Source organism: Nyctibius grandis, chromosome 7 (assembly GCF_013368605.1).
Source record: "Nyctibius grandis isolate bNycGra1 chromosome 7, bNycGra1.pri, whole genome shotgun sequence".
Taxonomy (NCBI): Eukaryota; Metazoa; Chordata; class Aves; order Nyctibiiformes; family Nyctibiidae; genus Nyctibius; species Nyctibius grandis.
In genome coordinates this window covers 32086006-32230184 of record NC_090664.1, presented here as the reverse complement: position 1 = coordinate 32230184, position 144179 = coordinate 32086006, and the positions used below count along the sequence as shown (strand labels likewise).

General features: G+C 42.2%; 1 protein-coding gene across 1 annotated transcript; it reads right to left on the bottom strand.

Moving 5' to 3' along the window:
- Nucleotides 1-39337: 39337 nt before the first annotated feature.
- CALCR (calcitonin receptor) lies at nt 39338-119317 on the bottom strand. The gene is made up of 12 exons (XM_068405399.1): nt 119270-119317; nt 109272-109425; nt 102485-102595; nt 94820-94932; nt 90565-90656; nt 83847-83973; nt 69329-69482; nt 63225-63285; nt 63056-63122; nt 60271-60489; nt 47356-47397; nt 39338-39559 (listed from the first exon to the last, which is right to left on the bottom strand). The coding sequence occupies exons 1-12, from the start codon at nt 119315-119317 to the stop codon at nt 39338-39340; spliced, it is 1410 nt and encodes a 469-aa protein (XP_068261500.1).
- Between the last annotated feature and the right edge of the window lie 24862 nt (nt 119318-144179).

Here is a 144179-nt window from a genome sequence, read left to right as displayed (position 1 = left end):
CCCCGTCAGCACCTCCTTGTTCCGGACATAACTAGTTTTTCTGACATACTGGGGAACGCCTGAAAGTTTTGGCCATGGCTAAGTCTGCTCTGGGCGGGGTTTCATGAGGTTGACCTCACTGTTCTGCATATTTTAAGCCATAAATTAACAGTACTTTTAATAGTGCCATAGGGATTGCTGAGTATTATGGGAAACAACACAATTCTTTGTTTAGGCAGGAGCTCTGTTTATTACTTTAAGGAGACCCATCCACTGGCTTGCTACCTGCTCAGCTCAGTTGTGTACATGACTGACTTACACTATGAGGAGCTTCACTATGCAACTCCTGAGGACAGTCAAACATAGACTCTAATGATCTCAGAGCTGCCCTGGAATAGATTCTTCTGCTTGTGAAAGAAGAATAATAATGTCATGCCAGCTGATTTTACTCATTTTCTTATCAGCTGTTTAAAAAGCCCAAGCGTTTAAAGCTTAAACATTAACCACACCAAAAATAACAGGGAGAAAACTAAAAACCCAAAGCCCCCGCAAAAGAGAGAAAATCCAGAGTTTAATTCTGAAATTTTACCTGCATGCAATTTAGTAGTATAAATCATCAAGGAAATTACATCTCATTTCACTGAACAATGTTATGGGAATCAAAACATATTATATCTAGATAGGTGGGGATTAAAGTGAGAAATGTTTCAACAAACAATATGAATCAATGGTGTTTTCTCCCAAACCAGCCAGGGCCAGTGACTTGTTGAAATATGACAGTGAAACTCTGAAGAAGAGGTATCTGGACATAATTGATCAGATGCAGCTATTGATCACCTGCCCCTCAGGTGACATTCAACACGAAAAGACACAGTATTTTCTAGCGAGAGTATTGCAGCTCAGTGAATTGCAATACCTGCTTCATTTTGGTTCCTGGCTCCTAACAGTCCCCTGCTTTGGGCTCCCAGTTTAGACCTCAAGCTGCATGGAGGCATCTGGCTGCGGTGTCCAGACTGAGGTCTCCTATACTGCCAGAGGACAGAGGGGGGCAGGTGTTAAGCAGAAGTAAGCTACCATGCTAGCAATCTAGCAAGCTGCCAGTCTTGTTTCCACTCGTAAAGTGACTACCCCAAGCATTAGTTGGAGGTCCTGAGCTTCTTGAAGGTGCTGGATTTGGCATGGGTGAGATTTCTAATATACACACATGTCTGCACGGGATCACTGGCAACCTTGTGTAAATCAAAATGACTCCCTGAGAGTTAAACTACATGTTAAACTTCAATGACTCTTCTGTGACTGTGAAAGAGGGCTGGCTCAGACCTGTCATCCTCGTACACACCTTTTTCTGAAACCACCTGTGAAACTTCTGCATGACCAAGAATGTGGAGTTGTTCCTAAATTGATTTATATTTGTTCCAAAGAACATATGGAATGGATCTGCCATTTGATTTAGGTACTTGCAATGTTGTTTCTCAGAAACAGATCTTTCTTAGAACCTGTAATGTCTTCTACCTGGGACAGGAAGGATTTCTACTTGCGATACTTCATGGAGTTAGTTTGTATAATTCCAAACTTACATTGGGAGCTGTAGCATGTTGTCTCTGTACAGGACTTTCTGTACTTCCTGTTTATAATTCAAACCCCTAAATTTTAAGGTAGGTTTTTGCATTTTTACTAATATTAATTCATATTATTTAGTTTCCAGTCGCTTGGTAACTGTTGACAGGCTCATGCTTGTCATATCCATAAAGATTTGATGTGGATCTCTCCATTGACTCAATGTATTTTGGACCAAGCACTCATCAAATGATTGTCTAAAACACAACAGACATAGAGAATTAATCTTATTATGTACTCATGGGATTGGATCCATAAAGAATGTGGGAGAATATACAACACAAGCATGAGTCATTTGTACTGCTGTCTACTCAAACCATGCTATCCAGCGCAGTTCTTCAGGCTGCCCTAGAGTTTACTTCTCTAATTTGCTTTATCCTGTGCCCTTTCCTGGAATGTGCTTGTGTGCTCCTGCTCCTCTCCTCTTGCTCCCTCACTCTCCACTGCTTTCTCCACCAGGAAAAAAACTCCTGAAATTGCCAGGCCTTTCTGTTGCGCTCAGGTCCTATGGGCATAATGACTAATTCTTGACTCTGACTTTTATTCCAGTGTGTCAAAAGCTCCACTTGCCCTGTGACTGCCAACGAGCACCTTCGGCTTTTCCTGAGACATTTGCTACGCAACACAATGAATCATTCTCTGCAGTACCGTGGCATTTGAGAGCCTGAGACAACACAAAATGGATCTGATCTAATAACAGAGTAACTATTCATAAGAGATACCATACCATTGATCTGGATGGGAGATCGACTGGGTGGGCAGCTGGGTGGACAGGAAGGAAGCATTTAGGAGGACTTTATTCTTACACTCAAAATCTTTTTATGGGCAAATGGGAGAACACTCCCTTATATGTGAAAACAAGAATTTGCCGTTGGTCTAATGGAGTCTTTAGAGTATAATAATATGGATTATTAGTCTAGTTACAATACTATATGTTTGTAGTCCATATATTTAATTCACATTAATACTGGAAATCCTTGATAATGGAGTTAAAATGTTATAAAAGAAAACCCTCTTCCTAGTACATTTGTTATGCCTGTCCTTACAATGCGTCTCTGGAGGGGTTATGAGGAGCTGCCAGTGCCCTGCAGCCTTCACTGAGAAAAGAAAGTTGTTCAGTCTCCCTCCTCTTTGCCAGGAGGGATGTGGTGGTGCGATTTCTTATTCCACTGCCTCAGGATCCACTTGGGTTTATTCTGTTTGGGTTTTTTTGTGGCACAATTTATTTCTGTGCTCTGTTCACTAGTTTCCAGTTATTCAGTGTTTCTACCTTGAGAACTTGTTTTTACCAAAGCAATGCAAGTTTACACTTCTGTAGTGACTACTGCTTTGACCAGTATAATTTCTTTTAAAACCTGTGACATCCAGTATCATCCTTCATCCTGCCATTTTAATTCCAGGCAGTTCATAGGCATTCCGGTCCACATGGCATAGCTACTCATTAAAATATAAACTACAAACTACAACTCAACCAAAACAAGCCTAGGCAACAGGTACCAGATGTCAGATGATTATGTGTGTAAGCTGAATGGTAGCTATTTCAATAGATCCAATCCCATGAGTACATAATAAGATTAATTCTCTATGTCTGTTGTGTTTTAGACAATCATTTGATGAGTGCTTGGTCCAAAGTACATTGAGTCAATGGAGAGATCCACATCAAATCTTAAATCCTTAAACGCTCAAAGTCTTTGCCTTTGACTGTAGGAACCAGGAACTGATTCTTATTTCCCTCTCTGTCCTCCCAATCGCTGCTGTGAAGCAGAGAGATTGATTCACTTGCTGTGTGTAAAGGGGTGCTTATCCTTTGGTTCCATTTCCCTGACAAGTTTTTTGGGTGTTTTGTGTATGTTCAGCAAGAGTAAACAAGTTGGGAGCAGGCAGACCGTAGGATGTTTTATGTTTCTGCTAGTGATGCGGCTCTTGTTGGGTTTCAGACTGGAACCTCCTGTGGAGCCCTGAAGAGAGAAAAACCAACCCTGAGAGCTCAGGTGTGACAAAGGCATCAAACAAACAACAAAAAAAAACCAAAAGCAGCAGATTTGTGGGGCTATAAAGGCCCCAGAAACCTTTCTTATATTAAAGTCTAACATAGCTTCATACTGCCTATTTCTCAAATACAAATATGGTTCCTTGTAAGACAAACATTCAAAAGTATAAAGTATTTCCAAACTGGTTTTTGATGCTTTGTACAAAAGTGCTCCCAGTACAAACATTTGTATAAAATTTGAATGTTTTGTATCATGCTGTTTCCCTTATTACATTACTGTAAGATTATATTTTCCCTCTGTTTCCATTTCATGAAAAAAACGTTTGATGTAAAAAGGAGTAGCTCCAATGTCCACCAGCAGAGAAGCAGAACTTGCGAAATTCATTTGCGCTTAACCACAAAGCACTGAAGGGTATGCTTCAAATCTTTTGACTTTGTGCTGAAAGAAATGAGACCATTCAATTGCTGAATCAGGGTATAGTTTAAGTGAGAAAATGTTATATAATTATTTACCTTCAAAACACTTCACTGCAAAATATATTGGCAATATAAAACTGCTACATTAAACACAGGTAAACCAGTGAACTGGCGTGAGTCAGGAGGTAAAACTGAGCAAGAGCAGAGGCAGCAGCTCAGATCTTAGGCACTGCTGGGCAGAGCAGCTGCTGGCACCTGGCTGTCTGCCAGCATTCCTGGTGCAGTACTAGGAGGTAGTACACCTGGTTGAAGTAATAGTGGGTAAAAATTGGATGTAGTTAGATCTTATGAAGTCACAATGAGAGCAAGCAGTGGCAGAGTCCTCTAATAGTAGCTTCCATTAAAGTGCTTACCATGGGGAATGGAATCACACACTACATTTTGATAACAATTTTCTAAGGTCATTTCCCAGATATAGAAATGTAACCTTTTCCAATTTATCTAGAAGCTAGAGAGTTAATTTCTGCAAAACGTGGCCATTTTTCATCTCATCCTGCATATCAAGTGCGCCCTTCCCCTTATGTTGCTCTTCGTCTTTCACAGTCTGCCATTCATGGACACTGTTAAAAGCTTTTCATTTCACATCTGGAAGTTGAAGGTCTCTTAAAAATTTCCTCATCTATTTTATCAGTCAACAAAAAAAAAAGAGGCCCTGAGGCCTCGGAGTGTATTTATGGGTGAGACTAGCCCAGCAAATGAAACACCTGTGTGTCCCTTCTGCAAACATTCTGCAGCAACTTGGATCATAATTCCAATAATGAATCTACTGTAGTTTAACGGAGTTTGGTTTGCTACATGGTGCATCACATCTATTTGTTTGAGAGCAGCCCTGAGGAGAAGGACTTGGGGGTGATGGCTGTCGAGAAGCTCAACATGAGCCAGCAATGTGCGCTTGCAGCTCAGAAGGCCAACCATATCCTGGGCTGCATCAAAAGCAGCGTGTCTAGCAGGTTGAGGGAGGTGATTCTGCCCCTCTACTCCGCTCTCGTGAGACCCCATGTGGAGTACTGCGTCCAGCTCTGGGGTCCCCAACATAAGAAGAACATGGAGCTGTTGGAACAAGTCCAGAGGAGGGCCATGAAGATGATCAGAGGGCTGGAGCACCACTCCTATGAAGAGAGGCTGAGTGAGTTGGGGCTGTTCATCCTGGAGAAGAGAAGGCTCTGGGGAGACCTTATAGTGGCCTTCCAGTACCTGAAGGGGGCCTACAGAAAAGCTGGAGAGGGACTTTTTACAAGGGCATGTAGTGATAGGATGAGAGGGGATGGCTTTGAACTGAAAGAGGGTAGATTTAAATTAGATATTAGGAAGAAATTCTTTACTGTGAGGGTGGTGAGACACTGGAACAGGTTGCCCAGAGAAGTTGTGGATGCCCACTCCCTGGCAGTGTTCAAGGCCAGGTTGGATGGTGCTTTGAGCAACCTGGTCTAGTGGAAAGATGTCCCTGCCCATGGCAGGGGGATTGGGACTAGATGATCTTTAAGGTCCCTTCCAACCCAAACCATTCTATGATTCTATGATTTTCAAGGAGATTTTGGAATGCTGATTTGTAGGTGTCTCTAATACGAGGCTGAACATTTTTTGTCCAGTTTTGCTCAAATAGCAGCTGTCAAATTACAGACCAAACACAGAAACTTTCACTACATTTAACATAAAACTGAAGGTTAATGACATCACTCTGAACAATCTAAATATCACAGAATCACAGAATCACAGAATGTTAGGGATTGGAAGGGACCTCGAAAGATCATCTAGTCCAATCCCCCTGCCGGGGCAGGATTACCTAGACCATATCACACAGGAACGCGTCCAGGCGGCTTTTGAATGTCTCCAGAGAAGGAGACTCCACAACCTCTCTGGGCAGCCTGTTCCAGTGTTCAGTCACCCTCACCGTAAAGAAGTTTTTCCTCAAATTTAAGTGGAACCTCCTGTGTTCCAGCTTGCACCCATTGCCCCTTGTCCTGTCAAGGGATGTCACTGAGAAGAGCCTGGCTCCATCCTCTTGACACTTCCCCTTTACATATTTATAAACATTAATGAGGTCACCCCTCAGTCTCCTCTTCTCCAAGCTAAAGAGACCCAGCTCCCTCAGCCTCTCCTCATAAGGGAGATGTTCCACCCCCTTAATCATCTTCGTGGCTCTGCGCTGGACTCTCTCTAGCACTTCCCTGTCCTTCTTGAACTGAGGGGCCCAGAACTGGACACAATATTCCAGATGCGGCCTCACCAGGGCAGAGTAGAGGGGGAGGAGAACCTCTCTTGACCTGCTAACCACACCCCTTCTAATACACCCCAGGATGCCATTGGCCTTCTTGGCCACAAGGGCACATTGCTGGCTCATGGTCATCCTGCTGTCCACTAGGACCCCCAGGTCCCTTTCCCCTACGCTGCTCTCCAACAGATCTACCCCCAACTTGTACTGGTACATGGGGTTGTTCTTGCCCAGATGCAGGACTCTACACTTGCCCTTGTTATATTTCATTAAATTTCTCCCCGCCCAACTCTCCAGCCTGTCCAGGTCTCTCTGAATGGCTGCGCAGCCTTCCGGTGTGTCAGCCACTCCTCCCAGTTTGGTGTCATCAGCGAACTTGCTGACAGTGCATTCTAATCCCTCATCCAAGTCATTAATGAATATATTGAATAGAACTGGTCCCAGAACCGACCCTTGAGGGACTCCGCTAGACACAGGCCTCCAACTGGACTCTGTCCCGCTGACCACTACTCTCTGGCTTCTTTCCTTCAGCCAGTTCACAATCCACCTCACAATCCACATCACCATCCAGACCACACTTCCCCAGTTTAGCTGCGAGGATGCTGTGGGAGACCGTGTCAAACGCTTTACTGAAATCGGGATAGACCACATCCACAACTTTACCATCATCTATCCACCGGGTAACATCCTCATAAAAGGCTATCAAGTTGGTTGAGCAAGACTTCCCGTTGGTGAAGCCATGTTGAGTGCCCCTAATGATCCCTCTATCCTTGATGTGCCTAGAGACAGCACCAAGAACAAGTTGCTCCATCACCTTTCCGGGGATGGAGGTGAGGCTGACCGGTCTATAGTTACCCGGGTCCTCCTTCTTGCCCTTTTTGAAGACTGGAGTGACATTCGCTTTCCTCCAGTCCTCAGGCACCTCTCCCGTTGCCCACGACTTAGCAAAGATGATGGAGAGTGGCCTAGCAATGACTTCCGCCAGCTCCCTCAGCACCCGCGGGTGCATCCCATCAGGGCCCATGGATTTGTGGGCGTCCAGGTTGCTTAATTGGTCCCTGACCCAGCCCTCATCAACCAAGACAGATTCCTCCTCTATCCTGACTTCTTCTGAGGCCTCAGGGGGCCGGGGCTCCTCAGGACAGCCTCCAACAGTATAGACAGAGGCAAAGAAGGCATTCAGTAACTCCGCCTTCTTTTTATCCTCTGTCTCCAGGACCCCCACCTCATTCATCAGTGGGTCTACATTGCCTCTAGTGTTGGCTTTACCTGCAATGTATTTGAAGAAGCCCTTTCTGTTGTCCTTGACCTCTCTTGCAAGGTTTAATTCCAAGGAGGCCTTAGCTTTCCTAGTTGCCTCCCTACATCCTCTGACAACAGACTTATATTCCTCCCAAGTGGCCAGCCCCTCCTTCCATGATCTGTACACCCTCTTCTTCCACTTGAGTTTGCCCAGCAGTTCCCTGTTCAACCATGCAGGTCTCCTGGTACCCTTCCTTGACTTCCTACCTGTTGGGATGCTCTGATCTTGAGCTCAGAAGAAGCAGTCCTTGAATGCTAACCAACTATCTTGGGCCCCCTTACCTTCTAGTACCCTGTCCCATGGGATTTCCCCTAGTAATTGCTTGAAAAGGCCAAAGTTGGCCCTCCTGAAGTTCAGGGTTGTGATTCTGCTAGCTATTCTGTTCCTGCCACATGAGATCCTGAACTCTACCATCTCATGGTCACTACAACCAAGGCTGCCCTCAACCTTCACCTCTTCAACCAGACCCTCCTTGTTAGTGAGGATCAGATCCAGCAGCGCTCCTCTCCTAGTTGGCTCATCCACCATTTGCATCAGAAAGTTATCATCAATGCACTGGAGGAACCTCCTGGACTGAGGATGGCTGGCTGAGTAGGCCTCCCAGCAAATATCAGGGTAGTTGAAATCCCCCACAACAACCAGGCCCTGTAATTGCGAGACTGCTCTCAGCTGCCTGTAGAAGGCCTCATCACCCTCCTCATCCTGATCCGGTGGCCTGTAATAGACACCCACAACAGTATCACCCCTGCCAGCCTGCCCCTTAATTCGCACCCACAAACTCTCAACTCGCTCCTGATCCGCCTCTGGACAGAACTCAATACATTCTAGCTGCTCACTCACATAAAGAGCAACTCCACCACCTCTCCTTAGTGGCCTGTCTTTCCTGAACAAGACATAGCCATCCATGACCACATTCCAGTCATGCGAGGCATCCCACCAAGTCTCTGTAATTGCCACTAGATCATAGCCCCCTGACCGAACACGGATTTCTAACTCCTCCTGCTTATTCCCCATGCTGCGTGCATGCATATATAGTAAAAACCATCTAGTTCTGAAGTGCTAACTACAGACTCAGCACAAAAGTAAAGTGAACTTGTCCAAAACAGTCAGACACAGCCCATAATCCGTGTTCAGGAATTAGTGAAGGCAAGTGAATAAGGACTAGATCCAAAGCTTGAATAAGTCAACAGGAGTTTTTCCTTTGTCTTTGACAGACTTTGAGTTCAGAGTTCTTGGTTTGCTTCTGTCCCTGCTAAAATCATAATCAGAAACCCTACTGACATCAGTGACACAGAAACTGATGGCATAGGTCCTATTTCAAAATTAAACACAAAAATTGTGTCATTTCAATTGGAATAAAATATCCAAGGCTAGATGGACAATGAGGATGTAAGATCATGACCACGGCCTTTAACCTTTAGAGGTCCTTCTGCCCTGTGTAATTCACAGCCCTGAAGCATGGGGAAAGTTTGCTGTTCTAGTTACTGGATTACTGTGCACATAACTACTTGAAGAAATTTAAGCTCTTAAAGTCATTTACTGCCAAAAATGTAGCACGTAGTCATGATGTATATTCAGGACCAGATGGGTCTTCAGGTTCTGCTCTTTGAATTCAAGTGGTTAAAGTGGAGCTCAAAGAACTGTAGCATGTTTTATAATTGATGCTTTCTTTTCTTAATCACAGTAATAATATTGATATATTCTTTACTTATTTCGTATTTTATTACACCTGAAGAAATGCTAATGCATTGTCATTTAAAGAATTACAAGATGTGCTTACGTAAAACACTACATTGCTCAGTTTTGCAAATACTGAGATTCATATTGTAAATAGAAATGCTTCTGTCATTGTATCAAGACTATTAAATTTTAAACCTACTGCAATAAAAATCATTGACAATTTTTTATGAGTCATAACATTCATAGTTGCTATAAAAGTTAATGAAAAAACGGAGCAAAGAAACTGCATGAGTGATAAAAGTCATAACTTATACCAGGCTCAATTTGTGTATTCACTATAAACTCAGTCTTTTTTATGGATCCTGCAGGATTTACCTGCTCTGTTCTAGCATGCTTTTTCAAGTGTTACCAATATTGCAGCACTGCTGCTCCAAACACTGTTACTGTCATTGTGGGGCCGTTCTCTGTGGACATAAATGATTTTGGCTCAGATCCGAAGCCATTAGCAACTGATTAACAAAATTAGGAATCTAAGGGCTTGTGCTGTTGGAGCTGAGGCTTTCCTTGGGACGAAAGGTGCATGGAGATTTGTGTTGAGTTTGCAGATTCGTGTGTCTTTGAAGACTGTCTTGTGCCATGATTATGAAACAGGAACCAGTGAGGGCTGGAAGAAGAAACATCTTGACAATGCAGCCAAATTTTGACTCAAACCACTGTCAAGAGCTCCCTCAGAGCACTGGTAGACATGGATCTTTCTCATTGTGGAGCTGAGAAGGACAGAGGAAATGAATGAGGCCTCTGGACAAGTCAACCAAAGGTGTGTCTGCTGTTTTCTGGGTCACTTCCAGAGAAACTTTGCAGTTGCTTTCCATGTCCAGGAGCTGTTAAAAGGAAAAATATCCCCAGATCAAGAAAAAATGTCACAGTGCTTGAAGTGAAATGGAAATAAAGGCATTGTTTTCCTGACGTGGAATGAAGGGCATTCAGACTCATATGGTTGTCACGGTTTAAAGCTGGGCTGGCTATTAAACCGATGGCAGACGCTCTCTACTAACCCTCCTCCCCACCCAGAAGGGAAAGGGAAAAGGAAAAGGGAGAGAGACTTAAGGGTTGGAAAGTTAAAACAGTCTTAATAAACTATAATAATGAAAAAGAGTATTATAATAATAATAGAAATAATCAAATACATACAAATATATACAAAACCAAGATCAAGCTCCCCTGAAGTCAGCCACGTCACCACCGGCACTGCAGGGCAGGTTCCAGGAAGGCCCAGACTGGGCCCAGCAATGGACGTGAACTGGATTCAGGGATTCCCGGATTGGGATTGGGGGCAGCAGGAAAATGGACAGAGCCCTCTTCGGACACTGGCCATAGCAGAAAGAGCAAGGAGGGGAAAAGAAGGCCCGAGACCCTCATTATCCCCGCGCTTTATACTGAGAATGACGTGTATGGGATAGAATAGCGAGGGCTGGGCAATTTTGGGTCACCTGTCCTGTCCGCTCCTCCCTTGAGGTGCGACCCTCCTGTGGCTCTTCAATCATAATCAGTGAGGGATTTAGCAATGACCTTGGTTTCTCTAAGAATAAGTACAGCAAGAGCCTTTCTGCATAACATCCCTACCGGTACCTCAGTGATAACTACAAACTTCGAGAGTTATCAGTCCTAGAAGCAGACACTGTCTGCAAAACATGCAGTTAGTTTCAGAAAGTGCAGTTCCTTAGAAGAGACTTAGCTGAAAGTAAAAGTCACTGAAAGGAAAATTGGCCTGGTTTAGTCCAAACCAGGACAATGGTACAATTTGCACATACCTTGTTTCTGAGAGGAGCGAGTGCCACATCCTCACATGGAGGAAGAGAGGTTTCCCTATGTGAATGTGAAATAACATTCACAGATTTAGTTTTTCTTTGAAAATTACCTGACGTTAACTACTGGAACTCTGATAATGTATTATCTCTGTAAATGCACAATTTTTAATTTTTTTTGCTAATTTTTGACCTCAGTATGTCAAGGAGTCCCAAAGTTTTGGTTAAATAAATATGAAAAAGTATTCTTTTAAATGGGTTTGAATATGCTGCCTTTTGGTACTCTTGCATCTTCAGACAAGAAGAATGGAAGTCCTGATTAAGTTTTTCTGTTGCTCAACATCTTAAATATTTTCATCAGACATCTTTTCAGTGATCCTCTTTCCAACATAAGCATTTCCAGACTATTTGTCTTTCTCAGATGGGGAATTAATTCTTGTTCTCTCAATTCCAATGAGAAAGCTCAAGTCTTTAGGGTATTTCTTGCAAAAGGCAAAGCCAGACTCAACTTCAGGACAGCCAGCCTGCTGAGGTCAGATCTGCCTTCAGAAGAGATCCCAAATCGGCAGCGCCAAATGGTGAAAGGGATGAAGTGCCCACAAAGGGTGATCACTCAGACAGGACTGTGCCAACTACTGCCTAGTACCAAATGTTACTTTCCTGTATGATCTTTTAGAGGCTTCTCCTTTCTCTGCTGGTGTTATTCGTGCTTTGAATCACTCTATAAGCACTATGTGCCTTCCTTTAAGACTGATGATACCTACATTTAGTGGCTGATGTAGGCATTTTAAGTCTCTCTTGAATACTTTGGCTCTTTCAGAGTTCTTGGTGATGTACTAATCCCTCTAAGGAATATACAGAAGAGGAGGAGTAGGCCCAGTGGGAATACGTCTCTGATGATAGAAAATCATCTGTCCTCTCAAAATATTCCCTGAAACCCCTCATCACCCAACAGACCAACAGATTCCCCCATTGTTCTGCATCCAGTAGGTTTGCATCATTTTTTTGGTGTTCATACTTGCCATTGTTTGCTCTGCAAAATCTCTGTTAGCTCTTCCAATTTCCCTTTAAGATATTGCTTGTTAAAATTTGTCTCTTTTTAGTAGAATTTATATGCCTACTTGTTGACAGAGACGTACAAGACCTCTGAGTGTATAAGCTGTCAGAACATCAATGGATGTGCCATGTTTTCCCACTGGAAGTCTCTACAGCAAGACTGGCTGCCTTTCCAAAACCATATAGCTTTGTCTCAGAGTTTGCTGTCCTGATGCAGAAAAAAATGAATGTAATTCTGTGGTCTGTGTTGTGAAGAAAGTCTTAGTTAAAAAAAATCATAGTTACACCCTTGACTCTTGTCCTGGTTTGGCCTAAACCAGGCCGATTTTCCTTTCAGTGATTTTTGCTTTCAGCTAAGTCTCCTCTAAGTAACTGCACTTTCTGAAACTAACTGCATGTTTGCAGACAGTGTCTGCCTCCAAGACTGATAACGCCCGAAGTTTGTAGTTATCACTGAGGCACCGGTAGGGATGTTGTGCAGTAAGGCTCTTGCTGTACTTATTCTTAGAGAAACCAAGGTCACTGCTGAATTCCTCACTGCTTACAAGTGAAGAGCCGAAGGGGGGTTGCAGCTGCAGTGGGGAGCAGACAGGGCAGGTGACCCAAAATTGACCAACGAGGGTATTCCATCCCACACACGTCATTCTCAGTATAAAGGGGGGGGATCACGAGGGTCTCGCCCCTTTCTGCTATGGCCGGTGTCCAAGGAGGACTCCGTCTGTTTTCCTGCTGCCCCCGATCCCGATCCGTGCGTTCCTGAATCCAGCTCTCGACCGTTGCTAGGCCCAGCCTGGGCCTTCCCGGAGCCTGCCCTGCAGTGCCGGTGGTGACGTGGCTGACTTCAGGGGAGCTCAATCTTGGTTTTGTATATATATTTGTACATATTTGATTATTTCTATTATTATTATTATACTCTTTTTCATTATTATAGTTTATTAAAACTGTTTTAACTTTCCAACCCGGAAGTCTCTCTCCCTTTTCCCTTTCCCTTTCCCTTTGGGGGGAGGCGGGGGGGATAACAGAGGGCATCTGCCACAGGTTTAATAACTGGCCCAGCTTTAAACCGTGACAGATTTATTGGCGCCCAACATGGGGCACGAAAGAAGCTCCGACAGGTTGCTCTGATAAGTCGAATCCCAGCTCCAGTGGGAGGAGACCCGGAGAGCTCAGCTGAGAGAGTATCGGAGTTCTTCCTTTGAGATTTACGAGGGGTTGGAAATTACACAGAATCACAGAATCACAGAATCACAGAATGTTAGGGATTGGAAGGGACCTCGAAAGATCATCTAGTCCAATCCCCCTGCCGGGGCAGGATTGCCTAGACCATATCACACAGGAACGCGTCCAGGCGGGTTTTGAATGTCTCCAGAGAAGGAGACTCCACAACCTCTCTGGGCAGCCTGTTCCAGTGTTCAGTCACCCTTACAGTAAAGAAGTTTTTCCTCAAATTTAAGTGGAACCTCCTGTGCTCCAGCTTGCACCCATTGCCCCTTGTCCTGTCAAGGGATGTCACTGAGAAGAGCCTGGCTCCATCCTCTTGACACTTCCCCTTTACATATTTATAAACATTAATGAGGTCACCCCTCAGTCTCCTCTTCTCTAAGCTAAAGAGACCCAGCTCCCTCAGCCTCTCCTCATAAGGGAGATGTTCCACCCCCTTAATCATCTTCGTGGCTCTGCGCTGGACTCTCTCTAGCACTTCCCTGTCCTTCTTGAACTGAGGGGCCCAGAACTGGACACAATATTCCAGATGCGGCCTCACCAGGGCAGAGTAGAGGGGGAGGAGAACCTCTCTCGACCTGCTGACCACACCCCTTCTAATACACCCCAGGATGCCATTGGCCTTCTTGGCCACAAGGGCACACTGCTGGCTCATGGTCATCCTGTTGTCCACTAGGACCCCCAGGTCCCTTTCCCCTACGCTGCTCTCCAACAGCTCTGCCCCCAATTTGTACTGGTACATGGGGTTGTTCTTGCCGAGATGCAGGACTCTACACTTGCCCTTGTTATATTTCATTAAATTTCTCCCCGCCCAACTCTCCAGCCTGTCCAGGTCCCTCTGAATGGCTGCGCAGCCTTCCGGTGTGTCAGCCACTCCTCCCAGTTTTGTGTCATCAGCGAACTTGCTGACAGCGCACTCCATTCCCTCATCCAAGTCATTAATGAATATATTGAATAGAACTGGTCCCAGAACCGACCCTTGCGGAACTCCGCTAGACACAGGCCTCCAACTGGACTCTGTCCCATTGACCACCACTCTCTGGCTTCTTTCCTTCAGCCAGTTTACAATCCACCTCACTACCCGATCATCCAGACCACACTTCCCCAGTTTAGCTGCGAGGATGCTGTGGGAGACTGTGTCAAACGCTTTACTGAAATCGAGATAGACCACATCCACAGCTTTACCATCATCTATCCACCAGGTAACATCCTTAATAAATTAAAATATAAATTAAAACAGAAATTAAAACAGATAGCGAAGATGGTAATGTCATTTTTGATCGCTGTGCTATCTCGTCTCTTTATTAAGCCTTTTACAGAGTTAAGTGTAATAATACCTTACTTGCCGTTGTTTGTTAGTGTTTATGTGCAGTTTATCATTGCTGGGTACTGGTCAACATGCATTGTTTTGTTATGGCGTTTCGTACGGATTTATGTCGTGATAAACTGGGTTGTTACTGCTCTGACCTCGGTAGCAGAGATTTTATCTGCGCACTCTGGGAGTCCTTTAGCTGATTCTGTTAATGATTATACTTCCAATTTTACTTTGGGAAATAGTACCTTCTCCTTTTCTGCCAAGGTGATTCCACTAGATTTTGCGAAATTAGGATGGTGCTGTCTAGGTGGCATGGTTTTATTTTCGTTTGTCCTGAATGTGTTTCTGGTGTGGTATGTGATTAGATGTTAGTGCAGCAACAGCGGTAGGTATCATGCTGCCCCTGTAATCAGGAGAAAACACCGAAAGAAATCAGCTAGTAAAGTGAAGGATGATGACTCAGAGCCTTCTAAGGCAGAGCCAGCACAGGACCCAGGTGAGGGCCCTTCTCAGGCAGAGTCAGGGCCTGACACAGAGGGGGGTTTCCTTGATCGTCTTTTTAAAGCAGACCCATTACACAAGAAGGACAAGAAAGGTCCTTCTAAAGCAGAACAATCACAGGAGGACTCGGACTCGGAAGTAGAAATAACCTACCACTCCTTATCCCTGAAAGAACTGCGAAATATAAGAAAAGATTTTAGTCGTTATGACGGTGAGCCAATTATTACCTGGTTGCTCCGATGCTGGGATAATGGGGCAGATAGCATAGAATTGGATGGTAGGGATATAAGGGATAAGGAGTGGTAGGTTATTTCTACTTCCGAGTCCGAGTCCTCCTGTGATTGTTCTGCTTTAGAAGGACCTTTCTTGTCCTTCTTGTGTAATGGGTCTGCTTTAAAAAGACGATCAAGGAAACCCCCCTCTGTGTCAGGCCCTGACTCTGCCTGAGAAGGGCCCTCACCTGGGTCCTGTGCTGGCTCTGCCTTAGAAGGCTCTGAGTCATCATCCTTCACTTTACTAGCTGATTTCTTTCGGTGTTTTCTCCTGATTACAGGGGCAGCATGATACCTACCGCTGTTGCTGCACCGACATCTAATCACATACCACACCAGAAACACATTCAGGACAAACGAAAATAAAACCATGCCACCTAGACAGCACCATCCTAATTTCGCAAAATCTAGTGGAATCACCTTGGCAGAAAAGGAGAAGGTACTATTTCCCAAAGTAAAATTGGAAGTATAATCATTAACAGAATCAGCTAAAGGACTCCCAGAGTGCGCAGATAAAATCTCTGCTACCGAGGTCAGAGCAGTAACAACCCAGTTTATCACGACATAAATCCGTACGAAACGCCATAACAAAACAATGCATGTTGACCAGTACCCAGCAATGATAAACTGCACATAAACACTAACAAACAACGGCAAGTAAGGTATTATTACACTTAACTCTGTAAAAGGCTTAATAAAGAGACGAGACAGCACAGCGATCAAAAATGACATTACCATCTTCGCTATCTGTTTTAATTTCCAACCCCTCGTAAATCTCAAAGGAAGAACTCCGATACTCTCTCAGCTGAGCTCTCCGGGTCTCCTCCCACTGGAGCTGGGATTCGACTTATCAGAGCAACCTGTCGGAGCTTCTTTCGTGCCCCATGTTGGGCGCCAATAAATCTGTCACGGTTTAAAGCTGGGCCAGTTATTAAACCTGTGGCAGATGCCCTCTGTTATCCCCCCCGCCTCCCCCCAAAGGGAAAGGGAAAGGGAAAAGGGAGAGAGACTTCCGGGTTGGAAAGTTAAAACAGTTTTAATAAACTATAATAATGAAAAAGAGTATAATAATAATAATAGAAATAATCAAATATATACAAATATATATACAAAACCAAGATTGAGCTCCCCTGAAGTCAGCCACGTCACCACCGGCACTGCAGGGCAGGCTCCGGGAAGGCCCAGGCTGGGCCTAGCAACGGTCGAGAGCTGTATTCAGGGATGCACGGATCGGGATCGGGGGCAGCAGGAAAACAGACGGAGTCCTCCTTGGACACCGGCCATAGCAGAAAGGGGCGAGACCCTCGTGATCCCCCCCCTTTATACTGAGAATGACATGTGTGGGATGGAATACCCTCGTTGGTCAATTTTGGGTCACCTGCCCTGTCTGCTCCCCACTGCAGCTGCAACTCCCCTTCGGCTCTTCACTTGTAAGCAGTGAGGAATTCAGCAGTGACCTTGGTTTCTCTAAGAATAAGTACAGCAAGAGCCTTACTGCACAACATCCCTACCGGTGCCTCAGTGATAACTACAAACTTCGGGCGTTATCAGTCTTGGAGGCAGACACTGTCTGCAAACATGCAGTTAGTTTCAGAAAGTGCAGTTACTTAGAGGAGACTTAGCTGAAAGCAAAAATCACTGAAAGGAAAATCGGCCTGGTTTAGGCCAAAACAGGACAAGTCTAAAATGGATTTTCTGATTGTATTTGGCTGTATTTTTTTGAACATGCTTTGAACACTCACATACAGTCCGCAAACCTTATCTATTATACTCCTGAAAAGCAGCTACTAACTTTTTCTGTGATGTTACTTTGGGGTATTCTCCTAACTGGTTTCAGTGTGGTTTGCATGGTTCCTTACAGAGTCTATTATCTACCTAATAACTCTTTTCTTCCAGAGAAAGCCCAACCAACCTCTTCTGCTTCTTCGCCTCTCTCCAACCTATACCAAAGCCATGTTACAAGGGTGACCTTTTTTTGGCATGCATCAAAGAACCCACCAGTGAATTAGAAGCACCACATCAAGGAAAGCATGGAGCACTTCGCTACCTTGCCAGTGAAAAATAATTTTATGCCAGACTTGTAACTTCAGAAGAAGATCTAATATTTGAGATTTTGGTATTTTAAGATGTTGTTCTTTCAACTTACAGGACTGCGCGCTGAAAAGTAAGGCTGGTAAGGGACAATCTAGTTTGAAAGTTAATCACTCCTAGCTCACAAATGGAATAATTTCTAGTTCAAATTCATTTGTATGTTTTATAGGTATAAACTGATGAGAGCAGAAGTGACTATACATTATAGATGATAACTGTTAAGTCATCCCATGAGCTAAAGAATATCCAGGGCATTGCATGTTGAAGTGAGCTTATTAGTAGCATTAAGAACTACCAATTATACATGACTGTCACAAAACTGCCCTTGAGGTATTAGATTACAAAGCCTGATAGGTAAGTATTTAGCTGCTCTAAGGGGAAATATCCAAAGAGAGGAAGTGCCTTTTCCAAGAGTTTTGAATGCTTTTGAAACCTCAGGGCTACCTTACATTAGGCAAAAATACTTTTAGAAAACTTCTACATAAATCACTGTGGTATGAAAGCTGGCAAGGATTGCTGGCTCTGAGGTGCTGTGTTAGCTTGTGGCTCCCCACCTTACCCACCACAGTGTTGGATTCACTCTGGTTTTCCAGTGTTTCTATAGGCTGCTGCTATGTTTCTCTCACAGTAAAACGTCCCAGCAGTGAACACCAACCTAGTGTGAAAAGTAGTGCATGTAGATGTCTATGAGAGTATTTATCACAACATGCAGCCTACAGTTGGGCTGCCAATGCAGTTTGTAACCATGCTAACCTGTATCGAAACATGACAGCAATGTTTTTTTTCATTAAATCCTTTCAACAGAGTTCTCCAGGAAACTGCCTGCCTTGTCTGTTCTGTAAGGCATGTCCTCACTGCAGACTTCAATCGGTGTAGCTACATGAGTCAGGACAGGATATGTGCAAAATGAGACCCACGTAACTCTCCTAGACAATACTTCTGGTACTAGCAGTTGCCATGGGTTGCACAGATGGTCTACAGTGATTGTGTGACTTCTCTCTGTCCATCCTTTGGTGCTTCCCAATCCTCTATAATGTCAAATCTGAATTGCCTGTCCTCGTTTTGATCCCAGGAAGTTCACCACGGCCTATACTCTGCCCACAATGCCAGCTGTCCTCCCCATATTGACCAATTTCCAAATGACCACCTTGTGCTTTCTCCTATCCTGTGTCTCATGTCTGGGGAAAAATGACTAACCAGCAGCACCCTCCTACTGACCTTGCTGCTCTTCTGCAAATCACTCCCTAAAATTCTTTCCTTTGCTTTGACATTTTTAAAGCTTTGCCGACTCTAAAGTTCCTTGTGTGCCAAGACTACCATCTGTCACGGTGACCAGCACTACCTTCCTGGTTTCCTGAAGTTCCTGGCTGTCTGCATTTGTTTTTCAACAGTGGTGAGAACATTGAGCTCTGATGACACCTACACAGCAGCGTAACACAGAAACAATAATAATATTACTTATAAAATAACAGACCTGTAGTTAAAATAGAAGCATCTATTAAGGAAGCTGAGAGGAAAAAATGAAAGAGCTTAGCTGTTTGGCTTGTTTCAGTAGCAAGTGGACAGCACAGAGCAGAGGACAAATATAACTTGGGAATCTTTATGGAAGGATGACTGTATAATGCACAGATTAGAGGTATGTGCTTTGATGGGAGAACTGGCATGCCTCAGATTTTTCTGGGGGAAGGTAGGTTCCTAGGAACATTGGGAACCTTGTTGACTAAGTTCACTCTTTGTATACAGTCCTCTTGCTACTGCCTAGTCACGATTTCTGACTATAGATCTTACACTCAAGCACCTTGTGCAAGCATTTTTATAAGTGGACACAGCTGCAAGCCCACCTCTGCACCATGAGCAGAATTGTGCCCTATGGTCGCCTCATCATAGACGCAGGGTATAGGGACAAAATGCAAGGACTGATGAATTATTTTTCTGTGTAAAGCACCATCACTTTGAATGTTTTTTTTTCAAGTTTCACTGTTGTCTTTGAGGTGTAAATATATATGAAGAAATCTATCAGACCACACACTGCCTGCTTTGTGTTGCCACGCTTCCTTTGGTTTCTGAGGGGCAAGCATCAGGAAAAAATGAGTGATGATGTAAATCTTAAGGCTCTCTTCAACATTTGTGAAAACATGCTTAGGAAAATGAATTTTAGAGAGGTGATGGCCATCAGACTATATACACCACAAAATGACAAAGACAACTTTAGGCAATGAGTTCTCACTGTCTATATGTTGTCTGCGATGCTCTGACAGCTGTGGTAATTTCAACTACAATAAAGCCAGCGTTGTGCTCATGTGAGAGCCATGGTGTACAGACCAAGTGGGATGAGCGATAAGACCTGACTGTCACTTTTGCTGCCATGAACAACTTTGCTGGATCACATATTGGTGAAAGCAGGGACTGGCTTTGGGCAATTTTCAAGCCAGCATTTCTATTTGAATATGCATTAAAATACTGATAAAATGCCCAGTCACATGCCACATGCAAAGCCATAATTACTGTGAGACAGTAACAGCCACTTTTGCACACAGAGGAGTGACCCACAACTGGTACAATTTATTTCTGACAAGACAGTACATTGCATTTCCCAGGTCTTACAGTTCCATGCCCAGCAACCTGTCGACCTGTGCCCTGGGACATGCTGCTTAATGCACACAGGTGGGTGGCCAAATAAATGTCAGAGCAGGGGGAGCTGTTGGGAAGGAGGATGCAGCACCCGAGTGACCATTTTGAGTAACACCTCGGTCCCAAACTCTTGTTGCCTTCATGAATGGGAGTGCTGCTGAGTCAGGCACTCATTGTGAATAAGGGCATAAAATTTAATTTCATAGCTGAGGCAGGCAGGTGGGAAGGGCATCCTCTATCAGCCCTGATAGGTAGGGAATAGCGTAGACAGCTTCTCACTTTCCTCTGTCCACAGGCATGCACAGGAATGAGCTTGCTGCGTTAGAGAAGTCCAACGCAGAGAGGGTCTCCTGTCAAATGGCAGCCTTCAGGAGGAAAGAGTTATAAGCAAACAATTATCACCTTTAGTACGTTCCCAGTTTAAGTGATGGAACCGATTAGAGGAAGGCAGATCTAATGGAAAATTAGAAAATGCATTAGTTGGCCCTGAGACAGAGAAGACAGTGAAAGATTTCTTCTAACAAATTAGAACCACCTAAGATTTCTTTCCCCCTACATTTTAAAATCAATTATTCCTTTCCAAGCCTTCCAAAATATGGTGAGAAAATGAAATTAGCAAATATTGCTTTTTACATCAACCTATTTTTATAAGAAAAATATTTGCTAGAGTAAGCAGTTCTGGAAGATAGTTGCAGGATTTATTTTTCCTTATTGCTATATAGCATTTCTGCTCTGCAGATATCTGATAGATGAAGCAAAATTGTCTCTCATTTCACCGAATAGCTTGTGACAATAGGGTGATGAAAAAGTAACATTTCACAGGATTAAGATCACTATAAAAAAGCTCCATATTTTTAGCAGAGTCCCTCAAGATCTCCCAGAGGAGTCTTTGGACAATTCCAGAGGTCTTTCCTCTGCCTGTTTATTAAATCTTTTTTCTGTTAACTTTAGGGAATGTGTTATATGAACCGTAAGGACTGCAGCCCACACCCAAAGGCCACACAAGCCTGCAACAGGTCAAATCCTAAAAGTCCTGCTACATATGTCCCCAATTCAATGTTACTACTGAAGTCAGGGAGAACTTAGTCCCTCCTTGGACTAAGTAAAGACTTCAGGACATGAACAATATCAGTTTATTTCATTTGCCTCTAGACAAGGAAAATGAATAAACTTCACAGTACAACCACTGGATTTTGAAAAATAATAATTAGGGGCTCACTTCATTGAAACAATCGGGAAGGTGTCCAGCTAAACTTTAAACAGGAAAAAAAATAGAGTTTTTAATGGCCATTGCATTGTTTGGCTGAACAAAACTATCTTATTTTCATTCCTTTTAAATGTGCACCTTCTTTCAATGGCCAGATCAGTTTTCAAAACTGTGACTTCAGAAATATTGAATGAAGAACCGAATGAGATGGGTGTTCAAAGGAGGAATTCAGGTGATCTGAGTCTTTTTCATCATCTACCTTTTCTTTAGGTAAATAAAGTAAATGTTATTTAGCTTCAAGATTCTAGCTCTGTCATTTTTCCTTACAGTCTTGCTGCACCAAGGGAACAGCCTTCACAGGATTTAACAGCTCGGGAAGCTGGAAGGTGTCTACTTGTGCTGTTCGTTGCTAGAGCCATCAATCTTGATCAGAGCTGGCAAACGTACCAGGTCTTTGTACCACTGTCTGAAATAATATTCTTCACTGATTGAGTAACAGAGCCATTTGGGAAAATTTCTCAGAGACAAAATGGACAGCTTTTTCTCCTCGCCACATTAATTAATATTGCCACATTCTGCCTGTCAATATGTTCTTTGAAGGCAGTGGAAAAATGGAGAGCTGATTTTTGCCTAAGGATGTGTTAGATCGAAAGCAATGTAGTTCTGCACTTGCAGAGTGTTTCAGTCCTAAGGGTCTGTCCATTTGGCTGACTGCGGAGTCAGAAAACCGAAACATTTTTCCTACACCTTGTCATCGAGTTTATCTATACATGATCCAGAGACAGTAAACTTTCCCTATTCTTGGTAACTTTTGTGAAGTGTATCAAATTTGCAAAGCTTCAGGGAAAACTGTAACTTGTCCTTAAAATGCCCTTCTGTTTTCATTTATCCTGTTGGTTACGGAATAGTTATTAAGGCTGTTTGTCCCGGTGTGGTGTGCTTCTCACACAGGCACCAGAAGATATGTTATCCTCTGGTGTAAGCTATAAAATTGTAGGAATGAAACGGGCAATGGAATATGAAGGTGAAGTGAGAAGGAATTTTGTCCCCTTTCACTGGGGCTCTCCCCAGTTGGTACCTTCGTCCCACCGCACTCTAGTGCCCCTGCTCCTGCACCCCTTTGCTTATAGGGAAACCCGTGGTCCTGACTACAACGGAGGGTAAAACGGCCCTATTACCTGCAAGCAGATCCCAGGTCAGAAGAAAACAGCAGGGGATGCTGCCGCAGAAGCAGCAGGACCAGGGACCACACTGCTCGTGTGAGCCTCGTGGTGTCTGGTGTTTTAGTTATAGTCACCACTCTGGGAATGAAATGCCAAAGCAAGAGCTTCAGTGAACCGTTAGAGAACTCTCATTATTGTTATTTTTTCTAACACTAATATTTGGTGCTGAACCCAGTGGATTTTCGAAGTCAAGGGTGTTGCAAGGAGAGGCAGAATTCTTTGTAAGACACCTGCGTTTGCATCATTCTTAAGCCTCCTGTCTGGCCAAATAAAATCTCCAAAAGTGTATGTTTCTCTTTGCCTAGCCATGTGCTTTTATTCTGTCACTCTCGAGGGATTACTTGTTCATTTGTCTTAAAGGTGGGGAAAAATTAAGATTTTCTTAAGAATAACTGAGCTCTTGAAGTAATGTTAAACAGCCTCAGAAGATTTTTTAGTAATGCAGAGGTGCTGCTTCTCTTTGATAAAAAGGAAATCAGACTATTATAAAAAGCAGATTTAAACCTGTTCAGCTGAAGATAGGGTAGTGTATATTCTGCAGCAGCATCCACATCTGGGTGTTCTTGATGTGTCCGCAACAGAAACCTGCACTGACAATTTGATCATCTCATCCATCTGGTTTTCTACTCACACTGCTGCATCAAATACCCTCTGTGTAGCTGGCTCAAAAAAAACCCTGTCAGGTTTATGAGAAGGTATTTGTCCAAGGTGTATCCAAGAGATCTCTGGACATTTCAAGAAAAACCACCGGGATCCTGTGGGGATGTTACACCTCAGAGATGTCTCTTATCTGCTGTCAGACGGCAGACGGTGTGTGTTTCTTGTCTTAAATAAAGCTGCAAAGAACTGCAACAGCAGGATGAGATTTGACGTATTAAGTATTGTTTAGTGAATCCAGAGAGTCCATTGTTTTTATTACTTATTCCTTGAAGCCTTAGATCTAAGCACCTTTGCTGAGGTGGCACAACGGGCTTCTAGACCCCACTAACTCCCCATCAGGTACCTCCTTGCTCTGGACAGCTTCATAGCCCACAGGGTAAAAGATCAAACTGATTCCTCCTCTTTTGTCAGCCCCATCTTTGAAGCAGGAGATACCGGGGCCAAGGGTGCCAGGCTCTGCCTCCCTGCTCCTCTCAGCAGCAGCTGCCACACTGCCATAGACTGCGGGTGAGCTGGAGCCAAGGGCTGGAGGCCATGGCTTTTACATGCCTATGCGGCACAGTGCAGCTCCACTGCAGGAGTCAGGGGTCTGAGTCTGAGCAAAGAGAACTTACCTTGCTTTTCCTGCCCCTTCCTATCTGTCCCACCGAATTTTAGAGGCTCCCACTTTCGCCACAGGGACTAGCTGGCACTGTACACCCTTGTATGGGTCAGCGGGGATGGGAAAAACTGCAGTGATTCAAAAACAAACTGACTTGTTCGTAAATCACGAGTCGATCTGAGTTACCTTTGCGACCAGAAAGCAGTTTTGATGGGTTGTGCAGCGTTGCATGCCAGCTGCTTTGCCATATCCTCTGTCAGGATGTGTTTCCAGCTCCGCACCCCGCTCTGAACCAGCTCCTGCCAGTTGTCTGTGCGGTACTGCCTTATGTGGTGTACATCAGTCCAGCCATCTTCCAGCTAATGGTGCTCTCTGCTCTAACATATGTTCAAATGAGTTGGGAATCTGCTTACTCTGCTTCATTTTAATTAAGCTTTGAGTTTCTGTGAGATGTGACTTTTTCACCTGAGTGCAGTGCTGCTATCCAAGCCTCTTTTTCGCACCTAGCACGTTGCAGTACAGCTGTAGTGCTTGCATCCTAATCTAACCACCTCCAGCATGTAGAATATGCACTTACCGTGTCTTTGATCAGCTTGTTGGGAAAGGCATCCAGGTGAGGAAATTCATCTCCAAAAGCCCAGGTGGGTATGGGCAAAGAGAAGGCAGCTTGGACCAGACACCTGTCTTCATGTGTTTGAAGTGGATTTCTTTTCTATGAGCAATTGATCCCAGATTGTTTTACAACATGTCTGCTTCCTGTTCTGCTAACTCGCCACTTTGAGGCTGTGCCCATGAAATAAAAGACTTTAATTTTTATGTGTGTTTTTATTTCCTCGCAAAAACCACAGTACAGGTTTTTCTCTCCCCTGATCTCATTTATATCACCAGTGCTTTTCCCTGACGGCAACCAGAAGCCTTACTTAAGGCAGCAAAGCCCTCCAGGGTTCAGCAACCAAACAGAAGTGCTGGTGCCTATTCCCACCTGCTTGTGAACAGCACAGAAATTGCTCATGGATACGTTTGCCCCGCATGCAGCAAAGCAAGGATTCAAGTGGAGGGCTGCTGCAAATATTGCCAGTTTGCTGAGCAGGCTGCTTGGGCAGTGGGGCTTGGGGGACCGCAGCTCTGCCCCATGTTGTCCAGTTCAAGAGCTCACGGGCTTCTGGTGGAAATCCTGATTCTCACTAATTGCAGCCGCAGTTCCTCTCCCTTGGTAGCGTGGCTGGTGAATGACCCTGCAGTTCTCAACCTTACCCTAGCTCTCTCTTTGGGTATCCTTCTCCAAAGTGAAATTACTGCTGGAATTTGATGGGGGTTGATTCCACTCCATTAGCAAAATATTTGCCCCAAATTATATTATATATTACATATTAATTATATATATTATATTATATATATTATATATTATATATTATATATTATATATTATATATTATATTTTAATATATATTTTATTATATAATATATAAACATAATATTTTTATTCTATTCTATTCTGGCTTCCTTGAGATACTCTTCAGAGCAGATGTACGCAGCCCAGATTCTGTTGAAGGATTTGACCTATGAAAACCGTAACTCCTTTAAATTAAATCCAAGTCTGGGAATCCTAATTGCAGTAATCCAAAGTCACTAATAACTTAAGGAAAAAAACCCCCTCCTGTTCTTTCCTTTATAAGACCTACACAAATATTTTTCTTTATTTACACAAAGCAATCATACAAGAATTTTCATTTGTTGTTTATTTTCATGATAAGCACATTTTTGTGGTGGATATTGTGTGTTTTGTAACCAGAGATAAAATACTGTTTATTGACTTCCTTTACAAGATTTCTGAATAAAAGTAGTTGCTACTGTTTATTTTCATGAAATAATGAGATTTTTTTTCCCATTGCAATTGTAGAGATTTGGAACATTAACCAAAATAATTATAGTATTAGCCTTCTGGCATTGGATTAAGAGTTTTCCAGTTTGGTAAACTGATTGCAAATATGTTGATAGAATATGATTTTCTCTTACCATATACCAAGCAAAGTATACTGACTTTTGTTTCTAAAATTACTTTTTTTTTCTATGTTACTGCTACATCTGTCAAAATTACTCAAAGAAAAGCACAGTTATACATAGCTTCAGTTTCCTTGAACATCATTTGACAGAAAATTCATAGAATACTCTTTTATCCTCAGTATCATTTAAAACATTGACAATCATTCTGGGGCCTGCAGGGTACTGTCCCTAAATCAGAGACACCGAAAATGTATGCAGCTTAGCCTGAGACCTAAAAGAGATAGTGGTTTGATTTAATGCTGACCAGAAAAAGGATATATTGCTGTATCAGCTGTGGGGGCAGCAACATCTGGCAGAAGGAGGGGAAGGCAACATAGGAATAATAATAATTGTTAGAGTGCTTCCAGCATCTCCTTGGTTTCAGTGCTTGGAGACTGAACTAATTTTGATCCTATCAGTCTGTTCTGAATCTTCAGTGAATTTATAATATGGCTGTTACAGGGAGAAATGTTTCAGTTAACCTCAGAGTGGGTTTCGGACCTGCCTAGAATTGAATACTGAAACTCCTGAAAATTGAGACAGTAGCAAACTGCAAGTAGCCAATTAATGAAGTGCATAATTAAGAGGGTCAGTCTGTCAGACCGAGTCTCAGCCTTTCAGTCCTGATAGATCCTGACTGTTTCAACCATCAGCTGCAGTGATATAAAATTCCTGTGCATCAGTGTTACAGAAATGAATATTTTTTCATTTTTGAGTCCTATTTTGCAGAGATTGGCAGTTGTAATTGTTTGGAACTGTAGATCTGAAGATATAACCAAAGGATTTGTTAATTAGAACAATTGCTGAAGTTTACATGTCATAATGAAATTCTGGAGACTGAGGCCTTTTGCAATAAACTGTAGAACATTTATGTTAGAAATCAACCTAGACAGTGTCCAGACTTCATGTTAGAAGAAAATGGAGAATGAGTGGTTTGGTGGGGTCTTCAACTGGACAAAAAAAATAAAAAAGAGGCTTTGAGAAATGACAGGAAGTTCATATTTTATTTTCAGGGAGAAAAATGTGTTTCCAAGTCCTTACTGCTGTATTTCTAACCATAACTTCCAGATGATCATGTAACAGGTGTTGCCTTCATCTGTGCTGAGAGCCTGTCAAACCCTCCTTCTCTATGCAACCCATATGACTAGGGTATAAAATATCTTCAAAAGCTGACCTTGAGGATTAGAGCATCAAACACCAAACAAAACACCCCAACAGAAGCAGAGGTTTCAATTTACCCTGCATTTTCCTCCATGCTCATCTTCTACCAGCCCACCTTCTCTTTCACGGGTGCTACCAGTCCTTCTTTTGCTGCCATTCCCCTTGCCTCTACTGGTGTGAAGTGTGTTTTACTCTTCCTGACCATTACTGAAGAGGGATGTTCACCATTTCATCCTTCAGGATGAAGGAAATTAAACACAAGAAGAGGATCCATATTGCATTTTCTCTGGAAGAAAAGCCAATGCCACGGTCTTCCTTTTCCCCCTCCTTTCCCACATTGTAGTTTACCATCTCCTCAGTGCACTGTCCTCAACCAAATCTATGAAAGGGCTGAGATAGATGAAAGAAAAAAATTGGAATGTTTTTTGAGTGTGCAATTTATCTATTTATCTATTTATTTTTAGATAAAAGAATAAAAATTCTACAGTTTAACCTGGGCATGTAGAAATGGCTATTGAGCAGGTAGAGGGAAGAGAGGAAACACTTAAGGTACTTTCATAAGTTACCATTAGTCTGATTAGTAACAAATGCTGTTCTTCTGAGATAAGAAGTCTGGCCTAAGAGGAGGGTGGAATAGATTAAGGCACATCAGAATTAAATAGCCAATATACCTGGAGCCCTAAGACAAAAATACGACGCTGTTTAATTCATTAAAGACTATACTCCCCTGGCTGAGGCATTGTAGGAAAAAAAAAGACAGAGGAGTTAATTAGGAGGTGAGAGATCTTAGAAAATAAAAAATGTTTCCTTAAAGAAGAAGTGGAATTTGTTAATGAAGTGTTAACCTCTGCTGGCACTTTCATAAAACAAATCATGTCAGGTGGAAAAATACCAAGCTGCAGGATGGGGTGGAGAGCAGCTGTGCGCAAGGCTCTCCTCCTTTCCACTGTATGGGCTAAGAGCTCCTCGAAGCCAAGGTGCAAGACAATTAAGAATAGCCCCAAACAAAACAAAAAAACCCTCCACCTAAGATAGTTATTTTCAGTTGAAAAGAGCTTCTTTACATCAAAATATAATTTTAGTCAATCCAAACCACTTTTTTCATTCAGAGGGTACTTGGCTGCATAGCAGCCTGACTTACCTCCTGGTTACTTTGTCTGCTCCAAACAAGGCAGGTCCCTGACATCCATTAGCATTTGGGTGCATGTAGAGAATAGCGTACAAGGGGCCTCAATGAAATTTGTCCCAGTACTAAGAGACACACACACATGTACATGTAAACATACACGTATTTGTAAGAAAACATATCCAATTTTTTTTCTTGCATTGCTCCTGCACTTTGCAGACTGAATTCCCAGTGCTCCTTCCTCAAAGTATGAAGTGCTCTATGCCCAGGCATCAGCCCTTCACTCACCTGCCCTGTGTAAGTTCAGCATTGCTGTGTAGTGTGGTGAGTGAAAGTCTCCGTGGGCAAACTCCTGAACGCTTCATGGAGAAGGCCCTCCTGTGGGTTTGCCTTGCTGCACCCAGGTAACAGCACTCCTAGCCATTGCTAGGCTCTTGGCAATGCAAACACTTAAATAAGAAATAATCATAATAGAGACTGTGATTGTCTCAATCATAGCTTAGACAGAACCTGAAAGATATCTATGAGCAGCGAAGGATGCTGTGATCCTCATGTCTGGGAGTACAGCAAGTTTTATAATTTTATGTTCCTACTGACCATCAGTAGAAAGACCAAAAACCAAGCAGTTAAGTTGAAAGGCAACATGAATAACTGCTAAAGAAGTTTGGATGCATAGAAGTGTTTTCTGGATTCTTTACAGATATGTCTAACTCAAACAAGATGAAAACAGATCAACACAAGCTTTGTCAACACCATTTTCATGTAGCCAAATTGTCTCTGGACAGCAGTGATGCTAGTGCGATTTGAAAGCTCTCAAGCCTGGCTTTTTGAATAAAAAATAGGCTCCATTTGGAGCCCATGTGTTTTTAAAGGTAAACAAGTTCAAATGTGTTAGCTCCTGTATGTCCAGCTACAGTCAGATTGTCAGAAAAATCTTGACCTTCCAAATCCCTCTATATCTGACTAGCTCAGTGAGATTTTCTCAGCTTCAGGCAGATTGCTTTTGACTCTTGCATGGGATGTGCATCATATAGTAAAGCGATGTTGGTGCTCCTTTTATGAGTCCCTGACAGGCCGAAGAAAGAAAGTAACCTCATAACATACAGTATGCTGCCCCACAGCACACATTTTAGAGCTAGAAAATCTAGAAAAGTTGTTTGTAATAGAGTTTCTTTCTTGTTTTATGGTGCTGTAATTAAAGGAGCGAACACCATCTCCAGAGAGAAGGTGTGCTCATGTCACTCTCAGCAGCACTAACCAGGGGCAGAGAAAACTCCTCATAGCTCACAGGAATTTAACATACATCCCCAGCCCTTTTTTTTTTTTTTTTTGCGTAGTCACTGTAATCTGTGTTGTTCGGGCTGTGAGGGAACTGTTTTGCCTTTCTCATTTTGCCCCACAGCTGTGTAAGACCAGAACCATCACCAGGGAAGAAATAACAACAAGAAAAACCCCACCCAAACCTTCTCTGAGGGCTGTGAGAACCTGAAACCAGAACCAAGTCAACAGGAAGACACATTTCCCCACTACCAATGCCTTCTTTCAATGTGATTCTGGTATGAATTTTGCATTTTGAGTTCTGTGCAAAAATGCAACTAGAACACCTATGTTGCACCACCATAGTCCACCATGGCTCCTCTTTAATCCCAGTTTCTTTTTAGTACCAATTGTAACATTATATTTTGCTTATTGTAGTTTCCATCTTGGAAATTAGAATTGATTATTTCAGCTGCTTCTAATTTGACCACACTGAAACTTGGCTTTGCTATTTACTCAAACAGATACATTTCCCAAGGAATCCAATGAGCTGTGTTTTTTGAAGTGCAATAAAAATAGCAAAACTCTGTTGATTTCAGATATATTTTCCAAGGTGCTACATCCAACACAGCCTGGTTTTGAGAAAACAGAAATGTGAAGGAAAATTGCTCTTGGTCCTCGTCTGTTCTGAATCACTCACAGCTAACACACTAATGGCAGAGATGGATTCCAAACCCAAAGAAAGCTGATGGAGATTAACCAGGACTTTTACTGCTGTAGCTCTTGCCAGCAAAGGACAAAACAGCACTTCTAATTAGAAATAGAATGTCCCCAGTTAAATCAGCCTGAGAAAGGCAAAAGGATGGAGGCTTTCCAGCATGAAGCAGTGGGAATTTTTCAAGGCTTTCATGATAGGGAAGAGTTTGGGCTTTGAGGAGAAAATGCTGTTGGGGGGCAATGGCTGCAGTCACAATAGAGGTATAGATCTATTATGAATCCATCCTGCTATAGCAGGTTATTTGGGGGTTATTTTAAACTTACACCTGCAGAATTATTCACTGCCCTGCTCCTACACAGTTAAAGATCAGAGTCTTGATTTGGAAATTATTACTCTGACATAATCTTGATAACCTCTTTCATGCTGTGCCTCATGGCATTGTGAAAATGTGAGATACTTTTCAGGACGAATAACAGTACAGATATTTGGCCTACCAGAGCCAGTGGGACAATTTTCTAAGCTTGACCTCATCCTCAAAGGAATTTGGGAAATTAATGGTACCAAAATACCAATTTAGGCAGTAAATGCTAAAGCAGACAATGAATTTCCTGGCTTATACAAAACCAAAGGGATAATTCAATTAGAACTGTGTTTTATTCATATCGGTCACAAACAATGAGTCTGTGGCTTATGACTGTCCCTCAGATTTGCCAGCATGGGAGGTCTTCCTACATTTTCAAGCCTTTTCAATTTTGTGAACCATGCATTTCAAGCATAATACAATAAAACTTGATTGCATAAAACCTTCCTGTCACAAACATACAATAATATTTTATCTAGACATGAATTAAAAAAAAAAGGAAAACTTTTTATATACACAGGGAATCGCTTAAAATATGTCCAGATTTTATTGTATATGTTTTGATTCCTAAAGGTCCGTTGCTAATTTACAAAGATTGTCTACGCTAAGTGTAAAATATATTTATTATGTTCCTTTGTCCTGATTGTATTTGTTCCTTTTGCTGAAGTGCATTGTTGGTATCTGATGCACCATTCTGCACTCACGAGTGTTAGTACTTGTGTAATGTAATACAAATGGCTGAAAAGCACAGATCTTGTTTCGTGATACCCTGATGTATAAGAAAAATTGATACCAAGCTCCTCCTACACGGACTACAGCTAGAAAGCAGAAACATGCTCTATTTTTTTGGCATTTTCCCTAACTTGGCAAGTAATGACAAACTGTTCATCATGTATGTGGCAGTACCTGTGTAGGTGATGGCACATCCGGAGTGACCTGTTGTACTTCCACATCCTTACTAACTCTGACTTCCTGAGGAGTCTGCCATAAGGAAGAGATTTTACAGCAGAGGAATAAAATGAAAAATCCTTGCACTCCCTCCTTGAGAAAATGAAGGCTGCAGTATGGGTTGCATCTACTTCGTGTTTGTTATACTTGCACTATAATTCTTGTGAAGGCTCTGAATCACTGCCAGTTCAAAGCTACAGCCTCTGCCAGAGAGGCACCTCCCTTCTGCTGCCGAAGAGCCATGGTGGCTCAGTCCTTGGGAGTTAAATGTTTGCTATATACCCAAAGACAATAAAAGAGTTCATAAAATAAAAAAGCCTGTAGTATAATATAATTCAATAAGCAAAACCTTTTCTTCAGCTATTTCCTGTTCATTTGTTGTGGGGCTGAACTTGATAAACTTGTCCACACAATTTGCAGCAAGCAGAATACGGGCTCTGACCGTTTATAGAGCAATAATCATTACAGGCATCTATTCTATACAACTCTCCTCCCTGTGGAAGCCTATACTGGTGATGTTGTCTCTGAACCAGAGATATGGCCTCTTTCTTCATGGATCTTATTTCATAGATAGTTTAAATTGGGCAGAACTCTGCCAGACCCTCCTCAGGAGAGATGTTCATTGTGATGGCATTTATCCATTAAGGGCTTATTCATTAAAAATGTGCTCATGCGCATCCACATGCACACACACACTGGGAGAAGTTCATCCCTTTGCTGCGGTTAGTGGGAAGAGCCGTACATCTCCTTGCGTGCCAGTCGCCTACCAGAAGCACCTACTCTTGCAACATACTGATGATCAGCCTTGTGCCACCACCTACATTGAGATATGTTGACCTTGTTTGTTTCAAAACTAAAGAAATATCTAGGAGATACGGGAGGATAGTAGGATACAAGGGGTTTCCACCTCTCAGGTTTTTTTAATGTGGTCAGCATGGACTGGGAGGGTCTTTTTCATTCTTTTTATTTTGATCTTCTGGAAGCAGTTATATGCTAAGCATTCAACATAAAACAACTATTTATCTCTTTACCCATAAATATAACAATGAAAAATATATATTAATGGCAAAGCAGTTTGTGAAGTTTGTCAAATACATGTAACACGTATAAACATAGTGTTAACAGAGATCAAATATTTCACTACAAAATACAGGGAAATATAAAAATAGTATCTTGTTACCTTAAACAGTCTATATGTAGCATAATACTGATGAATTGGGATCTTTCATGTTAAATATGAAGGATAAACTGTATTTCACCAGATGTTTTCAATGTTTCCTATATATTTAGATAACCTCTAAAATCAGAAAGGGGTAAATCTTGCCCTTAGCCACACTGCTGAAGTCAGTGAGAAACTGCTGTTACACGGGGTACGGTAAAATAAAAGGTTTTCCATACCAAGGAGATGCCTGGTCTCAGGTCAGTCTTCTCCACAACAGTGGGTCTTATGCTGGTGATATAAATGTGGTTGCCTGTTGGTGAGCAAACATGCAGCTGGGAAAGAGATTATTTCTGCTCGCCTCCTGATCAGCCCCTTCGTCAGTTCAGCATTGTTTTAGCAAGCTGAGAAATGCAGTGTAGCCAATGTCTCTTGGCCCAGTCATTCCCATCATGAAACCATCTGATGTGGGAGCAGGCAGATGGGTGACACTGCTTGCCTGTGCTCCATATGGGGTCCCCAGGAAGGCATTAAGGTAGTTAAGGGAGGCTACATACCTTCTCTGCCCCACAGTCTCTCCCACTCATGACTTACACTTCGTGCATTTTGGGGGGACTATCGGTTACTCTCTACCTGAACACAGTTCTTACAATAATTCATTGTATATATATATTCATATATCTAATTTTTATACATATATGTATGTATGCTGCCTAGAATTTCCAGATGTTTGCTTTTTTGTGCCTTTTATTCAACTTCTCAAGAGCTTTTCAGATGTTGTTTTTTTTAGATGACAGGATTACATTCTGTCAAAAAGAGAAAGGTAATGTTATTCTGCTTCTAAAGATACTTGATCTGTGTGCTCAGACTTTTATCCCTAATTTAGTTTTAAATCTGCACCTATCATCCATAATTCCAGTGTTTTGTTGTTTTGGTTTTTTTTAAAACAATGTGGGCCAAGCACCTGAATTCTATGAGCTGGTTTGGATTAAAATGCACGTTTTCCAGTCTGACTTGTAGCAAGTACATCCTGGATCAACAGCAAGTCAATGTAAGGTGCAAACTCAAGGAGAAACTTTCCTTCTGAAAATGGGTAGGATGCATACATTGAGGAGTAAACACTTCTTGTGATGGAGATATTGAGGTGGAGAGAAATGCAGGGCAGATGAGGGAAGGAGCTGTATCCCCTTGACCATATTTATGCAAACTAACATCATCAGCACTTGGGAATGGAGCAGTTGCATCTAGTCACACTGCTGCACAACAGACATTACACGAAGTAACCCCCTGTGGTCACTTCTCAGAGTTGCATTTGCTGGCAGTACGAGAAAAGGAACCAGATTCTTAAAATCAGTGCAGACATCTGATGTCCTATAAAAAATGACTGAAGATAGTTTTTTTTCTTTTAAAGATAGGCTTATGAGATCCTGAAATTGGATTATGAAGAAAATCTCAAGGCATATAATGAGAGTTAAGTACCTTCCTGCCCCAGCAGAGCACAGTGCTCGTCTCTGCTGCTATAAAATCATAGAAAATAAGTCTTGACAGGAGTTTGACAGGTCATCTAAATGGTCCCTCTCCCAAGGCAGATGAGTGAGGCCTAAATCGTCCCTAACACTGTCTGTGATGATTTATGTTTCATGATACTCACATACAACACCCTGGTTAGTCATCTTACCGCGACGCTTTCTTTTTCTGCAGCAGTATGACATGCTCAGTAATGATAACCTTCTCACCACTTAATTTTACTCATTAAAACAGCTGTCCTTTATTAGGCTGAGAGTAACATACCGATCTATACTTGAGACGCTGAGAAATACTTTATTTTCTTGATGATGCTCCGAGTACTCAATAAAGGGGTGCTTAAATATAGATTTGTGATTCATCTGAAGTACCAGCAAAATTCTGTGTGGCACAGAAACGTCTGCAGGTCATGAAAAGGATACTTCAAAATTAAACCTTACAGGTACCTTAATTACTACAGCTGCCACAGTACAGGTGTCAAAGCAGCATAGCTCTGGCACCATCCTAAATCTCAGGGCTGGCCAGGGACTTAAATTTCACTAGACAGTTGACTAAGGAGCTGATCCTGTTCTTCCTCTTGAGGTGGTATTTCAATCTGGAAGTCTGACTTCCCCTCACTGCTGGCTGATGACATTTGCTGTGTAGGACTCATGCTTTCATTTTGCCAAGTCCCTCTGAAGCTGGTGTTCATGGAGCAATTACAATGGTGCATCACAATGACCCAGCTGTCCCAGGAACTCAAAATTCCCAGTTTGGCACTAACATTAGCTGTAAAGTCTCTTTTTTTTTCCCCCTCCCATGTGGCTAGCACTGGGTCCAAATCGCACGTGGTTTGGCTCAGGTCTTCTATGCTGCCAGAGGGCAGAGAGGGCATACTGACGCATTGCAGAGTCTCATTGGCTTGGGATCAACTACTGTTTCAATGCAAATGACTTTTAGGTTACAAATACTCATATTTTTGAGCAGTAGTCAATTAACTATGCATATTTAGCTTCATGAAGACACATCTGACTTTTAAAATTCCAAGCACTGGAAATGCAGATACCTTCACATTGTTAATGTTTGGGATTTGCATCTTTGAAAAATGGCTCAGATTTTGTTTATTAAGGTTCACAAAGGATGGAGGAGGATTCAGGAAAAGAGGACAGAAGTTCACCACATTTGCGTGGTTGGTTTTATCCCAAAACAAAGTTATGTTGCTATGTTATAAACACGAGCACTTTGTAACTGGCATACTTTTAATTAAGGGAGTGTTATTGCTAAGAATTTTAATACAGAGAAAATTGTCTCTTCTACCTTTGTTGCTGTTTTATTTCAGCTAAAACATATTTATTAAGTAAATAAAATAAACCCCAAGTCTTTAATTTTGGCATCCCATGCCACAAGAAGCCTTTTAATTTGTGCTGCGTTTCTGTACCCAGTAAAGAATAACGACCAGCATCTTCGTGATAGATCTAGTTGCTCAAACACAGCAACCACACAAACCCTCTGCCAGAGCAAATGTTCACAAAACATGTGTTGGGTGTGGTGTATGAGAGGAAACAGATACTGCAGAGGTGATTAATGTAAGGTTGGTTTCCTCTTAAAATACACATTGAATCCACTGATTCAAGTGTCAGCTCCTTTCCTACTTTTTGATACAGTGATACATTAATTATACATTTCTTCTGTTCCTGTGAAATGTATTAGAGATGAAATACCCTACTGCCAAGACATTGTAATTATTGAGGTCGTATCAGCACTCCCAATATTACTGTCACTAGTGTATGGTACTATTTACAAAGCAGAGAAGTGGAATTTACCTTATATGTGTAATGACATTTCAAACCATCTTGAGATGAAGAAAAATAGCATTTTCCATTGGAAAATATTTTGATTAGAAATTATTAAGTAAGTACCTCTAAAACACAGCCTTTCCTGCAAAGACCAAGGGTGATGCCAACCCTAAGCTCTGTATGTATGTTAGACCAAATTTTTAGTGTCTGCAAACCATTATCCCTCCACTGAAACCAAAGCTGCCGCAAGGACTGATGTAACCACACAGTGTTTCCACCCCCTGAAGCTCAAAGCGAGATCCTAAACCCCAGATCCCGGATTTGGCTTTTCAGAGGATTCTACTGAACAGATCAAGAAAATATCATTAGTGAAGAAAGAAAACAACCACTATAATGGCAAAGCATTTCCATTTTGTACATACACATGAACATAATAGACTGTAAAACAACTTGTACTCACATGTTGTAAATATGTACATTATTAAAACCAACATGTTCATTATTAAAACCAACATGTTCATTATTAAACTCTCTGTATTATGCACATTTCTTTTACAATCAGCTCATTTGTGTCTTTAGAAACTAAGAATGCCTTCTGGAGCTCTCCAGGGAAGTCTGGTGTGCCCCAAAGCTATTCAGAAATACATCATTCATAGCAGAGCCACCTTATAGTCTCTAATGACTAAATCCTCCACTTCCCATTGTTCACTGGCAAAAGTAGAAATAATAATATGTGAAATAGTGTTGTCTGAAAAAATAACTGCCTTCGTATTCCTTGAAGTACTAAAAATAAGTATGTGGCTTGAACAAATACACAGGATTGTATTTTCTTGTAAATGTTCCACTGGATTAACCATGCAATGATCTGCACCGTTGGTGGACAGTTAGTTCTTGCTCCCCAGCTCCTCCCTCTTGTTCTACGGTCGCAGCGCCAGTAGCTCAGCAGTGGCCTCATGTATGGATACCGGGAATTCAGCCCCCTCTCATAGATCTGGGTTTACGCCTATCCCTCACGAGATCATTCCTGTAAGGGACTCTTCCAGTGAGATGGTGACTCGTGTACGTAGACATGTATAGTGGACCTCTATTTAAAATTTACAAATGAAAAGTAAAGCTTAGGGTCTAGTTGTGTCAGTGAAGGAAAAACTGAGCCTGGCTGAACAAAATATTTAAAAATGGTTTAAAATCACTAAGGATTAAATTGTCTCCTGTTTTCAAGGTCTATGCCAAACTCTATTGCATAAATTATTCCTGAACACTGAAGAGAGTTCTTCACCGCTCATGTAAGTCAACAGGGATTTGTCTACTAATTTCAATAGAATCTGAAATAGATTATCAAGTTTTATGGCAGGACTAGCTTACGATCTCTTTCTGTAGGACCCTCTAAAGTGCATTTTACCTTGTGGCATACAGACTGTCCTGCAGTCCCTCCTCAGTATACCTGCAGGGTTAAGGCCTCTGTCTGTAACTTCCAAAGTTACCTCAAAAGAATTGTCATTCAGCTCAAGTGTCTTATTTCAGTTTTTCTCTTCTCCTTTAGTATCTGACAAGATCTGGATTTAAGACTATTCTCACCCATGATATTTTAAAGTACCTTATGCAGTGCTAAGGAGAAAAATCATTATGGGTGGAACCGCAGCAAGCAAATGAAGGAAAGGAAGAAATTTTACACCAGCAGCAGAAGTCCCACATGAATGCAACTGCAGTATAAAGGATGGCATTCTGCCTCTTCCCATTCACCTGCCACGTAGGGTGGTATTTTTACAACTGCCAGGTCAGGGCTGAATTTGGCACTTGCAGCTGACTCTTCCTCTGATCGTGTCTTCCTGCTTGGCCTGGGGCAGAAGTGTCAGATGCAAGTGTATTAGCAGGGAAAACAAATGGGGACTGATAACTTTCCAGCTTCCTTCAAAGTTAAAGACTATGATGAGTATCTTGAAGTTATTAGCATTTGAAACATCCCCTGCACGTCTCAGCCAAAGGCAAAGGACTGGGAAATGTGTAGGACACTTTTTCAGAGAGATGCAAGAAGAAATGACATTATATTCATTAGACATTTTATGCATAAAACTCCATAGGAGTCATAGCTCTGCAAAACTTCCTTGGCACTGCCTTGCTGCTTGCAGATTCCTTACAATTAGCTTAATGTGGGAAATTCATCTATTTTATTTCTTTAGTGATTTGCAGAACTTTTGCAGTGACAGTACTGTAAATTCTAACTGCACATCAGCTTCTCCCTGACCTAATTTCTACCTCAGTAATCACTCAGAGACTCTAATGATGCTTTGAATGTGTGATAAAAGGTGCTTATTACTCACAAAATTGTACATACATCGTGTTTTCCTGACGACAGACTCACACATGAAATCATCACCTTCAACAACTACAGACTCTAAAAATAGATGCTTCCTGTCCTAAGACGTTAGTTTCTCATTTCTTACCTGGGGTCCTTTACTGCCATGATCACAATTTTATTACAGAGGCAAGCATTCATCTAGCATTCATCTCAGAATGGCTATTAAAGAAAATCATCATTTCCAAACAAATTTCACAGTTTATTCAGAGTGAAAGAATTGTGCCTTAATGATGAGATTCTGGGCAGAGTAATAGGGAGACAATTTTCCCTATAAATAAATATTCTTGAACTACCAGTATTGTTAAACAAAAACTATTTTGCAATGCCTTCAGGACTTGTGTGAGGCAGCCTAAAGAACCAGTCTGTTTCTCTGAGGGTGTTGTGATTTTGGTATGCAATGACTATTTTACCTTAATTTGGTTTATGCACTTGCTAACGGGATGGTAATATTTTGGGGTACTCTTTGGGGATGGTAATATTTTGGGCTATCCTTTGGAGTTCATCAAGATTTGAATACTTTGAAGTGACTCTTTTTTCTGTTCATCTGTTTGATTTGCCTTGCAATGTGCAAAATCTTTTAAGAAATCATCAACCTCATTAAAAGGGGAAAAGTAAAGAACTCCAAGACAGTTACATCTTGTGAAAGCTGATAGTTCAAAATCTAGTGTTAAGGAAAAATACCAAAAGCAAAAATTGCTGAAAGTTTTCAATTGCCACCTACTGGTTCTTTCTTTCCTGTTTGCTGTGGGCTACCTGGCACTGCTACTACTGTTGGATGGTCACGTCATATGGCCGATATCAGGGGATGTGGAGATGACACAGCCTGGTGGGCAGGTCCACGTTCACTCCCTGCTGCAGCGCACAGGAAGAAATGCCATTCCCAGGTCTGCGTCAGACTCCCTCTACGTCATCGCTGTCAGAGGCTGATGTGGTTTGAATACGATGTGTCCTTTCACCTGGTCTTGCCCTCTCCCACAGTGGCTTGGATTTACACACTCCCCCCGCCTTCTCCCCACTTTGTTCACAAGCAGAATGTTAAATGATGTGTTTGCAATGGCTGGTGCTGAGCTATGCCGATGTCTCTCCAGATTTTAATGCAACTAGTTCAGAGTCCTCTACATATCTTCCATTTAACTGTTCATTGTTGGAATCATGATGGTACAGGTAAACGGGGACCTCTGTGATTGACGTTGCAGTGTAGGAGGTAGACCGCGTGGAACAGTGCTCTCGGCGTCTTTGGCCCCACTGGGTTTTGTACTGTGTCCATTGCCTCTTCAAAGCTCCTTGTACCTGTTAAAGAAACACATAGTTAGGGTGAGGCATAATCTAAACCCCTATAATTGTAGCGATTTTTTAATTTGCTACAGGAAATTGAAAAAAAAAATAAAGAGAAAAAAGAAAAATCCCGTTTGCTTGGCAAGGTTTTGGTAGCGGTGGGGCTACAGGGGTGGCTTCAGTGAGAAGCTGCTAGAAGCTTCCCTATGTCCAACAGAGCCAATGCCAGCTGGCTCCAAGACAGACCCGCCAGTGGCCAAGGCTGAGCCCATCAGCAACGGTGGTAGCGCCTCTGTGATAACATATCTAAGAAGGGCAAAATGTTGCTGCACAACAGCAATTGCAGCCAGAGAGAGGAGTGAGAATATGTGAGAGAAACAACTCTGCAGACACCAAGGTCAGTGAAGAAGGAGGGGGAGGAGGTGCTCCAGGTGCCAGAGCAGAAATTCCCCTGCAGCCCGTGGTGAAGATCATGGTGAGGCAGGCTGTCCCCTGCAGCCCATGGAGGTTAACGGTGGAGCAGATATCCACCTGCAGCCTGTGGAGGACCCCACACTGGAGCAGGTGGATGCACCCAAAGGAGGCTGTGACCCCGTGGGAAGCACATGCTGGAGCAGGCTCCTGGCAGGACCTGGGGACCCGTGGAGAGGAGTCCATGCTGGAGCATGTTTGCTGGCAGGACTTGTGACTCCATGGGGTACCCATGCTGGAGCAGTCTGACCCTGAAGGACTGCACCCTGTGGAAGGGACCCACGCTGGAGCAGTTCGTGAAGAACTGCAGCCCATGGGAAGGACTCACATTGGAGAAGTTCATGGAGAACTGTCCCCGTGGGAGGGACCCCACGTTGGAGCAGGGGAAGAGTGTGAGAAGTCCTGCCCCTGAGGAGGAAGAAACGGCAAAGACAACGTGTGATGAACTGACCGCAACCCCCATTCCCCATCCCCCTGCGCTGCTGACGGGGAGGAGGTAGAGAAATCAGGAGTGAAGTTGAGCCTGGGAAGAAGGGAGGGGTGGGAGGAAGGTGTTTTAAGATTTACTTTTTATTTCTCATTATCCTTCTCTGATTTGATTGGTAATAAATTAAACTAATTTTCTCAAGTTGAGTCTCTTTTGCCTGTGACCGTAATTGGTGAGGGATCTCCCTGTCCTTATCTTGACCCACGAGCCTTTCGTTACATTTTGTCTCCCCTGTCTGGCTGAGGAGGGTAGTGGTAGAGTGGCTTTGGTGGGCATCTGGCATCTAGACAGGGTCAACCAACCACAAAGCTCCAGGTCTAATTCCATCAGGTTCAGTCTGCCTCTCTCCTCCCCTTTACTCCCAGCTCCAGAAGTAGAAGCAGTTACTCATCTCTTGGCCCTAACTCCTTCCCTGCCTACCCTATGGCAGCAATTAGAGTTTCTGCAGCTGTCGCTGCTTATGAGGAGCGGGTATGGGTTAGCTGTTCCCATAAGAGGTAAATGTGGAACAGATTGCTGCATGGGAACACAGTAGGATGCTGTGGTAGACGAGGAAGGAGGGATGGGTATTAAAATCCATCTGATGTTGCAGCTGGATCCTTACCCCTGGAACGGCTAATGCATTGTGATCCCTGAAGAACCTTAACCTTGAGTAAAACTGGCCATGAATGGCAAAGTGTAAGTACACTTCAAGAGCTTGCCAGTGTTAATTTTGTAGAGGGAAAGAGTTGGAGGATTAGTACAGATAAACAGAGATTTTGTTCTGCTAATTTAAGAACAGGTTCTGTGCTGGCAAAAAAATAGTATTGGTCATAGCCCTTTGCATAGCCGAGAATTTCAAACTTTGGACATCCATCTTCTAGGAATAAAATATTTTTTTCAACATTTACATTAAGAGTGATGTTATATGTGGTGCTCGAATACGATTAAGCTATTGAGTCCTGCCAGGGAATAAGTAGCCCTTCTCCAGCTGTCCATTGAGCTGTGCCAGCACTTGCTAGATCCTTCCCAAAGGAAGCGTTGAGACATGAGCAGGGAGTGGGCAAACCCTGGCTCTGTTCGTTCAGATCAGCGATTCCAGACAGCAAAATGTGAGAATAGAAGCAGTTTGCCATAATAATCTGCTATAATGACCACCCCTCCAGAGGAAGGCAGGCGCAGGTGAGGCACTGTGATGACAAGAGTGTTCCAGAGCTTCTGTGCTCCTGCTGAGGTGGATGTTGTATGTCATTTTGCTCAGGGAATAGTCTGAAGTCACTCTCTAGGCTCTGTGCAGAACAATATCTTTATGTAGATGAATCTAAATGACTAACGTTTCCCAAGTCTCCACAGCTCTAATCACTCTATTAATATGTATATAGTAGAATGTTATCTACTCACCACCCACAGCTGCCTGCAAGAAAGCTGTTTCATGTCACTTAAGGACAAAGCTTCATAAGGAATTGCTACGAATCCGAGTTGCTTACTGAGTGTACAGCAGGACTACAGAGCATGCCAAGAATGGATATTTCAATTGCTTTGGCTTTTTATTTTTAATCCAAGACACAAGCCAAGGTATGAGGATTGATGCTACAAATCCTTAATCATGCAAGTAGTTGCACTGACTTCGGTATGACTACTTTCTTGAGTAAACAAATGCTTGCTGGACTAGTCCTTTAACTGAAAATTATATCCATGCCCAGTTTCCAACAGTAGCTCTTTTTTTGCTGTTGTTTAGCTCAAAACAATGTAGTTAAGAGTTCTTTTCACCTGGGGAAATATATTCCTATTCACCTTCTCCTAACACATAAAGAAAAGAAAACAAATAGCTGAGTGTAGGTTAATTAGATATCAAGCACGGAAAAGGCATATGGTTACAACTGTACTTTAATTACTGGCGCTGTGAGCAAAGCTTACTACGCCAATATTGAGATTTAAAGTGCATGCAGGGATGTTTCATGTCACAACATCACCAAAGTTTCTTAGTGAGAAAGAATTACTGAGTGAAAGAGTAACGCAGTTGTAGCACATGATATGGAAATACTACATGAGGTAAACCCTGTGAAGATTCTAGTCTCCTTAAAATTGCCTTTTGATGTTACAGTGCTCCGTACCAATACTTCAGCTTAGTCACACTAGAAACTATGGGGAGGGACTGGAAGAAGAAATCTTCAGAAGCATTAAGTCAGTGACTTTCCCCAACATCATGCTGGGGCAGTGGCTCCTGTAACCTATGGCTGGACACAATGAGGATAACACAGAAATCTTGGCTGTGCACAGCAGCTCTGCCCACCCGCAGCCATCTCTCCAATGCTGCCACCATGGTTGTTAGTAGCTCTTCTAGCCACTGTGCACCTCTGGCCATTGCCTCTGCCGTTAAGTGTTGAGCGTGTTCACATTTCACAGCAGTTCACACGTTCAGACTAATCTCAGAGTCTTTAGTGAAAGTGGCAAGAACATCTCTTACAGGCTTCCTGTTGCTCTCCTAGCCCCCCTTCCCCTGCCCCCTGCATAGACCCCAAGGCTTTGATCACTCTTGCATGGGGAGAAGAGCTGCTGTGAAGGTGATGAGCTCCTGCTGAGCCACAAACGGATAATGGATAGTATAAGCTGCTGCACTTGAGTAAAACAACATGTTAATCTAGATATCTGCCATGATTCCAAGGATCTCAGATGACCATAATTCAGTGCCAACTAAAATTGTTCATGCATGGATTTTAAATGTGTGAGCAGCATTACTGAAAATCACATGCACAGCCACAATGTATGAATGACCAAGGAGGCTCCTGGGGACTGGGAGGGGCAGGGTGATGCCTGCCATGCTTTCCGCTGTGATAGCAGATGGAAGAAAGTAAAGCCTAAAGAAATGAAGAGCCTGAGTTTATTTACTCTGCTCTTCAGGACTTAAAAGGTTTTTCTGTTCTCTATTAGCCATTCATGCCTCTTTTGCACACAAGATATATGACTGGTTTTTTTTCCAAACAGACTTTCCATTTTGTTGGCCAGCCTTGCAGTCTAGAAGGAATCTCAGGCCTGGAAATATGTTCTGGTGAGCAGACTATTGCAGAGACCTTGTATCATCTGTACAACACTGTTGCTGTTGGACAAACTACAGCACTGCTGGACACTGAGATTTTATACGAAAATTCACAAGAAGATCTGTCATTTTAAAAGTCCAAAACAAATCCATCGTTTATGTGTTCTTCCACATGAATGCAGGCATTGGTACAGCTTCTTATTACTATTTTTACATTTCTTTCTATAGATGGGCTCATGGTACTAAAGTGAGGTTGGTGAGGTAGTAGGCAATGAATGCAACATAAAACACTGTCAGGTGGTACTGAGTTTAGCATTGTTTGGCCTGGCTAAACTTCATGTATTCCATCCTTGAAGTTAAACATTCCAGTAGGAAAAAATAAATCCCAGAGTATCCAGGCTCCTGTGGTACTAAAATTAATCTTCTTGTCCCACACTGAATTTTCTCAGGAGAAATAACTTTGAGCTCTAAAGCAGCAGATGTATAGAGCAGTTTGGAAACAATATCCTTCCATGACTGAAGACCAGACTGTGGCTTTGGTCTATGTCATACTGCGCACAGCAAGACTGGGGGAAATTATCTCAGCTTAGTTCTCTTGGGCAGCCAAACTCAGACCAGCACTCCCTTCGTAAGGACCTAATGCCATCTTGGCATTAGTCTGTTGCTGCTCCTCTATAGGTTTTGTGCCTTATATACCTACAACTTGTATAACTGCAGGAATAAATGGGACTTGGAAGAAAGTCATCCTCTCTTCTGGCACAGCCCAGCACAGCTACTCTAGTACATGTTTATGGATAATGCGCTGATGCAAGTAGCACCAAACTGTCTTGAGTCTGTATTAGAGAGGTGCCATCTTTGATTCTCTGCCCACCTTAATGGGAAAGTCTAAAAAAAGCTTCCCTTATTGTCCAGTAAATAAAATTTCCTATAAGAAAAGAATGAGAGGTTTTCTCAGAATCCCTACCATTGACCATGTTAGACAGTCTGCAAGTCTGCAGCAGATACAACAATTTTGAAAATGGGTGTAATGGTGAAAAGTAGCCAAGCAGCAACAAAAATCACTCTCAACATGTCTGGGAAACCTGAATCCCCACGGCTGTTTATTCTTACTGCTTGACACTGATCAACGTTTCTGATCAGCCACTCCACCAAGGAGTCATTAATCCTTCATGCAGTTTGGAGCTACCCAGAGGTAGTTAAGCCATGTGATTACTTAGGGGAGCAATAGAGTACAAAACTGGAAGCCACCTTTCAATATCAGATTCATTTTTATCTCATTTTTGGCATCATCCTTTCCAGCTGTGTCCCCTTAGTGATGACTCACTGACAACTCAAGTATCAAAAGTGGATATCCAGATAAGAGCCTTTCACAAGGAAGAGGTCTTTTTACTGTGGGCTGTCAGATGTGTCAAAATGGCTTTCAAAGGTGACTAGGGGTTTGGTGACTATTGCTGTTATTCAGGATTTGGATCTAGACTGTGCATCTTCAGTCCATGTAAGGAATGAATGGCTGCTATTGCCGCTTCCTAACAGCAGCTCAGTCAATGCAGAAGTCCACGAAGTGCAGCGGGTCTCTGAGGTTGGGCATCCGAATGCCATATATGAACATGGTGCATTTTCTTAACCCAAATATATTTCTGAATTCTAAATTAAATGTAATACAATACTTAATGAACAAAAAAGAGCCGTGTAGTTATTTTAGACTAATTTTCACTCTTGGAATGTGGCTTTTAGCTTTCTACCTTGCACACTATAGGTTAGTTCATATGACAGGTAAACTCATTCACACCCTGCAATCTAATTTTGAATTAAATGATATATATGGTCTGCCATGATGTTGGCAAGCAGATGTTCCAGATATATTAATTATGCATAACTTGAAAATTACATTCCTGGAGTTGTAAAGGTGGATATGCTTCTCTGACATTGGCATTGCCAAAAGTACATTGGAATTACAGCTATCTGATGAAACATATCTAAGAAACAAACAGCCTTTAAGATACTTTATGTTTTCAGTGCATTTTCTTGCAGCCTTCCCTCATTTTTAGCATTGCTACAGCTTTTAATCTAGGCACAAATCCATATCTTTTCATTAGAGTTGCAGAATTACAGAGTAATCAAACTAAAGCTATAAAACATTAATCAAATTTGTTTTGCAAAATTTGATCTGAAAAGCTCTAAGGTGACACTGGGGAGAATGAAGAAGGAAGAAGGCAATGCTCAAGACCAGGATTTTGCGGTAACACATGGTTTGGAGGCAAGAAAGGACACACTGGAGCACTACCTGTACATAGCTATGCAGCCATTGCTATGGGGTTTCAAAAACTGACTGGCTGGTCTCTTCTTTCTCCATGCCGGGTCCTCCCTACCAGGGAGGATCAGAAGTCTTTCTGTGTTTCCAGGGCATGGAAATTGGACTGTGCCAGAAAGTGATGACAGTAAGGGAGAAGAAGAAAGGCGGTAGTAGCCTGCACATGGTGGGGACAGAAACGTGATAGGAGAGTTGTACACCTCTCCAACTTTGTTTAATTGGACCCATGAAAGCATGAAATTCTGTAGCGTGATCTTTACAGCTATCGTTTCATATTAGGTTCTGGTGTCATTAACTGCTCGCATTTTGCCATTCTCTTTTATTCTCCTGAGAAGCCATGCTACAGAATTACGGCAGGAGGCCTCTAATCTTTTCTACTGTTGTGTGTTCTGCTCTCTACATTTATGCAGCAAGCCAGCCCGAAGCAAATGTATAGTGATGTTGACAAGTGGTAGCAGAATACTCTCTGCCATTGCAAAAGTTAGCAAACCAGCCAGTAGCACCTTATCAATAAGATAAGTTGCTTCCAGTTGCTATGAAAGCAGCAGCATAGTCACTTCATTACTGGGAATTTGCTACTTTCTAATAATTTACAGGGATAAACAGTAGCATGACTATCTCTTTAGGGTGACATACTGAGTGTTAGCATCACAAAACTTGCTCTGTATGGAATTCATCTGCTCTGAATTCAAAATGAACTTTTTAGAAGACTTTCTAGCTTTTCTAAGATATGTGGTGGTTTATTTCACTACAGTTGAATGCTCCTGATATATTAAAAAAGCATTTTTCTGCTAACCATGTTTGGAAAATGGCTTACTGTAGCAATTTAAATGGTTCTTGATATATTTTAACCAGCTATTTTTTTGTAAAAAAAAAAAATGCAGTGAAGTGGATCTAAAACCAGCTGTAGGTATATAAAATATTGATCCAGCTCTAAGAGAATAGGAGATGCTTTTGCCTCAAGGGTTTTTGTTCTCAATTCCTACATGAGAAACACTGACTTTAAAAAAGAACAGCACTAGTCCTCAAAGGAGTGAAAGTAACCGCACTCCTCTAGGTTCCTCTGCTCTGACAGTGCTACTGGGCACAGCATCTGCCACAGCTCTGGGGCTGAACGCAGCACTCGGCTCTCCAGGACAGACCCCCCAAAGAATCCCAGTGCTTCTTATGGGGCTTTGTGGTCCATCCCGCTATTCTGGGGCAGGAAGGGAAGTACAGCATTTTTCTCCTTTTCTTATCCTCTGTCTCAGAATTGCAGATGGTAGGGGGAGAGCCTCATGCCTGTACCTCATTTGGTGCCATCTGCTTTATAACGGTAACACTCCTGATTCATCTGCTCAGAGATATTAAAGTCACATTCTGCACAGAGCTTTCAAAAATGCACACTGCTGCTTGTGTATCGACAGTAAAAAGCGACTTTGTGTGGTTTCAAAGTTTGTAGCATGGCATGCTTCATTTCTGCATTAATGAACAATGAACTGACTATTTTTCAAGTTCTGTGCATTTCCTGTATTTCACATGCTTACCTCACCATTGAAGAAGCAGAATATAGTTGCCACAAGTAAGCCCTAAGAGAAAGGAAAAGAAAAGAGTTTAGAGATCAGAATATATAATTTTTTGGCATTGTTTGGAAATTTGGACTTGATGCATACAAGATAAAAACATTAGTCCACTTCCTCTGCATCACAGATACCTCACCTAACCTCCCCCTCTTCCACAGTTATGTTGTTACACTGACTTTTGTCTTTTCAACATGTTTTACTATTTTCTTCTATATTACTAGCATTTATAGATTATCTATTTTGGCTATGAAGTTATTTTCGTACAAGAGGCCTAGAGAAGGAAAATTAAATGGTATGTAAGGTAGATAGATATTTTGCTTACAGTGGAGTACCACACTGCCACTGACTTTGCTGAAGAGATGGCAGAGGAATTGTGTCCTACGTGCTGCCACCGATTTGCCAGAGTGCAGTTACCCAGTTAAAAGTGTCGGCCAAGGAGAATCCAGCTGCCCCAGTGTCCTGGTTTGGCCCAAACCAGGCCAATTAGTCTTAGAGAAACCAAGGTCACTGCTAAATTCCTCACTGCTTACGAGTGAAGAGCCAAAGAGGGGGGTCACACCTGCAGGGAGGAGCAGACAGGGCAGGTGACCCAAGATTGACCAATAAGGTATTCCATCCCATACATGTTATTCTCACTTTCCTATTTATCACTAACCCACCACCTCCTGGAGGTGGGGCCCAGGAGGGAGGGGCCCTCCTGTCTCCCACTGATTGGTACCAGCTTTGCCAATTCTCCAGTTAAAAGCCTGCAGGTGTGATGGCAGGGGAGCTACTGCATTTTCCCCTCTGCCCATGCTGGGGGGAGCAACTCTGCCTGAGGAGGATTTCCAAGCTCTCGATCTTGGTTTTGTATATATTTGATTATTTCTATTATTCTTATTATACTCTTTTTCATTACTATAGTTTATTAAAACTGTTTTAACTTTCCAACCCGTAAGTCTCTCTCCCTTTTCCCTTTCCCTTAGGGTGGTGGGGGGGGAGGCTTAACAGAGAGCATCTGCCACCAGGTTAATAGCTGGCCCAGCTTTAAACCGTGACAGATTTATTGGTGCCCATCATGGGGCTCGAGAAAAGCTCCAACAGGTTGCTCTGATAAGTTGAATCCTGGCTCTGGTGGGAGGAGACCCGGAGAGCTCAGCTGAGAGAGTATCAGATTTCTTCCTTTGAGATTTATGAGGGGTTGGAAATTAAAACAGATAGTGAAGATGGTGATGTCATTTTTGAATGCTGTGTTATCTTGTCTTTTTATAGAGTTTCTTTCACAATTGAGTATTGCAATGATGCCTTACCTGCTGTGGGCACTGTGTTATTGCTTGCTTCTTACGAATGTTTACATGCACTTTAGCAGTGGATGCTGGTCAAAATGTATTGTTTTGGTATGGGGTTTGATACTGATTTATGCTGTGATAAACTGGGCAGTTGATATTCCGATCTCTTATCTCTATGACACAATGATGGGCAGCTTTAATCACGAATCAGTAGCAGTGACTTCATCTGCACGCTCCAGGCGTCCTTTAGCTAATTCTGTTAATGATTACACTTCCAGTTTTACTTCCGGAAATAGTACCTTCTCCTTTTCTGCCAAGATGATTCCACTAGATTTTGTGAAATTAGGATGGTGCTGTCTAGGTGGCATGTTTTTATTTTTGGTTGTCCTGAATGTGTTTCTGATGTGGGATAAGATTAAATATCTGTGCAGGGACAGTTGTAGGTGTTATGCAGCCACCTCAGATCCTACAGCGTGTGCTGCCACTACAGCCACTCAATCCACTGAAACATTGGCAGCCTGCACCACAGCTGCTACACCCCCCAAGATGGCCACTGCAGCTACTCGGACTCTAACAAGTCTCAGCACTCCCACGACAGCCACTGCATCTACTCAGACTCCAGCATCTATCGAATCTGTACCGATTGCTCCTGTAACCAGGAACAAATACCAAAAGAAATCAGCTTGTGAAGAGAAGGATGATGACTCAGAGCCTTCTAAGGCAGAGCCATCATGTGACCCAGGTGAGGGCCCTTCTCAGGCAGAGTTAGGGCCTGACACAGAGGGGGGTTTCCTCGATCGTCCTTTTAAAGCAGACCCATCACAGAAGAAAGGTCCTTCTAAAGCAGAACTATCACAAGAGGAGGACTCGGATGTAGAGATAACCTACCACTCCTTATCCCTGAAGGACCTGAGAAATATAAGGAAAGACTTCAGCCGTTATGACGGTGAGCCTATTATTACCTGGTTGCTCCGATGCTGGGATAATGGGGCAGACAGCATGCAATTAGATGGCAGAGAAGCCAGACAGTTGGGATCCCTGTCCAGAGATGGTGGTATTGATAAGGCGCTCGCAAGAAAGTCAAACACTATCAGTCTCTGGAGGCGACCCTTGTCAGCTGTAAAGAGCAGGTATCCCTATAAAGATGATGTTATGAGCCACCTAAGCAAATGGACCACTATAGAAAAAGGTATTAACTACCTTAGAGAACTAGCTGTGCAAGAGATCATTTATAGACACCCACGGGAAGTTGTAGATCCTGTAGATCCTGATGAAGTGGAATGCAACCGATCCATGTTCCGGAAGGTTGTGAAGAATGCTCCGCCGACATATACCCATACATTGTCAATATTAGTCTGGGGAGAAGATGATATGGCACGTTCTACTGTGGGTAAAATGGCTAACTGTATGCGACAGTATGAAGATAGTATTTCTTCCCCACTGCAGGCACGCATCTCGGCTGTGGAAAAACTGACTAAGGAAAACAAGGACTCATTTAAACAACTGTCAGACAAACTGTCCAGGATCAAGAATAAACTTGACTCTCTACCTACACAGGCCCGCGTTGCAGCTGTTAGGAGAAAACGCTCTCCTACAGGACCAGCTCAAAGGAAACGGAACACATCACGAGGTATCCTGTGGTTTGCCCTGCGTGGTTATGCGGAGGACATGAGCAGATGGCATGGACAACCTGCCAGTACCCTACAGGCACGAGTACGTGAGTTGCAAGCTAAAAGAAATACCAGAGAGAATTTTTCTAGAAGGATGGCTGCTCCAGTTACCAGTGAGCAGGACCCCAGTCAGGGTAGATGGGCCTCAAATCCCTTTTTCCCAAGTGTGAATAGGAGAAATGAAGGTCCAGTCCCTGTGAGCAGCATGAATCCATTTCTTAATTAGGGGGGCCCTGCCTCCAGCCAGGTGGAGGAGAGGGACAACCGAGTTGATTGGACTGTGTGGATTCGATGGCCTGGCACATCGAAACAACCAACAAGCGGATCAAGCTGCTAAAGTGTTCCAAATAGATTTGGACTGGGAACATAAAGGTGAACTATTTTTAGCTCAGTGGGCTCATGACACTCCAGGTCATCAAGGGAGAGATGCAACATACAGATGGGCTCGTGACCGAGGGGTGGACTTAACCATGGACTCTATTGCACAGGTTATCCATGATTGTGAAACATGCGCCGCAATTAAGCAAGCCAAACAGTTAAAACCTTTGTGGTATGGGGGGTGGTGGTTGAAATATAAATATGGGGAGGCCTGGCAAATTGACTATATCACACTCCCTCAAACCCGCCAGGGTAAATGTTATGTGCTTACCATGGTAGAGGCGACCACCGGATGGTTGGAAACATACTCTGTGCCCCATGCCACTGCCTGGAACACTATCCTGGGCCTGGAAAAGCAAATCTTGTGGCGACACGGCACACCAGAGAGAATTGAGTCGGACAATGGGACTCATTTCAAAAACAGTCTCATAGACAACAGGGCCAAAAAGCATGGCATCGAATGGGTATATCACATCCCCTATCATGCACCAGCCTCTGGGAAAATTGAACGGTATAATGGGCTGTTAAAAACTACCCTGAAAGCAATGGGGGGTGGAACCTTTAAAAACTGGGATAAGCATCTGGCACAAGCTACCTGGTTAGTTAACACCAGGGGATCTATCAATCGAGCTGGCCCTGCTCAATCAGACCTTCTACATACAGTAGAAGGAGATAAAGTCCCTGTGGTGCATGAAAGGAATCTGTTGGGAAAAACTGTCTGGGTTCTTCCTGCAATGGGCAAAGGTAAACCCATTCGTGGGATTGCTTTTGCTCAGGGACCTGGATGTACTTGGTGGGTGATGTTGCAAGATGGTGAAGTCCAATGTGTCCCTGAAGGTGATCTGATTCTGGGTGAGACTACTTAATTCTGAACTGTATGTTGTTGCTGCATAAGTGTCTTTCAGGTTAAGACAGTGGTGATGAGACCGGAGCTAGCTGCAAGTGGCATCCAGTAACCTCCTTGAGACTGACATCTTGAACCTGCAACCCGTGGGCATGAACTGTGACAAAACTCATACCATGTCTCCTGCCCTGAGAGACTGATAGCCGGATGGAAACCCACAATCCTGAACTAAATGAACTTGATGAACTTTTTGCATAAAGATGAATCATAAACTACTGATATGTGTATATATATTTGAAAATGAAAAGGTAGTGGTGATCTGAGTATGATGTGAATGGTATGGAATAAGGGGTGGAATGTCCTGGTTTGGCCCAAACCAGGCCAATTAGTCTTAGAGAAACCAAGGTCACTGCTAAATTCCTCACTGCTTATGAGTGAGGAGCCGAAAGGGGGGGGGGGTCGCACCTGCAGGGAGGAGCAGACAGGGCAGGTGACCCAAGATTGACCAACGAGGTATTCCATCCCATACATGTCATTCTCACTTTCCTATTTATCACTAACCCACTGCCTCCTGGGGGTGGGGCCTAGGAGGGAGGGGCCCTCCTGTCTCCCACTGATTGGTACCAGCTTTGCCAATTCTCCAGTTAAAAGCCTGCAGGTGTGATGGCAGGGGAGCTACTGCATTTCCCCCTCTGCCTGTGCTGGGGGAGCAACTTTGCCTGAGGAGGATTTCCAAGCTCTCGATCTTGGTTTTGTATGTATTTGTATGTATTTGTATGTATTTGTATGTATTTGTATGTATTTGTATGTATTTGTATGTATTTGTATGTATTTGTATGTATTTGTATGTATTTGATTATTCTTATTATACTCTTTTTCATTACTATAGTTTATTAAAACTGTTTTAACTTTCCAACCCGTAAGTCTCTCTCCCTTTTCCCTTTCCCTTAGGGTGGTGGGGGGGGAGGCTTAACAGAGAGCATCTGCCACCAGGTTAATAGCCGGCCCAGCTTTAAACCATGACACCCAGGAAGGCTTTAAATTGAACTGTATGTCAGGATAAGTGAACTTGTATGTGGGGCATCACGATGGATGGAGAAGATGTGAAAAGAGGTATAAATGGTCAGAAAAAGGGAAAAAAATGCCACATAACAGGTGAGTTAGAAGGTAGAGGGGGTAGGAAAAAAAGAAGAGACATTGCAGATCATAGCTTGGTCCTAAATGGCTTAAAATTAATGTAATTATTGCCATAATTGTTCAGATAATATTTCACTACTGCTACAAGATTAAACAGGGTCAAGGCAGGTACACGAGGTGAGAAAGTGTGAAATTAGTAAGAGGGAAAATTCTTGCACACAGAGCCTGCCATTCAGTCATGTAGTTACACTGGTCCTGTTCTAAACTGTACTTGCTCTTTTAAAAACAGAATTACATCGCATCACTGGGAGCCAAATGCCTTCATTTTAAATTACTTAAAGCAGTTATTATAAACTAAAAGTATGACAATTTGTGAAATTGAGGGGAAAACTGCAATATAATAGCTTGTGTTCCCAAGGGTTGCTTTGAAGAGCTGTACAGCTGTATCTTTTTTATAAATCCTCATTTAACTGATTATCAGTTAAATTGTAGCTAATACCTTGTAAAACATCTTGGACTCTCAAGTATATATTCTGTTACACAAACATAGGGTAAGCAGTAACTGTTTTAACAAAATGCTTATGTATTAGGGACACACAGGCTGGTTTGAAAAGGTGCTGACCACCTGAATTGTGGCAATTATTTTACTCCAATAATTTTTCTCTAATGCACAATGTGTAATTTGACATAACTTCAAATATGAACACAGAAAAGCATGTGCAAAGAGGCGGAAGGGTAGACAAAGTGAGAAAAATAAAGTTTCTTTTCGTGTTTTGGAAAAACAGTGAGTAGTCTCAAAAACCTCAAATCCCACTATACAATATGGAACGCACAGCAGTTTGTCCATAAGCTCTGGTTTGAGAAACACCACAAAGTCAACCAAAACCTTATGCCTCTAAAGCAGGACCTTGTCAGACCACAGATTCCTAAATTGAAAATTTATGCAAGGGGATCAAGTGCGTCACTTCCTGGTGCCCTATATTGATCGTTCTCCTGTGCTCTGTGTTTTACATTAATTTGCACAGCCTTGCAAAACATCTGCTGTTGAACTGCACGGTACATGGTTGCAGCAGGGGTCTCATTTTTTTGCTTAAGTGTGTTTTTACTAACAGCAGTCAGCCACGATGGCAATTGAGATGGATCTTGATCTCCTCTGGAAGTAGAGATGCTCAATGGACAGTCCATGTGAGGCACGGCAGATACGAAAGACAGCAGAAGGAGAGAAAGAAGAAGAGAAATTTTTCTAAGTCTGTTCTTCAGCAAGAGTGTTTAGGGGGAATCTGAGAACTGCAGTTCACCTAAAGGCAGAAATTGAATGTGAACTACTGAAGTGAAGCCATTTTCCATTTCAGTTCCTGTATGGTATTTGAATTCCTCTGTTCCATCCTGTAATTGCTCTACTTTTCTTCTGTTGGAGAGTGTAGTTTCCTTAACTAGTGTTTTTTTCCAGACAACTTCTGACAGAAAAGTTAAAGAGCAAGCTGTGGTGATGCCTCACATCCCTACAGTTGCTCTTCTGGTCTGGAGTGAGCTGAGAGCAGAACTGGCTCCTTGTTATTTTGAGACCATGGATGTTGTACACCTTCTGGTTGAAGAAATTATTTTCCCTAGTTTGTCCCATATCTGTCTCATTGCTCTTCTTCCAGCAGCAATGGCTCTCTGGGCTCTGCTATTTCTATCTCAATGTCTCTACCTCTCTGCATCTCTATCTATTTCTTCCATTTTATACATAAAGTTTTGCCCATAGTTCAGAGTACTATTGTTATCTTCAGCTGTAAAGCCACAGAGATACCAGTAGCTGACACCATCTTTGTCTCTTCAGAGCCAGGAGGGCTTGGGATCATGATAACTTTACAGTGGATCTATTAAAACATGTGACAGACTGGATGTAGGTTAATTATTTCATGTAAGGCCCACAGGTTAATTCTCATATCTCTTTGACATACATCTTCCATAGTCTAACTGCTGCTGGTTTTTGCTCAGAGTGTAATTCTTGTTTAGGATGAGATTTCTAGGATGATTGTATCTCTCTGCCACTGTGTGGAGGTGTTAAACTGGCCTGTGATATATTGTTTGCTGACAGCAGCATAACATTGGCTGTGGTATTGAAGGCAGAGATGAAGGATATATTTATGTTAAGATTAAGGCCTTTAATGACTGCTCCTGAAATTCTTTATTTCTGGAACCATGTGAAGACCAGATGAATGTGACTTTCAGTTGAATCATGACTTAGGGATTGTCCAGAGTCAGCAGCTCTCAGACCTTCATGTACCTTACAGATGCTGCAGTGAGTTTTTCCCTGTGTTTAAGTGCCTATACTGGTCCAACGACATTCTTTGCTTGACAGGTATTTAATTCAAATCTCACTCTTCTAGAGGATATGAGTGTCTTCAAGAGAAGTTCCAGTAATTTGCTCAGGTTAAAAAGAAACAACCAAAAAATACCTATTCAGATACTGCAAATTTGCACGGGTTTCTGACACTTCAGTTGTTTTTCTTCTAGCTTATGTCTCCACAAACCCAATAAAGCATATCTAGAGATGCTTATTTCTGTTATTTATGACCATGTCCATGGCTTTAGTCTCTGCCCTAATTACACACTGTGTTGCTGTTTCAGCTTTGGTGGGGTGATATATTCAGTATTGATGGTAGAAGATGATGGCACATGCAATTGTACAGATGGCCATAATATAAAAATATCAGTTTCTGATTCTCTGTGTGGGCTTTGCTCCATGTCCATTCACTTCTCACTTCTTGATCTGAAGGTCCAGGTCTTTCATTGAAGTGCTTCCTATTCCCATCTCTCTCATTTCAGCAAAGATAAAGAGCTTTGAGAAAAACAATACTGTGTTCCTCATCATCTTCATTCACAGCACTTTCACACAGCATCTCTGAAGTAAATGACTGCATTATAAAGTGCTCATTTATGTTAAGTTGAAAAAAATAAGCAAAGCAAAGAATGTGTCTGTGTGGTTTCTGCTGCTACTGAGGTGGCAGATTGTCACGAGGGCTGAAGACGGCAGCTCACCTGCTGCAAAATGAGGGAGACATCCCATCAGCCAAAGCTCACACTTTGCTTCTCCTCCTGCTCTTTGCTGGAGGTTTCATTACTGTCATTTTGTACACGAATTTTTCATACAAAAATAGCACTTTATAATATCCAGCTTTCAAAAAACCAATTTTCCCCAACTTTTATTGGCTCAAAATATTAGAAAGTTTTGAAATTACTAATAATGCAAAGAAAAAGAGGAACGGAAAATAAAAAGCCCACTTATGTTGTCAAAAGCAGTCCTATCACCTTAACTTTGCACAGAAGGAGAAAATGTTTCTGTCTGGTTTGGCATCAGAGAGGATATTTATTGACCTTTAAATGGAGAAACAGATGGAATGAAAACCTTCTGAATTGCATTGCAATATCTCACTCTTTTTAAGAGGCTGCTTTTAAAAGGGTTAATTTTGTTTTGCGTAAAGCTGCATGGAGAGTTAAATTGACAACCTGGAGACAGGGCGGGTATATATGTGATCCAAACCCATGCCTAAGAAATACAAAATAACCTTTACACAGAGGTGGTCCCTATGAGCTGGATCTTCCTGCCTGGTAGGGCCGGTGCTGCAGTCCTGAGGGTGCTGCTTGGAAGCTGCTGCACGACACAGAAGTAATCTTACTCGAGGAGCAAGAAAACTTTGATTATTCTCCATTTAACAGAAAAAACCTTTTTTATTTACTAATAAAAAACAAGGCCCTTATGCTGAATAGCATTTTAATTTCTCATTAGAGGCAGACTTGCACGTTTAGGGCCACAGTCAGCAAGGTGTTGAGAAGAGTAACTTATTATGGAAGAGTAACAGCTTGCATATTGTTGATTTGGGGGCTATTTCTTCTCTGCACCAAGCAGACCTCCATGGCTAAGTCTTCTCTGGCATAGCGACAGTGCCGTGTTAGGTAACGCAATAGCCTCTACAAACCCAGCCACAAAGTGCTGGAGAGAGAATTCGGTGAGAGGGGACAGTTGGTGGAAGGAGCTTGCAAGCAGGAGTGTGTTAATGTCTGGGCTTGTCTGAGAGCATCTGCTGGGGGGGTCTATATGTGGGACTAAATGATGTGTCATGGGGTTATTGCATTTCTTGACTCTTCCTTTTTTTCTTGTGAGGCCTCTGCTATGGACCAACATCAGAGATCAGAAGCTGGAATAATGGGATGTGCTAGCTGGTAGCTGACCCTCTGACAGGAGCTCAGCACCCCAATCTGTTTGCAGCCTGGGACCCCTCAAAAGATGCTCAGTGGTTCCGGGGGTGGGGAAATGGCAGCGGCAGCCCCGAGGCCAGCGGAGGTGCAGGCGGCTCCGGCGGGGTGTGAGGCATGAGCCACATCCCTCCTGCCCTCTCTTGCTGCAGAGGTCTGAGTGCAGTCAGGAAACAGGGGCTGTTGCTGCTTCACTCCTTCGCAGAAGGCATCCTCTTTGCCCAGGTGTACCATTTAATCCTCACTGGGCAGCACAACGGGACTTTTCAGGCTTTTAAGTGACAGATGTGTTTTCATGCCAGAGGTGTGCAAGGAGCCAGCACATCCTGTACCATAATGTTTTACACCCTGAGGAAGACTGCATCTTTCATGTGCTTTCAGCATCATTTAACAGGCTTTTGAAAGTCAGGTCCTCTAGGAAAATCTGCAACTCACTGGCTGTCCTGGAGTGCAAATGTTTGCTTTGTGGTGCCTACTTTAGAAGCTCTGTTTAATAAGCTAACTGTGTGTTCAGCAATGCATCTACAGCATCCCACTCTGTGCATAAGTTATTCCATTTAAAGGTTGAAATACCTTTTTTTTTGCCTGGTGCAATCTTCATTTCAGCACGGTCTGGAGACTAAAGAGCTGATATTGGTGATGGTGAGGGGAGATACTAACCTCTGCTTTTATAGGATCCATGGGAGGCTGGCTGGGCTGGAAAAGTACATGCATTCATATTTGCAGCACAAAAGCCAGTCTTCCATTTGTTTTATCATTTACACATCTACTCTACAGATCTGTTAAGAAGAATCTGGTCTACAGGGTGAAACAGACACAAGCTGATACAGGGGAAGTAGACATACAGTGTTTGTGAATTGCTCACATAGTCATATTCGAAAAAACACTTCTGCTTAAAATGGTGAACACTGATGACAGCACTGCAAAAAAAGCAGGACAATTTGAAACCAAACTGGCTTCTGTTATTTGAAAGTGACTTCAGCAGAAGAAACCTAGCACATAACATCTTGATGTGTTGTTTTTCAACAGGGAAAACTGTTCTCTGACAGAAATATCATTACACAGTTTCTTGTGGGAACAAATTCTTTCTCATTCTTCATCTTCAATCCTCTGATTTTTAGAGGATAGACCGCAGTGCTTGTTTGCACCATTTCTGTGTACATAGACAATGTAACTAATATATCAAACCATTGTGCTCACTTAAAGCAGAGATGTGCTGTTCAAAACATCTCTTTCTGTTCTAGAAAGGGCATAAAAAATTAATCATTTAACCAATGCAGAAATGGAGAACGCATTATATTTTCCACCAAAAAAAATCATAATTGCACCCATGATTCCTGCTTGTATATGACTGACATGCCACGGGATGCAAAAACTAATAGACTGCTGCTGGTTTACAGAGAGGCAGGCTGCGCTGCGGTTTATGATGGTGCGATAGCTAGCAGTGAAATACAGCCATTACACAGGCTAATACGGTATCTCCTAATTACATAAGCAGTCCTAGAAGAAAATGAGCACCAGAGGAGTGATTATATAGCAGACTACCTTAAATATGCATACAAGAAATGTCTGGGAAAGGATTAAGAGAGTTTATTTTAGAATACAATTAAAAATCTGCCCTAAGAAGAAAAGGGAGTGTCACAGTCGGCTGCCGTGAGCAGGACAACTGCGTAAGCCTCCCGAAAGGCCAGATTTTATGTGCTGGCGGGAAGCATGCTGAGGTGGTATTGCAGAGGTGTCAAGAGCTCTTCTGTGAGGTCTGCATTGCTGCCCTGGCTGGGGGACAGCTCTGGGTGGGCTGTCACCCCTCGGCATGCCCGGTGGCCCTCTCTGGGCACAGCAGCAGTGGGGCACGGGCAGCCCCCACCATGTGCCCACGCCGGTGTCCCCAGCACCATCCCCGCTGCTGAAATGGGACAAAATGTATTGGCAGGGGTCAGTTGGTGTCAACAAGCCCTGGGGAGACACCCATTCCCCATGACAGGGACAAGGACAGCAGGAACCCATCAGAGATGAAACTTTGCCTCCTTGGATCCCTCCCTCATCTAATCCCATCCATCGGTACAACAGCTTCACAATACTTTGGTTTTGTTTCTGGTTCCCTTTTAACACTGGTTTGGTGACTTTCCATTACATAATGATTATAGTTAGGATTGTTAATTAACATAATTAACATTCTTTTTGTTACAACCTCACAGGATTTGGAAGATGTTTAAGAGTAAAATGATTATTGTAACACTCTCTCTTATCCTAACTTGCTAAAACTGTAAGACTTGTCACCAGAAAACTTATTTGGAGATACTCCCTTTACAGCCCTTGAGACTGAAGAAGTGACAATACAGGTAACAACAGAATAGAACTAGACTCTCATTCCTTTTAAGCAGAACTGTAATATAAGATGGCATACACTGCAAAAATAGACCTAAAACTTCAGTTATTCTATGCACGCAGCAGCATGCATACCCACAGTTTTGAAGGGATAAGGGCGATAAGCAGAAAAGATAATCTAAGATGACAGCACCCATAGATTTTGGTAGCATTATTATCACTTCATTTAAGGAACAAAGGACCACTGTTTTTTTTTTTTAGCTGTTTTCTTACTACAACATTAAAATAATTTCTGCATTTAGCTTCTGTATGAAAGGAAACATGAAGTGGGTCACTTGCCCATGTTGACTACTGCTCACAAACACATTAGAAATCTGCCCTTCCTAGTGAATAAAGGACCAGATATATTACAGCCAGGAAACCAGATAACCAAGCATTTAAAGTCTATTATGTTTGTTTTGCTTTGTTTTTAGAAGAAAACAAACCAGACTTACTGAATGATACTGTATTTTCAAAGCATTTACGAAATCAAAATGTCAGTGCTGTATTTTAATTTAAACTGCCTAAAAATGGAATTTTAACTCCTAAATGAAGCCTCATTACCTCAGTTTTCTGTGCAGTGGCATTCCCTCTGTACAACAGTTTGCATTCACAGCTGATTTTAATATTAACCTCACAGTACCAGTTCCAGTAAATTTGAGCACTTCAACAGAAATTGTGCTTTGAAGATAAGAGCCCTCTGTAATCTCAGTTTTCTCTCCTTAGTTTAGAAATAGTGCCATATGATTATTTTTACTACATTTTTTATTATTTCCCCTATCTTGTGGTTGTTCTTTATGCAGCAATGCTACTTGTGCTGAGGCAGATAATCCAAGAATGTGAAAGCGGTTGGAAAAGAACTGCAAAACCACAGTAACGCTCAGTTTCAGGGTAAAACAACTGGCAGCAGCATCTTTGGCTAAATTAACAGCATGCACCTCACCCAAGCTGAAGTTGCTACTATATAACATACCTGATAATGCATTAATACATGCATGATGTAATCGTATATTTCTCCAGCAAGTCGGTTTTCTGGTCTCCAGGGAATAATAACAAACTGAATTCCTAGTAAGGGCACCAGGATTAAAGTGGCTCTGACAGCTTTCATATACATGTTGGACTCGGCACGGTGGGTATCTCTTAGCTTTGTCACCAAAACTCGGACAATGTTAAGCAAAAAGAAAAAATTGACCTGCAAAAGCAAAGCCGTTATAGGTGAAAGCACTCAAATTAAACAGACATTCAACATAAAAATGCAGACCACATAAATGGCAGTAAAATGTAACTTTGTAGCTTTATCGTAGCTCATAATGGGCAGCTCCTCGGGAGTCAGGCCTGGGAAAGTACCTTGAATGTCTTCAGAAAAGAGATGTCAGGCTGCTCTACAGGCTTCCCTTAGGAAGCCTGCATGGATGTTTCAGGCAGGCAGGGTTCAGGTCTAGGAATCACTGGGTGTTTTGACACTGATGTGGGCAAATTTAGGATTTCCAGGGAACAATTAATCTCATTTTTATGCTAAAGTTTAAACAGGATGGATGAATTGTCCCCTAGGAGTAACCATGTTTCTCTTCTGAGTCTGAAGGTCACCTAAGTATCTTGCTTCAGTCCGCACTGAAGATGTCTGCAGCCAGGTGAGACAAAACCCAGCATGTCCCTGGGTGTATGGGACCTCTGGAGGCACAAGACCTTTCTGAGGAACGTGCTGCAGCTTACATGGGCCAATACTTCAGGCTTGTGTATGAGCAGGGAGACAAGGCTGCTCCTGAGAAAAACCTAGGCTACTCCTTGCCTCCGACAGATACGCTGGTACACTACCCACAGGGAGAAGTTAACATGTGCTGGCTCAGGGCAGAAACACCAGACACTTCACAAAGTTTTGCCTCTGACCCTTATGGTCTGCTGTGCCAAGCAGGTCAGCATCTCATCTCAGTCATTGCTGGAAATCCGATTCCAGCTGTGGGTGCTCAGCACACAGAAACCTGATATTGACTCTGGCTTCACAGAGGACTCCTGGTGGGATGTGCTGAGAGCCGGTGAAGGAACAGGGAGGGCAGCCCCAGGCTGATAATAAGCCCAGGGGGTACCCTGTGGACATCCTAAGTATCATAGACCTTCTCTCTCTTCAGTGTACCCAGATCACTCTTTCCCACTCTGTTACAATACTATCAGGCACCTATGCTTCTGAACTTCAACAGACCTTTTTTCAGATTATTTTTGTTAAATAAGTATGTAAGTTGCATAACTTACATTTATATTTTAATAGCCCAAATTCCATAGATATATGAGAAAATTCAGTTGAATCTTTCAGAATAATAAAACATGACTCAGTAAGTTTAGTAAAGCATTTCATCACTTCTTAACTACTGAGAGACCTTTCAACTGTTTTACATTTCTGCTCCACTGGAAAAAAAAATAATAAATGACTTCTGAGATCCTATTCAGCATTAAATCTAAACCTTATTCTCCATCCTGCTCTGACTTCACTCACTCTGCTTAACCTTCACTTTTAGAATTTCTGGAAGTAACTGTGAAAAGTGGAAAAAAGACTTTACAAAGGTAAAAATCCTCAGCTCCTCTGAGTCAGTCTGTCACTATGAGATTTTTGTAGCAAATCATCCAGGACATTCTGTAGACACTGACATCTTCACAAGAAAATAAGACTGGAAATGGCATAAGCACAAGCCAGAAATTATAATGCCTTATTTTGAAAACAGTTAAAGATTGCCCCTTTTCCATAAAAAAACAGTCCCTCCTTTTTTCTTTGTGGCTAAGATGTACAGACTTGGAGCATGGTGATAAAAATAAAGGTTGAATGGCCTCTCCTAGAAGTTAGTTGGCATTACAGCAGCAGAAATAATCAAGATTGAACCAGTAAAGCCACAACAGATGTAATTCTATGGGAACAGCAGACTATCTATACGGCAGGGAGGAATGGGCTGCTTCACATTGCTGATGTGGAAGACTGCTTCTCAAGAAAGGGTAGAAAGATTTTCAGGTTTTTCAGCTATTAGACAAACAGTTGTTTCTTTATTCAAAGGTGTTCCCTGTATTCACCACCCTACTATTTGACCTCCGAGGTAATTACTGCAGGTATGTCCATGCAGATGTTTGCAAGCAAGAGACAGTTCAAAAGCTGAAAGTGCATCCTGGGTGATACACTGAGGTGAGCCTGGGGCTTGGGTTGAATAAAACCCTTTGTGCACCTTTCAGGAAGGTCAGCGTTACCGTGCCAAACGGCACCGCTGGCATATAACACGCTGTATGTATATACATCACCGAGCTGCACTTTGAATCTTGTCCTCCTAGTCAGACAGCCCAGTCCAGTCTCTTCCCTGGGCTAGTTTAGCTCCCTGCCTTTGGTCCATACCATTTCAGTGACCAGTAAAACTCGTGCTGAATGACCAGCCTGCACTCAGCTCACCCCAGCTAAGGCACAGCTGAATGTCTCATCGATGTCACATAAATGCAGGATATTTGTCACAAATAAGTTACGCTGGGACAGAGTGACTGCCCTGATTTTCAAAAGCAGTTAGTGATTCTGTTTGCCTCAAAATCTGATTCTTTACTGAGAGGTCACTTTACAGGACTTGTTTGTGAAAAGTATTGAGAACCTGTCCTTGTAACACTAAGCAGAGAAAACCTCTAGCTACTTCTGAGTTTTGACCAAAATACTTAAAGTACAGAAACTTCTATTCTATACAGGTTAGCAGCATTTCTAAAATAATTATTAAACTGTTGATAGTAAATAATATTCTTACCAATAAAGCTGCCATGACAGGTCCATGAACAATATAGAGCAAGTGCGTGTCAACACTCATCCAGCAGCTGGAGGAGAAATACACCATTAAAATTTATTATTAACTCAAATCAAATGTGTTACACAGTTAAATAATGCTAAGTTCCTTCAAAACCAGAAATGCTACTCACTTGTCATTGAAGTATTTGGCTCTTGCAACAGCATGAATAGATGCTGGCACTAAAGGGAACCCTGAAACAATTAAATTGATGTATCAGTCTTGGTATTTTTTTAGCTTGAATTTCATGTGTCACACAGACTAATAACATCTCTTGTCCATAAAACACATGTATGTGAAATCACAGCGTTCAGGAAAGAACTGCAATCCCATTTCACTCAGGGCCCTGGCATTATCTTGATGGTGAGATGCAAAAGGGAATACTGCTAAGGCAGGCCAAAAGGAGAAGCAAAGCCCAGGGGCCACGCTCTCCTGAGGCGTCCCAAGGCTGCTGCCAGGCTCCCTGCGCTGCTGCGGCTTGTGCAGGGAAGGGCGTGAGAAGGCAGTGTGGGAAGGAGGCAGGGATCAGTCGGTTCTCAGCAGAGTATTCCCTGGGGAAACCAGGGACACTTGATAAAATCAGGCAAAACACTGTTGAGCAAGAGAGAGGCACGTTAACTCACATGCCACATTATGGAGCAATAAACAACAGAGTGAAGAGTTGTTCTTTTGGAGCCTATGGCAAGAGAAAATGTTTGGAGCCAGGAGTTTTCTGGGGGATGGGGATTTGGGATATACTCTGCAGGTTCCCAGGCTCTGTGCAGCCAAGCTCACCCCACCCCATGCAGCTTTATCTCAGCAGGGAGTGGAGCTGTGGATACCATAAAGCCACATCTCCTGACTTATCTGTGAAGCCTCAGGGAGGCCACTGCTGACAGGGAGCTGATGGGAGCAAATTCGCATCAGGTCAAAGGCTCGGTAACATGCCATGCTTAACCAACTGGAAACCTCAAATTCTTATTTCCAGCCTAACATTAGGAGCAACAATCTGGTCCACTCCTGTCCATCTTCCTTTAGCTTACTTGTACATTGCTTCCCTCTCCAATAGGCTAGAAACCTGGAATTGTAGAGTCCGCACGATAACACTGACCCCAGTTTGTACAACCTTGCACATACAGACAGCTGGCCAGTGGGGAGATGCCTTGTCACAGAATCACAGAATCAATCAGGTTGGAAGAGACCTCTGGGATCATCGAGTCCAACCATTGCCCTGACACCACCATGTCAACTAGACCATGGCACTAAGTGCCATGGCCAGTCTTTTCTTAAACACAGCCAGAGGTGGTGACTCCACCACCTCCCTGGGCAGCCCGTTCCAATGTCTAATGACCCTTTCTGAGAAGAAATGCTTCCTAATGTCTAACCTGAACCTCCCCTGGCAAAGCTTGAGGCTATGCCCTCTTGTCCTAGCGCTAGTTGCCCAGGAGAAGAGGCCAACTCCCACTTCACTACAACCTCCCTTCAGGTAGTTGTAGACTGCAATAAGGTCACCTCGGAGCCTCCTCTTCTCCAGGCTAAACAACCCCAGCTCCCTCAGCCGTTCCTCGCAGGTCAGACCCTCCAGACCCTTCACCAGCTTGGTCACCCTCCTCTGGACTCGCTCCAACACCTCAACATCTTTCTTGAAGTGCGGGGCCCAGAACTGGACACAGGATTCAAGGTGCGGCCTCACCAGTGCCCAGTACAGAGGGACGATCACTTCCCTAGACCGGCTGGCTACACTATTCCTAATAGAGGTCAGGATGCCATTGGCCTTCTTGGCCACCTGGGCATACTGCTGGCTCATGTTTAGCCAGCTGTCGATCAGCACCCCCAGGTCTCTTTCTACCGCACCGCTTTCTGGCCACTCTTCCCCCAGCCTGGAGAGCTGCATGGGGTCGTTGTGGCCAAAGTGTAAGACCCGTCACTTGTTCCTGTCGAACCTCATGCCGTTGGTCTTGGCCCATCTATCTAACCTGTCCAGATCCCTCTGTAGGGCCTTCCTACCCTCCAGCATATTGACACTCCCACCCACCTTGGTGGCATCTGCAAATTTACTGAGGGTGCGCTCAATCCCTATGTCTAGATCATCTATACAGATATTGAACAGCACCGGCCCCAGAAATGAGCCCCGGGGAACACCGCTAGCGACCGGCCGCCAGTTGGACCATTCACCACCACTCTCTGGGCTCGGCCATCCAGCCGGTTTTTAACCCGTCGAAGAGTCCACCCATCCAAGCCCGGGCAGCCAGTTTGTCGAGGAGGATGCTGTGGGAGACAGTGTCGAATGCCTTACTGAAGTCTACATAGACTACATCCACAGCCCTGCCCTCATCTGCTAAGCGGGTCACTTTGGCATAGAAGGAGATCAGGTTGGTCAAGCAGGACCTGCCTTTCATGAATCCATGTTGGCTGGCCCTGATGCCCCAATTGTCCTGCATGGGCCATGTAATGGCACTCAGGATGATCTGTTCCATCATCTTGCCTTGTCTGTCCTGTGCAAAGAGCTTTGTGGACACCTTTAGTGTTACTGCTGCCTGCTCCCTACAAACCATGGATGTTTCTTCTGAGCTTTGGATATTCTACAGTTATAAACAAAAATGTATGAAAATGTCCTGCTGATACCATGATTAGTCACAGACGGAAGAATGTGGCTCCTTGTTTCTTCGGGTGTTAGTGATTTCATAAACACTTTTAGAAGAGACAGAGAATCCTTAGCCAAATTCTCGGGAAGCCTTACCTCAGAGCACAGGCCAGCCAAGGCTGGAGTGAGAATAAGGTCAAAAAAGTATGTACATACGACACACTGCTGTCTCGAGGTATCTTTAAGCAACAGCTACCTACTCTACTGCCAAAAAAAGTTCTTACTGCAGTTTATCTTGGGACGATAATACAGCTGTGGGAGAACAAACTGGATTGCCTTCTCCTTTATATATTGTTAGAAAATGATTACTTGGCCTCTGGCTGCAGAATGCCTTTTTTTGGGTGGTGATGCATGGTAGGACAACAAAAAGTTCAGAACAGAAAGAAAGGAGCTTCTAACCTCAGGGTGAGTTTATGGGATTGACAGCTTGAGAAAATCCTTTTGATTTGAAAACGGAGCAAGTCTGGGCCAGTTTTGTTGACAAATAGATTGAAGTGCAATTTTTAAGGGGCCTTTCTGTAATAGCAAAAAGTCTGCATCTGAAAGCTCTGGCCTGGAGTATTGTGAGTGCTCCATATGATGCCAAGGGACCTTTTTCTTCTGCTAAATGCATTAGCTTAGAATATTTGGCTCGACAAACTCACAAGCAAAACTTAAAAACGCGACGGAAAGTTTTCATTGCAGGGTAAGAAGTTCATGACTGTCTACGGCTCAAATTTCCAGTTACAGGCTGGCCCATAAGGCTAGATGTTGCTCTTGCCTTGTAAAGGGCCAACAGGCAGAGAGGCAATGAGAAGTGGAGCACCAGAAGGCCTGTTGGGTTTTGGTGCACAACATGTATCACTCCAGGGGTCCCACCTACATGTGGTGAGCAGTGAGCAACGTAGAAAAGGTCTCACCCCAGCCATCCCAGGAAAAGGTATGACATATTCCTTTAGGTCATGCCAGGACCTTTATGGCACAGACTGGCAGTTATTCTTAATTGTATTTCCAGTTGAATTTGGAAGGCAATCTGTTTCAGCACTGTCCAAACAAATGATTCGCTTTTCACTTTTATGTGGATGGAGCTGCCTGAAGCAGTCAGAGTAGACTGCAGCTGGATGCACACATTTGATACTGTTTTCTTGCCCTGCATACGGCTGATTTCCTGACCCAGTGAAACAATAACAAATGAAAAACGACATTCCCAGCAGCAGTTCCCAGAGCAGGGGTCACCTGAAGGCATCAGCCTTGAAATACATCTGTCCGTGTCAGATTCCATTCAATCGTCTCAAACCTGTTGCAGAAGTGTTTTATATTTGGTCAGATTTTTATTCTTCTTACAAACCTATTTTACAGAAGTCATTAGTGATTTTTCCAAATAAAATAATCTAGATCTTCTTGCATAGGGATCAGTTATAACAACGAATAATGAGTATATTCATCTTGCGTTGTACATTCACATTGATCTTTTGAATTGTAATTCAGAGCACAACCTGCTCTGGTTGCTCTGCATTGCCCTTTGGAGAAATGTATCTCTCTCCACTGATTAACATAGCTGGATGTTTAAAGTTAGACTGTGTGACTACTGCTTCTGGAATCAGTGGAATTACACTGATTTATGCAAACTTAAGGGTGGCCACACAGTCCTAATTAGATCATTTTGCTATTAATGATTTCTGCCTTTGTTAGGAGATGATAACTAATACTTTTTTCGGGTGGAAATATTCATCTAGTTTCATTAAAAAGGTTGCAGACTTCATAGTCAATGAGTTGTGTCCATTGTTATTAACCTTTTCCTTCTCAAGGTATCATCACCCCACTACCACAGCCACCACCCTATTTATTTTTTGAGCAATGCTGCAGATACTGATGAGTCCCTTATCAGATAACTTCACTGAATTATCCACCATGATGCTAGTGCTGTTCTCAGCATATTACAGCTAGCTCATAAGCTTTCACTGCAGGCTAGCTGTCTCAGTTGCATTAAATTGCACTGCCTAAATTGAATGTCACCTGAAAGAAATACGTTTATGACCATTTTCCTCCTGCATAATTGGATATGGAATGACACTATTTTGGGAAGGTTTATGCTGCAAGACATGAAAATGGCACGGAAATGTTTAAAATGACTCTTCACATAGGGCTGCTATTTCAAAAGCAGAGCCCTATCAGACTTCGTATATTCAAATATTCTGAATTATGAAAACTTTGTGATAGCACCGTTGCTTGCTCCAAGAGGGCTCAGCTATTTGGACTGACAGACAGTCCAGAAACCTTGACTCAGTTTAGGGTTCTTCAGGAAGGTTGTCTTAATTTCAGAGCTGATGATGTTCCACATACTTTGAATTCCAACAGCAGGACAGGTGCCTGTCTTCTCAGAAAAGATGCCATTCTCATAAGAAAAAAGGGTGCATGATGGCATTCTCATAAAAAAAAAAAAAAACCCAGAAGATGAGATCTTCCATGCCTGGAAGCACATAGAGGACACTAAGACTTATACCATAAGAGGAAAGTAAGTTACCAGGCTCTTAAATGAAAATCCAAATAGAGGAAGAATAACTTTCCACTTTGATGTTACTGTCTATTTAGGACCTGATATTGGATGCCTAACTAGTGGTTGAAGTAAGAGTTTTAGAATTCTTCAGAACAGTCAGAACTGGGTCATTTTTCTCCAATTCAATGCATTCCTAATTTTCTTTGTTTAAGCAGTAGGGCTATTTTTATTTCCCTGCTGTAAATGAAATCATGTTCAACAAGTATAACACCTCAAAGCGGATGGAAAATACAGAGTAAATTCGTCTGCTTCAGACCAGGATTGCAAGAGCTGAATGCAAGTGAACATCCCTTAGTGCAGATAAAGGTCCACCATTTGCTGCTTAGCTGCACCTGTGGTTTCAAAATATGGGGAGTGGCTCACAACAAACTGGAATGAGGCCAGAGGTTCATGGTTCCCAAACTGGGAAAAAGTTCTTGATGCTGATTTTCTGTCAACACTGATGTGGACTGGATTTACAATAGTGATTTCAATGTGAAACAGACTGCACTTCACTGTAACATATTGGTTGTATTTATCTCAGCCCTGAGAGCAGAGCAGTTATCTACTCCTGTGTAGGTAAAGTTGTATATTTTCCTTTAAAACAACATCTGCCAAAGTATATCTGGTACTGGTTTCAGTTCCAGAGAAATTCTGGTTCCTCTTTCTATGTGCTGTGTTTTATTCACTTTGGGAGACACAGATACTGATTTTCCTCCTTTTCATGCCAGAATAAATATACTGTTACAGGTACTGTCACAGATTAATATTTTTGTATATAAAGTGACAAAATTAGACAAGTTCTGTTCAGACAAGAGATGTGCTTGGATAGAAATCTACTTCTCTCCCAAAGCTTTGCTTAACAAAACTTAAGCATTTCTTTCATCAAATCACAAGATGCAGGAAATAATGAATACTGACTCCTGCTGATTTTTCTAAGTCTCTAGGCCCATCGAAATAAATGCACTCAAATTTAGGACCCAAGAACTCAATCTTAAGCTATGATCTAGGGGTATAAATACAACAATTCAGGTGTGTAAGTGCTGGAAGTATTCAAACACCTGAAAGAATTGACCATCTTGCTACAAGTTATACATACCCCAGCCCAAGAGGTAATACCAGTGTAAACGCTGCTCTTCAGCGAACACTGCCACCACAATCAACGTGTGAAGATAAATGCCTTCGCAGAGCATCCAGAAGTAGTTGCAGCCCAACATGTACTGGTGAAAGAATTGCAGCACTTTGCAGCTCACCTGTTAGACAAATGAGATAACATCACACACTTGACCAGCATTTTGCATTTAAGCAGGCCAAGACAAATGTTCCTGCTAGGCTAGAAGAAAGCAATGTGCAACAAAAATCCCCGGCTCTTGCTGGGTTTGTTCAGCACCTATCAGTGACAGGGATTTTAAACTTTTATAAATGAAATGAATGGAACAAAACAGCCCTCACAAAATAAAAAAAAATGTATGATAACAGCACTCCAAAAAGTACCACATAACAAAAAATCCGCTTCAAAATCTGATGTTTTTTAGAACTGAAACAAGCAACTTGCTTTAGATGTACAAAAGGCTTTGAAGAAGACAGTAACTTAGAGCTTCAGTTTGGGTGATTTCTTTTACTTTTGAACAAACTTTTCTAAGGTTTGTTCAGCTCTCCCATCCGAGCCGGAATGACTCACTCTTTAAACTGCACCCAGCTCTGAACTCACTCCTTCAGGAAGGGCAGGTGCTGTTGGCAGTGGAGATTTTTTTGGTAGGGTATCAGGGATACTGGCTTCGCCTCTTTGTGAGAAGACAGCTTTATTTTATTTTGTCCAAATAACAACGTGACACATTAAGCTAAATAGAACCAGTGAAGCTGGGAAGTGGCTCCCGCCTGTGGCTGAGATGGGGTTGCAGACATAGAGCTTGACAAGAGACTGTGGCTTTGAGATGCTGGGAAGTGGTGGGCAGACGGTGGAGGGAAGTGTGTCCCATCCACTACCAGAGAGCCAACTGGTGCAGGACAATGCTGTCCCTCTTCTGAGAGGCTCTCATGTCCATCCGCCTCGCTGGAGAGGGCACTGAGGTCCTCCACATGGGCTTCCATGCCAACCGCACCCAGGAGGGCCAGGAAGAGCAGGAGGGCACTGCTGTGCTGGCGAAGACCCACTGTTCCTCGGGGAGCACCACATGCTACTTGGAAATCGAAGGTCACAGCAGTGATGGCAAAGTGACAGTCATCATCTGTGGCCGCAGGAAAATACGCCTTCCCCTTAACTTCTGCAGAAGTTTTCCAAGCTGACTACCTGGGCTGTAAGAGATGTCTTTAGGATTTACTTGTGTCTTTAAAAAGACATTTTGGCAGTTCAGCAGGTAGAGGATTGCACGTTCTGTGTCCGTCTGAGGGACTCAGACTGCCCCTCTGGACCAGAAAAGCTTGCTAGCCCCCCAGTGCACCCCCTTCTGTTGCTGAAAAACACTCCCAAAGCAATTGCCCAAACATGTGCACTTAGTTCTGCTTCAATATTTACAGTGCAGCTTGGTGCTCATGAAAATATAGGATTATTGATAGGTTAGGATATAGGATTCTGACAGGACTAATTTGAAGGATTGACTTTTATTTTTATTTTGGGTGATTCATTTTTTCTGCTCACTGCGCAGGGCAGAGCACAGTCACATCTTTTTTCCACATTGTGTCTGAACAGTTCTTACAAAGTATGCCAAAAAAGGGCTGTATAGTAGTTTGAAAAGGTTAAAAAAAAGAAAAAGGAAGAAGTATTTGCTCCTTTTTTCTGTTGGCAAATGTGTTTATTAAGGTTCTTAAATTATCCTTCGACTGTTTTTCACAGGTCCGGGTCAATATGTTTCTTGCCTTGTTCCCTCGCCTGTGCTCTATGCAGCTGCCCAGCTGGTGGCTGGCCTTTCTCCATTCTCCCCTTATTGATCACCTGTCCCTGCAAGAGCTGCCTTGACTGACACGCGCTTCCCAAAGGCTACATACACATTCAGGCGGCACCTCCCTGACATTAGCCAGCTACCCTGACCTCTAAAAAGTCAGCAAACTTTCTGAGCCATCACAGCAGTTTTCCAGCCAGGTTTGATAAAATCTGCCACGTCCCAGGTTTGGGCTGGGCCAGCCCCACACTCCCCTGTGGGGATCTCCACAGAGGATCTGCAGGGCAGGGGGCCAACCCGAGAGCCTGAGGCATCGTTTTCCCGATGTCTCTGGCAGGACCAACTTGGGGTGCCTGCACATTGCACGCAGGCTGTTACTGCTCCTGCCAGTGCCAAAGTCACCCCAGATTTCCATCCAGCCACCGGCGCTCCGGGAACGGTCTCGTGCTGCAGCCCTTCAGAGGGGAGCAGAGCACAGCCAGTGAGTTCTGCAACAAAATCCACGGCACGTCCTCAAACACTTGCCATCTTAACTTAATGCTTTCATCATTTCATATCACCAAACTGAAAGGGAGACGACCCCAGAGTATCCTTGCCTCTCTTTGCCAGCTGTTTGCACTGTTCACTGACGCTCCAAGCAGAGACCAACCGAACCCATCTTCCATTTGAACTAAACCAGTCTTTGCTGGAACTTTTATCTGTAGCTCAAAGAAATGCACACACAGAAAGCACACTGCCTGAGAACTACATACCTAAACTTCATTCACTTAATTTCCTCAACATTTATTTCTTTCCTCTACCCTCCATGTGATCTATCACTTGTGGCTTTAAAAATGAAATCATATACCTATCTTTTAGAGTAATGGCCATGCAGACAGCTCATGACTCTTTTGAGGAATTTAATCACTTTCTATGCAATAAGTTAAAGAAGTAAGAATACCATTGGCAAAGCATGAATTATGGGTGTGATTAGTACTTCAATCCGTATTACATTAATTTGAGAATGAATCTGAAAAAGTTAGCATAAAGAGGTTAAGCACAACAATGCATTGAGATGAATTATGTTAAATTCATATTAATCAAACTACAGCAAAAATCAGTCTTTACTTTGGATGAGCTGTGTACAAATACACACATTTCACCTGTGATTGATGCGGTGCAAGTATTTTCCTACAATAAAAAGAGAGTGTTTTCCTTAGGTCAGAGCAGATAAAAGCGAAGAACCTGTTACTGATCAGAACTGGATTCATGCATGGTACAAATAAAACATGACAAATGTAACCAACATCTCCGTGTACATTAGTCTTAGCTGGGAAAATTGCAGAACTAGTAAATTTTATGAAGTGTTTATTCTTATAGAAACAAGTAAAATAAAACTACAAGATGATACAGAAGCAAATCTTCCACCATTTCCATACTTGGTAACTGACTGATTGTTAACTTTGAGATAAAAAACACGTCTAGGGGTTTTGTCTTCTGTTGAAGTCAAATATGTTTTGTTGAAAGTTCTTTGAGGCAGAGGCTCTGTCCTTGTTGCGTCTTGTACAATATGCAGCACAGTCAAATCCAGGACTCAAGGATTATCACAGCACTTTCATGCTATGAAGGAGAGTAAAATGTCATGAGCTCTCAGTCTATGGGTTTGCAGCTGGCTGAAGCTAGTGGGTTTTCATTCATGAGCAGGGCAAGCTGAGAGGAAATAGCTGGTCCTTTCTAGTGCAGCCCCATATCTCCGCTGCTCAGGGTGGTGTGCCTGTCTCCTAAGCAAAGGAATAAACAAATGCTCCTCTTTTCGAGAGCCTGGAGACAGACAGCATTGCACTGCACAGGGTGGTGGCTATGTAGCAAGGGAAAGCGTGATACAATTACAAGGAAAGTCCCCAAGGCCAGGTAACCACCTAAGAAAGCAGCTCCTTTGTGGCTTTGGTGGATGGCCAAGAATGAACCATTTTTTGGCAGAATACAGCCTGGTAAGAAATTCAATCTGCGAGCAAGGAGGCTGCCTCCTGCTACTTGTTCTCAGTGTATTGACAAACACTGAGGAAAGTTCTCTACAGATCTGCAGGAGAGCACCTGAGAAAAAAATCTCCTTTATTGTTAATTTTCCTTCCTCATGAAAGCAACGCGCAATGGCCTTAAATTCTGTCTATCTGCTCAGGGGCAAAAGGGGTCAATAGGAGTACAGTCAGTTATATTCTCCTCTCTTGCAAATCTTGCTAAGAGTCATGTAACTCTTGTGAACACCTCAGCTGCAATATGTAACAAAAGCACTTCAAAAAGACGTTGGAACCATTTCACAGAGAAGAGATAAAATAATTTATGCTGCTTTTACAAGAAGTAGCAAGAACTGGTGTCTACGATATTTTGCAGGATATACTGGCACATCATAAATATTGTTAATGTTCCAATCCTGTCAAAGGAGTCACAAAGGTCCATCTGCCTACACAATTACTGTGCAACTTCACAGTAATATAACTGGCATGCCAACCTCCTTGGCTAATCCAGCAGCTTGTCATTTCTCTGTTAAGGCTCTCCTTGTTATTGGTTAATAGCTCACAGAGAGAAAACATTAATTACCATCACTACCCATTAGGGCAAATCAAACCAAAACACTCAGACTACATAAACCCCAGAATACTATAATCCCCAACAATAACATTAAAATGTAATGTGAAATAAACTGCTAATTGTTTTTGAGCAGGTAATTTTTCCTAGTAATTGAGTCAGAATAAAAAGGCTCACTCAGTTTTGGCACAGGAAAGGGAAGTTGTACAGATTCCTGGGTGTCCTCGTTCCCACAATGCTTCCCTGGATGAAGGGACTCAGGCTGGTAAGTTAGGAGGTCTGTGTTTTACACCAGTCCTTGCCAGCTCCAGAGAGCCTGCCCTATGGAAACCGAGGGCGGGAGAGCCTCTTGGTGTGCAGGACCTATTTGACCTCACCAAGGATCAGTTAGTGTGGTTCCTCTTCACCTCTGCGAATCTCCCCCGTGCACAGCAGTGAAGGGCTCTCCTCATGGAGAGTTTGTGTTGCTTGCCACAGAGGCCAGACATAATTTCTTCAAATTCAGCTCAAAGGCAATAAAACATATTCTCAGACGTTCTTAACTTAGCATTTTAAAGGAATAGCTTGAAATTTGATTACTGATCTGACTTACACGTTTGGTTGGTTGGTTTTTTTTTTTTCTGGTTATTAGAACAGAATTCTATGAAAATATTCTTAATTTCCAAGTATCCATGTTACACAAATAAGCAATAAAAGGACTTTCCAAAGCAAGACAGTACTAAGTATTGTAGCTATAAATCACTGGCTATCAGAACATCATACCATTATACAATATATCTACTATGAGTCATCCATTAAACAGTGTTCCAGTCAGAAACCTGGCACACAGGGTCTTGGGCTAAGATTAATGTTTTAATATACTTTAAAACCATTTACAGAACAAAATGTACACAGTTGCTCAGAGGGATCCTAGGTTTTGTGTTACAAGAAAGCAAAATATGAAATTAAACGATGGGGGATATTTTTAAAACAGCATCTGTGTCCACATCTACGCTATATCGAAGGAGTCAGCGCAGAATTAGGCATTCTGGACAGGAATTATAATGGTTACATTCGCACACCCTTGAGTCCCGGCTGCCGTAGCCATCGCTCTGCTGGGGCTGCAGCTTTGACCTCTGCAGGTCACTGCGCCAGGCTGAGCTCCTGCAGGGTTCCCGTGGCACATCCAGCACTGCGGCCACCCGCTCCTCGCCGGCAAGGTGCACCATGGTAAGCGTCACACAGGGTGTGAGGCAGAGCAAAATGCAGCCTTGTCACCCCCGAAGAGCTTGGTTTCTGAACTGGAGTTGCCAGAGGGAGGCAGCTTTTCAGGAAGGCATCCTAAGTATGAGCCTGACTGATGGAGGAGGGCAGAGAGGACGTCAGAAAGGGGCACCGAGGAGGAGAAACAGGGGCAGTCAGGGTAGTCTAAACAAATAGTACAGGAACTACTCGACCTGCTGTTCATTTGGACTGGGAACGGAGTCAGAATGCTCACAAGGTCTGCTGCCATCTTCTCGCAGAGGTGAGAGGTAATCCCCAATGAAAAGGGATAAGAGGTTCAGTTATTCTAGCACCTGTCCGCCACCACACCTGAGCAAGAGTCACTGGGCACAGAAAAATGGGACAAGGCAGAGGTAACTCAAACATCTATTCACGTGGTGCCTTGGCTGATTTTGCAGCCATGCCTGAGCTCTGGGCATGTTGTTGTCACGCCCTAAGCCAGGCTAGTTTAAGCCTATGTGGAATATATCTAACAACTGACTGTACTTATGCTCATGTTAGAGGTCTAAGATCTAGATCTGCAAAGGTGTTTCCTAGGGACTAGGTACACATATAGTTTTGATGACAACTCTCTAGAGGCACTCGGTCTCTGCTCCAGTGCCTTTCCTGGGGTGACTTGCTGCCAGGTGGAGCCTCCAACCCTTTCAAAGATGCTGGGGAGAGGGGACACCAGGAAATTCAGAAAACAGTCAGTTGGGCGTATGCAATCATAAGCTATTCAGAGGTGAAATGGTAAGGAAAGGAACCTAATCATCCAAATAACTGACCTGTCATTGGTCGATTGCTCATTCTGCCAACTAAAGCTAAAGGCCGTGTACATACATAACTAGCCCAAGTCTATTGCCCTTTTTCTCCTGCTCAAAGTCATTTCTGTTTCTTCTCCCATACTCTTACCCCATGTGCTTGGCTGTCACCTGTAAAGACACTTTGATGCCCTTTCATTTATTTCTCTTCTGTTTCAGGCCACATCTGTTTGGCCTTAAATACCTTCAAGAGGAGCAGGGTGGCTGGGTCATGACTGAAAATGGGCAATAATACAGGTCTGCACAGCAGTCACTGAAGGGCAATGAAATAGCATGGACAGCATTCACCTCACCCAACCTGGATATCTGACTTCACGGTATAGAAGCGTAGACTGAAGCAGTCCCTGGAGAGGAGTGAGCACTCTGCATTTAATTCACCTGACCTGTTTTAGCCACCTGCATTAGAGCGAGGGGAATGGTCTCCTGGACTCAGACAGAGCTGACTGCACTGGCAGCGCTGCCACTTAATCACACAAATCCCAGTGAGGAAAATACCTGTGGCAGCACAGTGTCAGGGAGAATATCGCGTTTTGGAAACATTATGGTACTGTCCTTCTGAAGGGAATTCCTTTTGGAAACATCCGTCTTCTGAGGTATTTCGAAAAATCTACTTTCTGGCCAATTCACACTCAAATTTCTCACATTTTAGGCAGATCCTTTTAAAGACACACAGTAAGGAAAACTTGGAGAGCAACCTCAAGTTTAATTTGAATTATCTTGAATTAGTAGTTGATTCTGCAACAGCAAAGTTTATAAACATAATTGCTTTATATTCTCTGAGAAATAACAAAACCTAAGCTGCTTAAATGTGCTGTTCATTTGGGCAGCCTTGTATGGAAAGCACAGGAGCAGGAGTTCATTAAGGGATGCCATGTCCATACAGCATAGCACAGAATCCACCAAAAAGGCAAACGTTAGCATTTGCACTTGTTGATCTGACATTTAAGAAGTTGCTACTTGACATTTTTCTATGCCTGCGTTTTTAGGAGCTAATGATGTATCATCTCATCTATTCACCTTTCAGTCTCTCAGATGCATAGAAGACAGTGTAACTGATAGAGATTTATGGTCACCCAGGTCCCACCCCACATTTTTAGGTCATCTTCACTTTCTAGTTACAAACCTCTCCCATCTCTTGAGGAAAAACAAAGGGAAAAATGATAAAAAGCCTCAGTAAAGCATGGAGAATTGAATTAGTGTCAGAACTCAGTCAAGCACAACTTCACACCAGCAAAGACTAACAGCCTTTAAGGGACTGCTATAGCTCAGTCCTGAGGGTAAAATAAGTACACCCTTCTTGAGCAGCAATTCTGAAGGCATGTCATGAATTTTAGCAAATCTGGAGTGGATTCACTCATTTTGCACATACAGCCAGCATGTGCTTTCCTATGACAAGCTCATATGAAAACCCAGTGGCTGCAAATGGCCACTGTGGCCAGGCAGGAGAATTGCAGTCGATGACAGCAAGACGGGGGATGCTGAGAGTTTGAAAAGAGCTGTCCTGGGAGTGCTCACTTCCCACTGCCACAACAGCAGAGCTTCAGGGTCCAGAGACAGTGTGGGAGCATAATGACTTGGCAGAATGACAGGTTAAATCCCACTTTTCACAGAGACATTTTAATCTGTAGTTTGGCCTGTGTGCTGGGTATTCAGCCTCCATCCTTGCTGTGGCTGAAAGTGCAGGTCTTCCTCACCTGAGCAGAAAAGATGCAGCCTGAAAACCTGGGAACAAGCCCCGGGACCTCATGCCTTCAGCTTCAGGACAGTAATGCATTTTGTAGTACAAAGTCCTTTCTGGAATCACATTTCTGGAGGAAATGGCACTCCACCTCCTAAATAAGGGACTGTGTGTAGGGATCACACTGCTGAAATACCATCTGCAGGATCTGTCAGAGCCTGGGTTATTTTGACAAGAAATACCTTGGGACTGGGCTACATGAAAGCTATCATCCCTCCTTTTGCGATGCTGCAACAGTTTTGAGAAACCTGAGCCTACTAATAGAGACAGCTTTAAAAGAGCAAGTAACTGAAACATAGACAGAATAATTCCTGGGGAAAGGAAGATGAGGAAATACGTCCCAAAATAAATACTTATTCTTAGACTCTTAAAGCTCTTTTTTCCCCTCCTGATAGCAGCTGTTAATTTGATGGTGCCTTCCCATTGAGAAAGCTACCATAATAACACTGTTGAGAAAGCTCAGATCTTTCTCAGAGATAGTGACTGACTGACTTCTTTGCAGCCCAGATTCAGTTGTTCCACATAAACCACAAATACTCTCCACAGAAGTGCCATTTATGAATGCTGTGAAGGTCCTTTAATCATCCATACTTCATATTCTGGGCACAGCACACCACACCAGATCAGTGAATCTGACACCACCAGGATTACATGGTGCTTTGTTTTCTCCATTGCTCTGAGAATTTTGAGAACATAAACAAGAATATAAAGACCCTTCGGAAAAAATGATGGGAATTACTGCTCTGTTTTCATGCCATTTGACCCTGACAGATCTGTCTTCAAATGAAGGCAGATACTGATTCTAGCCTGAAAATTTGTGAGAATTCTTTGAATATTGGCTGGTTCTGAATTCACAACATCCCATTAGTCTGCATTAAACTCATTGAACCTTGTGGAAGGAGGAAGACTTGATCTTTCCTAGGATGGAAGAAGAGATTCTTATTTACATCTGAATTACTGCAGTGTTATGCCAGTGCAATCCAGTGATTTCAATGATGGTTAAACTGGTGCAGCACAGTCCTGGCACTGCCCATGAGCTTACTGCTGTCAGAAACTTCATTTGCAAATGATTCATCAGCATAAAACAAATTGATCCTCTTGAAGGTGAACACATGTTCCTGAACTGAAGTCGCATTCATTCCCTTGCCTCCAAGGAAGGTCACACTGCCCTTTGCTCACAGGCACAGGATACTGTCAGTGATCCCATGACAGCTGTGCCTGGGTGCCAGAGCTGCAGAGGAAGAGATTCCATCCCTGTGCATCCTGCACAGTACTACTCCATCTTCCTTGTCCCTGCAGCTTAGCAATGCTGGACAGGACTGGTGAGGGGGAGTCTAGACAGTAAATGCTGTTAGGAAGCAAAGAATTATACCCTGAGAAATGTAATTCTGATGCTACTAGAGAAGTGCAATGGCAGCAGGAGGGACTGTCCTCTCCACATGTCAGTCCTGTTTTGTGGATGAAGACAGAGGCAGACAGAGCAGGGATTTCCTTTCCCTGTCACCTCCTGGGGTGACCCCCTGTAGACACAGGCACATCAGGCACTGTGCTTCCCTGCACCTCTCAGGCTCAACCACCACACCTATGAACCTCAGAAATGCGATATGGTGCTTTCTAATGCAGTTCAGAAATGCTCCTTAGCTGGGACAGTTTCTCTTTAAACTTGAGCATTAGAGCCAAGCCTTCCTGTTCTCCCTCTCTGTCTATAGATTTCCCAATTACCAGTGGCATCCTTTCCGTGTAAAGAAAAAAAAGTTAAATGGATCTTAGAAAGATGTTAGTGACTACACTGTTCCTGTTTCAAAAGACAGTTTGTGACTCTCCTGTCCTGGTATATCATTTGCTATGTCAGGAAAGAACTTGTGCCACTCAAATACCTGCTCTTCCCTGCTTTACTGGTGAAAGCTAATGAGAAGACAGGTATCTGTCACAGGGGAAATAGGAGGGATGGGAGACATGAGCTTGTCTTCATGAGCCTGCTTAGGAAAAGGAAAACTAATGGGATTTGGGTATTTATTTGTATATGACAAAAATTATCCTGGGGCACCTAGAAGGCTAAAGCACAGCCTCAGTCCTTTGCTTGTAAATGATGAATTAATGGGTTTGGTTCACTCGCCCACAACAGGCACTCTTGCTCCCTGTTTTACTTTGGAGCTGAGCCAAAAATGCCAGAATTTCATCACTGAACATGATATGGTGAGACAAAAAACTGGTGGAAAACCTTTGACTTCAATAGATCTTGGCATGGCTGTAACTGGAGACTGACTTTGGCCCTCTCTGACTTACACAAAAGCAAGTAATATATTTTATTCTCTCCAGGCCAGCCTTGCTGAGCCAGTTTGTCCCAGTGAAGTCAATGCACAAATATAATCTGCAAATGCACAAAATTTGCACAATTTGTGAATTCACAAATAAACACTGGGTCTGGTCTCACCAAGCCTCACTCCTATACCTGAGGCAGCAGAAGGGCAATGTTTTAAACACCCAGCTGGACCCTTCATTAGACGAAGGGTTCCTAGGCAAGATCATGACAGCTTTCACAAGAACACTGACCCTCTTCTAGCATAGAAGATACACTAGAAGACTCAGGACACATGACCGGTAGGCACTGGCCAATGATTCTCTGTTAGAAGTTTGGTCTTTGATTGCTTTTGCAGCTAGATGATACTCTAGAATAGCTTTGAGTCATCTCTTTGGGCCTAAACTGGTGGCAGAGGCCCCTGTAAGTAATCTAGTGGAAGCAGGATAGAGGAACAGATGGACTAAGACGACTTTGGAAATGCTTTGAGAGTGACAGAAAAACTCTGAAAATAGTTATGTTAATGAAGAATCAAATTAATTTAACAAGAATGGAGCCTCCTGAAGCATAACACATGAAACAACTCAGAGGATCAAAGCGTCCTTCTCCTTTGTGGAGCTCTACCTGCTCCTCCCTGCTTCCAGGGGCGGCTGCACCATGGGGACCTGCTGGGACTACTGAGGCAAACACAAGTAACACGGGGCAGCAGATTTGCCATTTAACTTCACTGGTATCAGCTATGAGCCTCTTATTTGAGAAAAATAGGTTTTTAAACCTCCCAGGCCCTGCCAGGCTACATCAGAAGGAACTGAAAGCAACAAGAGATAAGAAGGTAACATTTGTATAGCAAGAAGTCCTAAAATTAACACTGTTCCTGAAATGATGCGAATCTCCTTTGTTTTCTTGGCTCTCTTTCCCTCTCTATTCCTCCAAAAACAGGGAAAGTCACCAGTATTGTAACCCCATAAATCACAGTAATTTCCCTTTATACATTCCTCATCTTCCCACAAAGCTCAACTTTTTATGTCTACTGTTTTACTGTGATAGGGAGGAAAACCTAATACACTTGTGGTTTTCACTTGAATTTGTCAATGGTGAGATTATTTATAGTGTTCTAGTGTCCATGAGGATACTAGATTTTTTAATATTACTACTACCATGGCCTTGCTTTAAAGACTGAAATCCTCCTCACTTTCTCTTGGTCTCACTAATAATGCTGAGTGGAAAGCAGCTTAGTGGTTTCTCCTGCTTCCAGGAGGAGGGTTTCAGGCAGTACAGATAAACTGAGTGCCCTTTGTCATCCCACCTCACGCCCATAGTGATAGCAACTTTAGTGAAAGGTTTGTGAAGGGGAAGGGACTATGTGCTCCTGTCAGGGACAGAGAGTGCATGCTGCACCGTCAGCTGGAGTGGTAAACTAGCTCAGGATCTTTAAAGTATATCTACGTCTACACAAGGAGGCAAGAACAGGCTTCAGTCTATCACACCCCATGTCCAAGATACTTTCCACCTCAGCAAGAGCTGAGTTACAGGTACTGCCAGTGGAAAGGATGGTGCCAGGCTCCGCCCAGCCCATGCCCATCTCCTCACTGAGAAGATGAAATCACGGTGCTTGTAATAAAAGATGGATTGCTTTGGGTTCTTCCTTACCAGCTCTGCTGCTGTACCCACATAAGAGGGGGTACAGATTATTTATACATTAAGGCATAAATAAGCTGTGTGTCAGAGAGCTGGGACTTAACAGTGTGATTGGAGCATGCCTGAATGGGTGCTGGGTCCTTACTCTCCGATATACCATGGCCAAGCATGAGAGCCCACACAGGGCTCCCAGAAGCTACCAGGGGAGCACTGGCCCTTGCTATGGACTCTATAAAACTGCAATTGAAATCGAAACTTTCACACCATACAATGCTAGAAGCAAGGGTGAAACTACTACATGAAAGGTGAAGAGGCTACAGAAGGGCCTGGAGAAAGAAGAGAACAGGTATCTCCACTAGAACAGGAAAGTGATAAAAATACAGTAAGATCTCTTAAAGTTTTTTCTGGAAGAGGTTCTAATTACTGAGCCATTACTGATTTATGACAAAACTTAGTCCCATCTACAAACATTTTTACTGGTGCCCATGGAGCTGATCAATTAATCATTTTGTCATTAGCAGAGTTTCCCTTCAGTCATTAGCTGTATCTTCTTTTACCCTTATCAGTACTGAGTATTAAAATTACTAGTCTTGTGGAATACAAAAAATGAAAAAATACAGACCTGATGTGCAAGACTATATTATAGATTAGGCAGCAAGAGTTTTATTTATATTTCCAAGGTTTTTAATGGAGAACATAATGTGCTGTTCACAGATCACCTTTCTTCTGTGGGTCAGTCTCATTTAAGAAGGTGATAAAAGAGACCCCTTCCTATAAAATCTGTCCCAGTAATAGTGTAATTAATGCAGCTGCTACTTCAGATACAACATGCAAAAAATTAGCTCAAGTAACATTTTTCAGTATATGTAAATAAGTGTTCATACACGTGTCCTGTTTATTTTTCTTCAAGTGTCCCTGAACCTTTTTCATTGCTTCTTCGCTTCTTGCATGGCCACCCGGGCTCACATCTTTCTCTTCCATCGTTTCAGATCCAGATCAATCCAAGACAGAGAGAGATAAGAGAGAGAGATAGAGAGAATTACATAATCAGAAAGCAGGAAAAAAACAAGGTAAAAAAAGCGAATTAAGATATATATCGAAAAAGTGGCTTGACTTACCATTTTACATGAACCAAATGATCATCAAAGGGTTTAACTCTGTGCAGCAAACTATATGCGAGTAAGAATGCAGTATGGCCTCTCTGGATCACTGGGAGAATGTGGGTGTCTTGTTGGGGATGAAGTTCCTCTCTTGCTCCTCCTGTCTTTTGTCTTTGTTATTTAACAGAACCTTCTTTCAAAATTATATGTATTTGTTAGCCTCATAAATATGTATTCACTGTAAGTATTTTCCCATGGCATTGCATATTTAAAATCTATTGTGAAACTTTAGGCAGAAAAAAAAAAGCAGGAGCTAATGGGGTGGAAACACATTTATTATTTTGCAGAATAAATACCACCACCTTCATCTCTGTTTATGGCCATTAGATAAGAGATATCTGTGACTGTTTGAAATTCCTTCTACACAATTCTGTATTTCTGTATATACTGGAGGTAGGAGTAACACACACATGAGCCTGTCAAGCTCAGAAGATGCACAGGTGGAAACTGGATAAATGCAGCAAACTACAGGAAGTCAGATGTAGTTATCTTAAAATGGACTTAATGAAACAGAGGGTGCAGTAGGGATAGAAAAAATGACAAGCTATAAGGCCTTCATTTGCTCTGTTAATCATCATTAAAATAAAAATATTATGGGAATCTACCTGGTGGAATAAGTAAATTTTTAACATCAATCCTTTAAGTCTTCATATACTCATATGAAGACTATATGCAATTTCATCACGTTAAAAACTTGACCCGGCTGTTCATTTTCTTTTCCCAATCATGTATTTACAAGTTTATTATGTTACTAAAATAACAAAATACACTTTCTAGTAATGTTTGGAGACTTGAATATATTAACAGGTCACCTCACCTCCTTTTTTTCTGAATTTTTTTTAAGGAAGGAAAATCTAGAATGTGAGGTACAGTGTGTGTACCCTCATCCCGTACTTGACTGCAGAACAAAAACAGGAGATCCCAGGTCTTCTGGCCCCAAGTTTTGTACCTCGCCTCTAGACAGCAGTTCACTGCTGAGTCAAAGGCATGAAAATTTGGTTTGGAAGAAGAAAGTGCAAAACAAGGGCTTTGTTCATCAATCATGTGCTTAGCTAACCAGCTAAGGTTTCTCTCTCTTGTACCAGATTCAAAGATTTTCATTGCTCGGTGAAAGATCTGAGCAAGGTTGATGGAAATTCTCAGAATCTGCACCCTCCATGCGTGTTTTACCAGATCGCTGTCATGAACTGGTGAATGGGAATGCCTGGTTTTGTTGTGGCTGTAGTAATTTTACTTGGGTGTTAAGATGGAAAGGAGTCATACAGTACTTACAGGATCCCTTTTTACAAGGCCCGGGTTAGGCACAACAGCAATGAGGTGGGCAATTGTAAACACGGAGTTCAGCACATAAGAAAAAAACAAATTCTTATGCAGTGTTATCCTTTGACAGCTGAGGCTCCTGAAAAATATGTAGCACAGGCCGTAAATTAGTATTTGTCTTCTGATGTCACTTTAACAAGCTCCTTCTGGCAACAGCCTCTCAAGAATGCTTTTTGGCAAGGCACAATAGGAAAATAGATGCTTTACATTGCAGCCATAACCTCTGACAAATTTTTGGTTTTGTTTTTACACCTGTTTAGCATCACATGCTTTTTAGACCATTTTGTAAAGAGCCATTTGGTCACATTCTCAGCCCTTGATGCCTTTCTTTATTTCATGGTAATCGAGATATTAAGTGGTGAAGCAGAACCCTGAGAATTATTAGATGCGCGTAATACAAGTAATGAACATCAGCAATACTGCTTTATATGTAACTGTTCCCTGGGGACTCAATGTCTCAAATATTCAGACGAAAATTATTTGCTACTTCAGGAATTAGTGGTGAGACAGGATGGGAACTTTGGGCAGGAATCCCCTTAAATTACAGGGGAATTTGGTTTGGTATCCTGCATGTTTCTGACTCCATTTGAGATCCCAAACCAGAAGCTGTTTTCCTGCTCGAAAGGGGCCGCAATCTTTTCTGAGTGACTGATTTTGGGGAGGGTAGGATTTCTGCTGTTGTGGGTAGCAAAATTTCCAAGAGAAGTCCGCAGAATTCTTGTGCAACCAAATCATGACTGCAGTTTCAAACCTGAACCGTCTTTCTAACTCATGCCCAAATCCTCATGCCACCTCCTTGGGCTCCCCCTGACACAGAGAACAACCCCCCTGCAGCACTCCATGCCCCGGAGCACAGCCCAGGACTGGCAGGAGGTGATTGCAGAAAGGCAGTTATGGAGTTGTTAGATAATGCTGTGATGTCTGTATGCAGTGATCACTGAGAGCAGGCAGGCAAAACCAGCAGGTAAAAACCAGCTAAGAGGAAGAATCACTGTCTCACTGACGCAAGCCTCCCCTGCGGCACTAGGAGTCTTTTGCAGTATGGAACGGAGCACAGGCTGTGACTTTCTGATGCTCTGTGTGTGGAGGTTAATGCAGAATGCACTTTCTTTAAAAACACAGAGCTAATCTAACCAACTGAACTCTTTTCTGCTTGTTTTGCTTGTTTGTTTATTTATTTATGTTCTTTTCTTAGCTCCTGGGTCACCTGCCACTTATTCTTAGTTCTCCATACACCTATTTTCTGAGTCATTGGATGGAATTCTTCCTTTAGCTTGAGGTTGTATTTCTGGTTATGGTCATTATCATCAGGCAATGCTCATCACTTTTATTGACCTCCTTATTTACCAAGACAGATTCTTTGTTTCAGGATGTCCATAAGATGCAGGTCTCGGGGGCTAGGAATGAGAGTATCTCTTTACACTTGCCCTGATTTTATATTCTTCCTTTAGCACCAGCTATTAGCAACTGTTGAGCACCAGATATAGGGCTAGGTGCATTTTCAGTTTGATCCACTGTAGGACAGGATATTGGGCAAAACATACCATTTTTTGGAGCTATTTTTCCTACACTGTTCTTGTCCTTACTCCATCTGTATTTGCCCCCATCACAAATCCAGTCTAATGTTCCTTTTCTGCTCCTAAGCTTTAGTGGTATTTATCCAGTCCTGACTCTTCCTTTCTCCCCATTCTCCATCACTATGCTTTGCCTATGCTACTGACCTCACTTTTCTTGGGACACTATCATGTCCTCATCTCCCTCTATCTTTTTCTTGCAGTCCTGGGAACAGGATTGGTGTGATGCCAACCCTATTCCCAAGAAATAAAAACTTCCCTATTACTTAGAGCAGTCTTTTCAGCTCCTGGCCACAGAGATGCAGACCCTTGTCTCTCCAGCTGCCTCTCTACATGGCTACTGGTACAGACAGACAGTCTTTTGTGATAATCTGTGGCAGGTACATGTGCCTCCACTCCCATTCCTGTCCTTCCTCACTGCTCTGCTTGACTTTTGCCAGTCTTACTCGTCTGTTAAATTGGACTGTCCTTCACTGCGTGTTGCCTTCACCTGCTGTCCAAGCTCCTTTCCCTGCCTGACCTCCTCTCTTAGTTTTACTGCTGCATTGCTCTCTTACTTTCCTCTCAGTGTTACCCACCTTTTTTCCTTGACTCCAGCTTTCATGTTAAAGACCCACCTGGATCATTAAGCATATATTTCCATACCCTCTTTTTTTTTTAATTTGACCTTCAGTGTTTGCTGTCAAAATGGCATCAGCACGTGCCTGACACAGTCCTTACCGAGAGGAGAACATTCTAGCAAAACCAAAACCCTTACTTGATTCATCCTCTCTGCTGGTTTTGACAATCATCTGTAATTTTCTCCTTCTCTGACCTCTCTTAGCTCTCTTCCTGGCCCTCTTCATGATTTCCTAATCATTCCTTTGTGGCATTTTTGAAGGCTCCTTGTCACTCCCTACCCATCTTTCTGTATGCTTCCTACTCTGCTTCATTAACCAGTATGCAAGAAGGCATCACTAAGCCAGTTATCTGGGTCTAAAACTTGTGAGTTTTTTTGTGTCACTATGCCTCTATCAATTGTGTCTCAGAGTTTCAGAGTCTCCTGTGCTGCTCATGGTTACCCTGTGTTTCACATTTATCCCATGTCTCCTACATTTCCTTTGACAGAGATAGGTCCTCCTACCTACTCAGAGAGTCACCCTTACTTTTGAGTTCCTACCTCCACTTCTCTATTGCATCTAGGATATTTTGACTTCCAAGGAGCTTTTAGCATTATTTTCTTCATAGATCTACGCTGTGAATCTGTCATTTCTTCTCATTCATGAATATCGAGAATACCAATTTTCACCCCCAGCCAGTTATTTTCCTTCTCCTACTCACTTGTTTAGTTTTCAAATTATTTTCACGCTTTCTGCCATGCTCTCTGTTGCCTCTAGGGAAAACTCCCAACAAACTTCCACAAATTATTCTTCCACCCATTATCCTTCTTCAACTCGCTTTAAAAGCCCTGGCAATGATTAGACTGTAGGTGCATTCCACAACACACCATCTATTATTCTGGCAAATCTAGACTTACTGTACTCCCAATCTGTCTTTATACAAATGTCTTTGTTTTAGTAATTCAATTGGAAGTGATTTGGAGCCAGGAGTCCCTTTTTTCTTTTGTGTTTTATCATATAAGATAATGGGGTCTCAGTTTGCAATTATAAAAATATTGCAATAATGTGATGCATGTAGCTGTTAGACACTCTATGAATACTCTGTCTCCTCTTATGAGTTAGTATTGCTTAGTGATGCTTGTCACTATTGATTCAGTATTCCCTTCTGAAAGTACTGCAACATCTGTGATACAAATCATTATGAATCTTGATACCCAAAACTGAAAGGAAAATTAATCTCTGCCAGGAAAGACTTATATGTGGGAAACAGCAACCTCTGTGAGCTGTTTGTTGCTGCCTCTACAGTCCAAGGCTATTATATGGCCCCAAAGCCATCTCTTGCTGTCTGATTGACTGTCTGATTGACAGCTTGCCTCCTATTGAAGGTCAAATAATCTATCGCTGTCATAGCCAGACGATAGAAAACAACTGAAGGTAACATGAACCCTGCTCCCATACAGCTTTATTCTCACTTTCTTATGATCATAGTTTGGTTTCCTCTTTGTCCTCTCATTTTGCAGCGCTTTCTTTTAATTCGTTTCTCTACTTCTTCCTGTCACCTTTGTATCATGGATTAGTCACGGATGGGGAAGGAGAAGTGGATGAGGAAAGAGAAGAAGGTGTGTTGCTGTCTGGAAGGCTGCCGCAAAGGCAAGTCATTCAGCATGGCCTGGGACCGGTCAGGATCATGCGTTGTCTGTGACTCAGAGTTAAGAGTGAGTCAGACAGCCTGATCCTGCCTTGCTCGCTGCAAGGAATTGCCTTCTTCGTCCATTTTGGGTAGCCAATTTAACCAGATGCTGTCTTTACTGTCCTAAAGAACTCTGAAGCCTGGGTATTGGACTCCAAATCAGATTAAATTGTGCTCTTCCCAATTTTCTCAAAGCATTACTGTCATGGTTTTGTGCTCTTTATCTTTACATGGATGGGAAGGGAATTCATCAGTTTATTGGGCAGAATTTCTAGCTATCTCTGTATCTGATTACTGCACGTTATCACAGTCACCGATCAAACTGCCTCTCTGGAAATCAGCAGAATTCACAACCTGTTTTTTGGATCTGCTTATTTTGAGCTTGTAATCTTACAGACTCTTATACTCTATACAAAGTCCAACCATTTCATTTTTCTATGTTTCCTAGACTCAGTCTTGGTGATGGTTATGTTGGGGGCTTGTTCTTTTACTACCCTTCCTGTCTTGATAGCTGAGGCAGATATATCTAACTGTATAGCCCTAAGATTTATGCCATCTTCTTCTGGCCTCTCAATTTACCAAGCGTACCCTTTTACAGCCTGTATGGACACCTCATCCATGGTGTACCTTTCCAGGGACCAGCAGCAGATGAAGTAACCAGGGAGAAGCTTTGCATAATGTTACTAAGAAAATTACTATTAAAAGGCACACAACCTGAACATATCCATCCATATGTAGTACATATAGATCAAAATTGGGACCAGAAATAGGCTAAGGTGCCGCATGTAAGATTTAAATTCAATAATACAGTGACTCTGAGGCTAGAACTGATTTAAGCACTGCACAAGCTATCTGGGGTTTCATGGAGCACCTTCTACTCAGATTTTTAGAGCAAGGCAACCATCCCTTGTGCACTAGAGGTGGAGGTTCAGCAAGAGGTTCTTTTTAATCCCCAAATTTATGCAATTACTATGCATGTGTAAGCTGGAATTTTGTGTTTGTTACATACTGATGGATTCTACAAATCTTCATACATGTATTTGTGGCCAAAAAAACACATCTCAGAAATTCAGATAATGGAGTTGATGAGATCTCACAATTCCAGCATGTAAAGTTTGTCACATTGTATTTTTTTCACTTATGCTGCAGAATATTAAATCTACAATTTCAAGACACTTAACAAATGCCAGCTACTTTAGACACATAAAAACTCTGTACTAAAAGAGTCATAGCAAATGTTTAAAACTAAATGGTCATGATGATAGAAAATGCACTGGGTGTACTTCATTATGATTCCTCGGCCTTACAGGTGACAAGAAGCAACAGCTGAATGTTTACAGAAATACACTTTAAGTTAAGGTTGCAAGATAAAGGAAGAGAAAAAATGACTAATTTTTCCCTTTTTAGACTTGGAAATTTCAGTGTGAAAACTGCTTTGGAAAATAAAGTTTCTATGGAGAATAAATCCTGGTCTTTTTGAAAATAAGGCAGTTATATCTCTGTGTGTGATTTATTCAGAAGCATTTGTAATTGTTTCTTATATTACTCTTTGTTTCCCAGTGTGCAGTGTGGGGAATACTCATTTGTATCCTTGGAAACTTTATCCAGGTAAAGCTGGAAAACTTTACCTGGCCTTTTAGACTACCTTGCAGTTATCTCCAGATATACTCTAGTGATGGCGAGCATTTCCCTGTCTCTGGGCATGAACTGTTGGTCTGGCTATCTGATTACAAGTAACCAATGCACCTTTGCTGAAATCAGTAAGATACCATCCCATTTGTGTCATTATACTGGATGTATCATTCTCTTTCGTCAAAGTATCTGTGAATGGACATTACAACCCTGATTTCTGAGTGTGCTATCAGTCTGGGAAGTTTGCAGTTTATGGTAATGTTACAGAAGTGAAATACCTTAAAAAGACTGCTTAAGAGCTAGAAGAATATAGCTCATGCAAGCCATAATAACTCTGGATGTACAATAGCTCAGGATCTTGTCTATTGTTTATTGTTGAATATTTTCCTCAGTGCCTTTGCTGTCTTCTAGTGCTTACCATTTCCCTGAACTGAAAACCGAAGGTTGTTCCCAGAGAGCCCTTCACTACTGATTGTGACTGAAGCTATGACTACATGTCTGATGGCAAATCTGAGCTCCCTCTGCTCCTTCACTGCAGACACATTATAATAAATAGTGTGTAGACAGGTTCACTAAAGGACAAGATTTAAATGCTCTAGGTAAGCTGCCATACAGTAGCTGCAATGCTCTCAGTGTACATCAGTTTAGTCTCCTTTAAAATTCTGATACAGCACATCACTGGTTTTCCTTTTAATGATAATGAAAGGCTACACACTAGTGTCAGATTCATGCTTAGTGCTGAGCCCTGTAAGCACCTACTCAAGTCAATAGCTCAGTCCTTTGGCACGGGACGAAGGTGTTCCTGTTCTTCAGGAGCTGGGGGCTCCAAACCACTGCCCTGTGCAGTCACTGCACCTGCCAGGTGCAGGACATGCCCTTCAAGGAACAATAGGCAACTGGTAAATGAAGGGCCTTACCACATCCGCAGTTACACCATTTCCCATGGGTTGCACTTTTACACCAGTCTTGATAAATTTAACAGCATGATCTTGGCTACACACCATTGGGAGATGTCTCATTGGCGAGAGGACCCTGTGCTGAGACTTTTTTTACCAGGATTATGTAAAAATGCACTCAGAAGATCTGTTTCGCACTATCCCTTTCCAAGCTTTTCTTTGGTTACTACTTGAGATCCCTCAGGGAAAGAAGAGAGAGTGTCTGTAAGAAACACTTACTTGAAATAGAAGAAAATTGCCAAGGAAATCAGCAGCGATGCTATAGACAAAGCATGGCCAACGATCGCCATATAATAAAGTATGAACGCCATCTGCAATTTAACAAAAAGAAAAGGCAAACATGAACAATTTGCAGGCACTCGGGTTTTTTTCTCATTGAGGAAGAATCTACAAAATCAACCTCCCATTTTGTATTTCTTTTCTTTCAAAGATTCTTTTTCAATTTACTTTAAATATCAGCAACCTATTAAATAGCATGGCTCATGGTCTAAAGATGAGATAAGTGTTTCTTACATGAGTTGATCTGTTTCTGCTGCACTGAATTAACTGGCAAGATCCCTGCTCACACTATGCATCACTAACTTTCCCGAGCTCTAGGAGAGTACAGCAGACATAACACATTTGGATTTTCAAAAAGCCCATGACAAGTTTCCACACAAAAAAAAAATTGTAAAAGAAAATAGGTTGCCACAGGATTGGTAGAAAGCTTTTATGGTTTGAAAGCAGCTTAAACATTAAGCAAAAGTTTAATATTCACTTTTGGATATGAGTCAGTGGTTAGGCACCCTTAAGACTGATATTGGGGCTGGGTTTTTGTTCAAGATATTCATCAGTGACCTGATGCAGTGAAATCTCCAATTTCCAGGTGATACTTAGGTCTTTCAGATAATAGTGAGGGACTCCAGAAGGGCCTCACCAATGGGACAAGAAGATGCCATATGAGCTTTAATACAGAAAAAAGTGGGGTGATACACCTAGGAACAAATGATCCAAACCTTGCCTACACAGTGCTGAACTCAGAACTGGACACCAAACTCAGGAAGGAGATCTAGGAGTCATCCTGGCCAGTTCTCTGAATCATTGGCTTACTGTGTAACGACAGCCAAAAAGTCAACAAAATGTTGGATATCATCAGGAAAGGCACTGAGGGTAGAATATCATTGTGTCTCTGTTTAAAATTTACATCACACATCTTAAATACATGTGTGTTTCCAGTCTCCACACCTTATGGACATGGCAGAGATAGGAAAGGTGCAAAGAAGGCAACTAAAATAACTAAAGTAGAGTAGCTGTGTTATGACAAGTGGGTACAAATGCTAGGATTCTCCCCTTGTAGGAGTCAGAGTGGGCTTATGATTAAGGCCTACAGAGTTATGAAAGCAGAAGATGAGATGAAGATTATCCTCAACTCCTACCACATTAGAACAGTGCACCCCGAGACAAATTCTGGATCACACTGGTGTGAACCTCACTATTGGGCAACTAGATGGTCTTACAATGCCGTGAAGCCAGTATGCACGAACAGATAATTGGGCTTTCACTTCAACTAGTATCAGTGAAATCTAAGCTAGCCCTATCTGTATTTTGTATGTTAATAGTGAAATAAATAGCAGGACAGCACCTGGGCTGCAGAATGCTGTGGTATTTAAATGTCATATTTTGGTCTGAACCAAGATCATAAGCATCACCCAGCTGTCAGAAGCCTGCAGGAGGCTAAATGGCACACCAGGCTTCACCATTGCCTTATTTTCTGAAAGCACTAAAATAGTATCAGCCTGTCCTGAAAAAAGACTAGATAGGTCTTAGTTCATCTGCCGGGTTTATAGTCTTTTCAGTTCTAGTTCATTCCATTTTTCCTTTCTTATGCATGAACAATTTTCCTTTTTTCAATTAGATGAATTGCTTTCTGTAGCCCAAAGTTTTGCCACTCACATTTTTTTGGTGTTTCCAAGTAATTTTAAACTTTCATGTGAAAACAAATATGAATAAAATTCAGAAAACAAAGCCATTCCTCTTGGCAAGGTGCACGTCCCCTTATCTAGTTTGTTTTTCAGTCATTTTGCAACTTTAGAATCAGCTCCTGCTTTCATTAACCTAAGTGATGATTCAGATTTAAACCAAAGTCACATTTACACCATCCTGACTATGTAGAACAGACATGATCTAAGTGTAAAGTTATGGAAATCTATGCATATTAACTTCAGATTCCCTAGGTCTTCTAGTTTTCCTTCACAAAGGCTAACCACAACATTGCCATTGAGCGCAAATGCTTGACATCTTTTTCTGAGAGCACCTGCAACCCCAGAGAGGGAAGACCAGAGTGCAGAGAAGATGAGGCAACTTTATGAACACAGAGCAGTGGGAGATGTTTTTACCTGTGTGCACGTGACATTTCTTCCACTCTATACTAAGTGGTTGCTATGGTTTTTCATTATATTAGATTGATCTAATTTTCAGGCCTGAATTTAATTTACAAATGAACGGTTCAAAAATACGTTGTTTTGCTGCTTATCCTGTATACAACCCTTACCCTGAAACAGCTAGAAGTAAGAAAGGCTTCCAGATAGCTACATGCAAGTCTATGTGCACCCCAGAGGACTCTTGGTTATTCAAACTATCTACCTTTCAGCGTACAACTGCTAAATTAGTTTAACAGCATATGTGAGACTCAGCAATGGCATTTTTGATTACTCCATGTAAACTTACTACGGTAACTGCTCAAAAAAGCTTTCCAAATATAACAACGAAGACAGATCAGAATGGACTGAACCGTCAGCTAACAAAGCACTAACAAAGAAGTCTATCAATCACTGCATTTTTAAGAACTGGCTGCAATATTTTTAAGTGATCTGCCTCAAAAGTATAGCATATTGGTATTTCCAGTTAAATTCAAACAAATAATGAAATATTTTATTAATTTCTGCACTCCTTGAAATGGCAATCTGTCATGTCCCTTCTGACATATAGGACTTATAACATGCTGACTCACCAAATTTTTAGCTTATGCACATTTTTTCATCCTGGGCTTAGAAAACTTCTGAAAGAAACACTTAAATGTTCTTTTCTGTCCCCCTAGAATTCTTCACTTGAGGAAAGAGAATTCTTTAACAGTAATAGCTCCTGCTCAGTTAATTATATTATCCATAGGTACATGGAAACAGTCTACAAATGAAGCATACTCCTGTTTTTGGAGACTTGGATTAAAGGTCATGACCTAACTTGGCATTTCTGTAAAGCCAGATTCTTTCTGCATTTTCCATTATTTTTTGTTTCAGAAGAATCTCGATGTACGTGTAATTTTCCTTTGTGTTCTATCCGCTCTTTGCTTGACTGATGTTCAAAATTGTTCTTCTGGAAGGCACGGATAATAGGTAACAGAACTACATTTTTTGCCTCCCTACACGGGCCAACATCTGCAAAAATTATATTTTTATGGTGCTTCCATTTAATGCCTCTGTGAGCTCAGATTGTTACTATTATTCTCTCTTTGACACATAGGTGAGCCCTATTTTACCATGATGGTTCCTCATGCTTCAAAAACTTTTAGAATTCACCTCCTGCCTAGTCCAGTAGACTTTTCCAAGGCCCTTTGGGCTGGATCATTACTAAATATAACCACGTACTGCTTTTTGGCTGCATAAAAAAAGATTCTCCAACACAAACCTCAAATCAAATAACTTTTTGACCCTTTTCCTTCCACAATTCCAAATAGTCACAAATTATTCTGTCACAAATCTGTAATCAGATTTTCCTGGAGCTCTACTCACATTTGAGAAACATGTTTATTTTCATGAGCTTCCCTAACTTTTTTTTTTTTAAGCTTTTCTCAGATTTCTCTCTCCTTGTTTATTTTGGTGCTTTTATATTTAGTTCTCCTCTTTCAGCTTAGCAACTTGACTTTGGAAATATTGATGCAAATGATTAGTTAATTATTGTAAACAGTCTCAATTACTTCAGTCAAACTGTTAAAGTAAAATGTGTTCAGACCTGTAGGTTTTTCTGGATTAATGGTACCTTCATAAATATTTCTTTTCAGAAGGAGTGAGTACAGGGTGATATTCTTTGCTTAAGACAAATAATTTTAACTTATGTTAATATTTCTAGCTCTGCAGAGAAGACATCAACAGCTTGGAAGATACTTGTTACAAAAAGCAAAATTGAAATTCTAAAGGATCATTTTATAACACTTGGACAATCAGGGAAAATCATAGGAATTAAAAAATGCATTTGAAAAATAGTGCAAAACTTGTCACATGAATTGCTACTAAATTATCCAGCCTGTAGCAAACCTTTATTTAGGTTTGAGCACTCATAAAATAATTTTAATACGCTAAAAACACGAGGACAATGCTATTAAATTCTGTGCAACAAATAAAGCTAAAAATGAGGACTATTCTGACCTCTCTCATATGTGTCTTACTGCTAGCCCAGCCCAAAACCATTCCCAATCACTGCCTTTTTAACTGTAGCATACCTTCAGTTTTTCAGAGGTAAAAGAGTTGCACAGGGTATAGTTGGACCAAGTTCGGTTGCTCTCAGGATGGCGGAACCAGTTTCCAGTTTCATCACAATATTTTGAAGCTCTCTCTGATGACAAAATGCAATAATAGTTATTTTAGCATATGCGTATTACACATTTAAAAATCCACTTAAAATTATGTTTGGGAATAAAATGCCTGCGTAACAAAATCCAAAGGATTTTCAACTTGTGCAATTAATACACATTTGTCTGCTTTGTTTTTTTTCTCAGAGATTTATCCAATGGTATATTTGTTGTTTATCTGTCTCCTTTTGCCTTGAATGAATGCAGTAGAGTATATATATCCAGCCTTCATTCAGATGTATTTATTTATGTAATAATAATTCTTTTAAAGAGGCTGTTGAAAGCTGTTTATTGAAGCGAAAGTACGTCAGGCCCTGACGCCAAACCTGAAGGAAGCGTGCAGGGAAATAATCATCAGTTAAAAACACTGGGTAGAGAAAGGGCAGCAAGCAGTGCATGAACCAGAGCCCGGGTGCTGGAGGTGATGACAGCCCAACGCCAGCCATGTGTTTATGCAGAGGGGTGGAAGAGCCCTGCCCAGCCTCTGTGCCAGCTGAATCCTGCCAGGGATGAGCGGGAGCATGGCTATCGCTCTCCGGGCTTGTGCTCCTTTGCACGTGTCCTTTTACTGTGGCAGCAGACAGTCGGGGCTTCAGGATGGTACAGCTCAGAGGGATGCCTGGAGCCACAGATGTGTGCTGTGCCTGTGTCCTCCCGGCCACGCTCACATTTCTGTCTAGGAAACCCTGGACGCTAAGGCACAGTCACTTGTCATCACCTGTCAAGTTTTGGACCAGTTCCTTTGGCCTTCCCTCAAGCATTAGCCACATGGGAGTCACTGGAAAGGTTGCCCGAGTAACAATGGCAGGATAAGATCAGAAACTTAAATTATTTGATGTTTTCTTAGATAGTGACACAGTTTTTTGTTTATGAAAAACACAGTTTTTCAAGTTTGACTTTTAAAATAGTCTAAAAAGTCTACCTTGACTTCCCTTTGCCTATTCTAGCTTTATAATTTTATTGGCTTTATACATAGGTTATCATCATTTCCAGTCAGTACTCTTTTGCAGAGTCAATCACCATTTGAACATACACATTTTCATTTTTTGTGGTCAACATTTGCATTTATTTTTCTTAATAAGCTCTCATTATTAATGTTTCTATTAATTTGGAAGATCCATATTCCCTCTATACACCCTAAAGAAAGCAACTGGTCATATTGGCAAGGTAAGGATTGTATAGACTGAGCTATCTTCCTCTAACTAGAAATACACTTTATATAGTGCCATTGGGAAAAAAAAAAAAAAAAAAGGACAATCCTCCAGAACACAGCATACTTTTGAAATTACTGTGAATTTTGAATCACTGTTCTGGGGGACTTGAAAATCAATACGTGCATCAACAACACCAAGAGGAACAGTACGTGTTATCTCAGCCTTCCATCACTGCAGCTTGGAGATAATCTCAGGCTGCCTGTGTAGCAACGTTCTGGTTGTACTCATTGCCAGATATTATCTAAAGCTGGAAAAAGTTTTCAGTCATAGATAAAAGATTAATCATTACGCTACCAAGAAACACAGTGTACAAACATCGTACCTACTATCCCATGCACTCTGCAAAGTACATGGCTTTTGTTAATATGCTGTAGGGTGTAACGGTAATATCATCTATCATCTCTGTACTTCAGTGCCTAGGTAGGCATTCTGCCGAAGTTTAATGTGGCCTCTGTAAATCAGAGACAAACCTCTTGCCTCATACTTTTCCTTGACGCCAGGCAAACACAACTGATCCTGGTTTGGAAGCGGCCATGGCCGATGGATTTCTTGCTATGATGTTGTCAGAATACGGGACTGGGAGATAAGTCTCCCTACTGTCCATCCCAGTGACTCAAACAGGTCAAGCATTTCTTCTAAATCTAAATTTTACATAGAAATTAAGCTGTGAGTCTGTAACCCAACCACTGTTCTACTGCAAGTTACTCTACAGTGGCCCAGCAGCAGGCATGGGATTATGAACCTGGGCACATGTTGGTTTTTATGCTAACCAGAAGAATCTAGTAAGTTCGGAAGAAATACACAATGTGTAAGGATGGGTAACGCAACACTAGCAAGGCAAAATGGAAATGTAAGCTTTAAGACTATTCAAATACCATGTAAACACTAATTTTTTAGGCTCTGTCTGCACCCTATCTGCTTGCATAGGGCACCATTTGGGCAACACATTATTCAAAATGGAGGAACAGTGACATTGCATGGGATTCGTCTCACCTGACTTTAGCAATTCATAGGCAGTTGTGCAATCTCTCTGTAGTTAGCTTAGAAAGAAAGATACTTCAAGAGCTGTCTGGGAAAAATCGATGAGAACAAATCTCAACCACAAGGGCAGTTTCATGGGAGTAGTGAAGTGTCTAAAAAGATTAACCAGTAGTAATAGTTTTGCATGTAGTATTGTTTGTGCTACCAATAGTGCTTTTATGAATCATATTTTCGTAAAAACAACTCATATGTAACAAATATCTTAACACAATAACTCTGGAACAAAGATGATAGCTCTAGCAACCAGGTTTTTTGCAATTAGACCAACCCTATAGCTAGCACACGTTAAAAGAGTCAACACCATTTTTTTATTTATTGTTGAGTTATAAGCTGGAAGTAGAAAGTTTTCCTCTGTTGCAGTGCATGCTCAGCACATACCAGACACTGGATTCTTTGCCATTGTTTGGATAGACCTGCGTAGTGCTTAGTTTTGCAGATGAAGGAATAGCTGATGTAGCACATCTGATTTACTTACGTCCATAGTAAAATATTCTAAAAGAAAATTTTTCAAAAATGAAAAAATAATCTGATATAATACAATGGAGACTCTAGAAAACTTTGATTCCAGTGTCCTAATGAGTGAAGAATTATCACTCTCAACAGAATGCCTCAGTCAGCAGAACTGGAATTTGTATAATAGAGTCATATTGTGCACTGTGGGGATAAGAATTGATTTTTAAAATACAGCTGCCAAGCTTGCTAACAAGCAGGACAGATATATACAGAAGGGCAGGGGGAAAAGAAGCAGCTGGACAAAGAGTTCAGATTTGTTTCATTTATCACTGTCTAAATGATATCACTTCAAGACAGGAAAACAGGACCAGCGGAAATACAGAGCTGTCTTTTTTAGACAGAGTCAGGAAATTTGCATTTTGTGGCAGCAAGAGAAGGGCTCTCCCAGGCCCAGCCCTCCCTACGCTGCTCAGGGTGCTCCTGCAGGTCCCTGGGGCTCCTGCCCAGCGAGGACGCTGCTCCTTGCCCGCTGTGAGCGCAGGCACGTCGCCCTGCCGAGGCACAGTGCCGGGTGGGAAGGAACACGTGATGGACTGGGTACACGGGAAGGGAGATCACGGTTGGGAAGGTGCTTGAATCAGGGGATGCCTGAGGAAGTGGCCTCCCTGCCTGCCAGGGAGCCAGGGAGGTGGAAGAAGCCGCAGCTGCTGCTGCGACCCAGAAGGTCTTTCTCCCTCTCTGGTTTGTGGAAGGCCAGATTTCTCATCTGCAGTGACTGCTCTTGTCAGCTTGGCAACCTACTCAGCTGAATGCTTTGTGCATTTTGTCAGCTGTGAGGAGGTTGGGCCTGTGTCCCTCAAATCCAGTCCCATGTGGTCACAGGCGTCACAGCTGGTAAATCCAAAAGGGTCCGTGAGAGCTAGTCAGTCTGTTCCCCCTTCTCCTGCATGGAGCATTTATCCTTATTTCTCTAAAGATATTCTGTAAGAAAGACAAAGCAATTCAGAGATGGCAGTACGGCACAAGAGAGCTGCAGAGAACACAAATACCGCAGTGCCTCTGCCCCACCGTTGTCGTGATCCACGCTCCAGAGCAAGGGGACCTCATTCCCTCTAGCCAGGGTCAGAGCAGCAAGGCAAGGCTGTACTTCCACGTTCCTCAGTCGTAAGACGTAACAACGTATTAACCATCCGTCCAGTTGCTTATGGATACATATGGATCTGTTTCCAAATTGCACTTCTAGGAACTTTGCTCTTGGAGCCACATGAAGAGTTATGAGTAACTGGTTTATAAAATGGAACCAAAGACAGAAGCCCATCAAAGCGGAGAACTGAGTGGAGTTTTGCTAAACGCAGCCTTGGATCACAAAGCTGGGCCGGGCTTGCTCCCTGCTGGGATGGCTACTGCTCGTAACCACGCCTGTTTGCCGAAGAGGAAAGGGAGCGAAAGTGAAATGAAAAGGTATGGCTGCCACAGCGCACCTTGCACATTCAGCTCCATTGCTATATGTGACTGCACCAAATAAATCCCGACCAAGCGCACTGTGCAGGAGAGTCAGGTGGGTGTTATAACACTCCCCTGCCACAAACCCAACAGCCTACAGGGCAATGCTCTGCTCCTCCTGCTGCCCCCAGTAAATCTGCCTTGCTAGAAGGCCACTACATCCACAATATATTTCCTTTTTTTTTATTAGCAAGATTATTACCAGCATGAATTACATACTACATTCCTATCAAAGTCAATTCCTGGCAATTTCAGCATGACCTGGAACCATTTCAAAGGGATTACACCAAAGATTAACCTGGATAAAATATGAATATAAAATACAATTCAAGAGAAACTGTGCATGTTGCCTGAATAGGGGAGTATAAAACTCAGCCCTGCTCAGAGCTTCACAGTCAGGAGTGGATGAGACAATGAATTTCCTGCTGACACTGGAGTTGAAGCAGTAGGTCTCGGTATGTTTTTCAGACAAATTGATTTGTTTTTATGCATTATCACATTGCACGTGATGGCCATTGTGAGAAAGAGATTGCTACAAGAGGAAACAGTTGTTTATTGAAAAGGATGAAGTTGTCAGAGCTTTAGAGAGGGGTTTCTGTTTGTTAGCTTTCCTTTCACATAGTAGAGCTTCCTCAGGTGGTGAAAGCAGTGTGGGAAAGCCCTAGCTAACTGAACAGCCTAGATTATCACTGTGGTCCTTCCTTCTTTCAGAACACAGATTTCTATGTAGTATGAACTGACGTAAGTTCAGTGAAATAAGTGGGACTACATCTGGTAGTTAGTTGTGAAGTTGTTAGACACAAAATGAATAGAGCACTGGAGCATGCTCTCCATCATTTTGCTTCGGGGCCCTTTTCTCCAGAATATGATTTCACCTTATTTACTTTCTAATACACTCTAGCAGCTTCTTCTTGGCATAGATGCTGAATGTTGTTGAGGGTTCAGATATAGAGAGATGGTATACAGCACCCACAGGTGCAGTTGGGAGGAGGATCTGATCCTGTGCTGCCAGATAATGTTTCACTTTTCCAGTTACAAATGACATAAGTATCAAAGCACAAAAAGAAAGCTGTACGGCATAATTTTATTCCAGGACTCAAAGTTATAGATGGCGTCAAACAAAAGTAACTTAGCCATCAGTGAGCTGATACACAGCGGTTCTGCAGAGCTCAGTGCAGCCCAAAGCAACACAACGTGAAACACTTGTTTCAAAAGTCCATGGGGTTCCTTGCATGCTGAGGTGGTTTGATATCACAGAGACTTAATGAGAAGGAAATCTAACAGGCACTGCAGTTTTCATCTTGTAAAATTATTGTTCTTCAGGATGAATTTTCTGTTTCTCAGCAGAAAATCTACCTGTATTTTGTTTAACAGGTATAAGTTACCAAAGGAAATAATGACTTGTGACACAAAACCTGACAGACTTCTCAGGACAGCTGAACCTGTGCTTTTGGCCACCTCGAAGTGACAGCCACTTCCATTAGCAGTTGAAAGACTTCTAGTCACCCCCATGATTTCTTGTCTCCCTCCTACTTTATTAAGTCCTGGTGTGACAATCAGCCACCAGTAAAGCAAAGGCTGGTTACCCACTGGTTTGATGCCACAGCTGTAATACATGCTGGGGAACTCAACAGCTACTCTAGGAAAGTGGCTCTAGCTCAACCAGGAGATGCTGAGCTGTCACCGAGCCAGGGAAACAGTGTCGACTGACCAGGATGCAGGCAAAGAGGCTGACAGAGGTGCTGACAAGAAGAGAGAGGTGCCAGGGGAAAACACTGAGTCCAGAAGACCACAGGTATTGTTCCTAAACAGGACAGCAGAGAGAACAGCAGGAAATTAATCACTAGAGGAGTACAGAGAACAGGAATACTAAAAAATTCCCAGAGACGGAGACGTAGGTTAAAGGCACCCCTCCATTTGAGGGTCTCAGCTCCTCAGCCTGTTTCCCTCCAGGTTCTCCAGTGATTAGCCACGAGCATGGCCCTGCTGCAAGGCTCCTCCTTGAAAACTATGACACTGTACAGAAAAGAGGTCAAGACTAAGCATATCAGAAAGCAAAAAAAGGTCACAAAAGACTAGACTGTGATTCAGTGCCCATTGTGTGTCTCAGGAATGTAAACTGCTGTAAAGATTTGTGAGGTAGGTCTCAGGGTGTTCCCACAAGAGGTGGACGGTCACACTGCCATGCAAGCTCACTTTCCAGGCACTCAAATCCTTCAATCCTTCCTGTCCAATGCCTGCTTCCACTGGAAAGAGGACGTTCCTCCATCCAAGTTAGAATGCAAGTTTGAATACCCTCATACTGGAAGTTTCCCACTTGCTGGGTGAATTCTCTAATCGTGGATAGTGTGATTTATAAAGAACATAAATATTGATCAATCTGGCTGCTACTGCAATTGGGATTCAGCAAATGCATACTGGATCTGATCCAGCCTGGAAACTCCTCTGTTTCTAAACAGGCAACAAGCTTAACAAAGCCAACAGTCTTAGCTAATGGTACTGGGTAATTAATTCACAACTATGCAATAGTCTGTTTTCTTACTTTCCAGTTGGGCACATATGTTTTGTTTTAACCTTGTTAAAATTTTTAGATTTATATACCCTCCCTCCCCCAATGTTTAGTTTCATAGTTTTTAACTGCAATTGGTACACTCTATCTGTGCTGGATTTAGCATACTGTGGCATCTAGCACTGCCTGTAAGCAATATGTCCTGAGCATGGAACACACAACTGTGCCTTTCTTCAGACAATACACTGTGTGGAGTTTAAAACACATGTATTTCCTCTTATCTATTTATCAACGTTTCTGGTTTTGATTTTTCCTTTCATTTGTCCTTTTAAACGTTCTTGAATTATGTCTCTTAGTCTGCACGGCTGCTAGTATTTGTATGAAGAATTCAATGAACAACTGAAACTTGGAGACTGAAAGAACATTATTTCTGCTCATCTTCCATAAAATGATACTTTCCAATAAAAACTGAACAAAGAACATGCTGATGATACATTTCATGCACATAAGCATTTTTCTTCATTATAAAAACTTAGAATGAGGCACTAAAAATGTTTTGATATTATAACTAGTTAATATTTTCATAAACTAGGTTCTATAAATCCATGGGTTATATCTACATAAATATAAATACATATAAAATATTTTACAAATTAATTAGGCAACCCAAAAGCTTGATAGATTTTAATTTCAGCCAAACTCTCTTGGAATTTCACAATGCTGCAAAAACACCACTGGAAACATGCTTCCACTCAATGGCATGAATGTTTTGAAGACCTCCTTTGAAAGATAAGATGACAAAAAGAAATACGGTACCAGTTGGATCAAAGTCTGGAAAATAATCCGGACAATTCTGAGCAGTGATTCTTCCAGCAGGTGTGTCGTCCCAGCACAACCAGCCATCCCAGGTTCGGTTGCAGAACAGACCTGGATGTTTAAGAGGAATGCAGTAGTTAATTCACACACAGTCACTCCTGAACCTTCTCTGTTCTAGCCTCCCAAGCAATATTGCTGTCTGCGGACAACTGTGTTTTCTTTTTGCAATAAATGCCCTTGTTATTGCTACACTTTGAGTGGCATTCATGTGCTGCAAGGTACTTGGTTTAGCTGACCTGATGTTAGTGGCGTTAATTTTACTGGAAAGTAACATTTTTTAAGCCTGTTGAACTGAACTTTTAATGTAGGGTCCGATCCTACAAATTCCTCTTCGTGATGCTTCTTCCATCCTTGGCTGTAAATGTGTACACTAGTGGCAAGAGGGGGGCTCAGTTATCCAAAGACCTCATAGATACCCACTTTTCACTTCACCTTCTGCTGTTCAACAGGTCTGAAAATCAAATTTTGAAAATGTAAAGGTAGAAAGGGCTTGCAGGGACATCCTAGCTAAAGGCAACAGTTGCAGAGAGAGGTCCCTGTAAGGTTGTTGCATTGCTCAACACTAGAGATCAGTCAGATACCTACAGATCCAGTGAAGCAAGGTGCAAGACTGATCTGTAATAGGTGAACACTGCCTGCAGGTGTTGTCTGGGCAGGCATGCTGTGATCCTGTCCTCATCACGCCCCTTCTGGGAAGGTAGCACTGTCCAGGCTGTGTCCCCTACAAGGACAGTTCCCAGCCCCAGAAATGGTGGCCATACTAGGGAGGCAGACCACAGCTCATTCTTGAGTCCCGTTACAGAGATCACAGAATCAACCAGGTTGGAAGAGACCTCTGTGATCATCGAGTCCAACCGTTGCCCTGACACCACCATGTCAACTAGACCATGGCACTAAGTGCCATGTCCAGGCTTTTCTTAAACCCCTCCAGAGATGGTAAATTTATTGTCAATCTTCTCCAAATCATTTACAAGTGTGTTCAAGAACACAGCTTCCAATGGAAAACACTGCAGGACTCTCTCCTGGCAATGCTTTCCATTATCAAAGCCAAGTAATTCTTTGTTCCTTACCTTTTAATCAATCAGTAATCCACAAGAATAATCCATCCCACAACAATTTAGCAGCCTTCCAGTATCTGAAGGGGGCCTACAGGAATCAATGTTATATACTATGGTCCACAGAAGCTGCACTATAAGACTGCTTGCTGTAACATGATTTCCTGACTCATTGTGGATTTATTCAAGTCACACATTAAAAAAAAAACCCTATACTTCTTAGTTATTTTCCATTTAAAAACAGTTTGCAATGAGGAAAAGGTACTTATCATCATGACCATCAAGTTAAAGGGAAATATGATGAGAAGACATATCTTGCCTTTTTTGCTCTGGTCCCAAGAGAGTTTCAGAACTGCTGCTATGACCATGTAGGTTGTTTTTCAAAGAATCATATGGAAGACACCTAATAACCATTGAAAGTTAATAAAATATGGGCAGCTAATTGCTTTTGGTGTTTTTGAAATTATCCACAAATAAGCTTTCTTACTAAAGCAAGAAAGCTGTAAAAAAGACATCCGAATTGGTCAAATTTGCCCCAATAACTGTTTTAAAGTCAAAATAGTTGTGGATCAAAAATTAAAAGCATAAAACTTTTTTTTTGGAAAAAAGTTAATTTTTTCCATATTAGATGTCTAGAAAAAAGATATTTTTATGAACACTTTTTCTTCTTTAGCTAAGATTTTACGCACATCTATTTTCCCATTGTCAAGTTAAATGTGCTAATGTTACTTGTTTACTTAATCAAACATTATATCAGCAGTTTGTTATCTTTCCTTCAGGCATTCTCACATTCTTCTCTAGCTTTGAGATGTATCTGAAAGACTTTTAGGAATCATTTTGTAATATCAAAGAAAAAGAAGTGTAGAAAATGTTTGCAACTTGAGCTTGTATCTGAAAGACACTGCAGAATGGGGTTGGTAGGAATTCCCAGCTTTAAATCCTTTGCCTTGCCTGATAAAAAAAATTACTGATGTTGATCTATATATCGTGGAATGCGTCTTTCAAGGTAATTAACAGGATATATATGCATACTCATCCAAAAATATGTATCTATACACACACGCAGATACATATGTATGTTTTTTAAGTGCTGCAGGAAATAAAACACTGTAAGTAATAAAACAGAAAAGGAAGAGTTGAACACTGTATTGTTGTATCACCAGCTAAAAATATTACGTTTTTGGATGGATAGGGAGTGCGGGAGTGCTGCGCTGTCCCGGAGGGATGGTCACATGTTCCTATGTGCCTCAGCTTCTCATTTTGTTATTTCATTGGGATGTAATCAATTCTACATTGAAATGGGCAAGATAAGTGTATGTACACAGTCCGTTACTTCAGTTCTGCTGACAAATGGCCACTTGTAATGCTGCCACAGCTCACCTGTATTATACCATCTCTCTGGCTCTTGAGTGTGAGATACTATGCAGTTCTCTGCAATTCATTGCCATCAGCTTCGAGCCCCAGTATTATGAAGGATTTAAACTCCCTTTGCACCAGTCTACAAACGGGCTACATCAGGGACTGCAGAGCTGCCAGGGAAAATTAGATACAGCTCGGCTGGGTCTGTAAAGTTGTACCATACACTGGGCTTTCCTGGGAACTTCAATGTTGGACTCCACTACTGTTTGTGCTGAAAATCCACACCCAGTATAACCCTTCAGTTCATGTGTTGGGCTCTTCCTCACAGGAGACACCCCTACAGTTGTCCTTTGCATTAAGGGAATTTCCCATCTCATCCCATCCTCCCTTTCAAGTTTGCAGCAAAGAGACTGAGACCCTTGTCCACTTCCAACCCTTTCTGAAGTGTAAGTGTTGGAGCGCTGGTCAGGATCCTGTAATTCAGTTGAAAACGCAACTTCAGTAGTGTTGGCATCATTTCATCACCCATTACCTTCATTCTGGGTTATAAATGAATTAAAAGTGCATGTTGCTATGAACATAACAGTCCCCAATGGCATCACTTAAATCTAGGTGCCAGTCGAAGGAATGCAGGAACTGCTGTGCTGTGTCCGATGGCTGCGGGTCTGCCACTGTTGTCCTGGGACAACGCCGCCCTTGAGAACACTACCAGGAATTCATTCATATGTCATGAGACATATGAATTCCCAGCTCATGCTGGGAAAACACTTCAACCCTTTGCAAAGGGGTTGCTCTACACGAGCAAAATGCAAAACAAAGGTGAATCCAGCAGAACTATCAATGGATGCAAAAATTACGTATTTACAGAGCCGGAGATTAGAAGAGTAATCTGAGCCGACACTAAGTTACTTCCCTCTCAAGCCCAGCAACTAAAGGCTTGTTTGTCTGAAACATGATGCTTTCTATCCCATAAGCCTGTTTAAATACCTGTGGGTTTTCTCCATTATTGGCCTGAATGAAAACCTACTTGAAGCAATGCGAATCTCTATATTAATTCCAAAACATTTCTGCACCAAGACTTGAGTATCTTAACATCTAATTATTCTTTGAGTCTTACAGAGCCCAGTAAAATCTTTGTGGTAAAGAGCTGTAGAAATGTCTTTATTCTTGTATTACAAAAAATCCCACATTATTTCCACCCCATCTATTGGGTTGTTTTTTTTTAATAATGTTTTTTTAATAAATTTTCCTTTAAACTGTCCCCGATATCACAGAATCACAGAATGTTAGGGATTGGAAGGGACCTCGAAAGATCATCTAGTCCAATCCCCCTGCCGGAGCAGGATTGCCTAGACCATATCACACAGGAACGCGTCCAGGCTGGTTTTGAATGTCTCCAGAGAAGGAGACTCCACAACCTCTCTGGGAAGCCTGTTCCAGTGTTCGGTCACCCTCACCGTAAAGAAGTTTTTCCTCATATTTATGTGGAACCTCCTGTGTTCCAGCTTGCACCCATTGCCCCTTGTCCTGTCAAGGGATGTCACTGAGAAGAGCCTGGCTCCATCCTCATGACACTTCCCCTTTACATATTTATAAACATTAATGAGGTCACCCCTCAGTCTCCTCTTCTCTAAGCTAAAGAGACCCAGCTTCCTCAGCCTCTCCTCATAAGGGAGATGTTCCACTCCCTTAATCATCTTCGTGGCTCTGCGCTGGACTCTCTCTAGCCCTTCCCTGTCCTTCTTGAACTGAGGGGCCCAGAACTGGACACAATATTCCAGATGCGGCCTCACCAGGGCAGAGTAGAGGGGGAGGAGAACCTCTCTTGACCTGCTAACCACACCCCTTCTAATACACCCCAGGATGCCATTGGCCTTCTTGGCCACAAGGGCACATTGCTGGCTCATGGTCATCCTGCTGTCCACTAGGACCGCCAGGTCCCTTTCCCCTACGCTGCTCTCCAACAGCTCTGCCCCGAACTTGTACTCATACATGGGGTTGTTCTTGCCCAGATGCAGGACCCTACACTTGCCCTTGTTATATTTCATTAAATTTCTCCCCGCCCAACTCTCCAGCCTGTCCAGGTCTCTCTGAATGGCTGCGCAGCCTTCCATTGTGTCAGCCACTCCTCCCAGTTTGGTGTCATCAGCGAACTTGCTGACAGTGCACTCTATTCCCTCATCCAAGTCATTAATGAATATATTGAATAGTACTGCTCCCAGTACCGACCCTTGAGGGACTCCGCTAGACACAGGCCTCCAACTGGACTCTGTCCCATTGACCACCACTCTCTGGCTTCTTTCCTTCAGCCAGTTCACAATCCACCTCACTACCCGATCATCCACACCACACTTCCTCAGTTTAGCTGCGAGGATGCTGTGGGAGACCGTGTCAAACGCTTTACTGAAATCGGGATAGACCACATCCACAGCTTTACCATCATCTATCCACCGGGTTATGTCCTCGTAAAAGGCTATCAAGTTGGTTAAGCATGACTTCCTCTTGGTGAAGCCATGTTGACTGCCCCTAATGATCCCCCTATCCTTGATGTGCCTAGAGACAGCATCAAGAACAAGTTGTTCCATCACCTTTCTGGGGATGGAGGTGAGGCTGACCGGTCTATAGTTACCCGGGTCCTCCTTCTTGCCCTTTTTGAAGACTGGAGTGACATTCGCTTTCCTCCAGTCCTCAGGCACCTCTCCCGTTGCCCACGACTTAGCAAAGATGATGGAGAGTGGCCTAGCAATGACTTCCGCCAGCTCCCTCAGCACCCGCGGATGCATCCCATCAGGGCCCATGGATTTATGGACGTCCAGATTGCTTAATTGGTCCCTGACCCAGCCCTCATCAACCAAGACAGATTCCTCCTCTATCCTGACTTCTTCTGGGGCCTCAGGGGGCCGGGGCTCCTCAGGACAGCCTCCAGCAGTATAGACAGAGGCAAAGAAGGCATTCAGTAACTCCGCCTTCTTTTTATCCTCTGTCTCCAGGGCCCCCACCTCATTCATCAGTGGGCCTACATTGCCTCTAGTGTTGCCTTTACCTGCAATGTATTTGAAGAAGCCCTTTCTGTTGTCCTTGACCTCTCTTGCAAGGTTTAATTCCAAGGAGGCCTTAGCTTTCCTAGTTGCCTCCCTACATCCTCTGACAACAGACTTATATTCCTCCCAAGTGGCCAGCCCCTCCTTCCATGATCTGTACACCCTCTTCTTCCACTTGAGTTTGCCCAGCAGTTCCCTGTTTAACCATGCAGGTCTCCTGCTACCCTTCCTTGACTTCCTACCTGTTGGGATGCTCTGATCTTGAGCACGGAAGAAGCAGTCCTTGAATGCTAACCAACTATCTTGGGCCCCCTTACCTTCTAGTACCCTGTCCCATGGGATTTCCCCTAGCAATTGCTTGAAAAGGCCAAAGTTGGCCCTCCTGAAGTCCAGGGTTGTGATTCTGCTAGCTATTCTGTTCCTGCCACATGAGATCCTGAACTCTACCATCTCATGGTCACTACAACCAAGGCTGCCCTCAACCTTCACCTCTTCAACCAGACCCTCCTTGTTAGTGAGGATAAGATCCAGGATAATATCTCTGTTCTTCACTTGCATAAATCTCCACAATGTTTCCAATATTTTTTCTCTAGCCTCCTCACAACTTCTTCTGTATTTTCTGTGAGAAAAAGTGACCAGAACACTCAGTCCCCACCAGAAATGCTTCATTTATCCTGTGCCATTGTAGCACCACTATTATTTGTCATTTCCCTTTTTATTAATCTTAATATGTGCCTCATATTCAATAAAGATGTGTCCTCGGTGCTTTATAAACCTCTTTTTGCTAGTGTCACTGGTGAATATGGAATACTTGGGACATCTGTCTTGGTACAGAGCATGGTAGCTATCAGTCAATACATGAATGACAGAAAAATGAAACAGTGAGTGAAGTAAACAGAATGACATTTATATTTAAGAGATCACTGTTCACAATCAGGTCTCTGTGTGAGCTTGCAGAAAGGTTCTGGAGAATGCCATTCCCTAAGCAAGAATAAGAGATATTCAAGCAGCAAAGCACAGAGCCAGAAACGTAGATGATAGAGGTTCCGCCTGCGTGGGGAGGAAGGAAAAGCTGTTCTTTCCCTGGGCTCATTCCAGGCTTTTTTTCTTTCTTAGCACTTAAGAGGATACTAAGATAGTGTGAATTTGACTACTGCTTACAGGAAGAAAACTGCACCCCGAGGAAGACTATGGGTTAGTATGCAGAAGAAAATGTTCAGAGCGATATAAGCAAGCATGGCAATACACAGATTTTTTTTTAATCTTTTTTACCTTTTTTCTTATACGGAGGAGCTCTGTTCATCCTCTCATAGCATTTGAACTGCGAATCTATTATCTTCTGTCGTATGACTGAATTTTCAGTTACTACAGGCTCTAATGTAGGATCAGTATAATTTACGGTAGAAGAAAGACTTGGAACCATTCTCTGTACAGAAAGGAAAAACTGTTAGTACAAGTGAATAAACCAGGAGGATAAAATAAAAAAGTGAGGATCAGAAATCTCTGTTATACATTCTTCAAAGGCCTTTTATTTGCACATGTGTTTAGCATTATGATGGGCATTATACTGCTTGCAAAGTAAATGCTAAATTTTTACTAGTTTACCTCACTATAAACTCAGGATTTTAATGAAGCCCCTTTTCTTGCCAAAAGAGAAGACCATGAAATACTCGATAAAGTCTTCAAAATATTTTCATGTAGCTTAGTGATCATGTAGCTTAGTATCTGCCCAAAGTTACACCCATGTATTTCCACTCACTTGTGCTGATTTCTCTCCAGACTGCCCAGACAAAATACCTCAGTGTCACAGCCTTGAAACTTATTATTTCATGTTTCATGTCACCTGCTTTGAGCTCCTTCAACTGTTACGGTCATAGAAATACAGGGCAGAGAGTTTAACCTCACTACCTGGCCTTAGCTACTAGTTAAGTACCTAAGCAAAGTGACCCTACATTTGAGAATCTGAATAACAGAGTTCTCTTTGATCAAGGGGCATCTTCTGACTTCTCCCACTGTGAGCTGCCTGAAGGGTAAAGAGAAGGATCATCACCTCTGGAAGGCAAAAAAATCTCATGTAGAGAGGTCAGCTATCTTTTTTTCCATCCATCCATCCATCCATCCATCCATCCATCCGTTGCACAGCCCAGGTCTGTGAGTCAGGGTGGAAACGAGAGTATGGAGCTTTAGTTAATTCTGTTCTACCTTAATCCTGTATCAGGACACTTCTCTGCATGAAGGTGCTAGGAAAGGATTAATTCCTCCGCTTCCCCAGCAAAAGCAATGCTGCTTTGGCACTTTCCTTCATGACTCTCTACTTTTTCCTTATACTAAACCATACTAAAGCCATCGCAAACACCTACAGAGTCATCTACAGGCTGCTTCAAAACTCAGGACTCTCATATACACACAGACTTGACTTTTTTAGCACCAAATACTAGTACGCAGATCTTTAAGCAACCATTTTTAGTTGTTCAAAGTGAAAACATGACAGGTTTGAAAGTTCAAATATCAGCTTACTTCTGAAATTGTTGCTTCCCTTTTTTTTTATTGCACATCACAAGCAACTGCATCTCACTAATACATTACTTTCTTTTCCATTTGCACAGCTAAAACACCTTGATAAAATACACAGCAAAACCACAGCATGTCTGACTTAGTTGAAAATAAAAAGGCATTACTTTATCCTGATACTTCTGTGCCAAACCATGTCAGTTTAACCTTTACACTCACACACCCAATTATTTTTTCCTAATGTAATCTAATCTCTTTCGATACTAACATTTTCATTTGGAACCGTATATAGATACTGTCTGAAGACTGGAGGACAGCGAAGGCAGTTTATCTCAGTCATTGCACTTAAATAGGTACTGGAAATAAAATGGGACGAATAAGAAGGAATATATTTTCTGGCAGATACAATTTTATATAAATTTTATGTGTATGTATAGACACATACACACAGATATACTTGGCCAGTAAAGCCATTTGGAACATTTAATCTGGCCATCCAAGTGAAAAATTAAGCATCTAGAAAGCCAGAACATAAAATACAGAAGCAAAGCCAAACATATCACAGATCCCTCACTTATGAAAAGATTAAAGGGAGTAGCTGGAGTCCATGAGGGTCATGTAAAAACCAAACAAGCAATGTCCTAAATCCAGCAAGTCTAGGAAAGTGCAGATAAGGTTCTTGAGACGCCCTCAGATCTGTCTTAGCCCTTCATGTCCATGTATTGCCACAGGCTTCAGTGATTCATAGATACTCCATGCTTATTTTTTTCTTTCTTATTTTGAATAACACCTCAGTTCCAAGCTGTATGCATTCATGAGAGGAATAATGGTATCATCAAAGAAAGCCAGGGGGACTTCTGTGGCATTGCCTCTGTTCTTGACAATTCCTCTGTTACTCTGGGCCAGTTTAGGAACACACTCGTCTTTTGAAAGTGTAACCATGTGATTATACTTGGAAAACATCACCTGTTTTCCTTGTCCTGAAACAATGTTTTTATTTAATTTTTGTTTTCTTCTCGGAAGGAGATGATCTGTTCTTCACATGTGTTTGACCAAACAAGATCAAAATCATTTCACACTGACAGGGACCAGAAAGACTGGTGTTGCTGGCCATGAATACTGTTGCCATTTCATTTGCTTTATCTGTACAGAATAAAGCACAACACAGACATGAAACAACTGGCAAATACCAGCTACACAGACAGAAACTGTAGAAACTTCAGTGCTTCAGAACATCTTTCCTCTATTCTAACTTTTTTGGTATCCTCTTTTACACAACGTTTTTAAAAGGACAGGCCATTCCCGGAAGATTGCTCAGTACAAAAACATACAAGCTGAAATCAAAAGTAAGATATACCATCAGAAAAGGAATGCTCTATTTACGTCTTTTAACTGGTGAAGATATAACAGTTTGTAACTAGGGATGATGATTTTGAGGGGTAAGATACAATTCAGAGACTGAAGACACTTTACTCTAAAAGGTCAGTCTCGTAACTCCCTATGTGTAAGGGACTAATCCAATTCCTGAAGAAGACAGTTTTTGTTGGGTACAGGTTAATGAGAATATTTTAATACTTGGAGGGAGAGAGTACCTGTGGTGGTAGATAGGATAAATGTCTTGGATTGTGCACAAAATTATTTAAAGTGCTCAACCATGTAACCAGGAGGACTGTCCATTCTACCGCCTCTGAGCAAGGCAGTCATGGCCCAGCTGAAATTGCCAGCAAAATTTCTGTTGCCCACATGTGGGCCAGAGATTCACTCAGAGAGATTAAAAATATGATGAGACTGTGTCACTAAAGCTCAATGGAAATTACTTCATCAGTGGAAATCACTTAATGGCCTACAGTAAATCTAAAGCAAGTTTGGATAAAGACTGGAATAATAAAATTAGATTATAGCTGTCTCTTAAACTATCTGATTTTTTTTCTTTATTACCAAACACAGATTTTTGCACACAAATCTTTCCAGGCACTTTTGATGTAATCGAATAGCTTGTGTGTGAAATCAAATTAAGGGGTTATACGTAGGTGTGCTACTGGTATTGTTCATCTGTGATACGCCCTTTAAATGTACTCTTCCCTTTGATTGCTATTACTCATTTCTGTTTGCCTAGATTTGAAAAGCTGGCCATGAAAGTTTGAACAATATTTTCTTCTACCTTAAAATCAGATGACCATTTCAGCAGACTAATGAAAAATAAATTTGGCGGCTTGCTGGAGGTTGAGCAGTCACATCCCTGTTTGTGATGCTGCTGTTTTCTACTGTGCATAGGAGAATCACATGTCCACCACCACTCTGGGACTCGGAGCCTAAAGCCTGACGCCCCCAAAGTCAGTTCAGTGGGCTGATGATCCAGCCTTATATTCCGGGGGCTCGGTCAGACACAAATCTTGGTACAGTTTGTGACAGTGGATATTATTGTTTCATTCTTCTTGCGCTCCTTACCGTAGGGGGTCTAAAAAGGGCAAACAGGGCAGAAAGAAATCTCTGGGTCATTATTCTGTTACCAGAGGTAGCAGACGCCTGGGCATGGCTACACAGGGGAAAAGCTTAGTGTGTAGCATGGGAGAGGCTGGGAATGTCCCACGAGTCTGTGTGTGTCTCTGTGTGTGTGTGTGTGTGTATGCTCTCAGGTAATTAATGATTAGGAATCACCTCTGCGACTACGTTTTCATAATTATATCTAGGTATTTTAGGAATTAAGTTTCAAAACACATTTTCACCATAAAAAAGCCAAGATTACTTTTCACCAGGTTACTACCTACGGTATTAAAAAATTTTGAATATTCAGAGTCCATTACTGCATGTTAAAACCCCTTCCCATCCATCCATCAGTTACTTCAGATGGAAATACAAATTATTTTGATACAATAAAGGAATGCCTCATTCATTTATAAATATTCTTTATTAAAGAGAAATAAATAATTCACAACTTAATAATCAGGATGTGTTCACAGCCTGAAAATGATTGGTATGATTTCTTCAGAAGCAAACTGTTTAAGTGATGTCCCATGCAGCAGTTTAGCAGCCGTACATATGATGTCACTCCTAAAAGTCCAAGTAAATGACGTCATACATACGACCACCAAGCCACCACATGACAAATGACTGTTATAAGAAAACAAATTATCATTACAAAGAGGAAAAACAGGCTGCTGGGAAAGCTGAAGTTCACTTTATACCTAGAATTAATAAACCAATCTAGAGAAAGCAATTTGGCTTCATTATTAAACTACAACGCAATGAACAAACAGTGCCCCAGTTTCTGTAAGACAGACACCTGCTATTAACCTGTGTAAGACCGTGCCCATTTCTGCAAGAGAGAATCTAGATAAAGCAAGCATAAAATTCCTTTTATTTTTTCTGCAAAATTTTGGACATGATGAACAAGCATCCCCAAATATTCTTCTTCCACCATCAAGGAGCTTGAAGTATACTAACTGTTGACTATACACGACATTTAGGAAAAGAAGGCATTTGTAACTTTCTTTCCTTTTGTTTTTTTCCTCCTTCCACTAAATACAGTGATTTTGCAACATGTATTGTTGAGCTCAGTCAAAATATATTTCAAATTCTGTATGTTCCAACTATTTGTTACTGATTTTGATAGCCCAAACATTCATTTGGTACATTTCTTTTAAAACTGCTATGTGTAGTCACCACTTTGTGGGCCACTAAACTTCAATATATCGCATCTTTGAGCAAGAGCTCAGCACGACTTAGACTGGTTGCGGAGACCCTCTCACACCTTGATTACATTTGAACCACTTTTCACAGCTGCTAGTGTTAGGACAGAGAAGAAAATGACTGTGATGCCTTAGGAAGGTCATTACTGAATGGAACTCGGTAAACATAAAGACCATTTCTTATCCATCACAAATGTGCTAGGAAGCAGCAGATAATTTCTTTGGGGAAACACCTCGACACAACATGTTTTGCTTAACCACCAAATGTTAAAAATTTTCCCATAATCAATTGCTGTTGAAGCACAATGGAAATTGTCTCACAGTGAGATCCCATATGACTTATATTGCAGATTTTGGCAGCTGTTTAAACAAGCACGAAATTATCAACCACAGCAGATGAAGACAAGGCACTTGTAATGAAAAGCAACTCACGAATCTTACAGTTCTTTTCCATTGCTGCAGCATTTGCGAGGAAGCTTTACTCTTAGAGTAGCCTGATGCAAACTGCAGGCTTAAAGAAAGGCTGCAGAATACTTAATGGATTTTTGCTTGCAGCTCGGATTATCATTTTGCGAGGGGCCTCTTTAGGGCGATCCGTTGCATAGCAACATTCTTATTTTTTAAAAAAGCAAAGATGGAGGCAAAAAGTCCTGATGACCCCTGAAACTGGGGCGAATAGAATATGGCATTCATCTCCCTCTTGGAAAACCATGAGCAGCCTGAGTCTCAAATTCTTACACTAATTCTCACCACCTTAAACCATCAGCAGCTTGTTTTCCTGAGTTTTCCTTGCACGAAAAGAGCTCCAGAACTTGCAAGTCCACTTCCTTACAGCTTGAAGCAACCTACAGCTTTCAAAGGCATGGTCTCAGGTGATGAGACCCAGAGGGATCTCATCATCCAAGGCTGGGGAAACCCCTGGGCTCCCAGCAGTGCCAGACAGAAAGCAAGGCTCTGACGAAGCATGCCAAGGGAGGCTGTCACAGATCTTCAGCAGCTCTTCTGGCCCACCAAAGGGTGGGACCTGCTCTGGACCAGATGCTGGAAGAGCCGCTGTCTAAGCAGGAAAAGGCTCGTGCTTATGATGCCTGCACAGACATGGATTTTAGAGACTCGTGGTAACAGCCACTGAGCTGGGCAGGTGGCAGGAACCCAGGGGAGCACATGGATGCACCACCTCAACCAGTGCATACTGTCTTCCCAGCTGTGAGGATCAAATGGGTACAACACAACTGGCGACTTCATCATGGTGCCAAAAGTTTTACTGATTGGCTTCTGGAGACTTGAACCTATTGCAACTGTGTTCCAAAACATGCCAGTTTGTGCAGTTACTGAAAATTACATTTAGGCTTTCACATAATTAATTTTCCGTGTCTTGTGAATGGGAATTATTCACAAGCTTTTCAGGAGCTGACGGAATGTACAAGACTGTGCATAGTTTAGTGACTGAGGCTTGGCAACAATTCGACAGATTTGGACTTAATGAACTTGTACAATTTGTTTTCTACTGAAAATTAATTTATTTTAAAATACAATCTTGGTCTAATGGTCCTAATTGAACAATAGTGTGGTCTTCAGCTGCACCATCCATTTTGTCCTTACTGAGCACTTTGTGGTTGGCTCAGGACAAGAAAATTGGAATATGTGAGAAAAACTACTCCATCAATCCTCATTTACAGGATAAGATCAAACCACAATCTGTGGGCACTAGATGACAATCCTTACTTGACAAAATCAGGTAGAAAATGTAACTCTCTTTTCTCAATGTCCTGCAAAATTGATCAGTCACCCAGGAAAGAAGCCCAAGCTTGTTTCCTCCTCCTCATTCTCTGCAGTTTGATGCCCCTGGACACACTGTGCTGATGCTCCATCTTTCTTGCAGAGACAAACGTACACTGAGAAGACAAACTAATTGCTCCAGCGCGCAGGGGCTCATGTACTTGAGGAAACAAATCTCAGTCACATTTTGTGACTTTCAATAATTACCAAAACTAGACAATATCAGGAATAAAGTGAACTAAGAAATAATCAACAGTTAAAATTTCTAATGGAATTAGCTTTGAATTGTAGAGGACCCTCTGGTGATGCCGCAAGCATTGTCATTATTCTGCATCCAAGAGCAAGGGAAGCCATCAAAGAGGAAGACAATAAGGAGTTTGTTTTATTTCTAAATTAGATTTTGGAGCAACTGGTTCTTTAGGTTTTGTTTGGCAAAGATGAGTTATTATGGACCTGTACACAGAAGAGTAAAGTGCTATTTATGCTATGCATAAAATGACATATGTAAGAGAGATGGTTTCTATCAGAAGGTACCAAAACCACTTGGTGACAGGTCTAAAGGCTGGAGACTGTGGGGAAGAGGGGGGCGGTGTCTATGGACACCGTGTAGCTAGGGTCTAGGACAAAACATTCAAGGAGAGATATGGGATGAATCTGGCACGTAGTGGGACAAATGGCATAAGCAGAGAGCCTGCAGCCCAGAGGAGAAAGCAAGGACCTCAAGAGGTTGTGTTGCTTTACAACAGCCTGCAGTCACCAGCTGGGAGCACAGAACACAGACGAGAGGATGACAGTAAACCATTAAAGCCATCAAAGAAGAAAGATCTGGAGGATGGTTTGTGGGGTGGGTAGAGAACAGGAATGGGAGATCACCCGTGTGTCACAAATCACTTTGATTACTATATCTTCCTCAACCTCAGACAGTGGCTGACATGTAAGTCCAAGGGACTCATAGCTCTGGGAACCAAGGCATGATTAAAAGAACAGAATGGGAAGTGTCTTTCTGGAAGAGAAAGAAAGACACCCTTTCTGTGTTACAGACCACAAATAAAATGTAAAAAATGAATGTTTTCAACCAGCTACAGGTGGGCAATTTTTTGGAAAGATGACGCCAAATATTTTTCATATTTGATCTAACAGCAGTGTTCTGGCAAGTGACATCAAGGAAACAGAGCTTGTTCATGGTCTGCTTCCCTAACTGGAAGATAAATTAATCTAGGAGGTGTCTAAGTAGATCACAGTATGGCCACTGCAGTGGGGAAGGAAGGAATATAGACACTGGAACAGTGAAATGCAAGGAAATTTGTGCTTAAGTCATCCATCAAAGACAGAAGTTGAAAAGCCCTCTGATGCATAGATATCTAAAAGGAAGGGGATGCAGATCTCACTGCAGAGTTTCTCAGAGAAATCCCAGCCCTGAAGTACTGCAGGAATGAGCACAGAACTAACGCTGCACACATGCTACCATGGGTTAGAGATTTAAAAGATTTGCGGATAACAGGGCAAGGATCAGCCCAGTCCTTCAAGGGCTGACCTACAAATCCAGGCTGTACATCAGAGCACCTCAGACACTCAGAAATGCTGTTGTCAATTGTAGTTATCAGAATATTTACAGTCCTGTCATTTGACTGGAGAAGAAAAATAATCTGGAACTGTTCCTTCAGTCAGCATTGGCTTTTATAGGAAGACTTGCTGTTCTTTGCCAAGGTCCCTGTCAGGCTATGCAGATCAGCTGGGATTCAAGCCCAGAAGGAAGCTGGTGTCTGTCAAGCTGTTTGGTTAGAGAGATCTCTGACCATGGGTGATGTCCCAGCCAGTGCATTGCTACGTACATCCCTTGCAGGGCTCTGTGTTACAGCCACTAAAGGCTGCAAATACCAGAATAATCTGATACACCTCAAGGCAGAAGACTTTTGCCAACACAGGGATGATTCCTCAAACCATTAACTAACTCTGGATTAATCAGAGACCAAGTCAGCAGAAATGTATTAGCTCTCCTCTGTTCTTACTCGTGCTCTCTGGCCCTTCTTTGGTTGAGGGTCCTAATCCTGAACTATGAGTTCAGTATTTTACCAAAATGAAGTGCTCTTTGGTGTTCTCCTGGGTTCTTCATGATATAATTTCACTGCTTTCTTTTCGTCTCCTTCTATTCATCATTCTCTTACAGTTCTCTACTTTCCTTCCCTCCTTTTTATTCATATAAATTTAATAGGTGAACAGCACTGTGGGCAAGTTATCCTAGGCTGGAAGAAGAGAAAGGAATCCAACCCAACAGACAAACCAGGGAGAGCAGTTTCTACTGTTCCCCAATGTGTCTTTGAGCCCCCTTCCTACAACTTACAGCCACAAAAGACAGGAGCTGATGGGGAGATGCACAGAAACGTTCCACATTCAGGTGTTGGAAGAGAAGTTGAGGAGCAGAGGGGCGTGAGGAGTTAACCAACAAAACACAATTAAGAAGAGTAAGAATCAAAGCTTTCTCTGCGAACACAGAGATAATCGGTTGGGGAATGAGGTGGTGTCCGGCATGTGAGTCACTCATACCACACCAAGGTAGAGAGGTGCTTGTTCCGAATAGCATCATTCAGACATAATCTGACCATCCTGTAACTGAGGCTCTGGGTAGTATTCTCATTTCTGAGTACCTGTAATGTCTTTGATTTTATGACAATTGCTAATAATTTGAGGTTTCACAAGTAGAGATCAGAGAAAGCATTCAACTTACATGAGAGGTTTTTAGTCAAGTAGAAATGAATTTGCTACATAGTTAGAACAATAGTTACTCAGCCATGTTGCATGCATTGAAATAACAGTAATATTGACATTAATCAGTTGAAAATGGCATTTGAACTGAATAACTAAACTTTATACTGTCATTTTCCATTTCATTTGCTTTCCTAAGAGCACGGTAACTATAAACAGTGATAATCCACAATTACTTAAGTCAGTCTAAGTCTCACACAACAATGTTAAGGATGTTTTCAAATCTGTAAGTTTTAATATCTCTGATATGTTGTAGCCTGTAAAACACAGAAATGAAAAATCACATGCATTACCTTCTTCAGACTTGCAGGTCTGTTTCACCAAGAAACTATTGTTTCAAGTTCAAATTTTATGAGCTATCTTATTTAGAAACTTTATTAACCTTATTTTGAAATTTAGCAGTAAAGGAACTCATTCCTTCACCCATGCAGTATAACAAATATAACTCAGTACTCCTTATTTTTCTGAACATCAGCACAAGGTTAAATTTGGCAGGTGTCACAAGCAGTTCAGTTCTCTCATACTTACAATTAGAAGGATGATCAGTAAGAAGCAAGTGTGGGTTATTTTTTTCATTGTGGAGTCTTCCTGGAAAGACACGTTGTAGCTGATCCTTCTGGGAATTAAACAACAAAACCAAAAACAGTATTAGGCTTTACTTGTTAAGATATATGCCTTGTCTTTGTGTATGAGCATCTTTTTAGACTTAAAGTGCACTCTGCATGTGTGCGAGTGTGCCCCCAGCCTTGTGTGTGCTCATGTTTAATTTCACTGGTGATGGGTATGCTTTTAATCTCGTCTCTGCCACCGATCTCTGGTGGTAAATTCAGATGATGTGGGGTATAGCTCCATGATACTACATTGCCAGCAGTAGATCTGGGTTAAGCTCCACGTCTTTGACAGCTGAGGCTACCTTGGTTGTCCTGATTCAGCTGCTTCTAACCTACACATACAGCTGCAGACCTCTGAAGAATACGGATATTTAAAAAATTATCTAAAAAACCCCAAAAGATCTGGTTTGCAGATAGGCGTAATGGCACTCAAAAGGCATATTTATGGGGCTACAGAAAGCCAGAGATTGGGTAACTTCTAGCTAGATGAACAAACAAGTGTGGCAGGAAAAGAGAGCGAAACTGTGAACAACGCTGTGGGATTTCGCACTCCCTAATGCAGCTAGCTTGGCCAGGCGGTGGATAGACACACAGCAGTGTAACCCTCAGGCTGTCGAGAATGACTGCTTCAGCCACGCAACTGGAGAAGTGGTGTGGAGAAGCAGAGTGTGGCCACAACTCCACAGGCTTGGAGGAAACTGGATCGGCAGCTTTTTGTTTTGTTTTTTTTTTTTCTCCTAAATCAATACCCATCTGGCCTTTCTGGGAAAAATATCCAGGGTTCTCCTTATATCATCACATTTCTTCGCAGTTGTGGGAGTTGAAGCAAGCAAAGCTCTTTGCCTTAGCACATCATTTTTAGTTTTATAAAAATGGAACTTCTGCATTAGAGTGAGAAACATGGCTTTTGTCAAGGCACAGTGCCCTCTGATGTCTCATGGACCACTAGTGGTGCAGGGGCCAGAGGCTGAGCAACATGCCTATAGAGCACCTTTGGCCACAGTAAGACAGTGAGCACTCTCACACCTTTATTTTTCAGACAGCTTAAAAACTAAGAATGAGGTGTTTTTTACCTGGGCAAACAATCCTGACATATCTGAAACCCAGGAGTTTAATGGGAAAAAGGCACACAGACTTGGATGCTTAGCCTACTTTACATGTAGCGAGCCACACAATCACCTGGGTAACTTGTCCTTGGTACTGTCTCTAGGCACATCAAGAATAGGGGGATCATTAGGGGCACTCAACATGGCTTCACCAAGGGGAAGTCATGCTTAACCAACTTGATAGCCTTTTATGAGGACATAACCCGGTGGACAGATGATGGTAAAGCTGTGGATGTGGTCTATCTATCTCGATTTCAGTAAAGCGTTTGACACGGCCTCCCACAACATCCTTGCAGCTAAACTGAGGAAGTGTGGTGTGGATGATCGGGTAGTGAGGTGGATTGTGAACTGGCTGAAGGAAAGAAGCCAGAGAGTGGTGGTCAATGGGACGGAGTCCAGTTGGAGGCCTGTGTCTAGCAGAGTCCTGCAAGGGTCGGTACTGGGACCAGTACTATTCAATATATTCATTAATGACTTGGATGAGGGAATAGAGTGCACTGTCAGCAAGTTCGCTGATGACACCAAACTGGGAGGAGTGGCTGACACAATGGAAGGCTGCGCAGCCATTCAGAGAGACCTGGACAGGCTGGAGAGTTGGGCGGGGAGAAATTTAATGAAATATAACAAGGGCAAGTGTAGGGTCCTGCATCTGGGCAAGAACAACTCCAGGTATGAGTACAAGTTGGGGACAGACCTGTTGGAGAGCAGCATAGGGGAAAGGGACCTGGGGGTCCTAGTGGACAGCAGGATGACCATGAGCCAGCAATGTGCCCTTGTGGCCAAGAAGGCCAATGGCATCCTGGGGTGTATTAGAAGGGGTGTGGTCAGCAGGTCGAGAGAGGTTCTCCTCCCCCTCTACTCTGCCCTGGTGAGGCCGCATCTGGAATATTGTGTCCAGTTCTGGGCCCCTCAGTTCAAGAAGGACAGGGAAGTGCTAGAGAGAGTCCAGCGCAGAGCCACGAAGATGATTAAGGGGGTGGAACATCTCCCTTGTGAGGAGAGGCTGAGGGAGCTGGGTCTCTTTAGCTTGGAGGAGACTGAGGGGTGACCTCATTAATGTTTATAAATATGTAAAGGGCAAGTGTCATGAGGATGGAGCCAGGCTCTTCTCAGTGACATCCCTTGACAGGTCAAGGGGCAATGGGTGCAAGCTGGAACACAGGAGGTTCCACATAAATATGAGGAAAAACTTCTTTATGGTGAGGGTGACCGAACACTGGAACAGGCTGCCCAGAGAGGTTGTGGAGTCTCCTTCTCTGGAGACATTCAAAACCCACCTGGACGCGTTCCTGTGTGATATGGTCTAGGCAATCCTGCTCCGGCAGGGGGATTGGACTAGATGATCTTTCGAGGTCCCTTCCAATCCCTAACACTCTGTGATTCTGTGATTCTGTGATTTGTCTCTGCAACACCACTGTAACAGCTTTTCTCATCTTGAAATGATTTGGAAACTCACCCATTTCAGAGGGGAAGAAAAACATGAGATCAGTGTTAACCATCCTCATCTAAAGCAGAAATATGTAATCTCAAAATGTACTAAATGTGTGGCACTTCTACTTCAATGTAACACATGTGGATGTAATCTCCTACCAGATCCAAACGGGAGTGTTGCCATCACGTGTCACTGAGATTACACAAAACACAAAGTGATGGAAAAGAGGATTCAGAGGATTTGCCTCTAATAAGAAGTAGCCTCATTACTCTCTGAGCCTTGCCAGAACCATTCTGGGGTGCCAGAGGTAATGGGACACAGAAGTAATTCGTAATTATGCTGCCTGCTACATATTTGTATTTGATCAGCAATGGCAGACAACTCAATTGAAGAAAAAATTGGACATCTAGATCAGAGGAAAATGCCTGGAATTGTCTGCACCTTCTTCAGACTATCCACTGCAGTGTGTATTGGTTCAAAACAGCCAAAAAGATTCATGGGCATATACTGGGCACTTGGTCAGCTGTGCAATGAGCAGACACACAAGCACGAATATGTGTGTTCATACAGTTACGCACGGTACTGTAAAGCGTTCCGTAGTGTGTTGTAAAGCCGCTCTGGTAGGCGCCTCTGTTCTCGCTAGCCTCATTACTTCTGCCACATCTATAGGGATTTGGTAAAAAGCACGCAAAGGAAGGACTTTGGCTTACAAACTGTTGACAGTTTTAAAATATACATCACTTCCCACAAATGGCATGGAGATCAACACAATATCGTGACCTAGAAAGCATAAGCAAAATCAATAGCAATTGAAGTTACCTGTGATATATGTACTTATCCTGTACTTTGTGCTGGGGGTGCTTGCAGCACTATGTTGGTTATAGCTGTAGCTGCAGGTAAATCTTATCCTCGTGAGACTTTGTGAACATTTGTTATTATGTACTGAAAGAGCTATTTAAAGTCTCTCCTAATTAAGAAAAAGCCATCCTAAAATATTTAACCCATTATTTTTCCCCTCTGTTAACTGTGATGGCTGTGCCATATGATACCACATATGAGTAAATGAGTAAGAATTATTTTCCACACTAAATCTTATATTTGATAGTCTTGATATTTCTAGTCTTTCTTCTTCTAGCCAGCTCTAACCACAGGAACGGCTGATAAGTTACATAAAATCCAGTACCTCTTTTTTCTTCCTCTTTCACACGGGTATTTTCCAGTGACAACAATTTCAACAATTGTTGAATAACAATATTTTAACTATCCTAGTATACAGCCTCTGACCAAAAAGTGGCTTTTCGCTAACTGTAAGAATGGCCCGTAGCACTACAGCACACTTGGGTTAGCATCAGTACTGGATCAAGGATGATGAACCACATTGAAATGAAAAGCTACATGCAGGTAAGAAGTGTTGGCCAATGGGCAGGGCAGAAACTATAAGGAGGTAGAAAGATTCACAGAAAGGGGAGCCCCAAGAGATGGACCCTGTCACTCTCAGGACAGAAGAACAGACCATGGCTCTGCCCCCATCTCCAGCGATCCAGGTTCAGGTGTGACATGACAGGCAAGCTGGGATGTGTGAAGCAGCACACTCAAGTGCCCTGGGGTTCGGGTCTCTTGTGCTATAGCTATCACTTTTTTACACCAACTGGCATTACTGCCCATGGACAGCCTGCTTGCGGCCAAAGGGAGGCTAGATACCTCAGAGCAGCCTCACTCAGAGCATAGGCGCTGTCCCGATTCCTGTTTCTATACTGTTTATCCTTTTTCCATCAGTCCAATAATGTCCTTGCTCGATGTTAAGATAATATAATGTGCTTCACACATTTAAGTTTTAGTACATCCGTATTTAGTGATTAACCATAAGCACACTGCTGAAGTCCAGACCTCTTCCATGATTGTATTAATTCTTCACACTCTGTTGCTTATAATAGTTGTGTGTTAAATCCCCGTCTGTTTTTTAAACTAGAATATTGTTCGTTCTTTCTTCATAAATGTAGCATAGCTCATTATGTGCTAAGATATTCTTCCTGCTTCAGCTATTATAGTAATACCATTGACACTTTGGGATTAGTCCTGAAGCTCATCTGAGGATGAGCACAGCATCCTACTTAGCACTGACATCCCTTTTGGCTCTGTCCCAGTTTCTACAGCTGCAGTACTACGCTGAACAGGGCTTCAATTACAATTACCATCGGGTTACCCAGAAGGTGGGACAACCCTCCCTGCACAGCCATTTGCACAAGGCCAACACGGGGGGGGGTCAAATTTAGTCAGAAAGGAGGCTATGAGGGGGAAGATTCAAAAGAGGGCAGTAGAGCGACATTTCTTTGCTGAGATCTGAAGAAATGATAAGAAAGAAAGGCCTTTTTGGAGGAAGAATTGGAATAAACTTCTCATTTAATTATTCTGCTCTGATAATTCTGCAATGCCATCTTTCACAATAGTGCTGACATACCTTTGGAGGAAAAAATGGTTTTAAGAACATAAAACAGGATTTGTGGGTGTTGGGGCTAAGTACAGAAGTATGACGCAAAAATATCTCTTTCTCAGTTGGTGTATTACTCCCAGAAACTTTGAAAATTCACTTGCTACCTCCTTGTTTGGCTGCAAGTTCCTTAGAGGGCTTCCCTTCCACCCCGTGCAGCTTTCTCTGGGTGAAGAGCTGTGTATCCACCTCGAACCCCAAGGTCTCTAGGATTTCTTAACTGGCGGAGAGGCTTGCAGACCCTCCCAGGTAGTGCCTTGCCACTCACCACAGAAGGGCACCAGCCCACTCTGCCTGCGTTAACACTGGAGGGGGAAACACAGGGCAGAGGCACCTGGGCAAGATACGAGCAAGCCAGTAGACCTTGCTGCTAAGCGTTCAGGGAATTTGGATCCAAGGAGGAGGTTGCAGGTCTGTTTGCATTGCCAAATGCGCAGCTAGTCTTAGGGAAAGTATTAAAACTGTCCCTTCATTCCCAGCTGGACATTTTACCCCTGGGTTCCTAATTTAGGCTACTACTTTGGGCCAGGGGTGAGCTGTACATCACACCTCTATAATCCCAGGTCCTACATAGACCAGCATTGTACCTATAGCCCCTTCCGGCAGAGGAAATGCCATGGGTGTGATCCCCACACGGGAGAAGGGAATAGAGCCAGCCCCTCCTATTTCCCAAGCACGCGCTCTAGCCATTAGCTTGCACTGGTCTGCAAATGGTTTAACTGGCACCAGGATCTTCTGGCAACCACATTTCCAAGGGAAATGGTGACCTCTGCTCAGTTCTTTGTAGGATGCCAGAAAGCTCGTGACTGTCAGAGCCAGGTGGAGAGACATGCGTCCCTACAGCCTCTAGCCAAGTGTCCAGGAAGATGAGGCATGGCAGATGACACATCTAGTGTCTTGTATTCCTGCATTCCCTATTAGTTACCTTTACACAATTCTTTGATCTTTTGTCTAACCCTCCTGAAGTTTTCATACAAAAATCTTCTGAGAAATACAGGTTCCAAATTCTCAATTTCAGGTGTCAGGCACCTAAAGGCACTGCTACATGAAAATTTCAGGCATCTAGGTCACTTGCTGGATCCTACCTCATTCCTTTTGGTAGTCTTGAAGATACTTTCACTATCAGGGAGCCAAATGCTCAGTTGTGTGATGACTGCTCAGCTGTTACACAAGCAGATCACCATTAACTTTCATTAGCTTGCCTGGTGGAGAAGGTGAACTGCATCTTGGAGAGTTGAGTGTGTGCTACATTAACAAATTGAAACTATTAGCTATGGCAAATAGGCAATTTCAGAGCTACACAGATCAAGTGACCAAATAAATCTACTTTATCAATTCATTTGGATTACATGGGAGTTGCAATGTTTGATGCTTCATTTACCATTGCAAACTAGTCAGCAAGAAGGGGCTATTTTACCTTAGGCTTCCCTTTAATCAAATTCTTGCCAATAAACTGGACAAAAATAGAAAGAAACAGAAAGTAGCTACAGACTTGGTTGTGTTTACTTTTAAGGCAATCACAAAGTTTTGAAAAGCCCCCACACTATATATCTGAGCAGACGATGTGATCACACACAGTACAGAGAAAACTGAAGACGGTTGTTGTTAGACTGCGTAATATGACACAGATAAGTATACTTTGAAAGAACAAAAAACGCAAGAACTGTGCTTTGAATAAGAATTATTTACCTGGGACTCTAACAATATGCAAGCCAAATCATCCAGAAGGTTTTCAGTAAAGGCTGAATCTTTTTATGAAATAAAAGAGAGTAAAGCAGTAAAGGAGTTAGAGGAGCTGATTCCTTCCACCTGCCAGGGGCACCTGCGGTGAAGGGCCCTTGGGAGGTTTCCATTACCTAGGAGGGGGGCTGAAGTAGCTAGCTGAGCACTGGCACCTAACTTCTAGGTCCCTGAAGTTAAAGGAATCCCATTTGTATTACACATAGATCTGGGTATGGTAATTCTGCATCCTCTAATGGCTATTATTTGGAGGGGATTCCCACCACATATTAGTAGCCAAGAAAATTATTACTTTTTCAGTACTTAGGAAGCTATCGCTAATTCCCCTTCTTGCTGTAGGCCAAGCGGTTTTATGAGGTTTACAAGTAAGTAAAAGCAAAGAAAATTTCCGGAAGGACTAGCAAAGTATTTCAGGGAATTTGTTGGTAGCCAAAGTTTGAAATACTTACAAAGACTGGATTGTGTCATTTCTTTCAAAAGCTTTAGTTTTTACTTTTTAAAATGTACTTTAGGAAGGTGTAAAACATGAAGTATTTTAGCCCAAAGTGTTAACGGGAGTTTTTGAGGAGAGGTGTTTCAAGCACTTCTGGAGTTTAGCCTCTACAAGACTCCCTGTACCTTGCTGCACTTCTCTGAAACTGGTAAAATCATTCTGTTTTACCTAGGAATGCTTGTCTGAACAATGTATATTGCCCTATTTCGTAATCTTAGGAATGTGCATCTGGTTTAAACTGGACATGAAGTTATCCCAGGAAGAACTATCTTTGTTAAAAAAAAAAAAGAGAGAAAAAAAGAATATTGTAGAATTCATCTTTAAATATAAATAATAAGCATTTACTGATGCAATAAATAACACGTCTACTGCTTTTTGGTGTACTGTGCCTCAGCCACGTCTCCAGCTCTCCCTTGTGCTCATGTTGTGAAGACGTGGCCCAGACAGCTACCCCAGCAGAAACTGAGCCCTGGAGTGCATGAGTGACAAAGTTTTATGCCTCTGCAACTCTCTGAACTTACCGCAGGCTCTGGTGATATAAGCAGTGGTAAAAGGAAGAGGGTAGAAATACTTAGTTCAGAGGAGACAGCAAGTAACAACAGCACATCTGCCCTGATATAGATCAATTTAAGCTGTTGTGGAATTGAAATTAAAAGAAAATCAACTTTGGTGCTTTTGCAGTGAAAGAAGCAACAACACATGCAATTATGCTTGTACTTGAGCCATAACGCAGTACAGAAAGTGGATCACACCGCGTCTCTGGAAAAAGAGCTCGTCCTCTTCAATCACTATTCAAAGGATACACTCTTAAAATAATCTCACTGTAACAAAACAATGATGGTTCACATAAGAATTAAGTCAGGCTCTCAGCAACCTTCAAAGTATCATAGAATGGTTTAGGTTGGAAGGGACCTTAAAGATCATCTAGTCCAACCCCCCTGCCATGGGCAGGGGCATCTTTCACTAGAGCAGGTTGCTCAAAGCCCCATCCAACCTGGTCTTGAACACTTCCAATGATGGGGCATCCACAGCTTCTGGGCAACATGTTCCAGGGTCTCACCTCCCTCATCGTAAAAAATTTCTTCCTTATATTCAATCTGAATCTACCCTCTTTCAGTTTAAAACCATTGCTCCTTCTCCTGTCACTACAGGTCTTTCTCCATCTTTCTTATAAGCCCCCTTTAAGTATTGAAAGGCCACAATAAGGTCTCCCCAGAGCCTTCTCTTCTCCAGGCTGAACAACCCCAACTCTCTCAGCCTCTCTTCATAGCAGAGGCGTTCCAGCCCATTGATCATCTTTGTGGTCCTCCTCTGGACTCAATGTAACAGGTCCATGTTTTTCTTGTACTGTGGACACCAGAGCTGGATGCAGTACTCCAGGTGGGGTCTCACAAGAGCAGAGTGGAGGGGGAGAATCACCTCCCTCAACCTGCTGGCCATGCTGCTTTTGATGCAGCCCAGGATATGACTGGCGTATCATATTGTCCATATCTAATGCTGAAGGCTTTACTTTTGTTTGTTTTTACAAGCAGATTTGTAAGGCTAATGTTAAATACAAACCTTCCATTTCTGAAGTGTCACTGAATATTTTACTAGCTCTGCTTTCAGTAATGGATAACAAGATAAAACCAGCAATATTTTAAAAAAACTTACTAAATGCCAGTAAATGTTGTCATGTTAAAGTCAAATATTTTCAAGCTATAGAACAAAAAAGCAGAAAGCTGTGTAATAAAGCAGAGGAGTAAAATCTATAGCAGAGCATCCCTGCTATTCTAAGAGTGCTTGAATAATGGGATTAAATGAAGCAGCTTTGGCTAGTGGTCTACCATGAGACAGATGAAAGCAACCACACTGCAGGAATGCCAAGTTCATCACTGAACATTCCTCAAAGCAGAACACTTCCTTGCCATTTCACTACACTGTGAAGCTGTGGTTTAGCATCTCACATAGTAGAACAGTATAATTTTAGCCTTTTTGGCACAGCTGTGAAAGGTCTTTTCGAAAGTGCTTGCAATTTTTGGAGGGCAAATTGTAAAATGAGCAAGTATGCAATTATCTAATCTTGTTGACACTGCAGCTTGAACACATCCAGAAGTTTAGGATTACTATTATCCTGCTGTAGAGCAAAGACTTCAAAGAAGTTGTATGCATTTATGTCCCTCTACTCCACTCTGGTGGGAGCCCACCTGCAGTACTGCATCCAGCTCTGGAGCCCTCAGCACAGGAAAGACATGGACCTGTTGGAGCAGGTCCAGAGGGGGCCACAAATATGATCAGAGAGATGGATCACCTCTCCTGTGAAGAAAGGCTGAGAGAGTTGGGGCTGTTCTGGAGAAGAGAATGCTCCGAGGAGATCTTATTGTGGCCTTTCAATACTTAAAGGGGACTTATAAGAAAGATGGGAACAAAGTTTTTATCAGGGCCTGTTGCAATAGGACAAGGGGTAACGGTTTTAAACCAAAAGAGGGTAGATTTAGATTGGACATAAGGAAGAAACCTTTTACAATGAAGGTGGTGAAACACTGGAACAGGATGCCCAGAGAGGTGGTAGATGCCCCATCCCTGGAAACATTCAAGGTCAGGTTGGATGGGGCTCTGAGCAATGTGATCTAGATGAAGATGTCCCTGTTCATTGCAGGGGGGTTGGACTAGGTGACCTTTAAAATCCCTTCCAACCCAAACTATTCTATAATTCTATGATTCTATGTCAGATTATAATCTTTTGCATAGCCTGGAAAATTAAAGCAGATATTTGGAATGAATCTGTATCTGTAATTCTCTTTTTTTCAGAGAAAAAAGTTTTCACAGTCCTCATTGTCTGCAAAATAATCTTTGTGGCTAACATTAATAACATTAGTATAATTTACAATGAGAATTGTGAGGGGTAGAGCTAAATAAACATTGCTAAATAAACTGAAATATATTACACAGCTTCAGTGAAAACTCTGTGAATTAAGGAAAAAGCTACCTCCATGGTTGCCTTATGACTTTAACTGGACTGGCATCCTGACTGTACTGTACATACAGCCTAGGTCTTATGTACAGTACATGCCAGTCAATGCATTTAAAAATATTCTAACAAGTATCTGAGTTCAGTGGAACAAGAATATAATGACAAGGTAGTTCTGGATGGACTTTGGAAGCACACATGAAGAGTTAGGGAGAAGCAAGAAAAACTGCAGGATATGTGTTGAACATAAGGGTGTTCATTTTTCCAAATACCAGATTCTTTCTGCATCACATTGGAAGAATCTTCATCTTATTGGATGAATGCAACCTCATATGTGACATTCTTCCCTCTTGGCTCAATACTTTTTTGATTAAATATATTGAGATTTTTGTTAAAATTTTTCTTTCAGCTGTAGCATAGACTGGAAAGAAAAATAGTTATTTAATATTTATTCATGACCATTTCCTTCTCATTTTTCCATTTGATCATTCGTCAGGCAAACTCCCACAGGTCCTTTTTTTGTAACCATACATTCCTATAGATTATTTGAAGCAAGTGAATATTTTATGGGGTGGGAAAAAAAACAAGAAAAATATTATACTTTCTTATTATGTCACTGTTTTTACATAAATCATATAAAACGTGAAAAATCCTGTAAGTGGATTGTTATAAATCAAAGGCACATGGCACACATTTAAAGCGTTTTGTTCCAATTTGGCAGCAGAATAGCCCATGCTATAGCTGGATGTAGGTTTCATTTCTGCCCTGACAAAAATGAGCCTGTGTTGAAATGTTAATACTTTTTTCTTGAGTATGGTTCTAATTTCATAGCAGCTCTGTTAATAATGAATAGAAATCCTGATTATGATTTGAAGTCAGAATATGTCACCACTGATCTGGAAGGGCTGTATTAGGAAGAAAATCTTTACTGTGAGGTGGTGAGACACTGGAACAGGTTGCCCAGAGAAGCTGTGGATGCCCCCTTCCTGGCAGTGTTTAAGGCCAGGTTGGACGGGGCTTTGAGCAACCTGGTCTAGAGAGAGACAAGCTTTGGGGCATGCAAGCCCTCTTGTGACAGTCTCTGAAGAAGGCTTTGTGTGTCCGAGGTCTTGGTTAACTGTCACAGATACACCAGTTGGTGTACTTACAGAGTTACTACCTCTGCTGGTTAACCTTGCTTTACCTGCACCCTTAAACTATTATATCTACTGCAACACTGATATTTCTGTTAGCACATCTACACTACAACAAATATAAAAGTGACCCAAAGCTGTCGCTGTATTTTAGACTGTTTTTACAACTGATTTAATGATGAATGAAGATATAATGATGTAATGAATGATGCAGATACAAGGAAACACAGGTAAGTCAGTAAAAACAAGATTATCTCCATCAATTATTACAGATTAATTAAATATCACAGCTGTAGTGCTTGGATACTGTGTTGTCCCTGTCAGGAATTACAGCACCATTACTATAAAGGGTTAGATTGAATGTAACAGAATAAATTTCCAGTTTCAATTAGGACAAAATCCACACATTGCTCATTATGGTATTACACATTCATTACAGAAGTTCAACAGGGCTGACATTTTACCAAGAGGTAGCTATTACCCACTTAAATTAAAATTTTGTGGAAGACTTTCAGACTAACACACATGAAGAGATTTACTTTCAGTGATAACGAGGCAGGTGAGGTTCGTAGTGGACACACACGTGCTTCGGTTAGAATAAAGGGGGGAACAGGTCTTTGTGGAGACCTGCAGAGAGAAGGTTAGTGTTTTCTTTACGGTTCTTCTTTTCTTCTGTAAATTAGAGTGGATTAGCAAGGAATACAGATGAGGGAATGGGAATCACCTGAACAGTGAGACAAGCCATTACTGGGGTAACTCACTCACATACTCCTAGAAAATTTTATAAAAAGCCTTGGTTCTTTGTCTCAAATGTCCTTCCAGGCTTGCACTTTGGAGTCCAGGGTTCATCCAGGTGTCCCAGAGGGATACCTGGGTCCGGGTGAGACACAACGTATTTGCAAGAAAACAAGGCCAGGAGATGGCTATATCAGATGGTGGCTGAAACATGTGCACATGCCTTGTGAATTGAAAGGTTTGTCCTTACTTGCTACCAACATTAGCTTTGACCTTTCAGGGAAATCAGCTGCCAGTCCCCATGCCATGCAAACAGCAGCTCTGGTGACCTCTTCCTCTGCTCATAAATATTAATAAGCAGAAGAATTATCATAACCACTTGTGGCGTTCAGAGTCTCAGCAAAGACCTCGCACAGATCCTAAATACAAGTGACTATCAATGGCCAACCACCTATCACAGAAGTTTTATTGGCACCCAAGTATTCAGGTCCATGGAAGAAGGCTTTATTTTCTGGCAGATCAGAGGTGGATGTAATGTTCCCAAAAAAAAAAGAAAAATCCTGAAGCAGAAGGAACCCAGTACAACAGAGAAACAAGCCCCTTCACCACAACCTTGCCAGCCAGGAAGAGCAGAGCAGTGGTCTTTGCATCTTTCTGCTAAGGTGAGCTACTATGAATAAGTTCTTGAGGAGCTAGTGAAGCTCTCCTTGTATTAAGCAGCATTTATTGAAGATCTCTTCCTATTCTGCAATCTGAGGACAGCAATGAGAACTTGGGCTGTCTCTCACAGATTTCAGACTGACACTTTGCTCTTGCTGCCCCACAATGCTGGTGGTAATCTCAGTGCTGGATCCTCCAAAGTGCCAAGGTTCTCACTGACTTCAGCAGAAGCTGAAGCTGCAACACAGACACAAAGCAGCAGAAGTGCCCTTCTGTGAGCCCTGGCTTTTCCTTCTTCCACTACACATTTTAAGGGGAGCTCTGAGACAGCACTGGGAAGCTAACATATACACCCTGAAGGAGGAAAATGGCATAGCTCGGGAATGATTTGTTGTCACCATTGTTGGCTCCTCAGAACCTCTTAAATGCAATACAGATCTTTTTATTGGCCTCTTGGCATTGTCACTGTCCCATCTGCTATTACTGTGATTATTTCAAATTCATTTATCTGATTTTGCTCTCCTTTCATTAATTATTTTGTATGTGAGACTCTAGTCAGAGAGAGAAGGCGTAGCCTGATTTTGTGGTGGACAGGGCACTGGTGGGGAGCAGGACCTGCTCTGAAGCACCTTGTTAGCCAGGGCCAATGAGACATAGTGCGGGTAAAGCATCATGTGGCCTGGCTCCATTGTTAGGACTGAAAGCCTCTGAGGCCATTGCAATTCTCAAGGAAGTTAGTCAAAGCCCATTTATGATCACTTATAACATAATGTATTTCTCAAGGCTGCCAAAACTAACTCTGAATGCTTCCTTATGCCAAGGTTTGCTTTCCATAAAATCTTCATACACATTGGCTAAAGTCTCTCTTTAGCAGGGTTTTATTTCGCTGGGGCTGCTGAACTGAATTTCTGGCTCCATTAGCCAAGGAATTCAGAACCAACCCCAAATTGACAGCTGAACTCACTAATGAGGACAAGCCTCCAGGTTTTGAGTCAGCTGAAAATATAGTCAGTTTTGCTTTTCTGAGCACAGCCCAAACCCATGCAGGTGCCATGGGGCTGTTCTTCAGTTTAGTATATAGAGCTAAAACTTGGACACTTGTGTAACATCTAGGCTTAGGGTTTTCCCAAATCTTCCTACCGAATCCAACTGCAGAGACAAAGGATAATCTGGACCCCAAATGATAAAGTTAAACAGGAAAAGAATGCCTCCAATATAGCAGCCTATTTGTAAGACTTTTCAAAATAAAAAACCTGGAAGTAGTCTGTAATTCACAGCAAGATTTTTTCCTGTTACACCATAGGTTGCCAACTCTAGTATTTATTTCACTGGCAATGAGTTAAAAGACCTGAAACTTTAGCCTCTCCGTGCTGTTAATAACTTCAAATATCAATCCATGATCAAAAGCTTCATGTGGAAAAACAATAGATGGTCTCTTCCATAAATTACATTGCCAGACAAAGTGCATTCATATGGAAAGTACTTTATATAGCAGATAAAGGACAAAAGTGAAGCCTGTTTGGATGAGCACTGAGATTCAGAAAAGATTTCTAATGGCTTTGGAAAGAAGTCAGCATAGTCTATTCAACAACAGCTAGGGCTGACTTTGCTTGACATCCTCACTGTCTTGCTGAATCCAAGTGCGTTTGCATGCATGTGTGTGTGTGTATGTAAGCTTCTGCAGGGCTGTATAAAATCTCAAGATGTAGGGAATTTAACACAGCCTAGCTCTTATGGGATCTGTAGAGGTTGTGTCTTGAGACTTTTTGCCCTTCTTCTGGTGTTGATTTGGCCTTCTGGTGATGCAAAGAGTTCAGGATTTTGTTTGCTTGTAAGCAACTTGTAGTTTCTACCTAAAGGTTGCCAAGTATTCATCCTGATGAAGCACTTGACCTTTCGATGAAGTATGTTTTTCAGGCATCACCAAATTAAAAAGTACCTGAAGAATATTATGGCTGCATTTGGCTTCTTCTGCACTGTACTTAGACAGCCATCGTCACCAAGGTAGTGAGAGGCCCAGCTCTGGTTTCTTGGAGGAAGAGCAAGTTTTGCATATCATATAGCTCACACATTACACATACACAAGCAAAAATGCAATGTAAAAGCCACATATTTTATTTGTGGACTGCAAACAGCATCTGGATATTTTTCTTTATTAACAGAAAAATATCCTTCATATTTTAATTGTTGAATTTTTTTATTAACTCATTTGATATGAGTATGTGCAAGATAATACCACTTTTGTAGCCTCATTCATTGATCCCATTTGAGCCAGTGCTTCACAGAGCTACAAGGAAAAGAAAAAGCAATGCTTTAATAGAGGAAGACATCACTGTAAAGCAACAAATGAGCTCAGGAGCAGTACTGGCACCGGAAAAATAGAGTTGCATGTTTGCATAGCTCTGCAGCCTGGATCTTAAGTGAATGGGTAGCCTTGTTTGGTACAGAAGGAATGGAGGGGGTCTACAAAAGCAACCTTTTTGCAGAGTGAGTCTTGCCGAATAAGCTGATATTTCAGCTGTGGAAAAACATCTTGACTATTCCTATTTAAGAGTATAGCTCACAGAAAAGATGCGAGTAGCAGAGCTTGCTTTTCCATGGTTGTACGTCCTAAAGCCTCTTCTTCCAGACCTTGTAGTCATAGTTCCCTTCCCTATATTTAGCACTTTCCCACTACCCTTTATCTCCTTTTCCAGCTGCACTTTTTTCCAGAAGATACTATTCCCACCTTCTTTAAATATATTCATAATGCAGTCGTATACTGACAGCACAGAGCTCCACAACATAGGAGAATGGGAAATCTGGTGCAACATTAATTTAGTTTGCTGTCAGTGAATATTGTGCTAATTGCTTTCCATACTGATTCAGTAAAACACCCATGTGGAATTTATCTCAAAAGTCTACAGAATATCTAGCTGGCTGTACTATGTCTCCAAAATCCCCAGCCCTTTACTACAGAATTAGGCTAGGCTTATTGAGCTCTGGTTATACATTTCTACTCCAGGGATCACATCATGCCTAAATCATTCAACTTTACTTCCCCTCTTAATGAATGGAGTCAGTAATCCAGGTTCAGTTGCAATCAACGAGGAATCCCACAATCCTTTTGAGAACAGTTAAAAAGAAACAGCAAAAACACCAATAGCAAAAAAAACCCAAAATAAACCTCCCAAGCAAGTGAACAGCTCCCCAAACCCTACTTCAGAAAGTGCATTCTGAAAGAACGACTATAAAAAGGATTAAAAGCCTTCACATTGTACAGTTCTAACAGCTGCTATGCAAGGAATGACTAAGTCCACACATCCTTCTTGGGCAGTCTAGTTTACGTACAACTCCTTCAGAAATGCCCCTCTCAGCAGGCTGCATTCAGACACCCGCTGTATCGCCATCAACATGCAATTACTCATTGCAATATAGACAGAACAGCTGCTGGACATGGGAATGGTACATGTTGCTGAATACCTTTATGTATTTTCTAATTTACCACAAATGTTATAAAATAACAACCGTTCAGTTTTGGTGGTTCATGGCCAGTCCTGAATGCCTGAAACTCCACTTTTACTCCAATGTAATCATAATTTGGGCAGTGCTCAAAGATAGTTGGGCAAATTTATGGATTTTGCTGTTTTGGAGTATTTTAACTATGGCAATCATTACTTCATCGATCTGCTGCTACCATGTTGATAGTAATGGGAGAGTATCTGAAAAATCATGCTGCTCCTATGATGAAGCAACAGTTGCTCCTTGAATTTTTAAGTAGAACTCTTGCCCAGCCATTCACCTACATTGAGTAATTCTACTATATTAGCTTTCTTATTTGACATATGGGTTAAAATAATGGTCAAAAATCATATAATCAACTCTTTTCCCACTAGCATAATATGGTTTCATACCATCTCCTTCTTGTGTGATCTGATCTATGTACGGTAAAACCATCTTTTGGTACAGCACTGCCAATACCACTTTAGCTAATGGACAGATCTGGAGTCCTGGTCTTTTCTCACTGTTACTTTGCCCAGCAGAAACCAGATGTTGCCTCAAAAGTTTAGACACCTATGACTGGATCATTTACTTGGTCTTTTTTCATTAGCAGCACAAACCTGACTTTATATTCATGGAAGAATGTATGACCTGTTTCTGCCAGGAAAAGTAGAAGATACATGGGAAAAAATCTGTACATGAAACGAACTACAAACATTACCTTTGACTTTAAAACACCTTAAGACAATACACTTCTTCCATTAATATAGTTCATGGTAATAGTACTGATTTTAGGGGGTTGGTATTCAGTAAAAATTACAAGGAAAAGGACAGATTGTCCACTGTGACACTTGTCTGTTGTGACCTACTTTCAAACCCAGCTAATGACAACTATAAAAATCAAGTGCCTACAACATATTTAGGTTAGGTCATTAGCTTCCACCCAGGAAATTAGCATAATATCATTACATAGAGAAGGCCATCACAGTGAAAAGATTTGACAGCGCCCTTTTATTTATTTTGGGCCACAGCAAACAAAAGTCTCACTGAGTACTAGAAAATCTCTGCTGGAGGTATTTGAGATTGTTTTCCACCAAAATAGCTTCCAGGTAGTGAGAACGCACACTGTTCTCCCCTGTGCTGTACTCAGGCCTTGTTTGCAGGAAACACTCTCCCTTTGTCTCACTGGATCTTACCTGAGCAAAGTTACTTCCCCTTTCAGCTACGCTCCCTCCTTGACCACAAAATCAGAAATACTGATGAAAATGTCTGCAGGACATTTCTGCAATACCACAAGGGTATATACTGTATACTCTGCTTTGAACATAATTCAACAGAGGTCTGAAATAAAAACGTCTTTGATGGGCACTACAATCAGTCCCTGTTTAGCACAGCATCTAAGTGCAAGCCGAGCTTTAAACACCATTTTTAAATGCTATTTAACTGATTTGCTGAAATGAGGCTCTGGTGTCCAACAAATGAAGTAAATCGGATGATGCAGTGGGCTTATTCATTAGAGGCTGCGCTCTTGACCAAGCAAGCAGCAGCGCGGGTGTGTATGACGGACTCTGTGTTTAACAGGATGCACTGCAGAATGAGATCCTTCCAGCTGGGAACTTTGGAGATCTCACTGAGCAAATGTCAAGAAGACTTCAGGCAGATAGCAATGCCTCTAGTCTTACATTTGATTAGCAATTGTGTAACTTTTTGCAGAAGGAGAAGCAATGAAAGTCCAGTTTCCTTCAATTTTATCACGTCCCAGCAAAACTGCCTAGTCAATTTCTACCTTGGTGAAGTAAGGTGAAATTTGTATGCCACGAGACCTTACAATTTTTGAAGAACTATCTTAGATGACTGAATGTGTAAATAGAATAAAAATGCATTGTTTAAAAAAAAGCTCAAAAAGTTCACTTACGACCTGGTGGGGCCTACTGCATAGCCTGCAACCCAGCATTACTGTGTACTAGAGCTCTTGGTTATATACCAAAATAGATCTGGGTGGAAGATGAAAAAATGTCACATTTCTGTCACAACCCTGAAAAGCCCTTCAGTCGGTTCCTCATCCAGAATGAGGTTCTGTCCCACCAAGTACTGAGGAACCAAACAAGGTGCCCAAGAGACAGGCAGTCTTGCACAATCAAGATTTTAAGATATCTTTTGTTAATCAGTGATGTATTTTGCCTCCCAGCTGAAGCAGCTGCTAGCTGATGGTCAGCAGCTGGAGAAGGAGGGGAGGAATGAGAAGATGAATTTTTTGCAGGAACAAAATGCTCATTGTTCGTTACCAGTAACTACGTAACAACACATCTATCAAGTTTTACTGGGTTTTCAAGTCAACAGGTATATACAAAACATGCAACTATCAAAGAATAAAATTACAATGAAATATATAATTGCACATATAAATATGACACAAATAGCTACTCCAGTGGCTCAATCTTGCAATCTGTCTTCAGGCAATATATTTCAGAGACCAGTGAACCATGTCTGCTCCCTTTTCCGCTATAAATCCGGAGTAGGTCTATTTAACACAATGAAACTCTTCCATAGTTCCTTTGGTAGAAATGAGAGGTGAAATTTGAGCACTCTGGAAAACTGCAGAGTATATCCCCACTGGACTTTTCATTGAATCAGATAAATAACATGTGAACTTAATGTAGAACAAGCTCTGTCAGCTTCACAAAAAATCAAAACATGCCCAAGTTGGGGTAAAAGATAGAATTTCCTGTGGTTCACTTTATGGTTATTTTGTCACTGGGCACCACTGAGAAGAGCCTGGCTTCATCTTCTTTACTCTGTCCATCAGATATTTATACACATTGAAAAAATCCCCCCGGACGTTCTTTTCTCCAGGCTGAACAGTCCCAGCTTTCTCATCCTCTCCTTATATGAGAAATGTTCCAGTCACTTAATCATCTTCATGACCTTCTGCTGGATTCTCTCCAGTACATTCATGTCAATGGAGCTGTTGGGTGTTTTTTCCCCCTCTACAAACATCTGATGGGGTGAGGGTGGACTACACATCTGTGAAGACACCTCTGTCACCTTTGTACTCTACACTGAGAGGCAGTGCATTCTGGCTGACAAACTGCAAAAGTCAGGAGAGGATTTTCACACCTAAATGAGAATCCTTGGCAAGAGTTGTTTTTGCTTAATTGGAAAGATTGGGTTAAAGCCAAATAACAACACATCGGACTTCCACAGGGAAATTCAGGTGCATAAGTCATGGATGATGATGGTAGGAAGACAGATGCTTGGAGCTCTTGACACTAGGTCCCAGCCACCGCCAGGGCTTCTGGTAACAGATACTGAACCAGCTCCTTAAGTGGATGACTCGGCCAAAAACACACAATGCATATTGGTATCCTGATACTGACAATGTTCCTTCCTTCAGGAGGAATATACAGCATTAACCTGGTATACAGTGGTCGTATTTCAGGAGATGTAGGCATTGTACACAGGGCTGCTGTGGCTTACTGAAGCGACTGACTCCCAGTCCACCAGGCCTGACATTATGAGTGCTGTCCCTTTCTATCTATGCAGCCACAGACCTTCCAGGGGCAGCAGCAGCAGATCAGTAGCTGAAGGCCATCTATACCCTGAATAGTATTCCTGCATGACCAAGGGTTTTTTTTCAGCCAGGTAGTTATGATTGCATATAATATTAGTCTAGATGTGATCAAGCACCTTGAGTAGAGACAACGTGAGCAAGACATTTCATTAATAGACTCATGTAAATGTTTGTGCTGATCCAACCAAACACTTATCGATTGCTTCAGTTTAACATTACTGCTTTTATTTGGACTTTATAAATTGCCTCCTGCATTTAGGGTAATTCCTCTGAAATGAGACTGGTGCTCAGATTGTGTATGAATTGGTGTTATCGCATGGCACATTTGCTACGTTTTCACACTGCTGTACCGTCAGCTGAGAGCTCTAATTCCTGTAGTCCTGCAGCACCTATGGTTATGAGACCTGACTTTTGTAGTATTTCCAGATAAATAATTCATTCTAAATGTCTTATTTTCCTATCAGCAATCTCATTGTATTTTGCTATCTTAGTAACACAATAGACTATTAAATACAATGAAATAGAAACAGGTTAGTAGTAGATGATAATCTTTATTAACCTCACCTATTCTAAAATGCATCATTTGATGAGTCTTTTCCTTTCTGTTGTGAATAGTGTTACTTAAAGGGTCTGCTTATTATATCTTTTTAAAAGGTGCATCTTATTTTAACTTCTTTCTATAGCTATTGATCAAAAGCCATCAAATTTCGCTGCTCTGGTGAGATAGTTAAGGAGTTACTGGCAGATAGACAAAAGTGACTAAAAAAATCTTTTGCCTATTAAAGGCCCTTGAAATTTTTCTAGGAAACTTCTACTGGATGTGTCAAAAATCTATGATGTATATTTAGTGCTGTAATTTTAAGTGCCATTGCACTGCATGTGCATTTCAGCTTTTATTTTCAAAGGAAAGACAAGGGAGTGATGATATTATTTTGGAGCTGTGCTGGATGCTGGATACTCAGCTATACAGAGCTCCTTCTTAGCAGAACTGGAAAGCTGCCTGGTGGAAAAGGACCTGGGGGTGTTGATCGATAGCTGGCTCAGCCAGCAGTGTGCCCAGGTGGCCAAGAAGGCCAACAGCATCCTGGCTTGTATCAGCAATAGTGTGGCCAGCAGGACAAGGGAAGTGATTGTCTCCCTGTTCTCGGCACTGGTAAGGCCGCACCTTGAATACTGCGTGCAATTGTGGGCCCCTCACTACAAGAAAGACACCGAGGTGCTGGACAGAGTCCAAAGAAGGGCAATGAAGCTGGTGAAGGGTCTAGAGAACAAGTCTTATGAGGAGAGGATGAGGGAACTGGGGTTGTTTAGCCTGGAGAAAAGGAGGTTCAGGGGAGACCTTATTGCTGTATACAAGTACCTGAAAGGAGGTTGTAGCGAGGAGGGTGTTAGTCTCTTCTGCCAGGTAACAAGCAATAGAATGAGAGGAAATGGCCTCAAGTTGCACCAGGGGAAGTTTAGATTTAGATATTAGGAAAAATTATAGGTTTAGATATTAGAAAAAATTTCTTCATGGAAAGGGTTATCAAGCAGTGGAACAGGCTGCCCAGGGAAGTGGTGGAGTCACCATTCCTGCAGGTATTTAAAAGACAAGTAGGTGCAGTGCTTAGGGATGTTGTTTAGGGATATTGTTTAGTGGTTGACTTGGTAGTGTTAAGTTAATGGTTGGACTCGATGATCTTAAAGGTCCTTTCCAACCAAGACGATTCAGTGATTCTGTGATTCTGTAACATGAATCAAAGTATACACTCAATTAAATTGATTTTTAACTGAAAAATATGTTGAAGTAGATTAATTTCTTAGTGCTGTTTCAGGATTTAATTCCAGGTCTCAGTCATTAATAATATTACATACTGCTGATTAAACAGGAATAAACATCTGGCCCATAAATTGTAAATTAAATGTAACAACTGTTTAATTACTATCAATCAATTTTGAAGTTGTAAGAAATATTTTTTCTGATTTAACTTTGGCCTTACTTTGGGTCAATTGTGCCATTCAAACAAAGTCAACATTTGGTATTGATTTCAATGAAAAGGAGTTTGGAGCAGAGAGAGAAAAAGAAGAATGCTGCAAAGAGAAGGGCAGGCTCCCACAGTGAGCAAAGCTGAGAAAAAGACCAACACTTTTACACATCATGGATTTCTCACTAAAATGTCCTCCCTGATAATTGCATTTCCGAGCTGGGACACACAACGCTGTCCACACTGTCACGGTTTAAAGCTGGGCTGGCTATTAAACCTGCGGCAGATGCTCTCTGTTAACCCTCCCCCCCCCACCCGAAGGGAAAGGGAAAGGGAAAAGGGAGAGAGACTTACGGGTTGGAAAGTTAAAACAGTTTTAATAAACCTATAATAATGAAAAAGAGTATAATAATAATATTGGAATAATCAAATATATACAAATATATATACAAAACCAAGATCGAGCTCCCCCGATGTCAGCAACGTCACCACCGGCACTGCAGGGCAGGCTCCGGGAAGGCCCAGGCTGGGCCTAGCGACGGTCGAGAGCTGGATTCAGGGATGCACAGATCGGGATCGGGGGCAGCAGGAAAACAGTCGGAGTCCTCCTTGGACACCAGCCATAGCAGAAAGAGCCCGAAGCAGCAGCAGCAGCACCCAAACACAGCAGAAGCAGCAAGGGAAGGGCAGCAGGAAGAAGGCAAGGGGCGAAGAGGCGAGACCCTCGTGATCCCCCCGCTTTATACTGAGAATGACGTGTATGGGATGGAATACCTCCGTTGGTCAATTTTGGGTGACCTGCCCTGTCCGCTCCTCCCTGCAGGTGAGACCCCCCCTTCGGCTCTTCACTCGTAAGCAGTGAGGAATTTAGCAGTGACCTTGGTTTCTCTAAGACTAAGTACAGCAAGAGCCTTTCTGCATAACATCCCTACCGGTGCCTCAGTGATAACTACAAACTTCGAGCGTTATCAGTCCTGGAAGCAGACACTGTCTGCAAAACATGCAGTTACTTTTCAGAAAGTGTAGTTACTTAGAAGAGACTTAGCTGAAAGTAAAAATCACTGAAAGGAAAATTGGCCTGGTTTAGGCTAAACCAGGACACACACAAACAACCATGCCTTGCTTAAATCACATTTAATAATGAGGGCTTGGGAGAAAGCTAACTACCCTGTTTAATTAAAAATCTTACAGACTTTAACAAAATCTCCGTACAGACTTGTTACCACCGCACTCTGCGAGAAGCTTGTTTTCCCCCTCCGAGCTCCTTCCACACATTGCACAAGCTGAAGCTCCAACAAAGCCCCACAGACGCTCCAAAGCCAAAACAGAGTTTAGTTCCTGCAGTTAGTCAAAATCATGGGAAAAACTGTCTCTGGGGATACAAGATGCTCATACACTCAGACGAGTCTATGTGAATCCTTGTATTGGGCTGCTGCTTGAAATTTTGTTTCAGAAGCCAAACTCATGTAATGGCAGCTAGCCAAAGTTTGGTGTCAGACATGGAAATAACCTTTTTTATTCTGAAGAGAAATGACGAAAAAGCCTGTGGATTGTGACAGTTTAATATCAAAAAGAACGGTTATGATTTCTAATGCCAGCACAGAAGACAAGCTGTTTCTTTTTGCTTTCCTGGATATAAATTAAGGATTTTTGTTCAGTCTACTGTCTATGACTTGAACACGACACTGCACCTTACTTCAAGATAAGTTAGTAAAAAATAATGGAAAAACTTCACAGCCAGCCTTGAGATTGAAAACAAATTCTAAATGGGAATGAGGTAGTACTGTGAAAATTAATACAATTCTCTACTGATACAGTTCCACCAGACAACAACATTAAAAACACTCTATCAGTACTGGTAGTTAAAGTAAATTCATCTGAGCTTATATAACCGCTTTCTAAATTCGTATGTACAGAGTGTCACTTCCACCTTCAGGCTTGTTTTTTAATGAAGCCACGTAAAATTCTTGCTTTCCCTTGAAAATAAAACAAAAGATTTATTTTGTATTTGAAGTAATCCTAAAAACAACTGCACTTTTAAAAAACAGCCTGGCAAAGATGGTCAGACAGAGATATATCTTGCTTATGTACAGCAGCCTGCCTAGAGATTCTGGTCACTAAAACCATTTGAGGAATTAGATTATTGGAATTAGCATCATTTAACACTATTTGGGGATTCCAGAGAGAAACATTTGCTTTGGGATGCATGAAAATACATCAGGCAGCTTGTGTAATTATTATCAAAAATGCATTCTTGCAGAAAATACATGGGGTTCAAGTATATGATATGTTCTCTGAAGTTATGAATGCTGACAGGACAATGCCTTCTCCACTTACGGTGACAGGTATTTCACAACAAAGAATATACCAGTCTCTCTTTCCCCACATATTAGGCCACACATACCTTTTTTTTACAAGTTTTTAAAATAGGCTGCTCCAGTAGTATGACACACTGGTATCACAAACAGGTATACCCAAGGAGGGTAAACATAAGAAAGAAGTTGTAATGGGATCTGCGAACTTCCTTTTCAATTTCATGTCACTCTATACTGTTTCCCCACCTTGCTGTCTGTAAGTAAGTGTTGTATAAATCTGTACGTCCTAGCATCCTTGACGCAGTTAGAGACACAAAAGGTACGAAGAGGAGACCACAGTCTAGCTGGATGTACTGTTTTCCGTACTCAGGACAGAGCTATGTGGGATAACTTTACGCCTCTTCAAGCGCAGCAAATGTCCTTGACTAGCACTGCTGTAGAATTACCAGTCAAGCATTTAATTCCCATCTGGTTTATGTCAGAATGAGGGGAAACGGTTCAGGTCTACAGTGTCTCTGACATCTACAGGTTTAGAAATTAACGTCAAGACAGGTGTAATCCCTTTTTTAAGTGTGCAGGGAACCAGAGCAAGGTAAAACTTTGACAGCTGAAGATCTGAACTGCAGCTTTCTGTACTCTGTGGAGAGGTTTTAAAACATTTTTCATACAAAACCAAGAACAGTATCCCCTTCATTACTTGGAGCCACAAGGAAAGAAGAGAGGAAAATGCAGGGTTGGGGTTGAGGATGCAAATCATGTA

Excerpts from the sequence above, each read along its gene's own strand:
- CALCR (XM_068405399.1), bottom strand. The coding sequence starts at position 119,317 with ATGAAAAAAATAACCCACACTTGCTTCTTACTGATCATCCTTCTAATT. Across the intron at positions 47,398-60,270 it reads ATGTATTAATGCATTATCAG|GGCTTACTTGTGGCAACTAT; the intron begins GTATGTTATATA and ends CCTTTCTCTTAG. Across the intron at positions 39,560-47,355 it reads TCTGCTTCTTCAATGGTGAG|GTACAAGGAGCTTTGAAGAG; the intron begins GTAAGCATGTGA and ends TTTCTTTAACAG.